The sequence below is a fragment of the Meles meles genome, chromosome 14 (genome assembly GCF_922984935.1).
Source record: "Meles meles chromosome 14, mMelMel3.1 paternal haplotype, whole genome shotgun sequence".
Taxonomy (NCBI): domain Eukaryota; kingdom Metazoa; phylum Chordata; class Mammalia; order Carnivora; family Mustelidae; genus Meles; species Meles meles.
The window spans coordinates 6,357,358-6,479,253 of NC_060079.1; the positions used below are offsets into that span (position 1 = coordinate 6,357,358).

Here is a 121,896-nt window from a genome sequence, read left to right on the forward strand (position 1 = left end):
AACTAGAACTAACTAAACTGGAACTCTAACATATTATTGGAAGTAATACAAAATGGTACAACCACTTCAGACAACTGTTTGGAAATTTCTTGTAAAATTAAACATATCTGTCATGTGACTCAGAAATCCCACACCTAAGTATATACTCAAGAGAAATGCAAATTTGTGTTCAAACAAGACTTTGTACATGTTTACAGTTAGCAGCTTCATTCACAATTACCAAAATTTGATATAACCTAGCTGTCCTTCAACTTGTGAGTGGGTAATCAAACTGCGATATATCCGTTCAGTAGAACAATATTCAGTAATAAAAAAGAACAATGGTTGATCCACACCATAACATAAATACATTTTAAATGCATTTTGCTAGGTGAAACAGACCAGACTCCAAAGACAGCATATTGTGTAATTCCTTTTACGTGATATTGTACAAAGGCCAAAAAAAAAAGTGAGAGGAAAAAATTAGTGGTTTCAGGGGTCAGTGAATACAGGGAAAGAGTTGAATATAAAGAAACCATACAAGGATATTTTGGAGGTGATGAAACTACTCTGTATGGAGCTGAGGTGGTTGGATACATATCCATACATTGATCAAAAACCTGTATGCTGTGAAGTGAATGTACTGAATAAATTCTGGTTTTAGTTTATAGGATTGTATCAAGATCAATATTCTAATTTTAAGTTGAAGAAGTTGGCTTTGGGATAAATGGGAATTCTCTGTACAACTTTTACAATTCCATAAATCTAAAATTATCCCCAAATAAAAAGTTTTTCAAAGGTAATTTTATATTAAACTGGGTATGCTAAGCTGAATAGGATTTCTCACACAATTAAACTCTCCTTGATTTTCAATTGAACATATTAAAAAAAAACTAATCTGGACCTAGAAATTGTGTTTCACAAATGTAGTATAAACTATGATCCCAAATATGCTCTTAACATATTTCTACTGTCTGAAAGTAAATGAGTCACCATCACTCTACCACTCTTCTTTGCAATTCTATTTAGCAGGACAACTCAATTCTACTTTTTCTGATTTTATCAAGAATTATAACTGTTCTGTGTTTTTTATTCCCCCAATTGTGTGGTAGAAGCTCTCACAATTTCACAAATGTTTGCATCATTAAATATTTTGACTTTAGATCAGCATTTCTTAAAGTACCCCTTAGGACCAGCCTGTGTTTATCTAACATTGTACTTTCTGATGAAGCTGAAATATCTCCCTCGTCCTTCTCTCTTCTGTGGTGTCATTCCCAAGAAATTTCTTAGTATATCTTTCACCACTTTCTCACCATTCCATTTGCATTCTTTGTTAGTATTGTTGAGCTCCTGGGAACCAAGACTCATAATTAGTCCGGTGTACTAATCAGCATAAATTCTGAATAGGCAGAAAATGAGATTGTAATTTTAATTGTAAAATACAAGTTTGGTAGCTGATCTGAAAGCTAACCTGACCTCAGAGAAGTATTTGGAGGGTAGGAGGGCAGATAAGAATGATATTGTAATCTCTTAAACACTCAATCTCTTAAACTGAAGAACAGAAGGGAGCAAGGCTGCAGTTGGGTGGTTTGAAGTAACTTCATTGTGAGTAAAGAACCATTTTGATCACTGACGGTCCATGTGTCTATATGTATCTGCTGAATTAATTTGTTGTTTTATCAGAATCAGAACCATTGTCAGATTCACTGTTGATGAATCACTATCTTGGAGCATCTTGAATTTGACAGATTATTAAGTCACTAGCTGTTCTATTGTCTTTTAGTTATGGATAAACATTTATAATTTCCAATTTTATATGAGGGACATTTAAGAATTAAAACTAACAATGCTGTAGCACCCAATGTAAAACAAATGTAAGACTTTGAGAATTAGGTACTAATATCAGCGCAACTAACTTCATTGCTCTGATAACAGAGAATACACCTCTTTAATTAGACAATAAACTAATAAAAATGGAAACAACATAATTCATAGCATCTAAGTATACATTTTCAATATAAAGAGAATCAAAATAAGTATTAACTACTTGGAAATGATGACATTCTTTTTTAAACCACAGATGGTTCAAAGAAAAAACTCAAAACCAAAATTATGGACTTTTTTTTTTTTTAAAGTACGCTCTACACCTATTGTGGGGCTTGAACTCATGACTCCAAGATTAAGAGTCACATGCTCTACCAACTGAATCAGCCAGGCATCCAGAATATTTAGATAATAATGATTACTATTAATCACAATAGAATTCACATCACTTTTGATTTTAGCTCCTACATGTGAAGAGGTTAGAAGTCATGATTCCTATCCTTATAACAAGCAAAAACTGAAAATCAATGACTTTTCTAGATCCATCAGGGAACTGAGGTCACAGGGCAAACTGCCACCCCAAAATCTTGAGAGATGAGGAAATATCAAGAATTAAACAGAGATCTGCTTACCAGAAGCAGAAGATGCAGGAGCCAATTACTATCAGGAACACTTAAATAATAATTTTGATGTGTTCTTGGAGACTGAGTGTAGACTTGTAAGAAATTCTGGGGGGCCCAATCTTCATGGAACCAACATACTTTCTTAAATATTACCTCCAGGAAGTCCATCATGTTCTTACAGTGATGATCAGAGAAAAAACCCTTGTGTTTTAGTCAGAGGGTGGGGGAAAGTAACCATTTACAAATATGCCCAGAACATTCTCCACAACAAAAGCCTACCTTGCAGAGGAAACTACTTTACCAGAGACTTACCTGACTCATATGTGATATTAATTTTAGAATTATCACACAGAGAATTTAAAGCAACTATGATTAACATAGTAAAGGCTCAAATGAAAAAAAAAAGTAGACTACATGCAAGAACAGATGGGTAATGTAAGCCAAGAAATACAAATTCTAAGAAAGAATAAAAGAGAAATGCTAGAAATTAAAAATACTCTAACAGAAATGAAGAATGCCTTTGATGGTCCCTCTGATAGACTAGACACAGTGAGGTAAAAAAATCAGTGAATTTGGAAAAAATGTCAATAGAAACTTCCCAAGCTAAAATACAAAGAAGAAAAAATAATTAAAAAAAAATCTGTGGGACAATTACTAAAGGAGCAACATGCAAGTAATGGGAATGCTGGCAGAAGAAGAAAGAGAGAAGGAACACAAGAAATATTTAAAATAATAATAGCTGAGAATTTTTCAAAATTAATGACAAACACCAAACTATAAACCTAGGAAACTTAGAGAACACTGACCAGGGTAAACATTCAAAATTCTACAGGAAGGTACATCATATTTAAACTATAGAAAAGCAAAGGCAAAGCAAAAAATCTCAAAAGAAGCCTGAAGGTAAATACATACATACATACATACATACATACATACATAATAAAAGCACTTTGCCTATTTAAAAGTAAAGATAAGAATTATATAAGACTTCTCATAAGAAACCACAAAAACATAAAGAGAGTAGAGTTAAATATTTAAAGAGTAGAAAGAAATAAAAATCCTTACCAACCTAGAATTCTGTATCCAGCAAAATTATCCTTCAAAAGGATACAAGAAATCCATTTCTGAAGAAGAAATAAACTCTCTCAGACAAATGAAAACACAAGGAATTTGTTGTCTTGAAAGAAATGTTAAAAGAAGCTCTTCCGGGGCGACTGGGTGACTCAGTGAGTTAAAGCCTCTGCCTTCAGCTCAGGTCATGATCTCAGGGTCCTGGGATCAAGCCCCGCATCCAGCTCTCTGCTCAGCGGAGAGCCTGTTTCCCTCTCTCTCTGCCTGCCTCTCTGCCTACGTGTGATCTCTGTCAAATAAACAAATAAAATATTTTACAAAAAAAAAAAAAAAAGAAGCTCTTCACAGAAAAGGAAAATTATATAAAAACTTAGACCTACAGAAAGGAAGAGTGACTAAATGAACATATAATAAAATTTTTTATTTTCCTACTTTTTATTGAGCTAATAAATAACTGTTCTGAGCAATAATAGCAACAATGTATTGGGTGATTGTGGCCTATGGATAAATGAAATAAATGACAACAATGTTATAAGAGATGGGAAAGAGGAATTGGGACTGCTCAGTTATAAGATACATTATACTACCCATGAAACATTATAGTATTATATAAAAATGGACTTAGATTTGTTCTTAGCGGTTGCCCTAGAGTGTGTGATATACTTTTACAAATAATAAACAGATTGAGAAGAAATTAAATTTTCTTTGTTCATAGATTCCCCAAGGAACTGACCAAAAAAATTCTAAAACTAATAAGAGATAACAGCAAAGTTGTTTACATCTACATTCTTATTGACAATGAACTTAGGTATAAATCTTAAAATATACAAGACTTAGGTATAAATCTTAGGTATAAATCTTAAAATATACAAGATCTATATGAGGAAACCTACAAAATTCTGACAAAAGAAATCAAAGAAGATCTAAACAAGTGGAGAGCTGTTACCTGTCCTCAAAAAGGAAGACTCACTATTGCTAAGATGTCAATTTTTCCCACTGTGATCTATAGATTCAATGCAATCTCAAGTAAAATTCCACCAAGTTATTCTGTGAATATCAGCAAACCAATTCTAAAGTTTATATGGAAAATCAAAAGACTGAGAATTGCCAACACAATACTGAAGAAAAATGTCAGAGAACTGGTTTTATCTGACTTCAATATATCCTACAAAGCTATAATAATCAAAACAATGTGGTATTAGTATAAGATGAGATAAATTCATCAATGAAACAGACAAAAGAGCCCAGAAATAAACCTACACATATGTAGTCAACTGTTTTTTGACAAAGGAACAAAGATAATTCAGCAAATGATACTAGAACAACAGAACAGTCATGTGCAAAACCATGAATCCAGACACTGACTTCGCACCTTTCATAAAAATGAACTCAAAATGGGTCACAGACCTAAATGTAAAACACAAAACCATAAAACTTCCAGAAGGCAGATAAGAAGAGACCTTGGGTTTGGTGATGAGTTTTAGTTACAATACTAAAAGCACAATTCTCATTAAAGAAAAAATTGATAAGGTGAACTTTATTAAAACTAAAAATGTCTGCTCTGTAAAAATATTGTTAGTAGAATACAAAGGTAAGCCACGGACTAGGAGACAGCATTCACAGAGCACATATCTGATATGGTACTTTTACTCAGAATATATAAAGAACGTTTAAAAGTCAACAATAAGAAAACATACTCCCCAATTTAAAAGATGTGAATAGGCACCTCACCAGAGAAGATATACAAATAAGAAGCAAACATATGAAAAGATGTTCAACGTCATATGTCATTAGGTGATTGCAAATTAGAACAATGAGATACTGCTATACATAATGGCTAAAATCCAAAACAAAATAAAGCAATAACAACAAAAAAAACCCTGACAATGCCTTGACAAGGATGCATAGCAACTGAGTCTCTTACTCATTGTCAGTAAGAATATAAAATGATGCAGTAACTTTGGAAGACAGGCAATTTCTTTAAAAAAAATCTAACCATTGTCTCACCATGTGATCCAGCAGCTACACTCCTAGGCACTTGTATATTCAAGTGAGTTGAAAACTTATATCCACACAAATACCTACACAAAGATGTTTAGCAACATTTTTCACAATTGCCAAGCCTTGGAAGATTTGGAAGGTACTCTTTCCTATGTAAATAGATAAAGAAACTGTGGCACATCCATACAATGGAATATTATTCAGCAATAACAAGAAATGAGCTTTGAAGTCAGGAAAAGACAAGAAGGAACTTTAAATGCATATTACCAAGTGAAAGAAGCCAATCTGAAAACCCGCATACTATATGATTTCTATTATATGACTGTCTGAAAAAGGAAAAACTATGGAGACATTAAACAAGTCAGTGATTGCCAGGGATTTAGGACAGGGCTGGAGGACTGAGGATTTTTTTTTTTAAGAGTTTATTTATTTATTTGATAGACAGAAACCGCAGTAGGCGGAGAGGCAGGCAGAGAGAGAGGAAAGGAAGCAGGCTCCCTGCTGAGCAGAGAGCCAGATGTGGGACTCGATCCCAGAACCCTGGGATCATGACCTAGACCGAAGGCAGAGGCTTAACCCACTGAGCCACCCAGGCGCCCCAGGACTGAGGATTTTTAGGGCAGTGAAACTATGCTGTATGATATTGTACTGATATATACATGATATTATGCATTCGTTAAAATCTATAGAATGGCACAACACAAAGAATGTACTTTAGTGTAAACTGAGGACTTTTTTTAATGATAATGGATCAACATTGATTCATTAATTACAAATATGCCACTCCGAGGCAAGATGCGAATAATAGGGGAAACTGTTAAGAAGCGTAGGGGTTAAATGGGACATCTCTGTATGAACTATTTAATTTTTCTGTCGGTCTAAAACTATTCCATAAAATGAAGTATATGTATGTACATATATATACTTCATTTAACTATATATATATATATATATATATATATATATATATATATATAGTTAAGCACTGGCATCAACAAATTGCAAATTAACACCATCATGAGGCACCACCAGACTCCATTTGAATGGCTAAAATTCTAAAGATTAACAATAACAAGTGTAGTCAAGGATGTAGCGCAAATGGGAATCTCATACATCGCTGATGAGAACATAAAATGATATAACTACGTGGGGAAACAGTTTGGCAGTTTCTTGTAATGTTAAATACATGCCATATAACCCAGAATTTCTTTTTTTTTTTAAGATTTTATTTATTTATTTATTTGACAGCGAGAGAGAGAGATCACAAGTAAGCAGAGAGGCAGGCAGAGAAAGAGAGAGAGAGAGGGAAGCAGGCTCCCCGCCGAGCAGAGAGCCCGATGTGGGACTCGATCCCAGGACCCTGAGATCATGACCTGAGCCAAAGGCAGCGGCTTAACCCACTGAGCCACCCAGGCACCCCATAACCCAGAATTTCTACTACTAGGTATTTACCTCAGAGAAATAAAAATATATACCCACTCAAAGACTTTTGTACAAATGTTCATAACAGCTTTATATCTAATAGCTGAAATGTATGCTTTAATTCCTCTTTAATTACTTTCAACAGTATTTCACTTCACTTAATAGTACCCCTGAACTGACATTTTGGAGAAGAAAGAAACTTTTTTCCCACAGGAGAAGAAGTGATCCAGCCAGAGCAGGGGGTATCCACGGGAGCTGAGAGAGATTTTTAGGAAGTGGGTTGGAGGCTTTCTGATGAGACTATAAGCCTTTTGAAATTTTGGGTGGGCTCTGTATTAGTTTCCTAGGGATATGGTAACAAAGTACCTATTATAGACTGGGGAGCTGAAACAACAGAAATTGACTGTGATAGTCTGGAGGCGAGAAGTTTGAAATCAAGATGTTGGCAGGGTTGGTGCCAACTGAAGACTGTGAGGGAGAATCTGTCCCAGGCCTCTCTCCTTGCCTTGTAGATGGTCATTTTCTCTCTGGGTCTATTCACGTCATCTTCTATCTGTGTGTCTCTGTGACTAAATTAAATTACAGCTTTTTATGAAGAAGCCAGTTATATAGGATTACAGTCCACTCTAATGACCTCATTTTAAGGTGATTACCTCTATAAAGACCCTACCTCTAAGGTCACATTCTGAGGTACTGGGGGTTAGGATTCCAATATATGAATTTTGGGGCTGCAATTCAACCCATTATAGGCTTGAAACATTTCTTTTTAAGGTCATGGAGAGGGTAATCAGATAATGTAAGCATGGTTCTTGGCCTCTGAAGACTTGAGAACATCTGGGTTACTTCAAATTCAGATTAACTGGACCAAGGACCCATGTGATATCTTGCCCTGCTCTTTTGGAATATTGAGCCCACCTCAAATTTGAGTTTGATTTCCCAAATAAGTGTTGGTGTCTCACTATAGCTCTTTAATTCTTATGGAGAAAGAAAATGAAACTTGGCTTTCCTGTTGAGTCTTTTCTGCTTGGTTTTCAATTTTTCTCCACCTTAAAAATTTTGGTAGACTACACATAACATTAAATTTATTATCTTAACCATTTTTAAGTGTACACTTCAGTGGTACCAAATACATTTATATTTTTGTGCACCCACCACCACTATCCATCTCCAGATCTCTTTTCATCTTGCAATACTGAATATTTGTCCCTGTTAAACAATAACTTCCAATGACCCTCTCCCCCAAGCCCCTGGTAACCACTATTCTTCGTTTCAATTGCCCATTTTCCCCCACAACCCAGGCTCTGGTAAACACCATTCTATTCTCTGTTACTAGGAGTTCAATGGGGCTTTTTGTATTTTTGTCTTTGTTTTGTTTTGCTTTTGGTTTTTTTAGTTTTTTTGTGATTTGGTTTTAAGATTCCATGTATAAGTGAGATCATGTGATATCTATCCTTCTGTGTATGGCTTGCTTCACTTATTGTATATCCTCCAGCTTCCTATACACTGTCAAAAATGTCAGCATTTCCTTCCTTTTTTAAGGCTGAATAATACTCCATTGTGTGGAGATTATGTATATATAGATATATACATATATCTATCTATATATATATATCTGGATATATATGCCACACAATGGAGTATTTTATATACATACACACCACATTTTCTTTATCCGCTTATCTGTGGATAGACACTTAGCTTATTCCCCTGTCTTGCCTGTAGCGAACAATGCAGCAGTGAACATGGGTGCACGAAGCTGTTGGTCCTTTGATCTCATTTCCTCTGGATAGGAACTCCGGTGGGATTGCTTGGTCTGCTTTGCATAAGCTTGTCTCAACAACACCGAGACTATAGGTGCCGTCCTCTTCTTGCAGTACAGGAAAATGAAGCTCTGTCTCTTGCCCAAATTGTTCAAGCTGTTAGTAAGTGACAGATAAAAAGATTAAAGCCAGGCCCTTCTGGCTCCAGTGCGCATGCTCTCCCCGCTGCATCGAGCTGCTTCACACAGGCGCGAACCTGTGAATGGAACGAGTTCTAAGGTGGCTCCTGCCGGTGTATGTACCTACAGCTATGTTAGCTGATAGAAGCCGGGAGGTATCTAAGCAAAAAGTCGAGACAAGAGGGCATTAGAAAAGCAGTGAGTTGGGGGAAATTGGAGGGGGAGACGAGCCATGAGAGACTGCGGACTCTGAGAAACAACCTGAGGGTTTTGGAGGGGCGGGGGTGGGAGTTTGGGGGAGCCCGGTGCTGGGTGTTCTGGAGGCCACGGATTGCATGGCGCGCTGGGTGCGGTGCACAAACAATGAATGCTGGAACACTGAAGAGAAATTTAAAAATAATAAAAATTTAAAAAATAGAAGATCTCCAGGTAATTCCAAGAACTTAGAAAAGGGGGGGGGGTGTGTATTACCTGAACCCGTATGTCAGGATTGCAGGGATGGATGCGATTCGTCCGTCAAGGCAGCGGAACAGAGAAAGCGTGTTTCAGCCGCTGGGAAGAGGCTAGCACTCCGCGGCAGTGGGGGGTACATGAGGCGCCCCCTCAAGAATCTCGGGGAGACGTGCCCCTCTTTGACAGGACAAATGGAAGCTTCCTCAGTTTTCAGTGCAGTGAAATCCAGCTTCAAGCTCCTCACTGGGGATCAGCTTGCTGTCCCGGCGCCTTTAGCACAGCGCGGGGCTGACGCGCCCTTTGGAGGAGAGGGTCAAAGAAGCCGCTGATAAGTGATGCGGCACCAGGGGTCATGATAAGATGCCGGAACCTGGTGTTATTGAAACAGATAATTAAGTAGAGTGTAGTGACATATTTCTCATCCCCAGGGCATCCGATTTCATTTCACTGATCTAAGTCTCTTGGAGGGAAAGAGAAAAGCTTTGGAGTAGCTCCCCTTCACGGTGCCCTTGGGGAATAACAATGGTCCAGGTCACATCTCCACAATGAAGGGAGCTCCGTGGGCTGAAGCACAGCACTAATGAGCCCCGGGTCAAGAGGTCACTCCTCCTTGGAGGAGGGAGGGCCTTTAGCCACACTCTGCTCCTGGCGACAGATGGGGCCCTAACCTCATTCCCCTTTCATCTCACATGTGGGGTGAGGGGGAGGGTTTGTGGCCACAAGAGGGCCAATTCATAGTAATTTTCAGTGACTTGGTGAATAAACTCTTCCATTGGAGATGATACTGCCTCCCTACGTGTATTCTGAACAACCCATCTTCCTTGGTGAGATTGGTATAAATCAAGGATCACTTGACTGGTTGTCAAGTGAGTCCCTGCTTTCAAATGCCTCCTGTAAGCTTTCAGTGAAAGGGCAAGAATCCTAATTCAGTCCCTCACCTATTTCCATTGGTGTTGAACTCCGTTAAGACGCTAGGATTACTTGCTAGCGCAAAGAACCTTACAGAGCACTCAGTTGTGTCGCCAACTGTCACAACGGGAGCCCCTGTTCTTGAGTGTAGTGTGAAGTGTGATGGAATATGGATTTCATGCTGGTCGCACGGCTGGACGACCTCCAGGAAGAAATGGGCACATGCCTCTTTGGAAATATGTTGTACTTTTAAATATTTTCGTTGTATTCAAAGGAGCCCTGGAAATGTTATATGAAGTCCAGATACCAGAGAATTTTTTCCTGCTCTACTTTCCAGAAGTCATAAAGAATCACACCTGCACTTCAAACACTATCTGAGCTTTGTGCCTCTTAGAGAAATGATGTATGAGGTAGAAAAATTATAAAAGAGATGCTGAGAAATAAACGTGACCATTTCCACGTTATATATACGGAGCTCATTAACTGTTCAAACCAGTATTTTGCTATCAAAATTTGTTGGAGATTCAAAGGGCACATTACAAACATTTTGGGGAAAATTTAGACAAAACTAATTAGGGAGGGAAGTTATGTAAAGAAAGATGAAATCCTACTGTTTTCTCGGTTTTTCAAATATGTTTTTTAACTGTCCTTCCAAAAGTTGGCAAATTTCCATCACGAAATAGAAAATTTCCCTTCCCTCCATGAAAGAGTGGTCTGGAATTTAGAAGTGCACTGAATCCTGGATTGTAATGAAGGTGAAATTTCTGATTATATTCTATTTTGATAAGTACTAAAAATAAAATAAACTTATAGTATTAAATTTGCCAATGTATAGGACCAAGTGAAAAAATGCTAAATGTTGTGCAATAGCCTTGATTTTAAATTATGGAGAATTAGACTAATGTGGGATGCTTCATGAGTTAAGAGTGCAAACTATGGATTTGTGAGAAACAGTCCTAAAGGCTCACAAAGCTCTGGGGCTAGCACAGTGCCTTCCTCTACCTAATTCTTTTCTTTTGTGAATTTAAAAACGCTCAACAGGTGTTACAGAATTATATCTATCTATGAACTACACATTGTTTTAAAATCTAATTTTCAGAATCCCTGACGAAGTCCAAGAGTCAGAGTAAGTGTCTGCCCAAAGGCTTAGTGAAAGGGTGGCACTGATTAATTGCTGGTTATCCGCTGAATAATTACCTTAATTGAATATACCGCTTTTTAATTGACAGTCACTTCTAATAATTTAAGTTTCAAGGAAAAGACAGCTTACTTTAAATCCTTAAAGATGTGTCACGTCTTAAAACAAAGATACATTTTCAAAGTATTTATCCTCTCCATGTGTCAGAGCCCCTGGGTGTTTTCTGGAATGGTCTTACAGTGATATTTAACTACGCTGAATATATGACACCCAGTCTTTGTGAAAAATTGTGATTCTTATCAATGAAGAGGCAATTAAATGCTATCATTTGGAAGCCAGATGGATCAGGGATCTTATACGCTCCAGCAATCGCTGTCTTTTCCAACTGGGAAACAGATAACAGAAACTGTACTGCGTGAGGCACAATAGCCTAACGTGATTAGAAATCAGGCAGACTCTGGCTTCTCTGGAGCTGTACTCCCCCACAGGCTGAATTATAGCTCTCCTACCAGTCCCACGGCACTGAATGATGTCATGGGATCTGCAGTTCAGCGAGATGAAAGGGATAAAGCAGAACCCGCTGGCACTAGGCAAAGCTTCCAACACACAATCCACAACACAGCTTGGGAACCGAAAAAGCTACAGATCCAGCCACTCAGCCCAGGCTTGGGAGAGCCACCGGTATTGCCTGGTTGCAAAGGGGAAGAGGAAAAAGAGAGAGGAAAACAACGTGATCCGTGTTAAACAAAAGAATTTGTGGACTAGGAGGCGGGAGGGTGACTACCTGCCGAAAGAGAACTTTCTTGATATCCCTGCATATATATAAACTTAGCTCTGCCTTTGATGTTCTGCAACTGATCACCGATCAGATTACGGGCATTTCATCTCCCTGCTCCTCTGCCTTTGATCTGCATGGTTAATTTTATTTTCCTGGATTTGAAGTTTCGTCTGGGCTTGTGCTGACATACATTTTTGGGACGGTGGAAGCATTTGGCATAGAAGCGCTGCCAAGGAGAAACTAAGTTGCGGAAAGGGTGAGTACTGGAAAGAGTTCAGCACTTTGCAGGTACGGCATTTTATGTTTTGTGGAGCTTTCGCTTCACTTTTCCTGTGTGTTCTAAGAAAAAGACCGGTTTAATCAGTTAAAAGCAGGCATTTCTCTACTTGACTGCTGCATTATGTTGTATGCATGTGTCAGAGGAAATATGATTCTCAAAGCCATTTGAATAGTTCATACAAGAGGGTTTGCAATCTGTCATGCAAATTTTACTTGGAAATGAGTTGTTCAAGCAGGAGAAAGCTGAGTGCTAACTTTAGCACACAACCCGCCTTCGGAGCCTGAGATCTGTAAGCTATAATTGCTCTAAGTATTTACAGGTTACTTTATTTAGTAAACAGGCAGTGGAACTTTACTGGCTGCCAATGCTTTCCTTGTTTTCTTATATAAAAGAGTATAGTGCATCGCTGGCAATACTGTTCCTTTAGTTTATTTATTCTCCCACCTCCAAGATGTAAACCTATCAAATACATTTTCTTATGCAGTTTGCATCCTCAAGGGAATTACTGAAAAGGCATTCAAGTATGATTAAAGCCTTTTATGTGTAAAACTGAAGAATTTTAAAACAGGGAGCCTAAAGTGGTGCCAAGTTTGGTTAAAAAAAATTCGCTAGTGATTTTTCTGTAACCTTTGGGATTAGCACAAGCCTTATTTACAGGAACATTCCCGACGTCAGTGTTCCTAAATTAACATTTACTTTAAATTTATAGTGACAGCTGTCGTAAGTTAAAATTTGCCAACTGTTTATGAAGACTATCTGAGTAATCAATAGTTACTATGCTACATATAGTTTTTAGTCACAGTTTCACTTTAGTTTATACTCAACTTGGCAAAACCAAAATATATATCACAGTGCGGAATTTGAAAGTTCACTGTTCGGGTTTTTCTTTTCTTTTTTTTTCTTTTTTTTTTTTTTTTATGTCGACTCAATGATCACACACACACACACACAGAAATCTTTACACTGAGAGGCAAGAATTTAATACAGTGGAAAAGTAAGAGCTCCGTGTTCACATTAGTTCACTTTAATGTTCTAATCTTAAATTTATTTGGGTAGAATAATTATCATCACAATGGTCTATTTTATGCTAACTGAACCACAAAGAAATTATAAGTGATAAGACTAGTTATCCTTTAGTCTGAAATTCTGATGAAAAAGGAAAGGTCTAATGAGCCTCATTTCAAATGTAATTAATTTTTCAGAGCCAATTAATTTAATTACATTCTAAGCTTTCCTCCAGATATTAGAAGGAGGGTAATTAGCACTGTTTGCTTAATTTTAAAGCTTTGATAGCTGTTAAGTGGAGATTATTTAAAACCATTCTAAGCTGACTATATTTTAGAAATGTGTCAGTAAGAATTTAATCTAAAAGATTTAACTGTTGTTTTTAGTCATGCCAGGAGAGGCATTTAATTTTTGTTCTACTGACAATGCAACAAGGCACGTTCAAAATGTCCTGAGGTATCAGTTTAGGTTGATTCTTTCATTTGTTTGCTTTAAAAATCCTCTTTAAATCACAAAAGCAGTATTAATGTTCACATTTCAATAAAGAAAATTAAGTTTTTAAAGTAATGAGGGGAGAAGATGCCTGAAGAAACAACATGCTTGGGAATTTGATCACTTACTTTAGATTTGGGATTCATAAAAATTGTAAATGATTGTTTATTCTCCTACTAGGTTCATTTTAACAGCTACAGACTCTCCTCAGCGCAAAACAAAAGGGAGAATTAGCAATTATCTGATTAATTTAAGCTTTGTAGAAAACGAGCTTGGGCAAGTCAAGCCCTTGAAAATCCACTTCAGTGTCTGAATTAATTCAGTTAATTGTTTACTTCTTGTGTCTTGGTTGAGAAATGAAACAGATTGTATTTGATTTTAAAAGAAAGATGGCTATTACTGAATGTACAGGTACAGTCTCCAAAAGCATTTCTTAATTAATTGCTTCCTGATGATCTTGATTGTGACTTAAGTTGCTATACTCCATAATACTTCCATGAAGGAAACCCTTATGTCACATTTTTCAAAGCACTCTCCTATCTATTGCTTCAATGGCAGCTTTGTTACTGTAGAAGGTCCAAGTCTTCAAAAGACTTTTATTTCTAGTCCTGATTCTGTCACAGAGTCGCTATGTGACCTTAAGAAAGTCACTTCACTACTCGCTTTTCTCATGTGTGAAAGGAGGGAGTTGACTCTACCATTATGAAAGAAGCTGGGTAGAATTTTTAGAGCCATTTTACAGATGAGAAAACTGAGATTAGAGAAAAGTTAACTTGACTACCTGAACCAAGGTCACATAGCTGGTTTTCCAAGTCCTAATTTAATGTTCTTTCTTGTTCACCGCACATAGTCTGTTTTCTAAAAACCGAACAATGAAACCAATGCACTGTGTAGCTGAACAGGGAACCATATCAGTTCAAGAGATAAAGATGGCCAGTTCCTACTGGAGTGTATATATATACAAAATATATACATTTTTTCGTTTCCACAGTAGATACGTCAGTTAACTGGATTAGTCTGGTTATCTTCCAACTGTTCCTTTTGCTTCTGTATCCCTAAGCAGTCTGAACACAATTACTGTTACACATAATGTTCCAGAACATTTAAAATAATTTTTTTTTTACCAAAAATTAATGTATCAGTGCAACATGGAAATACAGAACTTTGTGTGTTTCTGCCTGGATATGCATGTATATACAAGATTGGCATTATCTAGGCCATCTTTGTGTGTTTTCAAGGAATACATATTTTCTTAGAAGACGTCAGTGGGGTCCCAGAGGAGTCTAATAGTTAATTAAAAGTTGTTATTCATTGAGGGAGATTCCCAGTGGGATTTTTGTGAGATTTCACTTCACAAATTTAATATGGTTCTTACATGATATGTGTTCCATACTACATTTGATCATATTAAGAGTTCCATTAACTCTTTTTTCCTGGGATGAAAAAAATTTTCATGCTTAGGAATTTGATCATTTAGTTTAGATTTGGGATTTGTTTTCTTTTGCTTCTTTTTTCCCTGGGGGGCGGATTTTCTTGTGAATAAATTTGATTTATTTATGGACTATAAATTTTGAACATAGACATTGTTCTTGAGACCAAATAGCTGTCCCTCGTATCTTATCGTCTTCATAAATGTTTCATCTGAAGCTTTACAAATTATTATTTAGTAACATTCACTAATATTTATGAACTCACTAATAATTAATTAATTCACTAATGCTTACTGAGTATTTGTATGTCAGGAACTCTCACCATGTTTCCTAAAACATGATCTCATTTAAATTTGCAATCACTGTTTGCATTCCCATTACACAGATGAGAAAAGTGAGTCTCAGAGAGGTTAAATACCATATGCAAGATCACGAAGCTAATTAAGTAGCAGCACTAGACTCCATCTGATTTCAAATCTTGGGTTCTTTTGTTCTAGGGGTGGGTAGTTAATTTTTTCCATTACAAGAATTATATAGAGCCCCAACTCGACTGTTAGCAAACATTAGAACCAAAATTTTGACCAAAAAGAGGGTTCTGTATTTTTTCTTTCTTTTGATATATTTTATGAGAGCTATTAGAAATTTTTGTAGAGTTTTCCATCACCTAGCCTAGAATCTATATAAAGGATCTCAAGACAGAAATGGTTCTTCTTATGCTTCACAACTAGACAGAACTCAAGCATTAGGCATTGGCTCGGTCAGACTCTCTTCTCTATGCTGGCAGAGCCAGACCAAGGCATCCTGAAAAAATTAATAATAATTTGGTGCCCCTTGAAAGAATGATCTTTATAATTTTGTAAGCCCAATCTACAGAAATGGGCAATGAAAAGGAGGGCAGAAGGAGGCTCCTTGGTAACTGCACTTAATGTCCCCTCTACCATTATAAGGCATTCAGCTTTGGCTCCAGGGTTGTTCCTCACAACCACCCACTTGCTGGAATGACCCCTCAGAAGTTATCAAGTCCTTAGATTGAGAGGTGGTTCAACACCATCCTTGGTGAGTTCAATCTGCTCTTTGATGGAAAGGAGGAGGGAGAGGTGAGGTGGGGAGGTAGAGCTTTCCATCGGCTTTATCAAACCATTCCTTCACATAAACCACTCGCTGCAAGAGATGTTCTGACAAGTACAGTTTCTCCATCCTCTTAAATGTCCCCAGTACTTGGGCAGCCTTAGCCTAGCAACAGGGGGTGCTTCCCAACTAACCTGTTCCTTCATTAAGGCACACACAGAGAAGTCTGCCATATTTATAGGAAAGAGAGGAAGGAAGTCAAGGGTCCATTTCTTCTCCCATTAGAAACATGAAAAGTCTAGCCAATGGGGGTGTCATAAATTCATGAAGATCAGTGCAAGTGCTAAAACTTATAACAACTTATAACTCTATAAATGTCAGAAGTTTGACATTACATAAACTAAATAAATAAACCCTTTGGCCTTTTCATGTATATTGGTTTATGCACTAGTGGTATAGTAAGATTTTATTAAGATTAGGGAGCCTGGATTATTCCAGCTTTATTATTAACTTAATGTGTGACCTTGAGCAAGTCATTCAATGTCTGGGCCCAACCCTACACTGATAGTCTAGAATTGGCCGCAGTGGTTGTTGGGATAAGCATCTTGATTATTTTTTCCCTTATTTTCTTAACTATATTTGACAAACCTGATTAATCTTTGAGATGTTCGTTCACATTTAGTAATTCATTCAACAAATTTTAATGAGTACCTACAATGTGTCAGGCACTGTGAACTGACAGAATTCAATATTCTCACTTAGCTAGCATTCTGTTACATTTCCCAAGGAATAGTGATTTACACTAGAAATGATTAGAAAGTCAAACAATTTTCCTTGAACTTTGCTTCTAGTGAGCTGATGACTTATCATTGAAACTATTTTTATTTATTTATTTTTAAAATTTTATTTATTTATTTGACAGAGAGAGAAAGAGCACAAGCAGGCAGAGTAGCAGGGAAAGGGAGAGGGAGAAGCAGGCTCCCAGCCTGACACAGCGCTCAATCCCAGGACCCTGGGATCATGACCTGAGCCGAAGGCAGTTGCCTAACCAACTGAGCCACCCAGGCACCCCTGAAACTATTTTTAAAAGAAGCCAGTTAGTTCAATTTGGGGGAGCTGTTGAATATCCTAAACAAATACACTTTGTATCAGCCTAGATAGTGCTAAAACTGGCTTCTGGAAACCAGCCCTTAACTTAATCTTAAAAACAACAGTACTATGAAGATCCTCATGACAATTTGGCTTTTCCTAAAAAAACTTCAACCTGTTACTGATATTCAGTGTTTTAAAGGGAGAAGAATGCCTGCAGCCCCGATTCTTAGCATCATTCTCATTCTGATTGGGCATAGGAATCACATTATTCTTTTTGTACTTCTGCTGACGCTCAGTTGTGGCTCTGGGTTCCATTCAGATACCGGAAGAGAGTATCTGAATGAGTGTGATAAAGTGGGGAATACTTATTTAACTTAACCATCTTCTTCTTTAGAGAATAAGATGCATACAATAACCAGAGTGCAGGGGTTCAATGGTCTTTGTCCCCATTGTCAAATATCATTTCAATGATCATCTATTTACTGATGCTAGGCATTGGGTGCCCTATAGAAGATGTCCTCCTGCTAATAATGGCTGCCATTTAGTGAGCATTAACTATGTACTGAGCATAGTGCTAAGTGCTTTAAATACCTTATTTTATTTAATAACCATCAAAGAAACAACACATTTCGCAGATTAAAAAAATGGAAATTGAAGGTTAAGTTCCTTTTCCAAGGATATGCAACTAGTGAATGGCAAATTGGCATCTGAGACCAGATAATCTGATGCAAAGGTCCATGTATGTTAAAAATAATGTCTCTCTCTCTGTAGCCAACCAATAGGCTAACCAGGCAGATCAATCAAATACACAAGAAATGATGCAAGAACTAACGGACCAAATAATGTCTTACTGTCTCTAAGTACAAAAGGAGGCCAGGAAATAAAAGAGCCCTTGGCTGAAATCAAAGAGGTATTTCCTGAGCTGGCAGATTAAATTCCACTGAGAAAACATTTATTGAACATTTGCTTGGATGTTTGATATTATCAGAAATGCAAGTTTGAACAAAATATACCCCTTCTCTGAAACAATTTTTAACTCCTTAAGGAAGAAAGCTAAGTCACAGACAGTTAGGACACGAGGGAGGTGGCAAGTGCTATCATGGTAGTAAGAAGTCCACAAATCTTGGATGGACCCATGAGAGTTGTGACTTTTGAGCTGGTTTTGAAATAGGAGTAAGGTAAGTAAGTAAAGAGTCAGCACAGTAGGGGAAATAGGTGAGTACGGAGAATAAGTTCAGAAAGCAAAGGGAAAGGGAAGTTCAGGGCACATTTGAGGCCAGGCATGCAGACCAGTTTGGCCAGAATATAAAGTGTGTGGTCTAGAGAAGAGAAAGATAAGACTGAAAATGTGGGTGGAGCCCAACCATGGCAGTCTTTGAATGCTAATTTAAAGAGTATGAAAGTCATTCTTTACGATGAGGCGTCTCTTGTAAATCTTTTTATTGGCCAGTACCAGTGATGAAAGGCCAGAGGAAGAAGGATTGCTGGACAGACCAGCAAGGAGAAAGATTGGCCAACTGTGGCAATATTCAGGTGAAAGGTAGGGGGTACCTGTACCATGATGGAAGTAGTGGGACCAAGAGAAAGAGGGGAAGAAAGGGTGAGTGTAGAGACACCTTACCAAGGAAGAAAAAATAATCCATCTTAACAAAGACACTGAGTACCCTATGTCCTAGACTCTGAGACTGCAAGAAAATAAGACGTGCCTTCAGATGATTGAAGTCTAGGTGAGGAAATGAGCTCGGATGAACAGATAACTTCTGTATAATGACAAGCATGTTAGTGCAGAACATGTAGTAGTACTGGGGACAGCACAGACGGGCTAGGGAAACTCCCTTCCTCTTTCCCAATTAATGTGGCAGACTCCTCTGTGTGTGTTTTAATGAAGGAACAGGCTAGCTGGGCAGCAGCCCCTGATGCTAGGCTAGAACTGCCCAAGTTTGGGGGGGGGGCATTCAGCAGGATGGAGAAAGCTGTACTTGTCAAAACTCCTCTTGAAGAGAGTGGGTTTTGCCAGAGGGAATGGTTTGATAAAGTTGATGGGAAGCCCCACCTACCCACCTGACCTCTCCCTCCCCCTTGTCATCAGAGAGCAAATTGAACTCAACTCTGGATGGTGATAAACAACCTCTCAATCTAAGAATGGGAGATTTACCTCGAGGTTCAAATAAGATAGTGCATAGTATTCGTAACTTGTTTATAAAGAAATTGTTATTGAGGTTTATGTTCTGGCTGGGTTAGATTTGAAGTAGATATCCTTGAGGTGTAACACTTGGGAATGATCATACTTTTAACGTGTGTTTCACAAGAACCTGGTCTTTACTATGGCGTTCTCAAGGTCACAAGACCAGCTATCAGAAATTAATTAGAACAACTTACTCATTCATTTATTCATTCAACAAATATTTATTGAGGAGCTACTATGGGCTTTGAGGTATGGTAAGGAAACATAGGCTATTGTTCCATCCAAAGAGTGGTGCAGTTGTGTCAGGAAAACAAAACCAACACACAAAAAGTGGATGCCTCTTTGCACCAGAGTCATGCACAGTATCCTGTGTTTGAAGGAAATTTTGCCTTTGGTTTACTCACTGGACAGTTGAAACAATAATTGCTTACATTTCTATAGCATTCCACTGCTGAAAAATATTTTTTTATACATATGATTCTTTTACTCCTTCCAACAAATCTGCAAACTGGGCACCGTTAGCTCCATTTCATAAATGCACAAACTGAAGTTTGTAAGTTTCAACACCTTGCACAAAGCAGTTGTAGAGGTATGGAACCTGGACTCTGTGCTCCTCCGCATGGCCAGGACTTTGAGCATATTGAGCGACCCTATGGGTTGGATTGGGCTAGTGCTGGTGTGGAAGAGGCGGACACTGGCTCGTACAAAGATTCACCTTCACTGACCACTAGAGGTTTCTGCCTGGGGTGGGGGGAGGGGGTGTGTGCCTTGATTATCTGCTGGAAAAAAAAAAATACATCAATGAATGAATATGAAGGTTATTGATGAACTGGTAATTTTGATCAGCCAGAGTAAACGTGCCACATCCTTTTGGGGGGGGGGGGGGTGCTTTCCACCTACGCAAAAGCAGGCGCTGGGTAGAATGTAATCAGGTAAAGGAAAGGTACAAAAGTCCTGGGAAAAATACGTCCAGGGTGAAAAGGAAGGATCTCCCTTCGCTGCAGGCAGTTACCCTAACATAGCCAAGGGCTTGCTGATCTTGGTGTTCCCGTTTCTTCCCCTTCCCCCGCCCCAACCCTGTGGCCCTTGTCGGTCTGCGGGACTCATTCACCAGCATCCGCAGCCGCAGGGGGCGCGCCACCCGCGCCTCAGACCTCTGCAGGGAGAGCCTGGCTGAGCCGAGCCGAGGCTGCCCAGCGCCGGGGGCGGGACCAGGAGCGGGCGGGGCCCTGGGTGGGCGGGGCCCTGGGTGGGCGGGGCGCGGGAGGCGGCGGCCGTTGCCGGGCTACCGAGGAGCGCGGAGCCCGAGGCGCGGGGAAGCGCTCGGCGTGCTCGCGGTGAGAGGACCCCGGACCCAGCAGCCCTCCCGGTACGCTGCACCCGGCCTTTTTCGTGCGCCCCTTTGACAGCGAGTCCGGTTGGACCTGCAGGGCAGGACGCGGAGCGCGGGCGGCGGAGCGTCCCAGGGGACAGAGAAGGTAGGTGCCCGGCTCCGCCAGGGGCTGCGCAGCGGTCCCTAGTCCTCGCCCCGGGTGGATTCCCCGAGGAATGGCAGCCCGGGAAGAGGCGGCTGCCGAAGGGGAGGGTCGCTGGGGAGGGCTGCTCCAGTGCAGAGGAGAGGGGGCGGACGGACCGAGCCGGGAGAAGGCGACCCCTGGGCAGGGGTGACAGCCAGGCCAGGAGGTCTTGCCTGGGGAGAAGGCACCGGAGACGCTGGAACCAGGGAAGCCACGGCGGGAGCGACGCGGGAGGGTGAAAGCCTCCCGGTCTCAGTCCACGATGGGAGGGACGGGACTTCGTCTTTCCAGGCAGGGATCTTGTAAATAGAAAACCAAAGGTTTGTGAGTATGTAAATAAATCTGCGTGAGGCTTACCCCGGCCCGGAACGGTGGCGCTGCTGCAGGGTCGGTGCTGGGCACCTCGCAGCTGCGCGGCGTCCCTGCGTGGACTCCCGCCGCTCCGGAGGAACCGAGTGCAGGCCTGGACTGCCTACCCACTGTTGCTGGGAGGTGCAGCGAGAATGCTCCCAGCGCTTATAAGTAGTCCATAAACAGAACATTCCGTGGGAAAGTAACGTTCGCAGGTATCAGCACTATCTGTTAGTACAGGGATGGGTGGAGCATGTAATACATTCGAGAGAAAGGTCAGCGCTCACAGTCCTTGCCTAGGTTCTAATGCCATTTCACGGGAATAGAAATTTACAAATATACTCTTGAAATTGAAATTTGGAAGGATTAAAATTCAAGGATGATCTGTTTTGATGGTAGCCAACTATTCATCAAACACACATTTAGGAAATCGTGTCACATTTTGCATTTTTATAAAAGGACTCAATTGCAAACAAAACCATAAGCCTTGTTCCGTAATTCTTGAAACAACTAACTGAAAATATTTATGAAGGTGTAATTTTTACTCCATTGAGGGTTTTCCTTTAGTAGAAGACAATTTCTTCACATAAACAGGAAACAGTTATTGTTAAACATGACTTAATGCAAACAGAAGATTTTAATATGCTGTTATTTCATGATCAGATACTTCTCTTCAAAAGGGAGGATTATACTGCATTAGTTCAGGATTTACTCAATATGTTCTCTGCTGTGCAGTTTTACCTTAGGCATTTTTGCCAAAGCTACTTTCGTGTAGTTTACAAATATTTCAAGCACTCCTTACTCTCTGATTTAAAGATCAGTAACTTCGAGGGGGTGAGAATTGAGTCCCACTGTGGAAGAAAGGGTTTGACATTAATTATTATTCACAGAAATGTGGGTACTTAAAAAGAATGTATCTTTGGGTGGGTGATATTTATCAAGTCGTTCTGAAAATACTACAAAACACAGACATGCAATTTCATTGAGAAAATACTACCTTGACATCAGTACATAGAACGTTATCATGAGCTCTGTATGTTCTTTTTTTTTTTAAAGATTTTATTTATTTATTTGACAGACAGAGCTCACAAGTAGGCAGAGAGGCAGGCAGAGAGAGAGAAGAGGAAGCAGGCTCCCCACAAAGCAGAGAGCCCGATGTGGGGCTCGATCCCAGGAACCTGGGATCGTGACCCGAGCCAAAGGCAGAGGCTTAACCCACTGAACCACCCAGGCGCCCCTGTTCTTTATTTTTTAAATCCATGAAACTGTCTTATGACATCTGTGTTATTACTGAGACCACATAACTTTATTGACTTGAGAATTTTTTCCATAGTAAGTGTTAGTATTTTCTGGGATGTTGATGGAAGTTATCTGCCCTTTGATGAGAGTGTCTTTTGACTCTGAGCCCCAGGCTGCGTCTTGAATTTGAGGTTAAGAACATCTGAAGACTTTTTACACACTTGAAGTTGCAGTGTTAAAGTACCTTTCCTATCTAGAAACTTGGATAAGGAGCACTGCTAGTATATAAGTAGCTATAAGAGGCTTTTCAAAACAACAGAAAATGAAAATTTTTTTTTACCTCAGATGATCATCAGTTTTAGTTTACACTTACCTGCACACACATATGAATAGAAAATGAATGGAGACATGTAATTGTCCTATGCTGTCCTCAATATGTTAGTTTAATTTACCAGTACATGACTCAAGGGCATGTTGGAGACTTTTGAAACATAAGTGAGAATTTGATTCTCCTTTTTCACCTATTTAGATCTTTGAACTGAAGCTTAACCCAACCCCCTGTGACTATTTCCATTATTCAGACATTAATACAACACAAACAAAAAAACTGCAGGCATCTTGAATGTGGGAAGAAAAAGCAAGTCCTTTTAAATCTCATGAGTCAGTATTTAAAGTCAAGCATTTAAAATGCGGGAAAAGGCTAACCTGCCCTATCTATGTTCACCACAGGTTGAATGAGAAGAACCCACCTTGAATAAATGTACACTCCAAATAAATAGACAGCTGCTTATGTGATAAGAGAGCCAGGACAGTTCAACAGTGAAGTACATTCGTCTCGTGGCAGCTGATTATTAAACGTTCATAGCCTTTTTAAAGTAACTTTCTAGCCGAAGAAAAAAGAACAGTAAAGCCGTATGAACACAGTTTCTTTTCATGATTTACAGGTTAAGCAGTGAGTTCATTCATTCTATTTTATCTGGCTAAAATGTTTACATTTAAAAGTAAGATGTTTAAACAGTATTGGGCTATCTTTTAATCCACACATCACAGAATATGTACATTTTACACTGAAGTTTTAAAACCTGGGTTTAAAAAAGAGAAAAAGGACCCCTCAGTAATTAGATAAAACAAAGGAACTTGTATATCTAAAGATTAAATATTATGTAGCCACTCTTCAGTGGACTTGGATAGGTCTAATATGAGGAGATCTGAAGGAATGGACACTACTTACACTGGAAAAGAGCACTTCAGATGTTTCAAAGAGAGGTTTTGGATTTGATCCAGACTTCTAAAATAAAAATTGAAACAGCTGTGTTTTAGAAATGGTTATGCACAGTTCTCTTAAGATACACTGTGTCGGCATTGGAGGTCCCCACAGTCCTTGATGCTACAGTTGTTCTACTTGTATTTTGAGATAGAGAAACATTTATGAATGGTGGGGGGGAGATTTATGAATTGCCTGGGTTACAATATGCTACATTTTGAGAATACTGACAGTGATTTTCTGAACACAAAGATGATAGAGTCTACAACTCAGAGAAACAAAAAGAATTAGTCTCCAAAACCCCTATCCTACGTTAAGTTCTGTTTGGGGGGGGAAGAAAAAAAGAAAAAAATTGTGTGTGTGTGTGTGTGTGTGTGTGTGTGTGTGTGTGTATACACATACACACACAGAGAGAGAGAAGACTGACAGTGACTGGTCCCTAATGTTTTTGAACTTTGGGGGAATTGAAGATATTGTGTTTGGCAACAGAACATTGTAAAGCTTGTTGAGTTTTCTAGTAGAAAATATTTCATGATTTGAAAAAGGGAAATCTTTCTCATTCCCCAGCCAACAACAATATGTATGTGCTTATTACCACATGCCTTTGTGAGCTTCCTAGGCTACAAAAGAGGCTGCCAGCTCTATGATGTAGCAGGAATGATTTTCAGAACATAATGAAATTGAAGGCTAAGATAGAGGCAGGCTAGAGGCCACGGCTTATTGTCCTGTTTGGAAATAGCTGTACCCTAAATTTCTAACTGATTTTTTTATTCTCTGAGCGTATGGCATGGACATTATTTCTAAGTCATTCATGATTATGTTCCACCATTAAAATGTAAAAGACTGTATGTATAGCATTGGCTTTATTTCAATGCTGATTTTATAAATGGTAAGCCTGCCAGTTTACTTTAATGTTGATTTTTTAAAAAATGTTTCAGTTTATTGCATATTGGAAAATGTATGAGTTGAATGTAGCTTTATTACATAATGGTGATACAGTTTTATGAGATGAAAACTGTTATGTATTGCATACACTGTATGTTAGATAATAAATCAAATAACTTTAAAGGATGAAAAAATAAAGAAATTCATTTATTCTGGAAAAACTATCCAGATTATTTGAATTATTCTGAAATTTATCTATTTTGGTCATTTGTAAGATAAAAAATAAAGATCATTCTCAGAAAGGTTACTGAATTAAGGAGTGCTTGGGTGACTCAGTCGGTTAAGAAACCAACTCTTGATTGCAGCTCAGGTCTTGATCTCAGGGTTGTGAGTTCAAGCCCTGTGTTGAGCTTAAAAAAAAAAAAAAAGAAAAGAAAAAAAAGAAAGGAAGGAAGGAAGAAATGTTACTTAATTGTTAAAATTAGAAAAATAAATAACAGATTTTCGAGTGAGCTTTGTTAATATTATAGCACTGTATTCACGAAGTGGTGTCCTGAACTGAATTGTTCAGTTTACTAATTTATATTTCAATACCAAGTTATAGTTGCACATATTTTCCACATATATTGCTTTAGCCCTTATAACAATCCTAAGAGCTAAAATATCATCCCTAATTAGTGAAGTTCTTCATTCATTCAATGTGTATTGGGCACATATTGTGGGTGAGCTATAGTTCTAGAGCAAAATCACTATTCTTGTCATTGAGTCCTCAAACCATAATTGGTTGGTTGGTGCTGGAGAGAAGGGAGGGAGCTTAGTGTGTCCTTAGGGAATGGTGGAGACTGGGACACTAGAAAGTACTTGTTCTGTGTAAGGGACAACCGATGCTCAGCTGTAACTCATGTTGCCTCGATGTGGAACCAGATTTTTCTAATTTTTCGGGAAAATTCTTTAATTTTATATTGAAGACGTATTTTAAAAAATTAACCACTGCAGTAACTGAAGAAAATAATGCAACATATGGCCAGCAAATAGAGTGAAGGAACTAGGTAATTATGCTGCAAGGTAGAGATGAGCCCACGGTGCAGTGGAAACACAAAGGACAAGCACCATGCGAGATTTAGGAAGATCCCAGAAGAACATTGACAGATTGTGGGTCAGGTATGGTAGATATAGTCAGTCACAGGACATAAAGGTAGGTCCCAAGGCAAAAGAGGGGGCAGCAATTATGTATACTGTAGTTTGAAATAACCACTGTGGTTTGGGATCCAGTGGTCTGCCCAGCCAATAAAAAATGGTGCCTACAGCTGCTCCTCCCTTGGGGCCTCCTGGGAAGGGCTGCCTGAGACCCCCGCCTCCATGTCTGTTGACACACCAGTACAGGGTTTCATGATTTGGACGAGGAAGCAGAAGGGGAGTGCATTTCCGCACCTGTTGGATTTATCCCCTTTAGAGGCTGGCCAATGAGGACATTCATATTTGTTACCAGTCATTCAAATGAGCAGACTGAGCAGCTTGATTTGATAAGCAGCCACTTTCTGCGCAGCCGAGCAGAATGTCTGCCAGCTCCACACTTCCGGTTCCTGTGTCTTCTTTTTTGCTTGCCTGTTTCTCCCGAGGCTGCCACTCTGATACCGTGGAAAAGCAGTTAGTGAGGCAGAAGTTCCAAACTCCTAGAAGACGGAAGTCTTTTTCTTTCCTTCCTTTCCCTTTCATTTCCTTTCCTTTCCTTTCTGCTTGGCTAGAGCCAGTTTCTCTTGCACATGTGTTGCAAAAGATGGTCCCTGGATTGCTAGTAGATGATATCTGGTCGGGATTTTTTGTTTGTTTGTTTGTTTTGGCAAAGTGTGAAAACCCATAATCCCAATAATCTGTATGTCTTGTGTCTCATGGTTGATAAGTCATCTCCACATAAACAGAATGCTGAAGCATATAAAAACATTTTTCTCTCTGGGCCAAATCCTGAATCCTCAGAAGTTAAAAAGCAATTTCAATAAATAATCTTTTATTTTCTTATTTTTATTTTAAATATTATTGCTTACACACTTGTTATTACATGAAGTTTTTCTTCTTTTTATGAATACCGGAGCATTTCACAAGGTTATTTCATTTTCTTCCAGGAAATGCAAGGTCACATGTATAACACCCCGCCAGCCAAATTCTTGTTTCTAAATACCCCCTTGCTGGGCTGTACTCAAGGAGATGCCACTGCCCCAGCTAAGCGGTGAGCTACCCGGAAGTACACCTTTGTAGCGCCCTGCCCTGCTTGCTACTGCCTCCTTTCAAGCACCTAATAACAACTTAATCAAAGTGTGTTGAATAAATGGATAAATCACTAAATGTATTATTTTGTAATGTAGTTTTGCTTCTGTTGATCATTTTTGTTCCCGTCGCCATCCTGTGCCATGGGCCATTGGATGCTGCAGCCTAGGATGATACGACCCTAAGTGAACCTTGGGGAGTGCCTGAGCACCCCGTTTGGGAGTTACTAGGCATGGATTTTATTTGGTTTTCACCGTTTCTATTACGTGTCCTTTGACCCTCAGTGTTCTCTCAAATGGGATAGAAATAAAGATCTACTCTAGAGTGTGGTAGTAAAGAAAAAAAATTATATTATAGTTGTTGTTTTTTTTTAGTAAAGCCTTAACATAGTACTCAACATAAAAATGCTCAGTTCAGGCTTTGAATTGATTCTTCGTCTTTGAATGTTTTCTACATACCAATAGGTCCAGAGGTCTTACAATGTTATCGGCCACTGGACTGTGACCGTCTGAGTGATGTCTCCTGTTGGTCTAACAAGTTACAGTCTTCAAAGACCATCACATACATCGGATCATTTGATTTTCAGTACCAATGTCATTAACTACAATAATAATTATCGCCAACACTTATGTAGCACTGATTATGTACCAGAAACAGTTTGGATCAGTTCACCCTATTAGCCGTGCTTTGTAAGTGCTATTAAACTCACCAGTTCCTCACAGCAGTTTCAGAAGGCAGGTATTATCACTATGTCCAATGTAGAGATGAGGAAACTGAGACTAGGGTAAGTCACTTGGCTAAGGTCACACGCCAGTAGGTAGCGATCTCAGTGCAGCTGCCACAGTAACCACATCGGCCCCGGTCGTCCATTAAGTGTTCTAGGCACTGGGCTAAGCGCTTGATAGACATTATCTCAGGTAATCCTCACACCAGCCTTGTGAGATAGGTTCTATCTTTATCTCAACAGATGTGTAGTTTCAACGTGAACTTGCTAAGAAATGGGGCTGAAAACCCAGGTGTTCTTGTCACCATTTCCCCCCTGAGAGTTTCTCCGAAGAGCCAGGCTCTTTTTACCCATACTTGGTTTACATGTAGAAAAGCATTTGAACTTGGACTTGAGATCATCCCAGCTGCTGTCAGGACAATCTACCCAGGCTAAATTCTTTCCCAGCATCTTGGTATAAAAAACCCAGGCTAGGAGAGAAGTCACAGAAAAGAGAAGTGACATATTCCAGGGGTGCATTTTTTATCTCTAGCTCCAGAGTAACGAATCTTATGCTAAAAACTCACATTTTGGGGTGCCTGGGTGGCTCAGTGGGTTAAAGCCTCTGCCTTCGGCTCAGGTCATGATCCCAGGGTCCTGGGATTGAGCCCCGCATCAGGCTCTCTGCTCAGTGGGGTGTCTGCTTTCCCCCTCTTTCTCTCTGTCTGCCTCTCTGCCTACTTGTGATCTCTGTCTATCAAATAAATGGATAAAATCTTTAAAAACAAAAACTCACATTTTTAAAAAAGTGAATTAGGATTTTTAAAAAATGCATCACCGTTTCATTCAATTCTGTCTTCTAGTCCAATGCACTTAATGCCTTATAGATATGACATGGTAATAGGACATATGTGAGATAGAATATTTATTCTTATTCACTGCAGAAGAATTAAGTCAGTTATGTGCAACCGAATGTCACTTGTTTTCCATAATATACTCTTTATTGTTATGTGCATCTCTATTCACTTAATTCGGCAAACATTTATGTGCCTATATGAGCCAGGTACTAAGATACACACTGGGGAATACAAAGAGTAGTACGGTGGTGTCCCTATTTTAAAGGAGCAGACAGTCTGGTGAGTGAAACTGGTATACCAGTAAGCATAATTGCTATGCCATGTGATTGATGCCGTGTGTGAATGCAGAAAGGCCTATCGGGCCATGGGAAGCAAATCTCTTTAATGTGCTTACTCGGGGGTGCCTGGGTGGCTCAGCGGGTTAAAGCCTCTGCCTTCGGCTCAGGTCATGATCCCAGGGTCCTGGGATCGAGCCCCGCATCGGGCTCTCTGCTTGGCTGGGAGCCTGCCTGCTTCCTCCTCTCTCTCTCTCTCTCTCTGCCTGCCTCTCTGCCTACTTGTAATCTCTATCTGTCAAAAAAAATAAATCTTTAAAAAAAAAAAAATAATGTGCTTACTCGTGGACACCATCTCGGCAGAGTGAAAACTGAGTAGTTTCTTGAGGCTCTCAGAGCAAGGTTACAGTCTGTGCAAGAGGGCAAGACCACAGGTGTTCAGGAGAAATGTGGGCATTGGGCTATGGCAGTGCTGCATGGGTGTGAGAGCCGTGACCAGGGATGACAAGGGTGGGGGGCGCTAGCAGGTGAGGTTATAAAGAGGACAGGTGCCAGGCTAAGGACTTTCAAGGGTAATTTGCCAAGATAAACCCACTCCAACTATTCAACTTAGCATGTGTGTTGAGAGAATAAGACAAGTCAGCACATAGGATATAGTTCCGTTCAGGTTTTTTGTGCCCTATCATCTAAAAGAAATGTCCTTCTGATGCAAAAATCATAGTACTTCCATTTTCTTTTTTCTTGTAATAGTGTTTATGTGGTTTTTATCTCATGACTGCTTTTAATTTATAGACTTTCTTTTTTTATTTTTATTTATTCATTTGAGAGAGAGAGAAAGCACAAACAGGGGGAGAGGGAGAGGAAGAAGCAGACTCCCCACCTGAACAGGGTTCCCGACATGGGGCTCTCTATCCCACAATCCTGGAGATCATGACCTGAGCAAAGGCAGATATCTGCTTAATTATCTGAGCCACCCAGGTCCCCCATAATTTATAGACTTTCCAAGGAGGACTACGTAATTTACCTTTTTGCTCCAAGAACATTACACATGTATTTTTTTTTCATTATTAATGAAGTACTTACACTAGAAAGAACTTTTAGGAAGAAGAGGGGAAAAAATTCATCCAGAATTCCCCAATATGAACCTAACTGCTGATGGTATTTTGACTTATTTATTTTTTTACATAGAACAGGTGTATCTTCTAAAGTCAAAGTCATATTGCCATAGCTTCTAACTTGATGTGCATGGAAGTGATTGCCTTTATAAGAAGATTTGTGTGCCTTCATAATAATTAGTACAGAGTTCCAGCGTAATGGTCCATCCAAACTAGATGCTTGATTGTGGTATGCACTGACTCTCTCGATCTCTTTTTTTCTCATATTTTGTGTAAATGCTTTGATATTTATACCCTCTTTCCCCTACTAGCTTAATCCAATAGATTTCATGTTTTTCTTTTAAAAAATCAGCACATTTTAAAAAATTAGGACCATGTCAAGAAAGAGCCCAAAACATACCTTTCAGGAAATGTGATTTTTATCTTCTCATCCCAGTCCTGTGCCTGCACGAGCAGGAAGCTGCCTGGTTGGGTAATGGCTGGGTCATTTCGAGATATGCAAAAGAAGCTATGGCCAAGGAGCTGGAAAAGCCAAAAAACTTTTGAATTCAGTCAAAATGGGTCATTCATTCAACAAACATAAGAGTGATTTTTCATTGTGCAGATAATTGGAGCTATTCAGGCAGCTGGAATAGCCTTCTGGAGCTGTCTGTCTCCAGACTGTGTTCAGGCTCACCCCGGGGCTGGCTGCTTGGCCAACAGAGGGACAGCAGCCTGACAGCCGAGCTGCCTTTGTTGTTAATTGCTATTGTTTTTCTTAAGGTCTTTGGCCCACAGTTCTGGTTCTCTGCTCTGGTTTCTTTCTAAGTAGTCACATTGTCTGCTCTTGGTCTCTGTTAGTTCTGGAAGATTCCACTTTGAAGAGAAACTGAGCCCTTGTTTCCCTACCGAGTCGATGGAGCCACCGGCTGAGTCTCCCTCTCCCCCATTTTTTCCCCCAAATTAATCTCTTTTCTGAACATTGTGTGGATCTGAAAAAAAAAAGAAAAAAGTAAAAAAAAAAGACAACCATGTTGTCTTTCCACATTTTACGTCATTCTCGCAAAGATAAGGTTTGGTTTACCTTTTCCTGAAAAGTGAATGCCTCCAAGTTCATCATTTGTAAATAAGTTTTAGATGTTTTAAAATAATTGCTCATTTTTCTGCTTATAGATTATTTTGACTGTTCTGGCTGGAGGAAGAACTCACAAATGCCCGACATTGGCCGTATCTGGTTCTTAGTGGAGCTGGAGGCCCAGACCCACGTGTAATGTCTTTATGAAACAGAGCAGATTGTGTTACAGGGTGTATACGACTCAGGGACACTGGAACCAGCCCACCCTGGGTGTGAATCCTTCTCTGCCTCTTACTAGTGTATCTTTTTATCTTTTTGTTTTTTTGTTTTATTTTTTCGGTGTTCCAAGATTCATTGTTGATGCACCACACCCAGTGCTCCATGCAATCCGTGCCCTCCTTAACACCGACCACCAGGCTCACCCATCCCCCCAACTCCCTCCCCTCTAAAACTCTCAGTTCGGTTCTCAGAGTCCACAGTCTCTCATGGTTAGTTTTGAAAAAGGGGCTCAGCCCTCTCTGAGTCTGTTTCCCCATCTCCAAAATGGAGATTAGGATAGATAAGGATAATATCTACTCATGAAGGTAAATGAGTCCATTAATAAGCTGGAGAATCCCTGGCCCGTAGTGCTTGATACATATTCATTGCTATTTTATCACCATTCTTGACCTCTTGGCGCTGACCAAATGCATCCACGTGGAAGGTTTATGCAGTCCCTGTTCGAATATAACTCTCTACTAGTTGAGTGGTCGAACACTCTAGAGACTTGGGTAGAAAATAAAGGCATGTGTAGGGGCATCTGGCTGGCTCAGTTGGGAGAGCATGCCACTCTTGATCTCCGGGTTGTGAGTTTGAACCCCGCATTGGGTGTAGAGATTACTTTAAAAAGTAAGATCTTTTTTTTTTTTTTTTAAGATTTTATTTATTTATTTAACAGAGACAGAGAGATCACAAGTAGGCAGAGCAGCAGGCAGAGAGAGAGGGGAAAGCAGGCTCCCTGCTGAGCAGAGAGCCAGACATGGGGCTCGATCCCAGGACCCTGGGATCATAACCTGAGCCGAAGGCAGAGGCTTAACCCACTGAGCCACCCAGGCGCCCCTAAAAAGTAAGATCTTTAAAAAAAAAAAAAAGAAAGAAAGAAAGTTAGGTGTACCCTAGGAGTTCAGAGCCTGTAGGAGTTTTGCATATGTGTAGGGATACAGAGCTTCCAATCTCCTAACCTAAATTGTGAAAGGCTTACCTATTACTTGTCCATGTGTCTTTTACCAAGTGATCTCCTTTAAAACATAAATAGTGTGACCTCTAGTATATAGGTTAATGGTAAACTTTCTGAGTGAGTACAGAACACAGTGACCAACGTCATTATGCTTAAGTACACCTTCTTGTCTTTTAGAAAACTCCTTCAACAATAAATACATGTAATAAGAGCCATGGCTTCAAAAGTGCTCCTGGAACAAGAGAAAGCATTTCGCACCATCGTAGTTCTACTGGTCTCTTTGGTGAGTCAAGTCTTTACTTTCGTAAGAACATGGTGGAAGGGTCATCTTAGTAGCACCGAAACTATTTTCTATTCCTAATCCCATCTTTTGAATTTTCTTTCAAATTGTAGTTTATTGATGTTGCAGGTCATTAATAAAAGATTGTTGCTCAGTCTTGACATTTACAGCAATTGTTTGAGATTATTTTATTTACATTTAGATGAAGTAAGAAAATCCCAGCCGTACTCAGAGCCCCATGACAATGTTGCTCCCTGGGGTGTGTGGGCATATGTCTCCATAACACACCCGAGGCCCTAGCGAGACCACATTCTCTCAAGCAAGACTTGCATGGGTTGTGAAGAAATTAGTATCGATTTTTAAAAGAGCTATTCTTTTTATATGGTTATTTATATCCTTTTTGGTTCCAAAAAGCATTGAAGACAGATGGAGAATTTTAATGTTTGAGAACTTGACTCGAAAGATCTATGCAGGTGTAAGAATTGAAATTTATTTAATCTGGAGATAAGATCATTATCTGCAAACATAAAATGAATTATCGAATTGTTAGAGACAGTACCTAAAGTCTTCTTGAAAGACAAAGCAAAAGGAATTAGGGTCACATTGGAGTCTGAGATTCAGGGAGAGGAGGGAAATTTTCCTTTCTTTCAGCTGAGGCTGTTCCACATCCATACGACCCATCTAGAATGGAGGTAGTGAAATTTCTTTCTCAAAGAGATTACAGTCTCTTTGTGGCTAAATGGAATCTCTTACCTCTCGTAAATAAAATCAGACTCTTTAGGAAGGGTGTCAAGGGAAGTTAAGAGAGGCAGGAAGAGATTATTAGGCCTTTAGCCCCAGATTTTTTTCTACTCCGGAACCCCACCCCGACTTCACCCTCCTGCCTGCTGGAAAGGTTCAGACTTTGATATTATTTAGTTAGTTTGCAGGACTTCATTACAGGCACTCCTGCTTCAAGATGGAGGTAGTTTGTACTGAGTAATTACTTATTATTACAATCATCAGAAACAATTTCCTGTGCCCCTGGTATAACTGCCATTCTACAGACCAATAGAAGCATGCAGTGCTTCTTACTTAGATAAGAGAACAGGTCCTGAGTCATTTTCTACTTTAGACTCTCAGAAAAGTATCAGAAGAAAATAGCCCTGAATTAAAAAAAAAAAAAAAAGAAAGAAAGAAAGAAAAGGAGCCCTCATTCAGAAAATACAGAGGAGAATCAGGCTTATTGATTTATTTGCTCCACTGACTTATTCAGAAAGTCATTTTTCTTCCTAAAATGAAAATTAAATTTGGCCTCACCCTGAATTTAAGCTAACATTCATTGATAGAGTGAATAATAAATACTGATGATGTTGTTCCTTTCTTGCAAAAAAAAAAAAAAGTAATTAACTTTCTTTAAAAATACTGTTTTGTGAAACTTTTTTTTTCAGACATGTAAAGTGATTTGTGAAACAGGAGACTGTCGACAACAAGAATTTAGGGATCGGTCTGGAAATTGTGTTCTCTGCAAGCAGTGTGGGCCAGGCATGGAGTTATCTAAGGTAAATATCAGATGCGCAGTGACGTTGCAGATCTGTGCTTGTTTTTTTCGTTTTGTTTCTGTTTTTTAAGATTTTATTTATTTATTTGAGAGAGGGAGTGAGAGGGAGAGAGAGCATGAGCAGGTAGGAGGGGGCAGAGGAAGAGGGAAAAGCAGGTTCCTTATTGAGCAGGGAGCCTGATGTGGGGCTTGACCCAGGACTCTGGGATCATGAGCTGAGCCAGACACTTAATGGACTGAGCCCTAGATCTGGGTTTTTAAAGTACATTCTTTTTGGCTAAAAAAGAATGTACTTCACTAGTTCATTGCTAGTGAAGATTCTTGGCTCATTATGTTACTTTAGCCAAAGATTACACAATTCTCTCTCCAATATCTTTGATTATGTCTTACTGAGCTAAAAGGTATAGGTTCTAATAATTAGAATTTGTTGTTTTGTGTAATTCATGTTTATCGTATTTCATTGAAAGAATGGAATTATTTTTCTGAGATTTTATTGATTTATTTGACAGAGATCACAAGTAGGCAGAGAGGCAGGCAGAGAGAGAGGAGGAAGCAGGCTCCCTGCTGAGCAGAGAGCCCGATGTGGGGCTCGATCCCAGGACCCTGGGATCATGACCCGAGCCTAAGCCAGAGGCTTTAACCCACTGAGCCACCCAGGTGCCCCAAAAGAATGGATTATTAAGGTGTATTTGAATTAATTTATAAGAATCTACTGAAGAATTAAAAATAAAGCAGTGATTAAGAGAAAATGCTAATGCTACTTTCTCCTACTGGACCTTCCTTCTCTTAAAATGAGTATTACCATTGCTAGTCAAGAAGTAGCCGCTCTTGTAACCAAACTCCATGGTGGCGGTACCTTTCCAAACCAGGGTTACGTGCGTTCTTGTGACAATGCAAGCACTATTATTAGTTGCCATGCTGGGCACTTGGTATTCCCAGGAGCATTTTAAATATATTCATCTTACCCACTATTTGTTAAGAAGCGGTGTGTTTTAGGAGGGCATATTTCAGGGTCTTGAATATTCTCAGACCTTTCTTTTTTGTGAATGTGTTCAGAGCTATACATCCATTTGCTTTATTTTCTGACCTTTTGAAGATGTAACCTGTTGTGGATAATGGATATATCATTTTGTTCTAAATAAAGCATCAAAGTCTGCCTGTTAGAAAAGGAACAAAAGATTTTTCTCTTTACTTAAAGTGACTTTTAAAAGAGAAGTCCTTTTCTCCTAGAGACTGCCATTATTTAAAGTTGAGTCTTGTCATTCATAGATTTTTGCATCAATGATCCACAAACAGCAGGAAACAAAGCATTCTACATTCTGCAAGTAATTCCTGGTGGATGGCTTTTCTCTGTTGGCTGTTGGTTGTGTTCAGTAAGTGGGGCCATTTAGTGTCCTGAGTTTTCCATTTGGATTGAAATTGGCTGACCTTCAAACCCTGTGTTACCTTGAGTGTTAGCTATAGCATCTCAGCCAGTGTTTTTCAGCCCCTACTGATTGTAGTAAGGTGCATTTTCAGATGTAGGTTTTGTGGTGTTGGGTGTAAAAGGATTCTTTAGAGCAGACTTGCAGATCTAGGATCAGTGACCAGAGTAGTGAAAAATGTGACAATGCCCAAGAGGAAAATAGACGATGAAGTTGCTACCTCTCAAAAGTTCTTTCCCCAAATCTCGGTGAAAGTCTGAGTGATATATCACAGATTCTGAGAGATGAGTAAATCACTTTCAAGAAGCTGCTCCTTCTCCTTCATCCTTTGGATCTGGAGAATATAGCCTGATTCTGGAGAATCAGATCAGAAGATGCGAGTCCTATAAGCTCTAGTATCTTTTTTTAGTTAGTATTTATAGCTAAGCTTTTTTTTAATCAAAAAAATTTTATTTAAAAAAGCTTTTTTATTTAAAAAATAGGATGAAGATCCTATTGCCCCTAATATTTTTTTTATTTTAAAAATGCATCACCTAAGATTATCTGATAACAGTTTTCCTATTTCACACTTTTCCGTGGATTTCCAGAAGAATTATTTTTCTCTAGGTAGTAATTTTCCCCAAGTACTGAAACAGATGTTTACCTCTATGACACTAGAAGCAACCAAAGGGAAACAGTCTGAATAATTCTGCCTTTATTACTAATTTTATGTATTAATATTTCTGTTTCAATATTTATTATCATTTTCTTCATTAGAAAAAAAAGATCAGACCAAATTGCATGCAAGAGAATAAAAGTCAAGGTAATGATGCCACTGGAAAATTAGGGTAAGACCCACTCAGATGCACAAATGTTACAGATATAAATACCATGTTCCTGCACGGCCTGCAGTGTCCTCCTCAAGGTGGACATGGCACAGCCACAGAGGACGCCTTCGCTGAAGGAGCGAACAAATCAGTCAACCGCACAGAGTTTTTGTTTTTTTAAGATTTTATTTATTTATTTGACAGACAGAGATCACAAGTAGGCAGAGAGGCAGAGAGAGAGAGGAGGAAGCAGGCTCCCTGCTGAGCAGAGAGCCCGATGCGGGGCTCGATCCCAGGACCCTGGGATCATGACCTGAGCCGAAGGCAGAGGCTTTAACCCACTGAGCCACCCAGGCGCCCCTGCAGAGAGTTTTGAGGGCAAAAGAAGCGCCACTTAAATCTTGTCATGTAAAAGGTAATGAATGTCCGTGTGTGTGTGTTTATGTTATAAATTAAATATTTTGCCAAGTCTTTTATCTTGGTTTTAGCTCCTAGTAAATAAAATAGTAACTTAGCCTTGCTCATACCCTAAAGAGAGCAAAGAAATTCAAGCATATCAATGGAATATATATACACTCCATTGATATGATTGGACATACTAGACATATGAAAACCATATGTATATATATATTATATATATATGGTTAACTAAGGCAAAGAACTTGAGTTTTTTTTTTTGTTTGTTTGTTTGTTTTTAAGATTTTATTTATACATTTGACAGACAGAGATCACAAGTAGGCAGAGAGGCGGGCAGAGAAAGAGAGAGAGGAGGAAGCAGGCTCCCTGCCAAGCAGAGAGCCCAATGCGGGGCTCGATCTCAGGACCCCGGGATCATGACCTGAGCGAAAGGCAGAGGCTTTAACCCACTGAGCCACCCAGGCGCCCCAGGAGTCCTTACTTTTTAAATGAAGCTTAAAATTTTGGTTACCTGTGGTGCTTGAAATTTTGCATACACGATAAATAGTGAATATTTTAAAGTGAGTTATTAAAAACCATTTTCACCAGACGTGAGAGCTTTCAAATAACTTTCATTCTAACATCATTAAGTTACTTGTTTTGCTATAGTAAACATAACTTAAAACTTATTATCCATTTTCTAATATCATGTCTCTCAACCCAAAATAACAAATGCCGGGTCATGAGGTTCTTTGCATCACAAACATGTTATCTGTGTCTTAAAACCAAAGCCTGGAAATACTTTGGGTAAGCAGGTAGAGTTAAAATTTCCATCTGTGGTTTTATTACTCCTAATGATTATTTTCTTTGGAAGGCATTCAATTCTATTTTTTTTCTAAAGGTGTCTGGGCTTACTTTCCCATTGTTAGTCTCTGCCATTTCAAACATGTAGTCGGGTTTGGGGGAGGTTCCCGGAATAGCATTCCTGGAGACAGTGTACACTTCGGCACACCTGTCATGTGTGGTCCGAGGTTCCTCTGACCTCTTTTCACTTCCTTTCAATTGTTAGATAGTAAGAAGTCTGCACAGAAGCTCCATGCTCAATAATAACCATTGTTACTTGTTTAAATTGAGACGCTTCCCTTCATTGGCCATTTTTTAAATGATTACTTATTTTAACCTTTTACCCTAGACACTTTGGGTTATGTGTATCTAAAAGATGTCTCTTAACAAAGATGCACTCTCTCAAACATCTCTTCAGTTGTTATTTTGTAATATATATCATGCAATCAAAGTAGATAATTAGCCAACGTTTGTTATAATAAGCCAGTTTCTATGTGATATTTGTATATTAAATAATGGAGTCCTTTTAACGTGGGTCTTAAGTAGGGGGCATAACTTCTCCTGTTTTATAGATGGAGAAACAGACACAGAGATGGTTAGTTGATCTGTCCCTTTGTCCCCATTAGTAAGTGCTGGGAGAAGGTGCTGGGTCCACATGGGGTAATAATTTTTTTCTCATTTTGCATAGTGCTCACGTATAGTGCTGTCCAGTAGAACTTTCCGCAGTGATGGAACGGTCTGTATCTGTGCTGGCCAAGATGGGAGTTACGAGCCCCTTGAAATGTGTTATTGAATACTTGAAAGGTGGCTTGTGTCACTGAACCACTAGATTTTGCATTTCAATGAATTAAATTTATGTGTTGCCACATGAAGGTGTGGCTATTGTATTGGACAGTGCAGATCTAGAATGATGAACTTCCCTTCAGAAATTCTGGCTCGGGATCAACTTCTAACACAGGGAGGTATCTAAATCCTTTGACCTGATGCTTGCGCATTCCAGGAGCTGCCTTCCTGGCCAGCCTCCTTCCTCTCCTTCCTTGGCTGTGCCACCCTTAGCCTGGCCACTGGTTTCCAAACATCTATCTGCTTCTCTCCCTCCAGCACTCATTTTTGGCCCAGCCACGTGGGCGCCATTGCCGTGGCTCCTCACACCGGGTAGCATTCCTGTGTCCCCTGCCTGCCATCTGAGCTATCTCATGACATGAGCGCTTTTGGTTTCCAGTTGTTTCCCTGAAAGCCCCAAGCATCCTGTCTTCTCAGTCGGGTTCTTTTTGGCCATTCAACTTAATGGGTAGTCTTCCTGTATCTTTGGGAAAATATAGGACAAACCACTGAGCTATCTGGGCTCGGTTTTGAGGATTTTCTCCCGCTGAGCCATAGCTAGTCTCTCTCTCTTCCAATACAGGGTTTAGGTTTGGAAAGTTTATGAGAAAGAGAATTGATAATGTCTTTTTTCCTATGTCCGAGGCAAAAAATAAGTGCTGTTTACATAGCTCCATGAGTGGTGCACCCGGGCATTTGGAGCCGCAAATGTGCTCAGGAGTGTTACACAGCCGGCCCTTCAGCTGGTGAAAATAAACAGCATTGCAATGCTTGGGGGAGGATGACTTTTGTTTCCCTGAAGTGACCACATTAGCCTTTTAATTCTTACTGTCTAGAATCTGCCCAGCCACAGCCCCTCCTCCTCACCAAGTATTAATGCCAACAATGTGCTTTTAACATGATCACCTCCCAGCAGTAAACCAGGAAACTAGTTTTTGCATGAACCACTTGAAACAGTCTTCAAGTCTCTGGCATAGTTTTCAAAGTCAGCTTTTCTAACCAATTATTGGGATGACTTTAGCTAATGCGAAGAAATTAATTCTCATAAACAACAACACACTTTCCTCCACAAGGATGCGTGTCTGGTTTCCCATTTTTAAAGATGTCTGCTTTTTGGAAAGCTGTTTTTATCCCTATGAAGAAAGTCACACGGGCACATATAAAATTAATATAATTTGCAAGCATGAAAAAGATTCATTTATGTCATTTAATTTTAGTGTTGCTCACTTTATTTATATTTAATTATACCTAATCGAGCCCAGTGATGTTTGGCAGATATTAGCAAGCTCTAGCTTGTAATTTTTCTTTAAAAAGCTCAATTACAGATTTTCATAAACTGGAAGTTGGTTGTGGAGGGGGGACTATGTCTTTGGTGTTGTTTTATTAAAGGAAATTAAAAAGGTGATTTCTAAACACCAGCTACATAAATCTAATTTGTCATTTCCATTTGCTTGTGCTACATTTTCTCCACAAATAACTTCTTCTCTGTCCAAATTTGAGCTTTTAAAGTTCAAAGAACCAGAGTTAATAACTTATTGGCTGTACAAATAAATAGTGCTTTAGACCCAAGGGCCCCAAATGTGTTTCCTGGACAATTGATGGTCTGTGAGGATCTCCCCTGTGGTCTGGGGAACGGCTCCTAGAACACGTAGATGGGATCCGCTTGTGTTTTTGCTAAGTGCTGAATTTGCAGAGGGAGAATGGAGAGAAGGGGATCTGAGGACTGTTTACTTTGAGTCAGTTTGCCATTGGAAAGCCACCAAATGTGGCTTAAAAATATTGGGCAGAGTGTCAGGGCTACTGCTGTGGCCAGCTTGGGTGGAAATGGCCCAGCTGGATGCAGCCCTCTCTTGCCTTGGAACCAAGATAAGAAAGGCCACTCACAGCTTCCACCCCCACCCCACACAGACCCCCAACCTCAACTCCCACCCCCTGCCCACCTCCACCGGCCCACAAGAGTTAACTGGCCTTACCAATCGGGACACTGGTGTGACCTTTATAGGCTTTTGTTCTTGGAATAAAGTAATAATGATACCAATAAGGAAACAACAACAACTTCAGGAAATACTGCTTTCAACACTATTTGTTCATCCATTTGTTTAGTCGGCAAACATTACGTGTTACTCACCAGCCTGGTATGTATTGGTAAAGAAAAAAATATTCAGTGGCTCTTGTTAATAAGGATGGCAAGGCAGGCTTTATTCGCTGGGTAGGAAGGGGGACCACTGCAAGGGGATTTTATGGTGGGGGAAACCACTGGCCTCCATCCCGATACAACATGAGCTCATGGGAATTTAGAGTCACGGAGCAGGGGTCAGTGGGTGAAAAATTACTTAGGGCTTAGAGGGGTCCTGGCTGAAGCCAACCTAATAATTCTTTGCTGAAGACAAACCGGGGTGATTGGACTGCAAGTCTCCATGAGACTTCAAGTGGAGCATAGGGAACCCAAGCACATATTAGGGTAGTTAGTTCTGGTTAAGCTGACTTAGCAGAGGACTTGCTAAAACTGGATTTTATAAGGAAGTGCATGGCTGGGTCTGGAAGAAGGCTAAGGAGCCCGGCTGAAGTTTGGTCAAGCAAAGAATCTTTATAAGTACCTGGTGCCCTGATAGGCTTTGGGGAAAGAGTGCCGGAGGGAGGCGTTGGATATTGGGGATTGTTTGCTTATTGTAGAATTCGGGGAAATCACTTGGAATCCTATGGCAATGCTTTAAAAAAAAATTGGGTTATTGTTTTACTCACGTGTATACATTTGCACCTGAAGCTTATTAATAAAAAGGCTTCTTTAGGAATTCAGGGAAGTTGTAAGTAATTCTTTTAAGGTTTTAAGGTACCAGGTTATAATGTCAAAAACAAAGACTCCAGGATTATTTTAAAGCCTAAATTCATCTCTACCATTGATATTAATGGCAGACCACACTGCATAAAACAAAACACATTTCTAAGTCTGATGCCCAGGCCAAGAACTGCCTAAGCCCCCATTCCCATCCCATGTATGCTCCCTCACCAAACACACATGTCCAGCCCTTCTAACAAAATGATGAGAGGGAGAGCTGTAGTGTGTGTAACCTGGAAAGCATCAGAGAACCAGAGTGGGACAGAGGTGAAAGCAGTAAAAACAGATTTCACTCAGGGACTATTGCATTGGGGGAAGAGAGGCCTCAGTATAGAACTGGGCTCAATTCCAAATACAACATGGAGAAGTGGGGATTTTAGCCAAGGAGCGGAGTAGGGGGCAGTGGATGGAAAATTCCTAGGAGCATAGGGGAAGGGGGGATTCTAGCTAAAAGGGACTTAACAGGATTCTTACTGAAGGCAGGCCAATGGGATCAGAGGATAGAGGGGCAGGAGGAAATCTGTCAGATTGAGGGTGAGCAGATAGGAGGGTGGAGGCTTCTGGCTTAACCAACTACACGGGATTCTTGGACAACTGGGTTCTTGAAGACAAGGCCCAAGGCTGGGCCTAATTGAGAAAGTAGCTCACAGGAGCCTGTGAAGTTTGGTCAGAAATGAGATAAACCTAACCACAGTCAGCATGGCCAGCTAACTCTCTTCTTTAAGTACTCTTTGTTTTATCTCACCAAAAATCCATTCCTACCATTTCTTTTATTCCCAATGGTAGTATACTAGCCTGCTGCGGGAAACCATTTGCCTAGGGAAATTGGCCCCTTTATATGCAAAAGTAATGGAGGGAAAACCCAAAATATTCCATACTGTTTTCATTAGATGCGGGATTAGACCACGTGATCAATGCCAACTTACTTCAACAGACATCTGTGGTTGCCCCCTGCCTCCTGCTCTTGGGATGCAGTGATCACCAGGCTCCATTGAGCAAATTCAACTGTAACCACACAAAGGCGTGCTCTGTATATGCCGGTAGGGAGCACTCTCCGAGACGCACTGGTGGGGAACACTTGCTTAAGTAACTGCCTTCCTGCTCAGCGGGGAGTCTGCTTCTTCCTCCAACCGCCCCTCCCCCCACACCCGCTCTCATGCTCTCTCTCTCTCTCTCTCCCATTCTCTCTCTCTCAAGTCAATAAATAAAATCTTAAAAAAAAAAAAAATACACACACACGATTTTAGGATATTTCTGGGAGGTTTTCCCAAAACCTGGTAGCAATGTTTGCTATGGATGCCATGGAAGGAATAGGAAGTGAAGAGACCAGGGATGGGAAGGAAGGCGTATGTTTGATTGTTTATTAAAATCTTGTGTGTACTAGTAGTTTTTCAGTATAAAAAGTGATAAAAAGAAAAGGGACCAGAAGGCATTGCCTGTCGGCCCTTGGGGGTGGACCCGAGTTTACAGAGGCGCGATGTCGGCGCATGCGCACGAGCGCTCCCCGGCCTGGAGGCTGTGGCGCTGCCCTCCCGGAGCTGTTCAGCCTTTCCCCTTTTGCTCTTGGTAGTTCTTTACTGAACTTTATGGGGATATTTCAAGGCATTTTAACCACCTAGTTTTATTGAATGAAGTAAAAACATCAAAGTAGACATTTATATTGGGGGTAATTTCATGTTTATATGCTGTTTACGGTACAGCCTGGATTTCAAATAATCACAGCATCTCTGTGTTTGTGGCGCTTTAGAAACAGGACCGTCGCTCTAGACAGCGTGCGCTCATGATTCCTTGGAAATATCTTCTCTACATCCAGAATGATCACTTCATAAATTTCTTAGACTATCGTGAACTGCAAGCATTTTTTTAAAGCTTAAAAATAATATTGGGTTGTTATTTTGATATTATCTTTTTAAAAAATAACAAGTACTTTAGAGAAAATGTATTTTAAATTCCCCCAAATAATCAGTCTCTATATAATAATTCCCAGGAGACTATATGGGTCACAATACCTGTTTAATACCTTTAGGTATTGTTTTGTGATTGTAATGGACACACAGCCTTATCTCAACCTCTCACGTAAATCTACTCTGAACTTACTGTTGTAGCCACTAAAACATATAAACTCTAAGCAGAAATAGTAAGTAATATCCAGACAATGAAGGCAAAATATGATGTATTTGATGCCTGGCTTTGTTTTCTTTTCTTTTTTTTTTAATTGTTTTTTAAGATTTTTATTTATTTGAGAGAGAGAGAGCTTGAGCAAGCATATGCTCACAAGAGTGGGGGGAGGAGCAGAGCAGGAGGGAGAAGCAGGCTCCCTGCTGAGCAGGGAGTCTGATGGGGCTCAATCCCAGGATCCTGGGATCATGACCTGAGCCCCCGGATGCCCCTGTTTTTTTTTTCTATACATGATTTGAACATAGAATGAACCCCCCAAAATTTTTTTGAATCCTCGAATCCTCAGTCTATGAAGTATAGTGACATGTAAATGACACACAATGGGATGTGGACAAAAACACAGGGGTCAAATCGGTCCTCATGTATGTGCAACACAAACTCCAAAATACAGTCGGGAATCAAAAAAAAAAAAAAAAGCAAAGCACGAAGATCTTCCCAACCCTTCACGCACCCCTTAATTTTCAAAAGAGATGAGTCTGTCAATTCCTTCAAGTCCATGTCCGCTCGGATATTCATCTAGTTTCTCAGGAATGGAGAGAGGAAGCGAATTGTCAGAGACAGTGATATGCGGCAGGAGCAAGGAATGAGAGTTGACTGCCTGTCAGGGGCATTACAAGAGCAAAACTGCCTATGTAGACATGGGGCTTCCTACTTTCTTGTATTACAACACAACGCAGTAGTTGATTCAAGGAGCTATGGCTAAATTGTATTTTATGTACCTTTTTCAAAAGACATTCTATAAAAATATTTAGATGTAAATTGACATTTCAAGTAACCCAGAAAAAACTGGAGTCTAAAGATCCTTTTGTTCCCCAGTAAGGCTTTATTATACTTGAATCGGGAAAGTTGGTTTGTTGGGTTGTAGAGAATCTAAAAAGGTATCATTTATTTGGTGAATGCCCCCTCTATGCTTGATCTATAGGTTACACTTTTACATATATACACACACATATATATAATTATATAATATATATTATAAATATAAATAAATAAATGAATGAATGAATATTTCCCATTTATTCCTCAAAATAACCCTGTGGAGCAGACATGTACTATTGCCATCTCAGAGATGAAGAGACTGAGGGTCAGAGAATTCCCAAAATAGCTTAGTGGACAAGAGGCAGAACTGGCCTTCAAACTCATGTGTCTCTGGTTATCATATGTCATCGTAGGAAGATATATACTTTTTCTCTTACGTCAGCCTCACTTGAAAAACAGGATTTCAGACATTTATTCCCAGGTAATACACCTTCTTCTCGTTCTCATTTCTCTTTGTTTTCTCTTCTGCTCACTTCCCGTTTCCTCCATTTCTTTGTTGCGTTGTAACTTTCATATAACACCCTTACGATCCAAGTTACTTGGATCAAAGTATGATTTTGAAACTTTACTTTTGCGTGAACATTTGACGTGGAGATGCTGAGCTTGTGGACAACAAGGTCCCCATCCCCCTCCCAAATGTCACCTGCACCACACTTTGATCCTGGAAAATTGTGAGAGGGTGGCTCCTGTGTCACTGATGGAGGGTTTTGGGGGGCACTCAGCTCTTTCAGCAGCTTCTTAGCAAGAACACCCTCTGCCCTAGTGCACGACCATAACGCCTGTGTACAGAGCACCCAAAACGGCAGGGACCTCCCCGCAGAAACCTAGTCCACACCCGAGGCAATGCTTTCTGAATATGTATCTTTGGTATTTTCTTGATTACCAGAGTAATAGATGCTGTTTGGCAAAAATTAAATGATCGCAGAATTATCAAAATTCAAAACATCTCAGGATGTCACTCCCCACCCCCCAGAGATAATCCCTGTTAACAATTTGAAGGAAATTCTATTTGTGAATCAATTCTTCAATTTTTTTTTCCATTCTTCTGTCATGCCTTGGTTTAGAAGTTTGTCTAGTTGGAGCGCTCGGGATTCAGAAGGTTGGTGACCTTCTGCTTTTTTTTTCCTCCCCCTCTCTTTGCTGTGTATGTTCAGGGTACACATTTGAAAGGCTGGCTGGAAATGAGGAAGGAAGGTACTGCTCCTCCAAGATGTGTACGAATTAATTAGTAAACTGAATTGCAGTGTTATTATGAATCTCTTTTAGTCAGTAGTTTGTTGAGTACAGAGAATACTATCCTTTGTGTTGGTTTTGATGTAATTTTTGATGAATAAGTACTGTTTAGTTGACTGCGCATATAAGTATGGGTAAAGCACTTTATGTATATAAATTTGATGGGCCAATGGGAATTTTGAACTAACGGGGGATTGTATTCTGCATCTGAAGGGTACGGGTGAGGAAACCAGGAGATTTTGTTGGAGTCTTTCCTCCCTGAGATTTTGTTGGAGTCCTTCCTCCCTCTGCTGCACTGAGCTGTGTTTGTGGGCTTCCTCAGTGTGCTCTCCACGTGGAGAGAGGAAGTACCAGATGGATCCTATAGTGTCGGGGGTATAGAATCTGACTCCAGAATTAAACAGTGTGGGTTCAAATCCTGGTTCTAACATTAGCTATGTACCTTGGTTAAGGTACGTACCTTGGTTAACCAAGGTGCATACCTTCTGGGAAGCTCCACACCCACATTCATGAAATGGGAATAATGATCCTGCTTCCCTCATTTGGAAGACATATGACTTAATGAGATAATGTGTATGAAGTTCCCAGCACAGAGTAAGCACCCAATAAATGTTAGTACTAATTATTAATATTTTTGTAAGTGATGGGATCATACTTCTTATTCTGTATTAATAAGTTTTTTAAAGCTACCATGGACCCACATCAGCATCATTCTTATGGTTGAATTGTATTTACATTCTATGATAGGCTGTGATTTATTTGGTTATGGGCCTTGTGGAAATGATCATACATGCATCAAAGAACCATCTGTTTTGCCCATCCATGGAAAGCAGTGTTGTGTGCTGACAACTCGAATCTAGAGAAGCGTGAGACCTGGAGCATCACACAGTTTAATCCACATGAGAATTTAGTGTTCTTTTAAGAAATATGTCAGAATCTTCCTGCCATCCACGATAACATGCAGCTAACACGTCAAGATGCTCTCTACTGGGTAGACCTCCAAACTTGTCAGCTTAGGCAATTTCTTACAGCTAGCCTCGTTTCTAAAAGATCACTCTTGATAGCAAAGTATTTATTTTCTGCCTCGATAAGTGAGTAAGTGCCTGGATATTTCCCTGACGTTAGTTTCTGAACATGCCCATGACTGGCTTAATTAGAAAAGAAGAAAGTGCCATAATTCTGCCATAAGCTAGCAATAATGCAGCAGTGGGGGTCCCGGAGAACCTTTTTTATTCAAATGCTCACGGCTTCTTGAATAAAGTGGATGACTAAGTATACTTATCCTAGTAAGAGAGATTATTAGCAGTGGGAGACACATTTGAACTTGCTGAAAGAGCCGCCTTTGTATCCAGGAAGGCCGGTGTCGGTAATTATTAGACCAGGTCTTCCTTTTATCCGAGCCGTCTTTTTCACGCTTGCCACGTCTGAATAGCGTTCTGTTGCCTGTTAATCCCTGCAGGAATGCGGCTTTGGCTACGGGGAGGATGCCCAGTGCATGACATGCCGGCCGCACAGGTTCAAGGAGGACTGGGGCTTTCAGAAATGCAAGCCGTGCCTGGAGTGCGCCGTGGTGAACCGCTTCCAGAAGGCAAACTGTTCGGTCACCAGCGACGCCGTCTGCGGGGACTGCTTGCCAGGGTAGGTCGGGCGATTTCTTTCCCTCGTGATTACGGAATGATTTTTCAAATGCGCCTTTCCCGGGTTCCGCCCTAAAGGTGAACGCACACCCGCAGGAACCCGAGCGCATCTGTCGCGTGGCCGTGACTTCCTCTGCGCCCACCGCGGGCTGTGAGCCGGTGACGGGCGCTGGTTATCAATAAAATGAATATGCGCACTAACGAAGTATTAGTATCACGAGAATCTACAGAGTTCCCTATCAATCGATGAAAAAGAAAACGTGGATAAATGGACAACAGAGGGGACGGGGCTGTTCACAAAAGAACGAACACGTGCGGCCTGTGATCCTATGGCCCTGTTCATCCTGGTTAGCCATCAGAGAAATGCAAATCACGGCCATTCACTCATTTCCACTGTATTTGTGAAGCAGCTAAGAGGCATTGCTGTAGCAGAAGTCAGGCTTCGCTGAGGTAAAGAGGCTGGGAACCCTACCCATGTGCAGATTTTATCCTAAGAAGGGTTTTAGAAAGCTCTCAATGGTAAATAATGAAGCCGTACATTCTGCAGAAAGATAGCAGAGGATGATTTCTGTGGAAGAAGGAGAACCTAGAGTAGAAAAGGCAGATGAGGCTAGGCTCACGCAGTGATGCGTAGGCAAACGGCAGCGTCTGGGAGGGTGACCAGGTTACCTGAGCTCTGAGCAAGACTCAGAGTTGAGGCAGTTTGCTGAGTGGGTGTGTGGGGGAAGAGCCCTGTGGACACAGGGAACCCAGAGACAGGCCCCAACGTGGACAGGACCCTGGAGTTCAGGGACCCTAACGTGGGAATCCGGACTCTCAGTCACCACAGAGGCAGGTGTCTAACTAGACAGCCAGAGCACACCCACAGATCACAGCCCTACCGTCTGAATGGTGAGTGCTAGCTCTGGGGCTCTTGTTGAGGGCATAGGGGAAGACAAACCTGTGGGCCTGAAGGGCAGAAAGAGGGTACAAAATGGCCTCATGGGCCAACTGTGACCCTGTGCTACGGCTCAGCACCTGAGCAGGTACGAAATGTAATGGTTTAAAACCAAAGGCACAGGGAATAAAAGAAAAAAATAACTCTTGCACTTCACCAAATTAAAATCTTTTGTGTTTCAAAGGATATCATCAAGAAAATGAAAAGACAACCCACAGAATTAGAGGAACAATCTATAAATCATATATGTGATAGGGGACTGTCTTATCTAGACTATACAAAACTCTTATAACTCAATAATGAAAAGGCCAATAACACAATTAAAATATGGACAAAGGATCTGAGTAGACATTTCTCCAAAGAAGATACACAGATGGCAAATAAGCACATGAAAAGATGCTCAGGGTCATTAGCTATCAGGGAAATGCAGATTAGAACCACATACTTCAAGCCAACTAGGATGGCTGTTACCACAAAGACAATGACAAGGGTTGGTGAGGATGTGGAGAAACTGGAACCATCATCCACCATTAGTAATAGAAAATGGTGCAGATGCTTTAGAGTTTGGCAGTTTGGCAGTTCCTCAAAGAGTTAAAATAGAGTTACAATGTGACCAAGCAATTCTGCTTTTAGGTATATAACCAAGACAGTTAGAAACCTGGCCACACAAAAATGGGTACACAAATGTTCATAGCAGCATTATGCCTCATGGTCAAAAAGTGGGAAGAACCCAGATATCCATCTACTGATAAATCGGTTAACAAATTGGAGGGTATTCAAACAAGAGAATATTATTTGGTATTAAAAGGGGATGAATCACTCATACACGCAACAAAATGGCTGAACCTAGAAAACATTATGCTAAGTGAAAGAAGCCAATCACAAAAGACATATTATATGATTCCATTTGTATGCAATGTCCAGAATGGGCGATCTATAGAGACAAAAAGTAAATGAGTGGTTACCTGGGGCTGCTGGTCGGTGTGTGTGTGGGGGTGCGGGGTGCTGGGAAGAGTGAGGGGTGACTGCTTAAGGGTACAGAGTTTCTTTTTTGGTGTGATAAAAATGTCTAAAACTGATTGTTCTGATGGTTGCACAGCTCTGTGAATACACCAAAGGCCATTTAAGTGTATGCTTTACATGGGTGGATTGTAATATATGTGAATTAGATCTCAATTAATCTGCCACTTTAAAAAAGGATGGTCTATAACCTCAGGTGATGCTGATACCTGTGAGTATCAGTACCCAGAGTTCCGACCTCATGCGGATGTAATTGAGGAACACTAACCAAACACCTGACCCATCTCTGCTGCTCCTATTCTACAGTTCTGCTAAAAGCGTGTCCTCTGTGGGGCAGGGAGAAGAGGAGGTCCACGGGAGATTCAGAGGCAGAGAGAGTGAGGAAAAGCACAGGACCAGGGGATCTGGTTTTTACAGAGAGGGAACTCACACGGTTATGCGGCTGGAGCGTGAGCCAGGACGCGCTTTCCCCACGACCTTCCACCAAAAGTGTTTCCTCGTGCTTAACCTCATTCATTGTCACCTGAGCCCACGCCTTTAGCTACAGTGTTTGCTCATTCTTTAAGTAAATGCTTAGATGTGGGAAAGTCATATATAAGTGAGTAGACATTTGAATGATATTTCATAGTTTATTTATATGATTAGTTTAAAATTACATCCTTCCTAAGCCAGCATGAATGTACGAGGCATATATATAGTTATAGTTATATACTTATATAGTGACTTTTACCCAGGCTTTCCAGAGTGTTTTAAAGTGCTCGCCCAGCTTCACTATATCTGTGTGAAGAAGGTAAATAGTTGAAATCCATTTTATAGACAGGAAAATTGAGGCAGAAAGAAAATAAGCAAATTGCATATTGTTCCCAGAAAAGTGATGCCAACATCAGGCAGAGCATGGCATTTTCATTTCTCGTGCTACCCCTGCCTTCTGGAGGTTCAGCCTCACCTGATGAGAGTTTTCTGCTGCTTAGAGGCTCAGCCCCAGCGGGACAGCAGTGGCCTTTTTCCCAGTGGCAGTACCGCCTGGGGATAGTTTGTCCTCCGTGCCCTCAATCTGAGTGATTGGAGAGTCTCCTTTTTCCAAATATGTCCAATGACTTTATGCCGATACCTCAATTTCTCTGACACCCATTCTTCTCACCTACAAATGATCATGTAATAATACCAACCTGCAGAACTGGTGGGATGATGGAGACTATAATGCACGCAAAGTGCCAAGCAGAATGCCTGACCCATAGTAAGCACAAATACATATATGACCTCGTCACCAGTTAATGTTCCTGGGAGCCAGTGAAAGCTTTACATGACTGTTTTGTTTTGGTTTTTGCAATGGGCTTCCAGCCTTCTCCTCTGTCTCCCATGTTCCCATCCTTTCTCTGCTAAAGGGACGTAGGTCCCAGCCCGAAAGAATAAGCCAGCCCCTACCAGTTCTTTCTAGTAACAATGATAGCTAATTTTTTTTTAAGTTTTTATTTATTTGTCAGAGAGAGAGAGAGAGAGCGAGCAAGCACAAGCAGGGGGAGCAGCAGAGGGAAAGGGAGAAGCAGGTTCCCCGCTGAGTCAGGAGCCCTATGCGGGACTCCATCCTTGGACCCTGGAATCATGACCTGAGCAGAAGGCAGACGCTTAACTGACTGAGCCACCCAGGGGCTCCTATAACCAGGCATATTTTAAAAGGGCACTATTCCACATGGTGTTCATTAGGCAAACTGGTATTATTTGGATTGAGTTCAATTAAAAATTCCTCTCCAAATTCAGTGTTGGAGAAACTTTAGAGTTTCTAAATAAATAAATTCTAAATAAATAAATACAAATGTATTAGTAAATACATCTAAAAGATGTATTTAAAAGATGTATTTACCTGTTGCCTTTCATCAAACCATGATTAAGTAAAATCCAGTACGATTTCCTTTTGTTTTTTTTTCCATTAGCTATCTGAACATCCAGAGTAAAATCTGAAGTTCAATTAAAGGCTGTTTAGCCAGACACCTGTATATGTCCCTAATCCCTTTTATTTTATTTTTTAAAACTTCTGTTCTTTCTCACTTGGTCAGAAAGCAGAGTTAGAAATGTTTCTGTGTCCCCAAAACCACAGCAGTCTAAGCAAGAAAAAGTAAAATAATCTTTCAAGCTTGATATATTTATTTATGCATTTAATACTTTCAATTATATGTTAAAATTCTAATTTCTGTAACTTCATCTTCAAATTGGAGGATAATTTTGAGGCAACTCTTCCAAAAATTTAAAACACAATGTCTATGATGTTTACTGTATAATTTATGATTTAGTAAATGTTCTGTGTTTTCGGGTTCTGATTTAATCTCACTTTGTATAAAACAGGAAAAAAGGAGTCAGTTGATGGTCTTGAAAATTTTGATAAAAATTTTTTTCATTAAAAAATTAAATTTAATTACATTAATTAAATTAAATTTTAAAATTAAATTTAAAAATTAAGTTTAAAAAAAATCTTAGATTCTGCCATCAAGCCATTGTCATAAAGAAGCTGGTAGAGCAGATTCTAAATGCTTTTGTATAATCTCTGTGTGGCTGCAGATAGCTGTCCTCAGAGTAAAGTCCAAGCACCATCTATCTCTCCTTGTGAGCAGTGGTTACACCCACGGGACCTCGTGAATCAGTGTGCCCACTCAACCTCCTTTCCAGTTAGGATTTCAAGCTACTTCTACTTTGTATTTAACGATCATTCAAAACATGATGTAATTTGCTCACCTTCTAGCCTCATTTCCTTGATGGCTCAAACCCATATTTTAATCTATATATTTTTGGCAAATGTATTTTATTCAATTGTCAGGGAAATCTCAGACCTCAAGACTGTTCTGTCACTAGATTTCCTTATTTTAAAAATGTTAAACATCCGTGTTTGTTTCCCCAAAAGTTTTAAAGTATGTATGTCTATGGTAGTAGTTGATACAGAAGATGTTGGATATTACATTTTTTACTTCACTCTTTGTTCTGGTTATATTTATATAGAATGAGAGTTTATGTATAAAATTATTTTAAACTGTGTCAATGTTCAATTACTTATTATTTGGCAAATTCTCTGGCTGAAAGGATAAATAATATTAGTTTGCATATATTACACAGTTAAGTAAGAAATACATCTTTAATAAGAAAGCTCTCTTACATTGCCCTATGGTTTTTACCTTATTTTAATTTTTCTTGTTTTCGTTGTAAAAAACATGTAACATAAAATTAACCATCTTGACCATTTTTAAGGGTACAGTTAAGAATGTTAAGTACATTCACATTGTTGTGAGCAGATCTCCAGAACATTTTCATCTTCCCAAACTGAGATTCTATACCCGTTGAATGATAAGTCACCTTTTCCTCCTCCCCTCAGCTCCTGGTAACCACCATTCGACTTTCTGCATATCTGAATTTGATTACACACCTACTCTGAGCAGAATCCTTTAATACTTGTCTTTTGTGACTGGTCTGTTTCACTTAACATGTCCTCAAGGTTCATCCATGCTCATGCTGTAGGATGTGAAAGTACATTTCTCCACGGACATTTGGGCTGCATTCACCTTTTGGCTGTTGCGAACTATGCGGCTAGGAACGTGGATGTACAACTACCTTTTCCACACTCTGCCTTCAGTTCTGTGGGATACAGCCCAGGAGTGGAATTGCTGGGTCATCCGGTAGTTGTATTTTTGAATTTTTGAGGAACCATCATGCTGTTCTCCACAGAAAATGGTTCTCTGTACCATTTTCCATTCCCATGAACAGGGCACGGTGGTTCTAATTTCTCTCCATATCCTCCCCCAACACTTCTTATTTTCTGATTGTTTTGGTTTGGTTTGGTTTTTAATAGTCATCCTGATGGGTATAAGGTGATACTTCATTGTGGTTTTGATTTGCATTTTCCTAATGATGAAGGATGTTGGCTGTTGGCCATCTTTTCATGTGCTTACTGGCCATTTATATATCATCTTTGGAAACATACCTATTTAAGTCCTTTGTCCATTTTTTAATCAGGTTATTTGATTTTTGTTTTTGAGTTATAGGGATTCTTTATATGTTTTAGATAGTAATTCCTTATCAGATACCTGATTTGCAAATATTTTCTCCCCTACTGTAGGTTCATTTTTCACTCTATTGATTGTATCCTTTTTTTTTAATCCTGGAAAAAAATTATTTTATTAGCAGTTAGTACTTTTTGATGCGACTTAACTTTTTTTTAACCACTTTACTATCATTGACATGTAAAACAACGTATACAACTTGATGAGTTTGGGGATGACTATACATTGATTGTATCTTTTTGGTGTCATGTCCAAGAAATCATTGCCAAATTCAATGTCATGAAGTTTTTCTTGATCTTTTAGGAGTTTTATAGTTTTGAGCCTTATGTTTAGGTATTTAATTCATTTTGAATTAGTTTTTGTATATGATGTTAAATAAAGTTCTAACTTCATTCTTTTGCATGTAGATACTCAGTTTTCCCTGCACCATCTGTTAGAGAGACTGCCCAGCCCCATGTAGTGGTCTTGGTACTCTTATTGAAGATCATATGACCATATATGTGAGAGTTTGTTCCATTGGTCTCCATGTCTGTCTTTATGCCAATATTGATTATTATAGCTAAAACTGTTTATTATACTGTATTGTATATTGTATACTGTATTGTTTATTATATGCTACATTGATTATTATAGCTTTGTGATATGTTTCAGTATCAGGAAGTATGAAAAAGGAAGGCTAAGCAAATATTGAATGTATCTGGGCATTTGATACAACTTAGCTAGTTTTAAATGCAAATTTTGCTTCAACCATAAAACATACAGATTTGCTATTACAATATTCAAATTGCACCTATCCTGCCCTCTATAGACTTGGTCTGCAAATTTATTCTCCATATCACCATTTTGTCATAGAAAAATAGACTTGGAAATATATTTTAAAATAATCACTGTTTATATTTGGTATGTAATACCCTTCCAATTTTTTTCAATGCAAATATATATATATATATATATATATATATATATATAAATTATTTTAGCTGCTTTGGTAAAAAATCTGAAGGGATCTCTATACCAAAGTATGTGCTTGTACAATATATAATCATATTACTCACCTTTCTTTCTTTCTTTTTTTTTTTTTTACTTATTGTTATTTCATGAGTTTAAAAAAAATACATATGGGAGATCTACATCATTGTTTCTTAAAGGCCATTTTGTATTCCATTGCCTTGGGACTACCATGGTTAGTCATTATCTGCTGTTGTATATTGAAATTGTGCCTGACTGGCTTTTTTCCTTTTATAAACAATGCTGTGAGTGCATTGTTACACATACGGTTTCACCCACTTGATTGTTTCTTTAGGATATACTTCAAAAAAATGAAGTTACTGGTCAAAGGACATATAAACTATTTTTATTGCGTTCTGATGGCATATTGCTACATTGTCCTCCCACAAGTAGCAATTTATAATGTCCCTGGCATAGAAACATGGGCTTATTTTGTCTCTGCTCACACCACCACTTTCCCAGTTTTCAAAGTAAAATGGGATCTTTTCGTTGCAGCTTGCCTTTACTCATTAGTTTAATGAGACTGAGCATTTCAGTGTTAAATTTTGAAAAATTTAATTGCAACATGTATTCTAGTTTTAACTACAAAGCTTTAAAATTGTGAAATGTTCTTCTTTGGGGAATTAATGTGCTTTGCCTGTTTTTCAGTTGCATTTTGCATTTTGAACTTTACCATTATGATTAAGGTTTCTACTACAGACTGAAGTTACGATGATATTATGGTTAGAACTATTCTTTTGCCCATTAACTGTGCTGATGATGCTTTATTTATTTTTACTCTTCAGATGGCTTTACTATTGTGTGTGTGTGTGTGTGTGTGTGTATGTGTGTATGTGTGAGTGTGTGGTGAAAACCATTGATTTCCATTCTGGCTGCTGGGTTTCTTATCATGCCTAGAAAGATATCCCCTTATGAAGACGTATAAGCATCTACCTAAATTCTTCCATTGCTTTTATAGTTTGCTGGGGTTTTTTTGGTCTCTGAATTTCAAATGTTTAAAAACTGGCCCTTGATTTAGGAGAGGTATTGCCATTTAAATGACAATAGAGATGCCAAAGGCCACGGATCTCCTACTCCTGCGCCAGCACCTCAATATAGTGGGGCTGAGTAGAACTTACGATGTTATGTTCAGTGGAATTGGTTATTTCTTGAGTGGTCCCTGCCTCTCCGTCTGTGTCTGTCTAAGATACTGTTGTATTTAAGCCTTTGAGTTGCTGGGGGGTTTTGTCTGTGTGTGTGTGTGTTTTTTAATAAAACCAGTAATGGAGACGACTGATAATTTATCATGAATCTGTTTGCCACAACTTTGAGCTTAGGAGAAAGAGCTAACAAGGGGCATTTTTCTCTTCTAGATTTTATAGGAAGACAAAACTTGTTGGTTTTCAAGACATGGAGTGCGTACCTTGCGGAGACCCTCCTCCTCCTTACGAGCCACACTGTGAGTGAACGCCATACAAACACTGCAGAAGGGCTCTTGGCCTTTTTTAAGAAACCTTTCTGCAGTTAGCAAATGGAGCAAAATCTCTCTCCACTGTGGGGCTTTTAGCTTGCCTTCTTTTATCAAAGCCTCCAGCAGGATATAAAGCCCTTTTGTTGGGTGCCTCAGTCAGCCAACTGTGTCCCTTGATTTGAATCTCAGAGTGAAATACAGAAATTTTGCTGCTGCTCGTTTTATTCAAACTTTTATCTTTCATCCTGATATAAAACTCAGGCGACTCCAATTAACTAAGTGATCCAAATCCTAAGGCATAATGTCTTTGCCTCAGGCCCACGGATTCCTTTTTTTTTTCCCTTCTTGGTCCCGTGCTGTCACGTGGTGGTTAGAGACATTCCTCTCCGTGAATCACCTGCCCTAACTAATGCATTTAAATACTGGCTCATCTCCTTCACTCCTTCATTTTTCTCTCTAACAAATAAACAGGAAGAGAAAACCCATTGCACCTGGGACTACAGCTGTAAATAAGGAAATTTTGCCTTTTCTTCATTGTGTTTAACAATAATCATTTTGATTGTATTTTTTCCTTCCACATAGAAGATACTTGTTACAAGCTATCAATGTGCATTGATGTTGAATAAGAAGGGGAGGAACTCCTCACTTTTCTTAATCCCAACTACAGACCTGGCCTGTGGAAACTCACAGGTGATGGGCAGGGAACACAATCAGCCGGTGGGCTCCCCCACTGTGCTCAGGGCTTGTCTTTACTAAGCAGGGCTTTAGTGAGCTGTGCTTCTAGCACACAGATACCCAGTATGCAGGTCCAGCAAGCAGGGTGAGGCAAGGTGCTTCATCCTGTCCATAGGTTGGTCCTGCCTTTCTGGGCAGCACTGATAATATGGATGGAATATTTTGTTTTGATACCTTCTTGCTTCTTTCTGTGACAAAAGCCCCCTCTGAACGAACTGAAAGTTAGTGCGTTATTGATAAAGCCATACAGTACTTGTGTTTCCAAGAATGTCATGGAATTTGCAGTCCATATTATTATGTCCTTTACCAAAATGCATTACTTTCTCTTCATTTGATGTAGTAAAAGGGCAAAAAACAAACAAAAAAAGGATTCTTTCGAAGTTTTACAAAAATGTATGGTGACCCTCTTTTTTATGATATGCAAGCATTTGCCAATTAACTAATTGCATTTAACTAATGCAGTATCCAATGTTACGAGTAGGTAAACTGTTGTTTCACTTAATTTTCTCACTGTCCTATCATCAGCCTACATTTGTCAATGAGGGTTCCAGGTCCAGGAAGGTTATGAGCTCTCCCCTGCTGGCTGGGAAATGGCAGAGACACAATTCAGACCCAGGTCTGTCTAATGCCAAACATTGTGTTTTTGTCACTCTGTTGCCTCCCTAAGAAAAACCAAACTGTCTAATCTGTCCGCTGTCGGCTGGGTAGTCTACCACATGTTGACTTTTTGTTTGCTTTAATAATTTTTTTAAAGAAAGAAATGCATCTTTTTTTAAAAAGACTGTATTTATTTATTTAAGAAAGAGAGAGAGAGCGCGCACAAGCAGAGGGAGCTTTCGGCAGAGGGAGAAGGAGACGCAAACTCCCAGCTGATCAAGGAGCCCTACTGGGACTCTGATCCCAGGACCCTGGGATCATGACCTGAGACAAAGGCGGACGCTTACCCGACTAAGCCACCCAGGCACCCTGGTTGTCTTAATAGTCATCATTTAAACAAAAACTCCAAAAATCAAACAGAGAGGAGCTCTTTTACGCTACACGGTCTGTAAAAGGACATGTCCGCTTGCCAGTTAAAACAGGGCGGTGAGCTGGGCTTGCCTGTGGGTCCACTTGGCCATCATTTTGTCCAGAAGGCAAATTAGGATCATGCACTTCATCCCAAACTACCATTAAAAGATTTAGTAAAGTAACTGCTATTGCCCAGTGTAGAGTTGGAAAGTACTAGGATTTTTTTTTTTTCCTCTTTAATTTACTCAGTTTAAATTTAATATGATCTGGTCGTAAGTCTGAGGCATTGGAATTTTTGCCTTTAGGGATATGGCTAAGCTCGGATGTCATAAATTAGACTTTAAACATAGTTTTCACATTTAATTTCCAATGTCTTGTAAAGCCCTGAGTAAGTTACAGTTTGAAAAGAAAATTAACTAGTTTAATTTATACATATAGATCTATTTCTCCACATATGAAACTCTTTGGAAAGCAAAGAAAAACAAATTATTTTTGCAGGTCAGAAATGCAGTGCACAAAGTAATAGTCTTTCAAATCATGAGACAACAGTCCGGGGTCTTTAGTAAGTGTTAATCCTTATCTCTGTAAAGGAAAGTTTGCTGCCTTTGGCACAGGTCTTAGGAATAATTCCAGGGCACAACTAATCTCCTCAAAAGCGATCTTGAAATCTTTTGGGGGAATTATGTAAGGCGTCTTATGTTTTCATTTCTCCTTCTTTGAATATTTCAACTCATCCACAAAGAACTACTTCTCCAGTGATTTTTCCCTGCTAAGGAGTTCCCATTTTCTTTAGACTCAGCCGTTAAGAAAGTGACGCCCATCAAGTTGCCTTGAGTAATGGGGATTTGGGGCACCTGGGTGGCTCCGTTGTCTTCCTCAGGTGATGATCTCGGGGTCCTGGAATCGGGTCCCACATCAGGCTCCCTGCTCAGCGGGGAGTCTGATTCTCCCTCTCCCTCTGCCCACCCCTCACCACCGCTTGTGCTCTCTCTGTCTCTCTCAAATAAATAAAATCTTTACTTTTTTAAATCTTTTTTTAAAAGATTTTTTATTTATTCATTTGAGACCAAGTGAGAGAGTGAGCAAGAGAGAGAGAGAGAGAGAGAGAGAGCACTCTCATGAGCAGGGGGAAGGGCCAGAGGCAGAGGGAGAAGCAGGCAGCCTCATGTAGGACTCGATCCCAGGACCGCAACATCACGACCTGAGTGGAAAGCAGACACTTAACCAACTGAACCACCCAGATGCCCTAAATAAAATCTTAAAAAAAAAAAAAGGTCATGGGATTTGCTTCAAGGATATATGTAGTAGTGAGAGGTTGGAACTTCCCTGAGCTTGGGGGCAGCTCTTACTTGGGACCTGAGGCAGCCCTGGAGTCTGGGGGCTATAACCCCATGCCGCAGGAGGCTCTGAGTTCTACCCTGGGCTCTGGTCAACACCACTCATGTTTTCTCAGTCTGTGGGACTCTGTTTATGTCTCCTCTTTTCCTCTCATGCTTCCAAGGGACTGGTCTGTACTTCCCAGTCATGCTTCTGAAGGAGAGAATCTGATTGGCCAAGTAAAATACCGTCGTCCTGTGAGACAGAGCCTTTTTCATTTAACTGTTGAACAAATATTTGAGTGCCTCTTGGGGGCCAGGCACACAATGATGGACAAATAGACCCCAATTCTTTTCTTCTTGGAGCTTACGGCATAGTGGGGGTGTTGTCAAATCAGTGCTCCAAATTAAACAGTATTCAGATACTACCCACATAGATGCAAAAGTGTGATTGGCCGGTCCTGTGCCTGGAGGGATCAGTGGTGCCCTAAGAACATGTAATGGATAATGACGTGGGAACGTTAGGGAAGACTTTCCAGAACCATGACTTCCAAGCTGTGATCTGAAGGGTCCGTTAGGGGAGGATGAGCCAGAAAAGGAGACCAAACAGAAGGCCAAGGAAGTCGGAGGAAGCCAGGACAGTATGAGAGCGTCCTTTCCTATGCAAGTCGGGTCAGTTGACCCTGGAAATTTCCTTTGCATTAACACCCTGGAGGGCTACGGTGACATTGACAAGCACCACCTGAGTGAGTAATGGGGAACGAAGCCAGATCATAATGCAATGACAAGCTAATGTAAGGGGAGGAATAGAGATGATTATGGACAACTGTCTAGAAGTTTGCCTGTGAAGGTGATGTGGGAATATGCAGACAATGGAGGGGTTTTGTTTTATTTCATTTCTGAGGTGAGAGACGCATTTGCCTATTTACAGGTTGAAGGAAAGTGTCCAGTTGAGAGAGGCTGAATTTATGAGAGAACAGTAGAATTATCAGTCCTTTTCTGGAAAAGGATCCCAAAGCACACTTGTTGATTTGGCCTTCTCTGGAAGGAGGGAGTGCTCCCTGCTATAACCAGTGAAAGAGGGGAGTGGGGCAATGAACATGGCCTTCTGCGTTCGGTGGAAGGGGGTGAGGGACTCATAGACTTGTGAAGACTTGTGTGAAGTAGGAGGCATTGTGTTCTGCCAAGTCAGGCAGGAGCCAAGGAACTCAGAGGCTGGAAAAGCACAGGCCTTTGAGATTCTCATTACAGAGTGTGGGAGGGAAGTTGATTCGAGAAAATAGTGGGTGTCCTGGTAGTACCAAGAGTCCAAATGACGAACTTCATTTGGACTCTTGGTGCTACCAGGCATTGAGAGGCAATGTTTGCTTCTCATATGACATCTGTAGGCGCTTCTGCTACAGGAATGACTCAGGCCACCTCTGATTCTGCCCTAAACATATGTAAATTATGCCCTAAATGTGCAGCTTATAGCAAGTTACAAACAAGTCTTGAAAATAATTGTCGTATTAATAACACAAGAATAATTTTAAATAAACGTAAATACATTTTCTTATATTTCTGTAATACCTGATATAAACCAAAGTAATGACTTAACAGAAACACAAGAATTGAAAACTTCCCATATCTCTGTCAACTCTCTAAGGGGCCATATCTCACATTTTCTTTATCTATTCATCCATTGATAGACACTTGTTATTCCATGTCTCAGCTATCCTAAATAATGCTGCAGTGAACATGAGATGCATAGATCTTTTTGAGTTAATGTCTTCATTCTCTTCAGGTAAACACCCAGAGGTGGAATTGCTGAGCTGTATGATAGTCCCCTTTTTATTTTTTTGAAGAACCTCCTACTGTTTTCCACAGTAGCTGCACCAATTTACACGCCCACCAACAGTGCACAAGAGTTCCCTTTTCTCTATATCCTCACCAGCATTTCTTATTTCTTGTCTTTTTGATAATAGCCATTCTAACAGGTGTGAGGTGGTAGCTCATTGTGGTTTTGATTTGCATTTCCCTGATGACAAGTGATGTTGAGCATCGTTTCATGTACCTGTTGGCCATCTGAATGTCTTTTTCGGAAAAATGTCTATTCAGACCCTCTTGCCCATTTTTTTTTTTTTAAAGATTTTATTTATTTATTTGAGAGAGAGATCACAGGTAGATAGAGAGGCAGGCAGAGAGAGAGAGAGGGAAGCAGGCTTCCCGCCGAGCAGAGAGCCTGATGCGGGACTCGATCCCAGGACCTGAGATCATGACCTGAGCCGAAGGCAGCGGCTTAACCCACTGAGCCACCCAGGCGCCCCCCTCTTGCCCATTTTTAAATCAGATTTCTTTTTTGCTATTGAGTTGTATAAGTTCTTTATATATTTTGGATATTAACCCCTTCTCAGATATATGACTTGTAAATATCTTCTCCTGATCAGTGGGTTGCTTTTTCATTTTGTTGATGGTTTACTTTGTTGTGCAGAAGTTTTTTAGTTTGATAGTTTGATGTAGGTCCTACTTGTTTATTTTTGCTTTTGTTGACATTGCTTTTGGTGTCAGATCCAAAAAAATCATCACCACGAATCAATGTCAAAGAGTTTACCACTATTTTTTTTCCTAGGAGTTTTATGGTCTCAGGCCTTACATTCAAGTCTTTAATATATTTTGAGTTGATCTTTGTGTATGGTGTAAGAAAGTGGTCCAGTTTCATTCTTCTGCAAGTGGCTGTCCAGTTTTTCCAACACTATTCATTGAAGAGACTGTCCTCTCCTCATTGCCTATTTTTGGCTCATTTGTTGTAAATCAACTGACCCTCTACATGTGGGTTTATTTCTGGGTTCTCTATTCTGTCCCATTGATCATGTGTCTCTTTTTATGCCAATATCATACCGTTTTGATTACTATAGCTTTATAATATAGTTTGAAATTAGGAAGGATGTTACCTTCAGCTTTGTTCTTTTGTTCTCAAGATTAATTTGTCCATTCATGGGCTTTTGTGGTTCCATACAAATTTTAGGAAGGTTTGTCCTATTTCTGTGAAAAAAAAAAAAAAAAAGGCCATTAGAATTTTGATAGGGACTTCATTAAATTTTGGTATTGCTTTGGGTAGTACGGACATTTTAACAATGTTAATTCTTCCAACTCATGAGCATGGAGTATTATCTCATGCAGATTTTTTTTTTTTAAGATTTTATTTATTTATTTGACAGACAGAGATCATAAGGAGGCAGAGAGGCAGGCAGAGAGAGGGGGGGAAGCAGGTTCCCTGCTGAGCAGGGAGCCCAATGTGGGGCTCGATCCCAGGACCCTGGGATCATGACCTGAGCCGAAGGCAGAGGCTTTAACCCACTGAGCCACCCAGGTGCCCTCATGCAGATTTTGAGTAGAACTAAATGAAATCCTATCCAGAAACATAGGGGCCCCAGAGTTAGCTCAGTAATGACTACCTTCATGCCAGCCTGCTTTCTTCTAAATGGTGACTGATCTGCCCTGCATCTCCTCCATTCCCACCTCCCCCCTTCCCAAGCCAGGTGTGCTCTTTGGAGGATATGGAAATTGGGACTTGTTCCACATGGGGAGGATCTCATGATGCAGCTGGCTTTGATCTTTGTCTTGCTGTCCTTCACACCCTCTGGCAGGTGGGCGATGAAGGATACCTAGAATGGGGAGGCGGTAGATTTTTGTGTTGGATTGCTTGAATGGCTTGAGTACCAGGCTGAAGAAACCCTGCTTAAGCTGGTCTTTTTCCTCCCTATCCTACCGCCTAAGGCCCAAGTGTGCCTGCCCAACCAACATGAGCTTAAAGCTTCCCTCCCCTCAAAATAATGATGGATGTGTGATTGTAATTGATTGTCCGCTCATAACCCCTTTGTCAGGTCGCCAACAGCATTAATTTGTGAGACTGACTGGTTGGGCATGGAGAACAGAGCTGATCAGTGACATCATTGTAGACTGCAGATCAATGAAAGGCACCCTTTACATAAAAATCCCTGCTCCAGGCTCTGTTCCTCATCACTTTATCTTCACCTCCTGAAAATGTGCACTCATTTAGAGCGTTAAGGGGAAATCAAGAAAAACACACAAGAAATTTTAGAAGAACTATATCCTGCCCTGGGCCTGATAAGAAATGCAGATTTTGTATGATTTCTTTCAGCAATGTTTACTTAATTTGGAACAAATACCCTGGTTGGAACAAATGGTTTAGAAAAAATTCAAAGCGGTTTTTCATCTGAGTACAGCTTTATTTAAGTGTGTTTAACCTAGATGTTTGCTTTGTTCTTGGGGGCTTTGTAAAACACGCCACGTGATTCTGAAGAGATAAGTGACCAGATAAGTCGCTGTAGGGGGGATGAAGGGGGGGGGGGGAAGCAGGAGCTCTTGTTGGCCTGGAACTATTTAGGAATTCTGCATGGCTTACTGGTCTCAAATAACAGCAGGTCTCTGTACCGATAAGTAATAAATGACATTAAAAAAGGATTCTTTTCCAAAGGAAACTGAAACTACCTTCTAAGTCACAGATAAAAGTAACATCAAAATAAACTTTTAGAAGAAATATTTGCTCATTAAAGATAATTCTTAAAGTTTCATAGAAAAAAAGAAGGGAGATTACCATAGGCAAAGCGTTTCCCACATTAGAGCTTACAAAACAAAAACCTGCATCCTCGTGGTTTTCTTTCATCCCTTTTCTGTCTATGCTGCTGATTTTTGGCAAATGGATATAATTATGCTGCACATGCTACTTTGTATCCTTTTTCCACTTGCGGTGTAATTTTTTTTCATCCACTACTTAAGTACTATTTTCATGATCTTACTGATGAAAGTACCGTGGCGGTATTTGGGCTCCCGTTGGATTTTAAGGCTGCTCTGCTACCCACGTTGCTGCTGTTCACATCTCTATGTAGGAGGGAGCCTTCCCTGTCTCTGCATCCGTGAGTGGGTGCTCACAGTGTGTGTGTCCAAAGGGATTAATATTCGATGTGCAATTATTGCAAGGCTATTTTACCTGTGCCCGGTAAACACGTCTTTTAAAGAAAATACAACACATTTAAAGGAAATACATTGGGAGTGTTTTGAAATCAGTACCAATATGAGTCTTCAGGTTTTCTCTAAAAGCAGAGGAAGGAGGCAGAGGGGGAGACCTTGCCTTTGGTGAATTACAAGCAGGCTTCAGCTGTGGCCTGAATGTTTTAGTCAACAGACTGGTGAGGTTAAACACCCAGTTCCTGGCATTCTCGCAGCACCCAGTACCCCGCATCCTGGGGCACTTACACACTTACTGAAACTGATCAGAGGAAACGGCCATGCGAGAGGATATGAAAGAGATGCATATACTCCGGGAGTATCTGGCATTTGCTTTGGAAACATGATGTGATTTTTATTCCATCTATGGGTGTTTATCATTTCTGCACTGGAGTTCTTATGACGAGCGCACTAATACTTAGTGGTCTGACTTCCAGGGTAGTCAACGGGCCCTCCGCAGGATGGGTACTTAGTGGTCTGACTTCCAGGGTAGTCAACGGGCCCTCCGCAGGATGGGTACTTAGTGGTCTGACTTCCAGGGTAGTCAACGGGCCCTCCGCAGGATGGGTACTTAGTGGTCTGACTTCCAGGGTAGTCAACGGGCCCTCCGCAGGATGGGGCCATATGGCCACAAAGTGCTAATGAACGGTTCCTTTCACTGAGGGTTTTCAAGTAGTCCTTGGTCTTAAGTGTCCAGCCAGCGGACGGTTGCCACAGGTTGCGGAGATGGAACCTGGCCTTGGGGATTGTTGCAGAAACAGTCAGGTGCCTCTCGGCACCCTGAGCAAGTCCAGAATGCAGCAGAGAAGGGGAACTTCTCCAAGAGGAGTCTTAACAAAGTTTAGCTCTTTCCTGCTAAACAGAACTTTCAGGGTAGGGGATAGGAAGACAATGAGATAAAGAGAGAACTCAGCATAGACGAAACAGTCCCTGGCTTGTGGCTGATGGATTACAGAGCCAGCCTTCCCCTCTGATGGGGGAATGGGAGCTTGCCTCTGCTATACCCCCACTGATTTGTTGGTTTAAGGGACTATGGCTCTTCTCTTCTTGCACTCTCCACCTGCTTTTCCCTACCATCTCCCTTCTTTCTGGTCAGTAGGATGCAATTTCATTATTATATTGGAAAACAATCTAAAATAGCAGTGGTTAAAAGTTGCTTATGTGGAAACCAAAGAAACAGGTACCAGCCAGTCTCCCCATAGAACCCCAGCAGGAGAGCTCCCTGCCAAGGGGACCACCTTTTCAACTCTCTCCCAGAATCCATTTATTTTCTGTCAGAAGCATTGCTGTGCCAATGGAAGGAGCCACAGTGGAGGAAGAAGGAAGGGAAGGAGCTAGCAGAGGCAGAGATGGAGAGGGCAAGAAGCAGAAGGGTAGCCTGCGGTCCAGCAGGGAGGCGTCCCAAACACGCACAGATCCCCCACAGGAGCTCCAAACCCGCTGAGATTTGGTGCCATTTAGTGTAGCGCAAACAGAGCTATGCATCCCGAGTACTGACCCCTGAGGTTTTGTCCCGAATACCACTGGGTCCAGTAGTCCTACTGCTCATTATTCTTTCTGGACCCTGCAAAAGGGGTGGGGAGACAAATTACATTTGTTGAAATCTTTTCTTTTTAATTTTTATTTACTTATTTATTTTTGAGAGAGAGGGAGCACAGTGGGGAGAGGGGCAGAGGGAGAAGCAGACGCCCTACTGAGCAGGGAGCCCAACGCAGGGCTCGATCCCAGGACCCCGGGATTATGACCGGAGCTGAAGGCAGAGGCTTAACTGACTGAGCCACCGAGGCCTCCCTGTTGAAATGTTTTTAAGAAAGCGGCAAGCCATTGTAATTGTTTTAGACTGATGGCTGTAGAAAATGGTTAATCCTTCTTTCAGCTTATTTGCTTACGGAGAGGCAAACAACGGTCATCTACGGAGAGGTTAAAATGTGTTACGGCAGACTCCGTTCTCAAGGATGTGGGGAAAACAGCTGGGCCGTTTAAATGTGTTGACCTCCTCAGAGGGAAAGGGTGCTACAAATGCCACCGCTTCGTACAATGATGTCGCTATTTCAAATATTTGTCTGAGCCCTCGCTTCATGCCGGTTCCAGAAATCAAAACTTCTTAAAAAAAAGTGTTTCTTAACTCTGGATTTGTCCTCTTGCCCCAATATGAAAGTGCTAAATATGTGTAAGCTACTAACTGTTCCAAGGGGGAAAAAAAAGAAAAGGAAAGGAAAATTTAAATACCTTGACTTGGTCAGGTGACGGTATCCCTTGCAGGAGGAGACGCTCCGGAGAAGGGCGTGTGCGCCTGTGACGTCAGGGAGGCAGAGTGCCACGAGCGAGGCCCGCAGGCTTTGATCCCGCCCCCAGAACGGGAGCTGTTGATTATTACCCCGTCAGCTATAAATCTGACTTCTCTGCCCTTTATCTTCAGTCTCTCTGAAATGCTTAAAGTCAGTGAGCCGGTTTAAATATTTACTCGTGAAGAAACAGGTTATGGTTTGTTAAAGGCCATCACTAAATGGAAGTTAGATTGAGTACAGTTTATTTAAAAAATATAAAATCCAACAGGCCTGGTTCACGAAGTTATGGACTTTTGCAAATGGAACAGTGATTTGTGTGTGCGTCCGTTAAATGCTTAACATATAAATAAATGTGGAGAAAGCGTCCTAACAGTTTATGCCAAACTATGGTGAAAATACTCAGCATTTAGGCTCCAAATGCCCTCCCTTCCTCCGGCAGGACATTTATTCTTGTGAGGTAGTATATAAGGGCTCACATGGTGCCAGGAGACCAGGATTTGGTCCCCTGTGGGCTCACATTCTAGAAGGGACTGGAATATGTTGCCTTCACCAATGGATGGAGACCTTTTTGTTTTTAAACAAGGGTGAATGCCTGGCTACTTCCCATATCAACTATGTAAGGAAGGGGATTTAATTTAGGGCGTGTCATTCTGAGGACAAAGAAGAGAAGCACCAGGAGAGTTTAAGATCGTAAATCTAAAATTCTGAAGGGGCTAGACATTTCCTCTGCATTTCTCAGCCTGAGTTTGCAGGAATTCTCTGTGGTGTGCTTGTCTAATGCCTTTACTTCACAGCCAGACAGCACAGAGAAGAGGAGATAGGTTCGAACCCTGGTCCACCTGACAGCCCAGACATGCCAAGTTCAATGCTCACCTCTCCAGGTGAACTTGGAAGGACCTCTCCTTTTCCTGTAAGACAGTTTAAAATCATTTTAAAATTAAGAAAAAAATTGAAACTATAAATGAAATGTAATTGAGTCTTCCTCCTTGGAGAAACAGTTTAAAAAACTCAAATGTTACAAAAGGTGGTAGAAGATAAGTCCTTTATCAAACAGGAATTGGGTTTTTAAAGATAATATTCCACCTTAGGGCTTTAAAATATCATTTTAACTGCTTTTTAAAATTATTCTGTTTATCTCAGAGAAATTATTTTAAGTATTCGTGAGAATTCTGTCTATAGTATGCATCACGTAGTGATTTTCTTAAACATTCAAAAAATATCTTTTGATACTTACACAATTATAATTACAGGGAGGGCAGGCTTCTTTTTTTAACTGTTGCAAATAATTTTTTTAACTTACTGAAATACAAATCACACACAAGAAGATGCATATAATTCAGTGCGTTTTGGTAGATCTACACACCCGAGTCATCGTCTCTCTAGCAAAGATGTGAAACGCGGCTGTCGTTTCTCGCAGAAGGGAAGTCCTGTTAACTGATCACTTTGGAGTAACCTCAGAATGGTTCTCTTTATCTTACTTACCAGCTGTTGTGAAGGATATGGTTGAGGCATCTTTTTGTTCTCTTGCATTTAAAAAAAAAAAGTATGCAATTATATTTTAGTGTTTTCTGAACGTTTCATTTTCTGTCAGGAGACCCAAGAGTTATAAAATGAAATGTTGAATTTTGTCTTTAAATGAGCAAAGTCTTCAGTATCAAACTTTAAAAAAAAAAGTCATTGAAAACTAATCATTTCTGGAAAGCTTTCCAGTGGTTATAGGAGGCATACTTTTCTTTAAAATAAGAAAAAAATCACTTTTTGGTGTTTGGCTGTTTAGCTCAGGAAGCATGTCAGGGAGTACTTTTTGACTGCCTAATACTAGTCTAGATACAGTGGAATTATCATAAAGACATTTCTGCAATGTTGTAGATTTACCTGTGGATCAGTCTGTCCACACGTACATTGACAAATGCGTCGAATGCCTTCTCTGAACATTGATGTGGGTGCTAGAGACCCCGCAGTCAAAAACACAAATGAAATTCTCAGTGTTCAAGGAATGGGCATTCTGATGCTCCAGAGAAAGGATATTTTTTTAAAATAAGGCAGTCACAAAATGCCTAAATAAAGTGATCCTACGGCAGGACCCTGAAGGAGAAGGCAAGGGAGTGAGCTGAGCCCCGCGTGTTGGGGCAGAGGCAGCAACACACTTGGCGGAGCTGGAGCTCGGACGGACTTGGGGCGAGGGCGTAGACAAGCAAAGCTGGTAGGCCATTGTCAGGGCCGCAGTCTTGCTATGGGAATGACGCTGCCTGACTTCACTTTTAAGAAGTCCGTCTGGCTGCTGTTCAGAATAGATCTCAGGGGAGCAAGGGAAGGAGTAAGGAGACTGGTTAAACACAGTATTTTTAGCTGATACAACAAATGTATGCACCTTGAGGAACAGGCTTTCCACCCTTTTCTCTAAGATTTCATTATTACTGTATTTAATTTATTCAATTTAATTTAAATACATTTAGTTAATTTAATGATTAATTACATTAACAATATAATATTTGTTATAGTTTGCTTGCTCTGTGTGATGCCAAACAAAATCACAGAGGAATAATGTTTGATTTTTTTTTTTCCTAAACTCGGGGAAGCTACAAATTTGGAAGAGGCTAACTGAAGATTTTACATCAGTGCCATAAGATTTTTGCTCATCACAACTGTTTTCTGTTACTTCAGGGCCTAGGGACACAGATGAAGATCTGAGCAATAAAACTGGGGGAGTTTCTCTCTAACTTCCAATACTAACTAAGACTGAAAGGACACCCTTACAGAACTATCCACTTCGATCATACCAGGACGAATGGAGATCGGTAGCCACATGACGTTTCTCACATGTTAGCTCATGTCACGTTCTCTGTAACATGACAAGAGGATGTGATTCTGAGTCCTGGTCCTAGCAATAACTCTCAACTCAATAATTTAACTTTTCTGGGACCCAGGTTTTTCATGTGTCAAATGAAGATTCTAGTGATTTTAAAAGGAAATGAGGTGTTGATTGAATTCCCTAATCTGCTTCATTGTTCTAAGCCTCCAGAAAAGTGGGCTCTTTGTGTCCTTTATGATGAGTTACGTCAACTGTAGAATTTTAAATAAATTAGTGACATATCAATTCTGCTGACCTAGGAGACAGCAAGAAACATGATCTGAGTCCAGATTTCCTCTTCAGTGGAGATCCAGCCATGTGAGGCTGTGCATAAACATAGATGCCTTTTTTTTTCCTAGTTGGAAGTTAATGGGCAGAAATAATTTTGAGTTTCATCATCTTGGGATAATTTCACAGGAGATTACTTCTTTAAATGCTGCAGTGAGGTAAATAAAAATTATCCACTTTACTAATAACAGGGAACCTGACAATTATAGGATGCAGAGTCCTTGGGTGAAAGCGTGCCTATCTTGACACCGCCTTCTTCACTTGGAGGAAGAACGAGCAAGGTCATGCTTTAACAAGGACATGGAGTGCAGGCGCCTGAATGGAGCCTGGCACTCAAAGGGTTAAGCAGTCCGCTCAGCGAAGAGGGAGGGCAAGGGCCCAATTTCATATCTTTGTTCCGGTTCCCAGATGGCAACCCCGTGTGTCAGTCCCAGTTGAAGCAAAACTATTTTTGAGCTTGTGTATCCTTCAGCACAGATGTTCAAGGCCATAATAATGTGTTTCTTTTATGGTGTCCTTTCTGTTTCTTGGTGTCGAAGTTTCAAAGCTTCATTGTTTCATTGGTCACATAAACACAGCAAGACCTTATAGGACTATGGGATAATAAAAAGAAGAAAAACAGGGGCGCCTGAGTGGCTCAGTGGTTAAGCCTCTGCCTTCAGTTCAGGTCATGATCTCAGGGTCCTGGGATCGAGCCCCACATCGGGCTCTCCGCTCAGCAGGGAGCCTGCTTCCTCCTCTCTCTCTCTGCCTGCCTCTTTGCCTACTTGTGATCTCTATCTGTTAAATAAATAAATAAAATCTTAAAAAAAAAAAAGAAGAAGAAAAACATCCTTGAAAGCAGGAAAAAAATGGTTTCACTTTATCATATGTGTAGAGAAATACTATAGACAATCTGTTGCCATTTTGTCGCTTATAAATTTTTTCAGTGTTAATTACGATGTTTATCATAATTAAGGTACCAAATGGTTATGCTTATAATGTACCCAGCACCGAAGAGAAATTTAAAGTAATGAGCTTGCTCTTGGCATGACAAGACTTTCTCGAAACAGCACAGAGAGGTAAAAGTCTTGAGTCAACCCTGGGGATCAAAATGTGGTCAATGAGGGCCTGTTGCTCTCCTCCCTGACCAGCCAGCTGCTGATTACTGCCTTCTCTGCTCCTATTCTTTCCCTTGTTATCCCTCAAAGACATGCATGGTAGTATTTCTCCTATACAGTCCTGGTGGGCAACACACCTCGAGGCCAAGTGATCTGGAAGCAAGATTAAGAATAGAAACAGAGTCTAGTGAAGTAATTTACTAAGTCTCGGCTACTGTGACATCAGCCTCTCATCACAGGCTCGCCACCTGGGATTTCCTCCAAGGATGCTCCTTCGAGTCCCGATGAGCTTCAGGATCCCCCCCTGACCTCCTGACCTCCGGCCCTTCAGATAACTCTCTTCCTGCCTCCTAGGCCTTCACAGATGCCCGTCTTATCTGTTGCCAGCCTGAATGCCTCACCAACCACCCCAGCACCTCTCTTAGCAACACCCCTGACCCCTTCATCTGCTTAGCCCCACATCACACTTGCTCTAGTCCTGTCACTGACTGCTGAGTGCCTGTATAGGCCAGGTCCCTTTGATTTCACCTTTGCATTTCTGATAGTGCATTGCATAACATGTGTATCTTTTTTTTTTTTTAAAGATTTATTTATTTGACAGATAGAGATTACAAGTAGGCAGACAGAGAGGCAGGCAGAGAGAGAGAGAGGAGGAAGCAGGCTCCCAGCTAAGCAGAGAGCCCCATGCGGGGCTCGATCCCAGGACCCTGGGATCATGACCGGAGCTGAAGGCAGAGGCTTTAACCCGCTGAGCCACCGAGGCTCCCCATAACACGTGTATCTTAAAGAGTAGAAACTGTCTTCTTCATCTGTAATTCTGTTTTGTCCTGTTGAGGAGAAATACAGCTGTTCAGTTTAATGCCTTATAAATACAGCTAATTTTCATTTTCCAGGTAGAAACATTCACATTTTGGACTAATAAATAAAATCCAAAACCAAGGGGCACCTGGGGGGCTCAGTCAGTTAAGCAGCTGCCCCCAGCTCGGGTCATAATCTCAAGGGTCCTGGAATCGAGTCCCATGTCACCAGGAATCTGCTTCTCCTTCTGTCCTTCCCTTCCTCTCTCAAATAAATAAAATCTTTTTTAAAAAAAATTCAGAGCCAAATTTAAAGAAAAATTTTTAAAAAGTCTCTGCCACTCACGGTTGGGAACAGAGTCAACGGTGATGGAGTAAAAGCTCTGCCTCGGCCACAAGCTGGGCCGACCCGTCCTCCCCTCCCCTGCTCTCTCCCCACCCGTGCTGGGGAGCAAGCCATGGGCGATGATGGCTCTGGGTCCACGCTTAGTCCTCACTGCTTCGCCTGCCCCCAGCCCACCTTGTGTGGTCCAAACCAAAGAGGCTTCTGTGGCCACCCAGTGGTCTGCATGGCCCGGCCTCGCACGCAGGGCACAGGCTGGTCAGGAGGCCTTGGTGTGCAGCTAAGGAGGAGGTGATCATTGACAACCGGGGGAGTGGTTGAAGGGAAGAAGAGGAGAAAAACCCAAGTATTCAAGTATTCGGGAGATGATTTTCAAAGCAGTTTACAGGCTGATGTGAAAGAAGCGCCTAAAGTCACTATTTTTCTAGCAGTTGAAATAAAAGTACTCAGCAGAGCTGTCGGAATGAAAGCTGGCCCTGTGGGCTTGGGCTTAGAAACAAAAGGAAGCTGTATTGGCATGGTAATGCTTTGTCCTTGAATTGTTAAGTACTGTCAACTTCCTTTTCAGTGTGGGTCACAGACATCTACACCATCTCGTCCATTGGCATGGTGACCCCTGGAGCAGGGGGGAGGGTTTGGGTGGTGCTGCCACAAAGGAGAGAGGAGCTTGGCTGCCCCCAGACTGATAAAACATGCTGTGAGAGGCCGCGTATTTAGTTGGAAGAGGTTTGCAATGGAAAATAATGGTCTTGGTTGAAAGCAGAGTCAAGCCCATGTCTACACACACCAAGTGCAGACTTGGTGACTTCTGCCTTGTTTTTCAAAGTCAGTTTTTATAAATGCACAGGTTAGCAATTCAGGTCAGAAAATGCACCAGGTTGCGTTGATGAGAATTCGAAACTGCCAAATCTCTACTGAATTTCATACCGTGCGCTTAATTGCCGCATAATGCTGCTGGGAACTTCCTTGACGACTACAAAGCACCAACGGAGAGGGGGAGTTTGACTCCCCAGGTAAAAATAAGAAGGCAATTGGAGGAGAGAGAAGAGGCCTAGAATAAAAATATGGCCAACATGGGCTAGAACTTTCCATTGGTCAGTGCATCTGTTTGCTTGCGAGTGCTCTGCTGGGCCAGATGGCCTTCTAGGCGTCTTTCTCTTTACCATCTCTTCCCTTTACTTCACTCGGGTGCAAGTACTTCCCTTCCCATGCTGGCAATCCAAAATGTCCAGCATGTCCATTTGATTGTCACCAGCCTACCTTCAGGAATAAATAGACTCAAATTACCTTGTCCAAGCAACCGGTCTGCGTTGGTGGTATAGTGGTGAGCATAGCTGCCTTCCAAGCAACCGGTCTTTTTTTCCTCTGTAATTTGGTAGTAAGGGAAGATCATTTAAATATGGGCAGGAGAAGGAGACACATGATGGTATACATGAGAAAACAGAGATTTCTCCTCTGTGCCTTCCTTGCAGACATCATTTCTATCCATGGCTTTTCCTTCATTACCCCTTTTTTGCATGATTTAAGTATGTAACGTTGGTTTTGCCTAGTGCTTGCTCATGTTTCTGTTGGTCTGTCACCATGTAGATAATAAGTTCAGATCATGGTCTTAGTGCTCAAGGAACTAGGAAGAAAGAAGAATCGTAGTTTTAGTCCCTTCTCTCCAAATGTCTATACCAGTCATACTTAATATAAGCCTTTGAAAAAATTTGGAAATCTACTAAAATTGGATTCAGTTGTGGAATTAACAGTGTTAGTTGTATTAGTTAGTGTATTTAGTTGGGAGAGGTTTGCAGTGGAAAATAATGGTCTCAGTTGAAAGGGGAACATTTCAACTTTATTCCAGGTAAGATAAAGATCAGAATCCATGCCACACTCTCTACACAGACATTTAAGGAAGGGGAAGTGCTGGTCCTAGACCTCGTCTTCCATGTCCCTCAGGCAAGACCATGAACTACAGGGTGGCTTTAAACTCTTGGCTGGTGTGTCCGACCAGAGCAATCGCTGTAACTGATAGATAACTAAAATTTTTCTTATTTGCTTACCAAAGAATTTTCTTATAATGGTTTTACCATTTCAGTCACAACATTCCTTGAGGCTTAGGTATTTTGTTAATTGTTGCTTATTGTTCTGTGACATTGCTTAATGTTACCAGTTAGATCACGTTGGTAAGACGCTGAGATACTTACATGTTAGCAGCGGTAGCTTTTTCTCTTGTAAGAAACGCATCTAAATGGGGCGCCTGGCTGGCTCAGATGGTGAAGCCTCTGCCTTCGGCTCAGGTCATGACCTCAGAGTCTTGGGATCGAGTCCCACATCAGGCTCCCTGCTCAGTGGGGGGGTCTGCTTCTCCCTCTTCATCTCTCTCTCCCCCTGCTTGTGTTTTCTGTTTCTATACCTCTGTCAAATGAATAAATAAATCTAAAAAAAAAAAAAAAAGAAAGAAAGAAAGAAAAAGAAATGCATCTAAACTTCTGGAGGGACTATTTTGGTATGTTTTTATTGTTAATTTTCCTTCTGAACTTTCAAGTGCTGTAGGGATGTGTTACGAGGACACAGGCATGCACACGCTGTTACAATTTAGTCCACGGCCTATCTATGACGTAGGTGGTTTCAACGGAGTTAAAAGATAGTCCAGATTCTGACATCATAATAATTACAATACAGTGTCTGATTCGAATAAATGGGAAAAGCGTGGCTAAAACTTACAAAAATCTTATTGTGTATGAGGTACTATGCCAATCAAGTACATTATTTCATCTAGTTCTCACAAAAATCCTGTCAGTTTGATCTCATTATATCCTGATTTTACCAGTAAGGAAACTGAGGCAAACAGCTGTCGTTGCTGGTTGTAAGACTGCTAGTAAATGGCAAAGTGGGGATTCAAACCCAGACTGTTCACTACCAAGCTCTTAACCATTAGAATGTGCAGTGTTTACAGTAAGTTTTAAAGTCAGAAAAGGACAGGAGGAAGAAAGGATGAAGACATGCTGATATATATGTTTGACATATGGACTAGTGGAGGGAGGCTTCTGTCTCAGTCCTTTTTATTTAAAGATGTAATCCATGGTCCTTCAGAAGCAAAGTGCTTAAACTGGTCAACAAGAAATGCTTCCAGCTCTAGGAGCACCTACCAGCAGATTCCCAGTAAAAACAGGACCTTTAGAGTCTGTGTATTTGCTATTTTAGTTCCCACTTAGTAAATTCAGGTTCATGTAAACACAACTTAAATAGACTCTTGAATATTCAAGCAGTCTACTGCTAGAATCTGCTCATTCAGTTTGTTATTATGTGTATTAATTTATCTGGACAGTCGTTAGTACCATTTTCTGCTTCACCAGTAGGTTAATTAAAAGCAACTGTTCTATATAACGAAAATAGTGATACTGCATTCTTATCTTTAACCCTTTGATTCATAACAGTGTTCTGTCAATACCAAAATATTAACAAGTGATTACCTTTCTTTATTCCCCAAGAGATGTTTTAAAACCACTGACTTTAGTGAAGATTTTCTATAAGCAGAGACAAAGTTGCGAATAAGAGCTGATAACTGATAGACCTATTGTTTAAAGAACTTCATACTTTTCTAATAACAAAACTGTTCTAAGGTGCAGTGTTTTGGTGAAAGCTTTCCAGAAGGCAGTAAAAGGATTCGATATTCATATAACCGATGTTTTAATTTGCAATATTTGGACCTTTCCTTCTATAATTTAAAAAGTAATAATGGAGTAACTGGAATCACTTTAGAATATTGACTACAACCATACATTTTTAAGTGTCTTATAAGAGAGAGTAATGTTTGTTGATAATCTAAGGGAAATTACTATTTAAATGACTTCTCACAAGGATATGAGAATAAACATAAACGTGAAGGACACTCCTTAGTGCTTTAAATTTAAGAATGGATATATTTTCCCCCTTCTTCCCTGCTCCCCCAAGAAGGGTATTTCACATTTTCTTCGTGGTTTCCTCCCAACAAACATGGTAAGAGGCTGACCATGCCAATAAAACAGTGATGGGCAGGCAGCCCAGAGGAAGACAGAAACTGATCAAGTCAGAGCTGGCAGGTGAAGAGAAGGCTCAGAGATCCTCCATGGGAGCTCTCAGGGTCACCTGCTCTGCACTGCTCCCAACAGAATAGCCTCCATCCCGTAATACCACAGTCGGAGAGCCTGTCGGTACCATTGCAATATACTAGATTTCATACAGATGGATTTGTTTTGGTTCCAAGGTTATTCTTTCAGCTTTCACATTCCACTTTCTTATATATTCTGTGGCCCTTAGGTACAACTTGGCCAGATGGGAAATAAAGATATAAAAGTTTACTTCTTAGGGGTGTGTCCTGTTTATAACACAGCCGTATTTGGGAATCATCTGTATTAACATTTAAAAAAAGCAGGCTTGAGGCCACTTTGGGACTCTGCCTTGATTCACTTGCATTTATATTACAAAAAACAACAACAACTTGTAATTAGTGCAGTGCCCTGAAGGGAAGTTATAAGAAGGAATCAGGCTCAGAAGTTCTGTATTTATCAGTAGATGTTAGTTACAACATGGCTCAACAAAGGAAAGGGGCTTGCAGACTTGTGCTATTTTTGATGTGCTCTCAGTTCAAAAAAGAAAATCAGTAAAAGCACTTAGGGCACTACCTTGGAAACTCAGCACTCCGAGCATGTTTGAAACTGACCTGACATGATGAACCTTTGGTTTACGTGCATACAACTGCCTGTCCTAGACAAGGTGTGGGATGATACTCTGCCCCATGCCTACCAGTCTCAGATGCTGGGAAACAGATGTCAAGCTAAAAACATAGTATTTGGCTGATGCTTCACAAGTAAAGTCGGAACGATTCCTTAGGAAAAAGATGCATATCCTAGTCTGATCCTTCTATCATTCGTTTGAAAAATGATACTTTTAAAATTTAAATAATTTAATTGCCATTGCTTATGGTTCTGTGACATTGCTTAATGTTACCAGTTAGATCATGTTGCTAAGACGCTGATATACTTCTATAAAAGCAGTGGTAGCTTTTTCTCTTGTAAGAAATGCATCTAAATGGGGCTCCTGGCTGGCTCAGATGGTTAAGCATCTGCCTTCGGCTCAGATAATTCAGCGTAAGTAATGGCATCTTGCTTAAGTCATGATAACTATTTATTATAAACTTACACTGAGCTTTGGGCCTATAATTTTACTTTGTGACATCAAATTTTAAAATCATAGCTTGGTTTCATCTTAATTCAAAAATTCATTCAGCAGTAAATGTATAAGTGGTTACCATGGCCAAGGTTACTAATTCTTTTTTAAATCACAAATCTATTTCACTTCTGCCAGAATGTTAAAATTTGATTTCTGTAATTAGTCCCCAAAATAAAATATCATGATGTAGTCTAGATATTTAAGAATCAGAAGAATTCGGGGCACCTGGGTGGCTCAGTGGGTTAAGCCTCTGCCTTCAGCTCAGGTCATGATCTCGGGGGAGAGCATGGGGCTCTCTGCTCAGCAGGGAGCCTACTTCCTCCTGTCTCTCTGCCTGCCTCTCTGCCTACTTGTGATCTCTCTCTCTGTGTCAAATAAATAAATAAAATCTTTAAAAAAAAAAAAGAATCAGAAGAATTCATCCCATTAAACTTTGGTTTACTACTTCCTTCTAGAAATGCGTCTTTCCCAGGCTACTTTGACACCATTGTTTTCTTCTGATCTCAGAGGCTAGCTCCTCTTTCATTCAGATTTCCTAGTTTCAGAGCGTGCCTGGTTCCCATGCTAGGTCCTCGTCTTTACCTGTATTATACGCAGACGGGATTTTAACAGTCCTTTGGCTTTGGGTATTGTCTGCGCACTCACGATGTTCAAATTTCTATCTCCATTTACTGTCTCCCTTCTGTCTTGCTCAGAAGTCTTGCTCCCTTCTGTCTTGCTCAACCCTCCTGCCAACTCAAGAGCTCCACATGCGTAGATAACAGGTATCTCAAACTTAACATTTCAAAACAGAATTTTTTTTATTCCTCACTTCCTCACCACTCCCTACCATCCCTCACATTTTCACTCTCCCAAAAAACTAAGAAACGGCACCATAATTTTCCCCGTGGTTTACAGAAACCTAGGCATCCTTCTTGATTCCATCGCACCTCGCATCTAACTCACATTCAGTATATCCAGTTGCTCTTACAATAAGTATTTCTCAAATACAGCCAGTTGACAGCATGTCCCTGGTTATATAAGATTAACTCAATCCACCATCATCATCATAGCCATCCCCTGAACCACTGCTGTCCTTCCCACCAGATGTCCTTCTCTCTTCCCCTCTGCAGGTGGTCATCTTTCTTTCTTTTTTTTTTTTTTAAAGATTTTATTTATTTATTTGGCAGAGAGAGATCACAAGTTGGTAGAGAGGCAGGCAGAGAGAGAGAGAGAGAGAAGCAGGCTCCCTGCTGAGCAGAGAGCCCAATGCGGGACTCGATCCCAGGACCCTGAGATCATGACCTGAGCCCAAGGCAGCGGCTTAACCCACTGAGCCACCCAGGCGCCCGGAGGTCATCTTTCTAATGCTAGAACTTGTCACCTTCCACACCCCAAACCCTCCCCTCACCCCTGTTCTTTATTATGGTAATGAAACTTGCCATTATTACATGGACAGTAGCATTAACTACATCCACAACGCAACCCTTACCACCATCTACTTCCATAACCCTTCGTCCCTCCAAACAGAAACTCTGACAGTCCTCCCTGTTCTCCTCCCATCTCCACCTCTTTGTCAGGTCTGATCTGCTTTTTGACTCCATCAAATCACCTATTCTAGATATTTCATATAATAGAAGTTATATCAATATGTGTCCTTTTGCATCTGGCTTATTTCACTTAGCATAATGTTTTTAAGATTTGTTTATGCTGTAATATGCATCATATTTTCATTTCATATCTTCACTTCACTCCATTTCATGTGTATACCACGTGTGTGTTATCCAATCATCCGTTAATAGATGGTTGGGTTGTTTCCACCTTTCAGCCACTGTGGATAATATTACTATGAACATTGGCACAGATGTACCTGTTTGAGTCCCTGTTTTCTATTCTTTTGAGTATGGACCTAGGAGTAAAAGTGTTAGGTTGTATAGTAATTCAATGTTTAGCTTTTGGAGGAACTGCCGGTCTGTATCCTCCAGTCACTGTATCACTTACATTCCCACCAGCAATGTACACATCTTTACCAATACTTATTTTCTGCTTTATCCTCCTCCTTCTCCTCCTCCACCTCATCATCCTAGTAGGTGTGAAGTTGTAGCTCATTGTGGTTTTTATTTGCATTCCCTGATGACTGGTGAATTTGAGTGTCTTGTGTTTATTGGCCATTTGTATGCCTTCTTTGGAGAAATATCTATTGAAGTACTTTGCCCATTTTGGATCGCTTGCCTTTTTGTTGTTGGCTTGTAGGAGTTCTTTATATATTCTGAATATTAAACTTCCTCAGATATATAGTTTGCAAATTTTTGCTCACATTTCATGGGTTGTCAATGTCCTTGATGGTGTCCTTTGAGGCACAAAACTTTTTAATTTTGATAAAGTCCACTTTATCTGGTTTTTCTTTTGTCACCTTTGCGTTTGGTATATATTTAAGAAACCATTGCCAAATCCAAGATTTTCCCCTATGTTTTCTTCTAAGAATTTTATAGCTTTCATTCTTAAATTTAGGTCTTTGATTCATTTTTTGATTTTAATATGATAGGAGGTAGTATCTAACTTCATTCTTTTGCATGTGGTTGTCCAGTTTTCCCACCAGCATTTGTTGAAAAGACTGTTCTTTCCCGTATTGAATGGTCTTGGTACCCTTGTCAAAATCAGTTGACCATAGTTGTATGGGTTTATTTCTGAACTCTCAATCATATGCCATCGGTCTGTATGCCTATCCTTATGTCAGTACCATACTTTTCTGATTACTATAGCATTTATAGCAAGTTTGGAATTTGGGAAGTGTGAGTCCTCCAACTTTGTTCTTTTTCAAGATTTTTTTTTTTTTTTTTGTTATTTAGGGTTTCTTGTTCAATGTGAATCTTGGGATTTTTTTTTTTCATTCCTTGAAAAAGAAAAAGCCATTGAGATTCTGATAGAGATTGCATTGAGTGTGCATATCACTTTGTTATTTTTTAATGGATTTTTTTATTTAAGTCTGTACTCTTTTTAAGTAAGCTCTATGCCCAATGTGAGGCTTAAACTCACAACCCCGAAATCAAGATTTGCTTTCTCTATTGACTGAGCCAGCCAGGCAACTTACGTGTGTCACTTTGGGTTGTATTGTCATCTTAAGTATTCTAATCTATGAACATGGGATGTCTTTCCATTTATTTTGGTCTTCTATCTTTCAACAATGTTTTACAATTTCCAGTGTACAAGTTTTTACCTCCTTAGTTAGATTTATTCTTAAGTATCTTAATCTTTTTTATGATATTATAAATGGGATTATTTTCTTAATTTCCTCTTTGGACTTTAGTCCTAATAGTTTCTTTGTAGAATCTGTAGGGGTTTCTGTGTATAAGATCAAGTCATCTATGCACAAGGAAAGTTTTATTTCTTCCTTCTCAGTTTGGATGCATTTTATTTCTTTTCCTTGTCTAACTACTCTGGCAAGGACTTCTACTACTATGTTGAGTAGAAGTGGTAAAGCAGATTTCCTTGTGTTCTTCCTGCTGTTTGAACACTGAAAAGTGTTTGGTTTTTTACCATTGAATATGATGTTAGCTTTAGGTTTTTCATATAACCTTTATCATGTTGAGGAAGTTCCTTGTTTTCCTAATTTATTCAGTATTTTTATCATGAAAGGGTGTTGGATTTTGTCAAGTGCTTTCTTAGTGTAAAATTGAGATGATCATGGTTTTCTTTTCTCCCTTTCATTTCATTTTTTATATTACATTGACTGATTTTTATATGATTAATCATCAGCGCCTTCCTGGGATAAATCCCATCTGGTCATGGTATGTAACTCTTTAACATGCTACCGAAATTGATTTGCTGTTATTTTGTTGAGGGTTTCATGTCTGTCTTTGTAAGGGCTCTTGATCTGTAATTTTCTTTCTTCGTAGTGCCTTTTATCTAGCTTTGGTATCAGGGTAATGCTGGCCTCCTAGAAAATTTGGAGGTGTTCTGTCTTCAGTGTTTTGGAAGAGTTTGAGAAGGAGTGATGTGAATTCTTCTTTAAATATTGGCAGAATTCAGGGCACCTGGGTGGCTCAAATTGGTTAGGTATCTGCCTTCAGCTCAGTTCATAATGTCAAGGTCCTGGGATGGAGCCTGGAGTGTGGTTCCCTGCTTAGCCGGGAGTCTGCCTCTCCCTCTCTCTCTGCCCCTCCCACCACCTAATGCATGCACTCATTCTCTCTCTCTCTGTGGAATAAATAAATAAAATATTTAAAATAAATAAATACATGTATATATATACATATATTTATATTTATTCGAGGTAAGCTTCACCAGTGAGGCCATTTGGTCCTCTTTCTTGGCTGGGAGGTGTTTGATGACTGATTCTGTTTCCTTGTCTTCTAAGAGTTCTCTTCTGACTTTCTGTTTCTTCTGTTTTGTTTTTGTTGGTTTGTGTATTTCTAAGAATTGTCCATTTCATCTGGTTTATCCAGTGTGTTGGTGTACAGTTATTCTCTTATAATCCTTTTTTTTTGCAGTGTATTTTTTGTGTGTGTTTTTAAATTAGGTGTTTTTAAATTTAACACAATTTAAAATTGTGTTTTTAAATTATGTCAAGTTATTCTCTTATAATCCTTTTTATTTCTGTAAAGTCAATAGCAATGTACTCTCTTTCATTTCAGATTTTAATAATTTATATCTTTCTCCTTTTTTTAGTCAATCTGAGATTTTATTAATTTTGCCAACTTTTGGTCTTGTTGAGTCTCTCTCTTGTTTTTTCTATTCTCTATTTTGCTTATCTCTGCTCTAATCCTTATTATTTCCTCCCACCTAGCTTTTGGGTTAATTTGCTCTTATTTTTCTAATGTCTTTGAAAGCTGACGTTTAAGTTATTCACATGAGAGCTTCTTTTTTAATGCAGACATTTTAATAATGCTATAAATTTTCCTCTAAGCATCACTTTTGCGGCTTCCCATAGGTTTTGGTATATTGTGGTTTTGTTTTCATTCATCTCAAAGGATTTTCTAATTTATTCTGCAATTTCTTCCTTGACTCATTGATCATTTAAGAGTACATTGTTAAATTTCTTCATATTTGTGAAATTTCCAGTTTTCTTTCTGTTAGTGATTTCTAGGTTCATTCCACTGTGATTGGAAAAGTTACTTTGCATGCTTTCAGTTTTTAAAAATTTTTGAAACTTGTTTTGTGACATCACATATGGTCTATCATGGATAATATTCCACATGCGCTTGAGAAGATCGTGTGTTCTGCTATCGTTGACGATATCCTATTATTCTTAGAAAAGAATCCAGACTCCTCCCTACCGTTTCTAATTCCCCACATGAACGGACACCGAACAAGTTCTCGAGCATCATCTTCCTCCACTCTCCTCTTAGTTCTTGCTCAGGAAATACTTTTATTTCCTGAATTATTAATTAACTTAATGCTTGGTGATGTAATAATAATGTATCTTTTGATAGCATATGAAACAATATATCTTTGTGAGAAGTTTTAAAATAGATGGGAAAGGCTTATCTGTGAATCTTCATAGCAGCATTGTTCACAATAGCCAAAAAGTGGAGATACCCCAAATGTCCATCAGCTGATGAATGGATAAACAAAAGTGGTATATCCATGCCGTGGAATGTTACTCAGCTGTAAAAGGAATGAAGTTCCTATGCACGCTACAAAGTGGTTGAACCATGAAAACGCTATGTCAAGTGGCAAGAGTCACATAATATTTCCAGAAAAGGCCACCTAATATTGTATGATTCCATTTATATGAAATATTTGGAATAGACAGATTCATAGAGACAAAGCAGATTAGTGCTTGCCTGGAAGCAGAGAGAAAGGAGAATGGAGACTGACTGCTTAATGGGTCTGGGGTTTCCTTTTGAGGTGATGAAAATGTTCTAGAATTAGTGGTGATGGTTGCACATTGTATACTCAGTGTCACGAGTGGTTAACTGTTATGTATATTTTACCACAATTTTAAAAAATCAGTCCAGTTTAAATATATATGGAAACACACAGAAAAAAGTCATTTTGGAGTAATATTTCTTTTGTTTTTAAATTTTCAAGATTTCTTATTTATTTATTTGACAGAGAGAGATCACAAGTAGGCAGAGAGGCAGGCAGAGAGTGAGACGGAAGCAGGCCCCCTGCTGAGCAGAGAGCCTGATGCGGGACTCGATCCCAGAGACCCTGAGATCATGACCTGAGCCGAAGACAGCGGCTTAAACCACGGAGCCACCCAGGCGCCCTGGAGTAATATTTCTATTGGTTACTAAAACAACAAAAAACAAAAAACCACATAGTTCTAAGACCAAAGTCTAAAACGAAAAAAAACAAATGATGAAGGCTCACTGTTTACATTTATCCATGTTATACCAATGATTGGTATAAAGTGGATTAAAAAAAATTCAACTCTTTTGTTTAGTGACAGACTCTTTTGTGGTACATGTGGAATTCATATAAGTGTTAACATAGATATTTTTGTTTAGCCAGCTTAGATGAACAAGATAAAGCTTATACTCCAGAACTGTATCCTTGCCTCAGTTAATATTGCAAAGAGCTCTTTGTTAATATTTCTTTTTTATTAAAGAACATTACTAGAAATAGATTCATTGGGTTTTATTTTGTTAAACCTGTATTTGATATGGGATTTTTCTTGGTGGTGGTAAAGAATACAGAAAGCAATAGACTGAATTATAGTTTATTTGAAAGAAATTTAAAAATCAAAGATAAAATATTTCGGTGAAAGTTATTGGGAAATGTCTGAAGTGTATGTTTCTATTTCAGAACTAATTTTTAATTGAGTTGCCTGTGCCAGAACGTGGTCATCAGTGCTCACACTTCCAGTTCTGTCAGAGTGACATGTCCTAGGGCAGGAAAACGGATCTATTATTTGCATGTGTTAAACTACCTGATGAAAACGCAAGGCATCATTGAAATCTTGAAAACAGAAGCTTAGAAAGCATAGTTCGCTTACCTCTTGTTCTTCCCCACTCTATTTATTTTATACTCATCTAATTATATTTTAGAGACCTTAAAAATAACGTTTAAAAAGGCCATACATTATTTTTCACTGCAAAAAAATACAATAGCCTCTTTAATCTTGGGAATAAGACAGTTTGAATTTGTGAAGTTAGATTTGTGTTTTTATATTAGGTCATGTTAGGGGCGCCTGGGTGGCTCAGTGTGTTAAGCGACTGCCTTAGGCTCAGGTCATGATCTAAGGGTCCTGGGATCCATCCCTGCATCTCATTGCCTCAGGCTCCCTGCTCAGTGGGGAGCCTGCTTCTCCCTCTCCCCTGCCCCCACTCATGCTCTCTCTCACTCTCTCCCTCTCAAATAAATAAATAAAATCTTTTTAAAAATTAGGTCATGTTATATTGTGTATTTTAGTTGATTACCTAGAATTTATTAGGCTGTACAAAATTTCAACCAAGAATCCTTCACACTGTAGTAAAATTTTTTTTTAAAGATTTTATTTATTGATTTGACACACAGAGATCACAAGTAGGCAGAGAGGCAGGCAGAGAGAGAGAGAGAGAGAGAGAGAGAGAGAAAGGGAAGCAGGCTCCCTGCTGAGCAGAGAGCCCGATGCGCGGCTCAATTCCAGGACCCTGAGATCCTGACCTGAGTCAAAGGTGGAGGCTTTAACCCACTGAACCGCCCAGGCGCCCCCACACTGTAGTAAATTTTTTGCTCTAAATAGTTGGGAAAAACATAACATAATTTACAAAACACACACACACACAAAACAAACAAACAAAAAAAACCCCATGAATTTTAGAGTCATACAAACGAGGCTCAAATCTAGATCCAACCACCCAATACTTGTGAAATAAAATATATATATATATATATATGTGTGTGTGTGTGTGTGTGTGTGTGTGTGTGTGTACAGCCTTCTCCATGGACAAAACCCTCACTGTAAAGGATTGTTATGACATTTCAAAAGTGAGTAACTAAGGGGCTGGCCCTCTGTAGGTGTTTGGCGTTTGGAAACTGTGACGGTGTTAGGACAATCTGGGTTAACTGTCTCCAAAAAGTAATCACGGGTTCCTGTCATTAATAGTTCTCCAGATGCTCATGTCATTTTCTCCATACTTCTACCTAGTTTTAGGGGGAGACACTCAGTAAAAATGTAAGATTAGCATACCTGATTTGATAAAATGATAAGAATGCTTAATCATCCCCCTTTATCCAATTCAGCTAGTAATCGGCTTCCAAAAATGATACCAACGTGGCTTTCACCGGAAGATGTGGTTGGCCTCCCCTTTTCTAGCCTCTTTGGCCATTCCCTATAAATTAGTCCTCACGATGTATGGATTGTCAACTAAGATTACATTTGGCATATAATAACTAAAATAAGATCCCTTGGTGATGAGTCCATGGAGTGCTAATTAAAACTGACTAGAGAAGGTGAGGGTTTTGTTTCATATTCATTCTGCGGTTATATTCAATAATCTTCAAGGTTTGTGTGTTGATAAATCGGAGCAACCCTTGCTCTTCCACATGTGGTCACCTTAACAGCACGTAAAAACCACGCCAGGGGAACTGTTACTTGCTGCCAGCCGTCGCCATCCACACTGCCACCAGCTGTGTAGCCAAGGTGGAAGCAGATGCGGAAAACACATTATTGGCAAAATCTCACCTTATTAATTAGAGAGGTCCCTGTTAAGTAAACTTCTGGATACTTCAAGTTTTCCAGTCTCTTTTGCAAACATCCATTCATCCCATCATTGATCATATACATATGGGCACCAACTATGTGCCAAGAACACTTGTAGGTGTTGTAACACTGGTAGCAGACGAAACTGACAAAAATCCCTGCCCTTATGGAAGCTGGGTTTTGGTGGGAGGTGAAACTGCTTAGGTGAATTGATAAGTTACTGTTACAAGGAGACCCCAAAAGATGGCCACATAACTAAGAGAGATGTTCCTGTCTGCATTCTGCAGGTCTGCATGGTGGAGCAGGTCCATGGCAGGATGTCATGCAGAGGCCAGGGGTTTGTGCCCAGCGCTTTACCAGCCTTTGGAGATCTTCCTCATCTGTGAGATCTGAGCATCATCCAGCCATTTTCTGCTTAGAGCCCACAGTGAAAGGGATGGCTGGAGCACGTAATCTGTCCCTAGATCAGAGAGGACAGAGACTATACACATCACTTCCGTTCATCCCTCCTGTTCCCTGTTGATTCTAACTTCGACATAACATCATGCCTAGCTGCAAAGGAAGCAGAAAATATGGCCTCTGGCTGTGCCCAGCTTAAATACAAGCCCAGCAGGTGTGCTGGGGAATGCAGGACGGATTTTTCTTCTTAGCCCCATTGGAGGGGAGACTGAAAACAAACCAAACAAGTTAAAGACGTAAAGTGCCAGATGGCAGTAAGTACTCGGAAGGAAAAGGCAGCAGGGAAGGGGGTAAGAAGCACAGGTCAGAGACTTCAGGTTGAAAAGACTTTGGTGGAGCAGCCTTGCTAAGTAGGCGATGTTTGCAGAAGGGCCACTGAAGGAGCGATCTGTGCAGCCCGGGATGAGCCCTGCCGACAGGCGGTGTTGGGCAGGAGAGGTCTGTGGGAAGGGAGGGATTGCAGAAGGAAGTGAGGAGGTCGGGGTTGTCAAGGTCATCTTTTGGACTCCTTTCTGAGTTTAAGATGCCTCCCTGCACCAAGCGGAGAGGTTCAATAAGCTGTTGGTTAGACGAATCTCGAGTTCAGGGAAACAGCTCAGACTGGAAACAAAAATCTCAGAGTCATGAAGTACAGCAGCCTACTTAATCTTATTCTTTAATGTGAAGGTCATGATCATTTCTGTAAGAAGAAAGCAGCCAGGCCACAGAGAGATCACGAGACTTTCTTAATAGCCAATGTGTCCTAGTGTGCCTGGCAGCTAGCTCCACGGGAGCTCATCCGGCCCCAGGGACACTTTCACTGAGTCTCCAGCCTGCTGATGGTGGATCTCGGTGTCTGCATGATGGCCCACTATTTAATCTTGTCATTGAGGAAACCAAGCTTCAGAGAGGGGGAAAGTCTTGTCCGTGGCCAGGGCAGAAAGCGTTGAGAGCTAGAATTGGGAGACCTAGTTTCATCCCTCCTAAGCCAAGGGGAGGGCCCTTGGTCAGGACAATACTCTGGGAAGAAGGATCTTCTGTTTAGCGGGTTTTTTGAACAGACTGCTAGGAAGCTGGCAGGTTAAACATGTCGGGAGATCAGTAGGAAGCAGAGCTATGGAATTACCAATGAGACCTCATAGAGCGCACACGGGAGCCCGATGCTTCTGACCCGTCCCAGACTCAGTGGCCTCCATAAACATGGCTCTCCTCCCCACATGAGTGACACTCGGGCATTGCTCCATGTGCCTGCCACCAACGTGCAACTCCAAGAGCCATGCTGAGGCCGAGGGGCCTGAAATGTTCTCTCAGGCCAGGGGCCCTCATGCGGAACTGGCTTCATGCACACTGGGCCAGCCTGCTGTTGAGAAAGTCCCCAGATCTCTCTGTGGCCAGGCTAGTTTCTCCCTGCAGAAATGAGCATGGCCTGCATGCAGACACGAACCACATTTGGCTACTCTTCCCCTGCAGAAAGCTTTACTCACTTACAAGCTACATGCACCCACAAACCAGTGTGGTCCACCGGAAAGGGTCCCAAAGCCTGGTTTCAGATCTCCAGCCGTCTCGCTTTGCTGTGTAGCCTTGAGCAAACTACCCCAAGTCTTGCTTTCTCATCTATACAAGGAGGCCCATCAGGGCATTCTCATGGCTCTGCCGGGTTGCAAAGAGAGTGGAATGCCTGGAGGTATGTCAGCAGTGTTCAGGACTCTAGAAGCTCCCAGAAGTCAGCTGAAGCCTGTTTCAGTCAAGTCTGTGGCCTGCACACTGAGTTCCTAATTTGCATCTTCTGAGGACTTTTCCATGATTCATCAGAGTCCAGTAATACAGATCTCTCTACTACATGCGTCTCTCCAGCTACATTCTGATGCTGCTTAGGGGTTGAGATATAAGGAGGGTATCTCTGCAATTGGGATATTTTGCACTGGTCAGTCCAATGAGGGTAAAAGTGAACGTGAATAAAAACACTGGCCAGACTTTGGTGGCGACCTCTCTTTTCTCTTCCTCTTCTGTTCAGATTCTCATTCAACTTACTCAATGCCTCTTAGGATGCCTTATCCAGAGTAGATACTCAGGATATAACTGTTCTGCTGAGCTGAACTCCTAAGGAAATGTATAATATAAAATTGCACTTATTTAATGTAATACAAAATTTAAGCTAAGAAAAGAGTTCTCACTCTGAAGTAACTTTGCCAGAGGGCAGTGCTAAGATTATAGTGGAATTTAATAACTTCATTAGGGTAAGAGATGCCTTTGTATTTGTATTCCAGAAAAGTTAAAACTTTCCAAAGACTGTGGACATTCCTGTTCCCAGTTGTTCAGAACTCCTATCAGAATCCTAATAAAGTATGGGTAAAATTCCTTGCAGGCATTCAATACGCTTGGTCAACTATGGGCAGGGAATTCAGTCGAGGCATGTGGGTCAAAGAATCTTTAATCTCAGCATCATTGCAGTGAGCACAGGTCAGAAAAACAATACTTTTCAGCTTGTGGTAGATACATCTTTTTCTGAGAAATTCTCAGCAACACCCCAATTAACCAGAACTTAATAGACTAGAAGCTACTTCATAAAGTGGCACCAACCTCCTCTGCCCCGTCCCCCCTTTTTTACTACCCAAATCAGAAAGAATTATGAGAAAACAGGTTTGTAGCAGAAACTCATGTGAATAAGTTTCTGGAGTTGTTCTTAAACCAAATGATAGGCAGCCCAATATCCCATAACGTCCACATAAATGTCTGCATTGTCGTATGTGATGATTGAACCTACAGAGGATGAGACCATTTCCTAGAAAATAAATTGTTTGCTGTAATGGTTGCATTTACTTGTACATATAAACAAAAATCCAGAATGGGTTTTCTAGAGCCCTGCTTCCCATGGGGACCTCCCTGAGAGGGTGGCTGAGTTCACAAGACACCTTTTTTTTTTTATGCAGGTGTCAAACGTTGAGAGGTAAAACTACTGTATTTTTCTTGTTCATCCTCACATGCTACTTCCAGGGAAATGTATACAGAAGGGGCTTACTGAGTGCACTTTTCCAAAAAAAAATCAATGTTATTATGGCAACTTGGTATCATTGAGATTATAATATTAGCACCCTGCAGTGAAGACATTTATTCCTAAGACTTTTATGATTAGCTTAGGGAAAATAAATCCTGAATCACAAACACCAGACTCAAAATCCTCATCAGGGGCATTTTAGCGTGTATAAAGCAGGAACATTTCCTTTCACATGAAGGCAAATCAGCTCATATACTTAAGAACGTAAAGGATTCTCATCGTGATTCTACTTTAACCCGAAATCCCGATTCTTAGTAGGGTTTTCCTGACTATCCAGTGCTATGTGAATTGATGAGCTCAACTCGAGAGCTAAACAGGGTTAGGAACTTGGCGGTCTTCGGCTCACATCACGTACTGCGTCTCGTTCTGACAACAGCTCCTGCTGAAGCCCTGTGCTGTGTGGAGCTGGGTCATTTGAGGAAGAGTTTCAGCTTACCTTGCTCTGACAGTCCCCTTTGTCACCAACATAAGCGAGGTGGCAGGTTTCCACAGCTGCACCATTTGGTCCAAAGAGACAAGAGTCACTCTCCCAAATCCATGACCCTGGGGTGTAGTCCACTATTTCCCTTGAGCGGGATTCAAATTCCTCTTCGGTTGTTGATTTGTCAGTGTTTGTACAGCTGTGCCTGTGTTCACGGATCCTCTTGTCAGTTTGTGCATTGATAGAGGCTGCTTCGGATTTCGATTTAAGTGTGGCCCCAGAATCATTGAGCCTAGAAATACCAAGACTTGATATTCCCAGGTGATCACTCCTGCTATCGTATTTTTATGATTCATAGATGTTGTTCAGTCATCCAACAGCAAGACATTAAAAAATGTTCACTGTCTCAGAAATTGGGGGTTACTAATGGGCTGTGGATGATCCCACTCCTTATTTTTCCCTAAAGTTCCCCCCCAAAGCATCCCTTAATTCAGTGTGTTTGAAAATGTAGGTGATCTCATTCTAATTAAATAGCAAATATTACATACCTACAATGTGCCAAAGGCATGTCAAGCACTGGGAGACAGAGAAAGTTGAGGGATTTCAGCTCGCCAACAGCTCTGGTCTAACGGGCCTTCAAAGCACATTCTGGAAACACGGTGTGGCGAAGGTTGTGTGTCCACACACAGTCTTTGCTGTGGGAAAGGAAGAGCGGCTCATCCACACATTTGGGGGTGCAGGTGAAGGTGTGGCATTAAAGAAATCTAAGAGGAGGGAGCACTGAGCCTTCTTAAAAATACCTTTTCTTGTCTCCTGAGGTCTTACTCACATAATAAAGGTGGCCACCAAGTTGGGGGTAAGTGTCTGAGTCTCTTGGGTGGTTGACAGCCTGCTGACCCCATTGTTGCGGTTTCCAGGTACCAGCAAGGTCAACCTCGTGAAGATCCCGTCCACGGCCTCCAGCCCGCGGGACACAGCCCTGGCGGCCGTCATCTGCAGTGCCCTGGCCACGGTCCTTCTGGCCCTGCTCATCCTGTGTGTCATCTACTGTAAGAGGCAGTTTATGGAGAAAAAGCCCAGCTGTGAGTGTGAAGCTCTTTCCGTTCATTAGCATGTGGGTGAAGAGTGTTTACCATCCTTGTCACTGGAGGTTCCACAAGGCCTTGACCAAGACAATAGTCAGGAGCTATCAAAGGGACAAAGTGCCCACGGAGACGCAGCTCCCAGTCACCTGGTCCCCCAGAGGCACCGCTTTATAAGGACCCTGAAAAGGCCTCAGGGTCCTGTGCCACTGGGCAACAAGGAAAATCCTTCCAAGTTCTGGCAACAGAAGTACCCTGTAATGTGAGCTTTTAACAGGTTCATTCCTAGCTGTGCCTCTGCATAAGAAGACGTGTTTTTAAATGTGGACGAGAGCCATCTTCTTCTTCAGAAATATTAAGAGCTAGAAGGGTACCTGTCTGCACTGTGGCGGTCATGGGCTCCTTAACAGAGGCAGTGATCTTAACTGACAGATTTCTCGCCCCCCGTAGGGTCGCTGAGAGCACAAGACATTCAGTACAATGGTTCTGAACTGTCATGTTTTGACAGACCTCGGCTCAACGAATCTGCTCCCAGAGCATGTTGTCAGCACCACCGGGACTCCGGCCAGACCTGTGGTAAGTGTAGCGGGGCGAGGGGCCATTAGGGGAATCTAGGGACATATACATTGCAAAGAATCGTCCCTGTTTGCCCACAGCCCAGTGGCTCTGCCTCATTTTCTAGTTAAAGCTAATCTTGTTAAAGGATTCTTTGTGCCCTCGTGGTTTGGGTGTTTTGAGCCTCCTAAGTAGTGAGAAGAAAAGAAGCATCTCGTTAAAATTGTAGAATTGTTGGGCAACTTTTTAAAGCAAATTTGCCTTTATTGTTTTGGGTCCATTGACTGATTAAAAATAAAATCCTTTCGTAGAGTAGGAGCAGGTATCCTGTCTTGTCTGGTGGATTCAAGCTGAACTTTGACGGGTCTTCTCAACGTCTTTTGGGATTCCTTAAAGAAGAGCAGGGAGGGAGCGCCAAGGCAGGGGTTTCCACAAACCTCAGTTGCCCCCGGGGACTACTGACAGAAAAGGAAGTTTAGAGAAGTCACGCAAATGGAAATTGGTTTCTCACCAGGGCGAAAAATGGGCACAGATAATACTTTTCCTGCCACTTATTTATATTCATCAACACAAGGCTCCCACACTTACACTGCCCTCTCAGCCCCTGTTGTGAGGACCCCTCCCCTCCTCTGCAAAGCGGAATCTGGCAGTGTCCTTCCTGGACATCCATCCCTGCCTGCCTGGTTCACGTGCTCAGAGCCCCTTCGAAGCAATGCCGGCAGCGCCATTTTTTCTCTTCCAGCCACTCTACGCTGAGTGTTTCCCACTTAGATTGACTGACACTCTTGGAACTGTGCTGTCTTTCCTACCAAGAGGTGTACACACCTCTCTGTCTCTTCCTGCCTCTGCCTACTTGTGATCTCTCTCTCTGTCAAATAAATAAATAAATAATCTTAAAAAAAAAAAAAAGAGGGAGGGGCCTGGGTGGCTGGACAGTGTTCATTTCCAGTTTATAGGGTTGGGTCATATTTGTTTTTGAATTTCTTAATTTCTTTATTTGTCAGAGAGAGTACACACAAGCAGGCAGAGAGGCAGGCAGAGAGGAGGATGCAGGCTCCCTGCTGTGCAAGGAGCCCGATGCGGGACTCGATCCCAGGACCCCGGGATCATGACCTGAGCTGAAGGCAGCGGCTTAACCCACTGAGCCACTGAGGCGTCCCTCAGGGAGTCTCGTCTGACGCTCTCTCTCACAGGCCATGCTGACACCTCTTGTTATTAGTTTTACTGTGGTAAAACACACAGAACATAAAGTTTGTCATCTTAACGCTGTTTAAAGGTGCCGTTCAGCGGCCCTGAGCCCATTCACACCGGTGCGCAGCTGGCACCAACCCCCATCTGCAGAGCCCTTCAGTCCCCCCAACTGAAGCTCTGTCCCCAGGAATCTGTGATGTCGCCCCCCACATCCCACTTTTCCCAGCCCCTGCAACCCACAGTTCTTTCAGTTTCTAAAGCTTTGACTACTCTAGGTACTTCGTATGAGCCCTTCATTATTTTCGGAATATAACAAAAGAGAGAGAGAATTAAACCTCAGATTTCCTTTCCCCCAAAAAGTCACCCAAAGGGGACTAGCTGAATTTCCTCCAGCAATGTTGAGCCAATATTGACGAGAAAGTTCCCAGAAGGCGGCCTTGTGCTTACGCCTCTGCTGACTTCCCTAGGGCCTGTTCACTTGATTCCGTCTCTGTGCTGTGACGAGGCTGGCAGCGTGGACCGGGTGACTCTTGGCTGTAGGGTGCATTCCAAGGCCACTGTTCAGGAGAGGTAACTCGGGATTTTTAATCCATATAACGTCACATTCCCTTGTCCAAATGTGCCTTCTACCAACTTAACCAATTTTCGTGTCAAACTATGAGACATCATTTAAAAAATATTATTGATGGCATTCTGGACACCGGAGGGGGACAAATCCTTGACAAGAGATACGTGAGTCTCTCGGGGTTACTGAGGCCCAGTGAGACATTCTTCACACTTTACACTCCATTCACTTTGGTTTTACTTCATATTCATGATTTGTGACACTTCTGTCACCTGTAAATAAATTGTAACATGTCATTTACTCACAGAATTTTAGAAAAGCTATGAAGAAACTCAGTTAAGCCCCAGGAAACTGCCTGTTTTAGACATTGAGTTAAGTGTAACTACATTGGTTAGAGTAGGTACACAAATTCAGTGTGAACTAAGCAGAATAATCAGACACACTGTATGGAAGCAAGTTTATAACAAAGGAAGCGCTAGAATTCAGATGTAACCCATTGCTGTTTCATGTAGAAAATTTAAAAGCAGAGCTGGGTGTGGCTTTGTGGTGGTGTTTTTCCTCCTCGTAGATGACGTGAGCATCTTTCGAATGTGTGTTCAGACACCCAGGTCCAGTGGGGGAGACCACGCCCACATTCTTCGGGTCCCTTTCGAGGTCCATCTGTGGCGAGTTTTCGGACGCCTGGCCTCTGATGCAAAACCCCGTGTGTGGCGACGACATCTCTCTTTGCGACTCTTCTCCTGAGCTCACTGGAGAAGATACTCATTCTCTCAGTCCAGAAAACGAAAGCTCTTCCTCCTTGGATTCCAACAGTAGTCAGGATTTGGTTGGCGGAGCTGTTCCAATTCATTCTGAAAACTGTACGGAAACTACTGGTCCCTCTAGACGTAACCACTCCCTGACGGAGCCAGCGCTGACTCAGGATACACCGGCCACCAGAAGCCAGCTGTGTCGGGAGAGTGGTGACATGGTCAGCCCGACCACGCCGACATCCCTCCAGGTAAGTCAGTGACTAGCCTCAAGAAGGACGCAGCACTGACTCATGGCTGACCCAGGGGACTGGAACTCCTCTCACCAGAGAATGTGGGGGGACCTGATGAGAAGCTTTTTTCCATCTTTCATAACTTCTTATTCTTATATGTATGGAGAATATGTTGTAAATTAAATTTCAAGAGTCTTTTTTTCCCCCCCGTAACTAACAGGTACTCTGTAAGTTTATAATGAGCAGCTGCATTCTTTTACTCCTTGTCAATCCAAGTATTAGCACAGCACCCCCCAGCCCCGTTCCTGATTGAGAGAGAAAGTCACAAGAACATCCCGTAAACAGTTCCTCACCTTCATTTTCCACCCAATGATGGTTTCTGCCCGATACTTACGTGCACTTTATTCACCATCAAGCTAATGGCAATTTAGATCTCCCGAAGCTTCTCTTTTCCCTCTCTGTTCCTGTTGTTTTCAAAACTGACCAGTGTTGTTAGAAATTGGTTGTTGGTTGTGATCCAGGTCCACATACTGCAGAAGAACCTTCTAGAAAGAAGGGTTTTAAATCAGGTTCGCAAGGAGATGGTGGCTACAGGAAGCTGGGGCTTTCAAGCATGCTACAAGGCCAGAGACAGAGAAGCATCAGGGAAGCCTGGGCACCAACCCTGCTTTCCCCTTCCTGTGAGGATGTGACTGGTCCTGAATCTGACCTAATGTCTACAAGCATCTCCCTAATATAAGAACATATACTGTTGGAATACATTCTTTGGGGGGAAAATGACCAGCCTTTAGTATAAACGGGCCGAGTCACAGCAAGAGTGAGGCTCCCAGGTGCCACAAGTTCCTGCCTGCACACCTAGCCTTGCTCTCACTGCTCGTGAGCAAACCAGCTCAGGAGCCCCAGGTCCAGGTCCGCGCTGTGTCTGCTCTCGAGAGGGGCCTCCATTTCCCCTGAGATCCTGTATCCTGGTCTCATGATGTCAGATGCAGTCCGAAGTCCAGGTGTGAATGGAGAAGTGTGCCTTTCAAGAATAGCACCTAGGTTATAGGTTGATCGAAATCTGCGATACTTTTTCTCTGAACTGCAAAATTTAGAAAATTTACAGGGAATGCTATGCAGAAAGCATTTGTTGGCTTTGGAGAAAAATAATTTTGTTTTTCTCAAGATAAAAGAAATGAAGAAGATATAAGGGAAGAAAAACAAACAACTAAGGCATTTGAAATGTAAAACACAGGGGTGCCTGGGTGGCTTATTTGGTAAAGCGTCTGCCTTTGGCTCAGATCATGATCTCAGGGTCCTGGAATCCAGCCCCAAGTCAAGTCAGGATCCCTGCTTAGCGGGGAGTCTGCTCCTCCCTTTGCTTCTGCCCATCCCCCCACGTGTGTTTGTTTTCTCTCTCTCTCTTTCCCCCCAATAAATAAATAAATAAATAAAATCTTTAATAAAATACAATGTAAAATACATACCTCTGTATTGGAGAATGAGTCTTTACTGACCTTGTTCTTTTGAGCCATCCCGTAATTTTTATAACTTCCGTCATAAGACTAAGAAAAGATAACAGTTAGCTGAGTTGTGTGTAGATGTCAAGAACAGACCATGGCACACAAGCCGTGAGAGCCGAGTGCCACGTGTAGCTGCCTGGAGGAGGAGGTACCAGGCCCTGAGAGCAGTGAGAGAGGCAGAGAACAGGATGCAGAGAGATCCTGCCCCTTCAGGAGCCAACCCCAACTTCCCAGTCAGATGCCTTGCCAAGTACTCTAAAACACAAGTCTTGGGAGACTCTGAAAATTCAATCTGAGACACCGTTTCATTACAAGACGCGGAAGTTTCTTTGATACCAAGTCAACTGGTTTTGATCAGAAACTTGCCCTACCTATACAAATGTTGTTAGAGTAGCTGGAATTGTGTTCCCAGTGACTACCTCCAGCTCTCCAGAGCACCGTCAGCAAATAGAATGACCCTCATCTTAATTGTGTAGCTCGTCCCCAGGTTCATGATGTAAATTCTACGACTAAGGAGTGAAATACCTCAATGACAAGTCATATCAGGACCAACTCATTCTCTACCTTTTTCTGTTTGTGTTGCTGGTGAGGTGGGCATGGGAGGAAACGTTATTATTACAGCTGTATGAAGTAAAATCATTTAGTGTGGAAGATTGCTATATATAACGGCATTAACTTTTGTCAAAGACAGTTGTCAAGGTAATCATGATCTACATAAAGATACTTTCAACTCAGGTTATTATGAAAACAAAGTTATAATTACATGTAAAATGAATGAGAAAATGTTATATTCAAGTTACACAATGTAATGTGTTAGTGAAAGGTTTAATAACTTTCTAAGATGTGTTGTTTTATAATTATTAGATAATTTGGTAAATATAAATGAGGCATTCTGAATTGAGGAAAGGATTTTTTTAAAAAATTAATCATTTCAGTTTCTCCCTATAGTTAAAAACAACAAATAATATCTTGAACCTATTTTGAGACAATCTTATCCAGGTTCTGAAAAGCACTGTGTCTTTGGTTGCCTTTACTGAGTGTGTGATATTTAGTGAGGGAACCTTAATCTTTGAAAGCAAGTAGGAGAGATACAATTGTACATCTTTGGGAGATTGATTCTCTTCTTTGTTTCAAGGGTTGGCCAAGGAGGTAGCTCAGCAGTTCTATTTTTTTCAATCCGTTAGATTCCAAAAGGCAATTCAGACTTCCTCTTAACAGGTTGCTTCTCCAATGTAGGAAACACACTTACTTCTCACAAAGAATTTGCTTTCAGCAGCTTGGTATTAGGAACCAAAGGACTTTCGGTTCCTTGAGTTTGTGTTCAGTTAGCTTGGTCTGTGTGCTCATTCATAATTCAGGAAAGCACAGCACTTCTGTTTGAGAAATGCATAAGAGCAGCTTGAGCCATTATAGTGCCCCCCCTTTAGTGATTTATTTCTATTTGTTTTCAGAGGAACTTGAAAATCCTACCTAGGCATTCACTCATATTTTCAGTTTTTTAACCTTAATTCCTGCCTTCTATCCAGCTTTATTGAGATAACAATCGACATTTGCCATTGTGTGAGCTAAGGTGTGTGTGTGATGATCTGATACACATCTATATTGCAAAATGCACAATGGCACTTTTGTCTTACAGGGTCACATTGCTAATGCACAATGCATTTGTTTCCAGAAACTGTATTTTTACACCGTAGTTTTCTTGTGGGCGGTTTAAGACCACCCAGAATCTGATGATGATAGTTATGGTGCAGGATAAAAGAGGTGTGAGAACCTTGTTTAGTCTGAATGACTCAGTTCTAATCAAATTTTCCCTATACACACCTCCCCAGAAAGCAAGAGAACTAAGATATTTGGGACATCATTCACTAAGGTACTTAGGAGAATGAGAGCAGGCTGTTTACTTACAGAAAAGGTTCTTTTTGGTGATGTTTTTACCCATCATTGGAAAGGTCAACATGAAATAATAGAAGGAATGGTAGGAAAGATACGAGATGACCTGGATTCTAGTTGCTCAGTCTTTTAAAATCTCTGTTCCTTTCCATGTTGGCAGAATGAGTGCCATTTGTCTCCCACAGTAGTGTTAAGGGGGTAATTACAGTCATACCAATTGATCAACATATTTGATGAAACTGTTTTTGATTATCGAGAGTTCTTTCAAAAGCTTCTATTTCTAGACTCTCTTCTTCTACTTCGGGGAAAAAATCTTTTCCTGTAAACTCACCAGATACGTCATCGGTGTCAGATTCGTGGTAAATAAGTGAATGAAAGATTACTGCTTAAAATGAAGGTTCTAGTCACTCACAGTAATGTGCCTTGGGCGGATGTTTTCAGAAGTCAGGTCGCTGCCCTTCTGTGATAAGGGACAGATTGAAGGACACCACTTCGCTGAGAGAGTGGAGAGTGTGAGCCTTCCAGGAAGATCATTAGAAGGGAAATCGTTTCTAAACCATCTCTAAACTTTCTCCAGTGGGTTAGCAGAAGTTTTAAATACAGAGAATGAGAGTGTCACTATTCGCTAATCATCTTTGTCCTTTCAAAGAAGGGACCAAAAGGATCCTAACAGCTTTACCTACAAATGCTTCAAAAGAGTGCAACATAGAAACAAGCTTTAAGTGTTTGAATGGGGTCGAAAATGTGCAAAAGAATCATTCATTAATACATTTTTTTTCCTGTGGGTCACACATTATTGTCTCTGCAGCGTCATTTGCAAATACTGAGTGATAGTGAGTTGTTATAAAATCTTTATTTTATTCTCGGAGTACGTACGTACCTGGATATTCAAACATCATTAATGAGCTGCTGGTCCGTATTGGTCCGTATTATTGGTCCGTATGTTATTCATGTGTGCTACTAGTAAAAGTTATTTACAGTAATGATAACCCGGCAGCTTTCATGTGTAAGGTCTTGTTTTTCAAGCTTTCCTTTCTGTTGCTGTTTTAGGAAGCTTAAAGGACTTGCTTCTTTCTACAGTAGAAGAATATGGATGGAACCCAGCGTGCACTCACCCCTCCGCTTAGGCTTATGGACTGAGCCCAGTCTGGACCCTGCATGGCTTCTGGGGGAAAAAAAACAAATCTGAACCAAACTGATGGCATTTTAAGCCTTTCAACCAGTTGCTTCTGAGCCAGACCAGCTGTAAGCTGAAACCTCAAGGAATAACAAGAAAAGACTCCAGGCACTCACGATACTCTGCATTTTTCCTAAACAAGAAGCTTCTATGCCACAAAGCGTAACTTCAAAGGCTGATGGCTCGAGTTCGCAGCCTACGAGATTATGAGCATATAACAAGAAACAGAAATGCACGCGTGCTTATTTTCATGGCGAATGTGGTTTTACCAAACTGAAGACCCAGAGTATAAGTTTTCATTTACACTTTCTTTCCAGAAATAATTTCGTATAGCCGATTAGCTTCCTAAAAGTCAGCGTCCAAGCAGTTAGCTTAGTTTTTCTGTAGAGTGGTTCAAAAATGAGTGTTTGTATTTGGTGAAGCTCCCTTTTTCATCATCTGATTAGCTCAGGCAATTAGAATTGACTTCATGCTGACTGCCTCAATCAGGGCTTTGTGAGATGAAGTTAACATCTAGGAGCTAGGGGTAAGAGGATAGCAAGTCTTTTCCAGAATCGACACTTGTAACCTTAGTCACTGACTCGTGCGTGAACCCCTGCTCAAGCCAGTAGGGAGAGGGGCCTGAGCTGAGGAAGTCGTGGTGAAAGAGCCCCCCACCCCGCCACCCTGCGTTAAAAACCACTTAGCACACGTATCCTGGAGACTTGTATACAATGATTAACGTATTTCTGTGAAAATCAGTTGACGTGGAAGCATTTGCTACTTCTGTCCCTGTGACTGAGCTTAGAAGATCCAGAATTCCTCTTGTAGAAGAGTGATGATTTATAAAGATAATGCTTTCTTTTCATCCACCTCCCCCTTGCCTCCTGCCTCTGATGACCACCCACCTGTCCTCTCTACCTGTGAGTTTGTTTTTGTTTTTGCTTTCATGCATCGTATCTTATACTAAGGGCTTTAGAAAGTACCGCCTGTCTGGTTCCCCCCTACTGAAATGCAACACGTGAGTCATCCTAGGAGACACTACATACTAGAAGGAGAAGAAAAAGCCCAATTGGTAGGTGGCCTGTAGGTGCACAGCTCATCACGGCCTTCACGGGGTCTGACCAAGTGGCGTTCCCATGGTGCCCACTTCCTTAGCACAGTTTTCTCCTGCCCTAGCCAGTGGCGCTGGATTTAAGCGTGGTGTCAGGCGTCCCATCCCTGGTATTTACACACTAGAATTGTCTCTAAAGCTAAGACAGACACGAACCCAGTTCAGTCATGAACACGGGGATGGCTCATTTGTTCTTAATCTTGGTGTCCTGGAGAGGAATAACCAGAGTAGGGTTTATCTTTTTCCTCCTTGAACCTCCATGATCAGCTCTGGCCTATGTCTTTTAACCGATTACTATTAGCTCAATCACATTTGCACTTAAAAAAGAAATCAAACATGACCTTGTTGGAGTCACTAAAAAACTTGGTTTCACAATCCCTCCCCCAACTGCCACTCAGATCAGTGCCTTTTACCTAACATTAAAATGAACGTGGAAAAATTCTGTCTTTCTTAGGCCATTTTTCTCTTTCTCACTTATTAGACTATGCTTTTCTCTCTCTGTAAGGCATGAGGCAAACCTAATGAGCCCCTTTCCTCGTGGCAGGACCCGTTCCTCTCCCCTATAGTCAGTCTTAGGCTCTGACATGTGTGGATTAGCTTGCTGGGCTCGGTTCTCCTCAGGACCTTAGTTCCCTGAACTAAAATAAGAAATTAGAGTCGTCTCAGGGTGACCCACAATCTTTTGTGTCTGTCTCATGCCCTCTTTTCTTTTCCTTTCTTAGCGTTAACCAATGGTTTTTCAACTTGGATAACCTGCCAGCTCTTATGAGAGCTGCCTTTAGGAAAATATTTAGGATTTGACCACAAGATGTCTATGAAAACGCACACTAGAGTTTCCTCGAGTGGCTTCACTGTAATTCACATATGTATACGCCATTGTTTGCAATCTGATCGTTTTGTTTTGACAGAGGAATGATCAAAGTCAGCCAGGGTTGTGCTCCTTCTGGTGGCCTGAATATATTTTCCACATGTAGAAACTCTCCTCGACTTCAAAGACAAATACTTGCCGGAGAAAGCTAGATGGATGGGCATGAGACTGTGGCCCCAAACCCTAAAACATCACTTTGGATCAGTAAGGAAATGCTTAGGGTTGAAAGTCGATTTCATCTGATACTGCACTGGAAAAATCCCGGACTGTTTTATCAAGATGAAGACGTTTTACCACCGCCTGCTGCAGAAACATATAATAATGTTAGATTCTATCCTCTGTATAAACCCTTGAGAGGGAAAGCCCAATGTGCATTTCCCATGGTTCAGTACTCAACAGCGCTTACAGGAACTTGGCCTTTAGGGTACAGGTACCAGGAAATCATCGTCGGGTCTGGGAGTGAGAACAGGTATGACTTCGAAAGTTGCGGAAACCCACCAACAAGAATGAGACAAGGATTTGGGGAATGACCGTGGAAAGGCATGGGTTTTCTCATTTTGTGTATATGGAATATATTTTTCAAATATAGATTTTTCTACTTTAGATAACATGTTAATGTTGCTATTACCTAGTTAAGCTCTATTGTCCGTGCTAGTTAAAAAAAAAAAAAATTGAACAGAAAGGACAAGAGTCCATCCTTGCTTGCAGGTCTCCAGCTCGAATCGATTTAGAGTTTGTCGTTACTATTTTGCATACTGGAATTTATAAATTTGTAAATTTTCTTTTTCTTATACAAATCGTTTTGTAATACCCTTTTTTATATGTGAATAAAATTGTAATCTGGTATTCGTATTGGCATGTCCAGTACAGAAATGATTGGTGATGGGAATACTGACTCGTCTCCCTCCCTGGCTCTCCAGGTGGGGACCTCGCTAAGTTCTGGTCCTTCCGGTTGAACCCTTCCGGCCCTTCAAACGTCACGAGGGGGGTTTGAAATCCTTTGCAGTGAGCTGGTTCTATTTCTCTGGCCTGTCAAGCTACTGAAGAATGCTCTGAGTTCTCTGAGAAGCTTTGGCATCTAGATTTTATTATCATCTCTTCTTTTTCCTCCTTCATTTGAGGACGTAAAGAGGGAAAGAATGAAAGGTGGGGAGGTTTGATGTTCATTCTTTCCAGAGGTCAGTAGGGCGTTCTGTTCTGCAGAGGAGTGGACTGACTCCCACAGAGTAACACTGATGCCTGGAAGAGTTTCTTCTTTCCTTCCCACCTTTTGACCTTCCTTCCTTCCCTCCAGTAAAGCTTTTAAAGCTATTATTAGATTTTGAGAGAGGACTTTAAACTTCCTGGAAAAAAACTGAGTTATTTAAAAGTGCACTGTATTCTCTCAGCCAGTCTGTGGTGTTAAATGACACTATGAATTCCCTGAAGGGAGAACATTAGATTCTTTCCTCCTTCCACACTACTCACACCCCAGACTTGGCTCAAGTATACTTGTCCCATGTGTGTGCAGTCTGGCTGGCCTTGTGGGTACCATCCGCTCTCTGAAAAAAGTAACTCAGAGCTTGCAAGGTTCTAACAGGAGGGCTAAAGTACCCTATAATCACATAAACAACTTATTTTCATTATTACCACTATTCTGAAAGTCTCTTTGCAGTTGGCTACTTGTCATTCTCTATTTGTCTATTCATCTCCTTTTAACCTGAGGGGGTACTGTCTGATTTTCTTAAAAAGTATTTGACACCCAATGAGCTATGTACCTGCAGCTTAAATTTATCATTCAGTCATCTTGAAACTAAGCAACAGCCTGAGAATTTCCAAAACCTTCTATAATGTCTAAGAAATTTCAGTATGACCCGGTATGTGATTCTAGTCACGTAATTAGAATCAAGTCAGCAGCGCGCAATAACAGCGGTTAGGTCACATTTCTGCCAGGGGAAGGTCACAGGGCTTCTCCTGTAGAGATCAAGCAGATCAGGGTCCCGTCTGTCCATAAACCAGCAGCGGCATTGGAATTAGTGTGATTTATGGCTGCTTTCAAATTAGCCTCTCCAGAAGACTTGAATTTTAAAAACCATTTTCTCTGCAACGGTTGGTGGTCTTGTGAAGCAGGTTTCAGTTATTAGTCCATAAAGACAGGATTTTGTCTTTTTATCTTCCTTTCTAACGGCATTAACTCCTCCTACTGAAGATAGAAATAGCTGTGTTCTGTCAGTTTTGTTTGGTGTTGAACTGAGCCAGCAGAACTCTGCAGAGGGAGTTTCCTCACCTGGGTCTACTGTTTACAGTCAACAGAAGATTTACTGAGCAGTCCACTGGCAATCCTTTAACCACGGGTTAGGGAGGCAGGCTCCCATCTGCTGGGCATGCATCACTGGCTCGGTGTCATCAGATATGAATTATTTCCCTTGAAGCTCTAAACACGAATTTAGTCCCTCTTGGAAGCCTCATTCTGAGAAGAGCATTTTCCTATGCCCGTCCTCCCTCCCTTCGTCCCTCCGGCCCTTCCTTCCTTTCTTCCTTTCTTCCTTCCTTCTTCCACTCATCCATCCATCCCTCCGTTCAGAATACGCGAGTATAGAGTACTAGCACAGAGTACGTACTCGGTTGCAAATGCAATGCCAGGGTTAAAGCAAACAAAATATGAGGGAGAGACCCTTGCAAGTATTTATAAAATAGGTCTTTGTTGGAAAGACCTAAGTGCGAATTCTTCGGAGGTGGGGGGAGCAGTGACACCCTGAGAAAGGTTGGAGCCACAGGGCAGCTGGGGGAGGTTCCAGGTAAGCCAGGAAGGAGTCTATGTTCCCGCTCCGGGGATGGGTGGGAGGACCTGGTGCGTGGAGAAAGCGCACTTGCTGTGGGAGCACAGAGAAGTGCGGTGTGGTGGGGAGGGTGGGGAGCAACGGGGAGGCTGCTGAGGCCCGAGAGCCAGCTTGACAGATGCCTGGTGTTCTCTGCCCTGGGCCTTCTTGAACTTGACTCTGCGGGGACTTTAAGTGACATGGCATAAAACCTTGAAAATCTCTGGTCTTTCAGAAGCTTGGAAGTCATCAAACTAGGCAAGGCAGACCTCTTTCCAGACTCAGAATAACCCGTCATTGAGAGGATGTGGCCACAGGGATAGGGGCAGGAGGGCGGAGGTGGACAGTCAGTCCCTGGTTAGGAAATACTGAGCCTGAGATCTTTCTCCTGTCATCGAGGTCACCTTGCTCCTCCTAATTTGAGGAGGATAGCGCTGAACATGATATCTGTGTTCAAGACTTGGCTGAACCCCCTGCTAACATCAAAGCAACACTCTGGCCAAGTCCAAGAGAAGACACAAGTCAACGATGACGAATCTCTACCCACTCGTGCAGCCACACCCTCCTAGAGCCTGAGGACAGCATCACCCACCTACCATGGCCTTTCTGTCCCCAGCCTGTGGCTCAGACTCCTGTTCCTGCTTGACCCTGAGCTCCAGGGTCATCACATCCGAGTGAACTTCTAGGGTGAAATGTGTTGGTCCCCCCCCGCCCCCACCATTTCTCAGTCTTAGCCAGCCACCTTCACCTGGGAGCAAACATCTTGCCTGATCCCTTTTTCCTCAGCTCCTTGTCCTTGTCTTGGAGACGCTGCTGCTTCGCCGTTTGTTCCTTGAGTGGCTGAGCACCCTCCCCCAGGAAATCCAGAAGGAGGTTGGACTCTGGGTTTGGGTGGCCGCCACTCTTGGAGGCCTGTGCCTGTTGCTTTTCCTGCTTCTTTACCTTATGTCACTTCCACGAGGTGCCACGGTGGCCCTGCCTGTGGCCCATCTGCTCCCTGGCACTGGGCACACCTGCTGGGATACACACCCGCAGGCCACATCTCTTTGGATACTTCGACCACAGATAAGTCTACTGAGAGGTCAAGAAACGGGCCAGCTTGAGATGGAGCCCAAGCACACATTTGAGAGAGGAGCCACGCAAAGAACCCCAGATCCTCCCCGAATCCTGTTCTCAGCATTGAGGGAGTCACCCACGTGTTCTTTGGGGGCCCAGATCGAACAGGCTGCGGCCACTGCAATCATATGATGAGTTGGCATCTTTCTAGAGAATGAGGTGTTCACGCTAATGTCGCTAGAGCCTAGCCCAGATCTCAGGAGGCAGCAGGATGGACAGTGTTTTCCAAACGCAAGATTAAGGCAGTATGGCGCTAATGTGGGTGGGGGGAGGGGCAAATCAGGTTTAGCACTTGTAAAAAGAAAGTTTCTCCTCTTCCAGTCATTGCTTTCTTCCTTCCCTCATGTTCCTCACCACAAGACCTAAAATCTTGGTTTCTAGCTTTCCAGCAAATGTGGAGGCTGCCTCTTCCGTTGTCCAACAGCCCCTGGCTGGGTGCATGGAGCAGCACACAAAACGAAATGAGGAGAGGCAGCCCAGGGCTGCGTTCAAGTCCTGTCTGATATAGAATGTCTTCCCTGGAGGACTTCTCCGCAGTCAACATGTCTGCCCAGGGAATCCCCGAGGTTGGCCGTCAAACCTGAGGACAAGGCACCTCTGCAGATGCCCTTTCTTGAATTTAAGTGTGATGAGGAAGTTACCGAAGGCCAGGCTCCAGCTGATGCCTCTTTACAGAATCTAGATGTTGTCAAGAGGCATTTTTTTAAAATGAGATTGAAATCAGTAGACTTTGAGTAGATCAGAGAATTCTCCATAATGTGGTGGGCTTCGTCCAATCAGTTGAAGGCACTGAAAGACTAGACTGAGACTCCTGGAGGAAGAGGGACTTCGGCCTCCTTTCTGCCTTCAGAGTCAAGCTGCAACATCAACTCTCGGCTGGGTCTCCAGCCTGCTGGCCTGAATTGTGGATTTTAGACTTGTTAGCCCCCCAAATCTTCGGAACTAATTCCTTAAAATAAATCTCTTTAGATACGCACACACACACACCCTATTGGTTCTGTTTCTCTGGAAAACCCTGACTAATACAAAGACTAACTAATCACTCAACCCCGCCCCACCAGCTAAATAGTTACCAGTGACCAAACTGGTGACGTGTCAACATGAGTGAAGTGTTCTCTGTCAAGCAGACCAGCAGACTCTCATGGGGCTCAAGCTTGTCTTTCTTTCTTTCTTTTTATTTATTTATTTATTTATTATTTATTACTTATTATTCTACAAGATGGGACCAAGGGGAGGAGGAGGAACAGAAGGAGAGGGAGAGAGAGAATCTCTAGCTCCCCCTCTCCCGATGTGGAGCTGGATCCCACAACCCCAAGATCATGACCTGAGCCAAAATCAAGAGTTGGATTCTTAACTGCCTGAACCACCCAGGTGGCCCATCATGAAGCTTAAGGCTTTCTTAAAAGTCCAAATCACGTAATCTAGAAGTCCTTGATCTGTCCAAAAGAAACCATTGTAAGTCCTCATCTTTCTCTTCGGACGCCGTTCACTTTGTGCTCCCACTCCTTCTCTTTCCTCCCATAGTAGCTCTCAGATTGAGGTCTCCATCCTCCACTCTCCGTTCTTCTTTGCTCTGCGGACTCGGTCTCTCACCACAGCGGACGTTCCACATTAAGGGAAAGGCCTGGTTCTAGGTGGCTTTGACGTGATGACTAGATATTAGTTCAGGGAGAATAAAAGAAGAAAAGCCATTGGTTCTATTCTAGAAGGTTGGTCAAAATGATTCTACCTGAGGGGAGGCTTTGCATTAAAATTCACTATTGTCACTAGTTACGAGACATGCAAAGTAGGCTGTAGTAGGATTTCACCTGGCTGAGAGCTCCGGAGTCCTTGGAATGAGTCTGTCCCTTCAGCAGTCCAGGAAGTGGGAGTCACTTTGCTGTAAAGAGCGTGATGCCCAGGAAGAGCCTGAGGTCTTCAGTGACTCAGAGACAGAGTCAGAGTAAAAGCCCCTGTCTTCTACACTTCTCAACTGTCATTTTCATGAATCCAGTAGAAACTTGTTCCCCAAGACTCAAAGCAAAGTACCTGCAAACGCAACTTCTCCCGTCCCTAAAAGCCAACCGCACCTACATAATCTGATAAATCACTCCAGGGGGACCGCTCTGTTTTCATTCTAAACACAGGTTCTGCATTCCTCTCTCACTTTGGGATTTGGGGTCCCAGGAAGAGCATCTGCAGGACCTTTCTCTCATTGGCCTAAAGGTGCAGCATGCCATTTCTGAAGCTAACAAATTCAGTGGCCGATTTCCTATGCTTCTTCAAACAAATGCTTGATTTTGTGCGTGGAGAGCAGAAGGCTCCGTTTTGGAAAATCCACACGTTAAGAAGCACGGTGGGATCTGCCGCACAAGAAAACACGCTTATGGCATACGAGGTATTCCTCATTGTTAAAAGTTTTATTTATTTTTTATTTTTTATTTATTTTTTATTTTTTAAACATATAATGTATTTTTATCCCCAGGGGTACAGGTCTGTGAATCGCCAGGTTTACACACTTCACAGCACTCACCATAGCACATACCCTCCCCAATGTCCGGTATTCCTCATTTTTAAACACATTTTATCTAGCTTGCCCTGCTCCTATATTCACAATCTATAGCTCTCTGGATATAATTACGGGATTTTTACCAAAATTCAATCCAATGAATAAAGAGTTACCATCACCAAGGGTATACCAACTTTGGAGACAGCTTCAAAAGATACATTTCAAAGAAGTCTTAAGTAACAGTGACATTATCAGAATAACAAATTGCCCAACCAAGGGACATCTTTGAAGTTAATGGATATTCAAGGCTTGTTTGTTTTTTTAAAAAATCCCAATACTTGACAGCTAGACCTTGTACACCGGACATTTCTCTCAGAAGTGATGAATAAACTGAAAACCAGATTCTTTGCTCGGGGATCCGCTGATGATAGTATGTAACATTCGAAAACAACTCCTCTCTTCCTGAGCACCTTAATGCCATTATTTCATCGGATTCTCACATCTGTCCTACGAGCAGTGTTATTAACTTCACCTTACAGATGCGGAAATGAAGATTCAAGGAGACCAAATACCAGCACTTAAGTCAGTAAATGGTAGAAAGTTGTAGAAAGCATGTTTTGAAAAAGTTTTCAGCCAGTAAGTGGCAGAGCTGGGATTTGAACACTGAATTTCTGACTCCTGAAGCCATGATCTTTCTGCTGTCGATGCAATTCAGAGCCGAATTTTCCTACTGAAGTGAAATAAGAAGACCGCACTCTTGATGACCATATTTGTGCAGAATGAAGGCATAGGATTGTAAGACAGAGCAAAGCCTCCTTGCTCTACTTTATGACCCTAACAGAGAGCTAGAAGGAACCTTACTTAGCAACTGCCTGGTCTAGCAGATTGGCGCAGTGGACCCCCGGAGTTCCCAGGAGGCTGCCCGGGGAGTGAGAGAGACACCCGGCTGGGGAACGTGGCGCTCCTCTAAACACAAGACTACTCACCTCTTCATCTGGAAATGGAGATACAAGAACCTGTAGAATCTCAACTTCATCCTTGGTCTCTTGGCTCCAATTCCACTGATCTTCTTCCTCCAGGTTGAATTCCATCCTAAATTTCTACCTTTTCAGCTAGTAGATGGAATTTGAGAACCACACCATCATGGTCCATGGCCTTTCTAATGACTGATATGATTCCATCTCTCCTTCCCTAACCGTCCTGTGCTTCTCCAGTCTCATGATGTCAAGCCCTGGCTCCTCGGCAGGACAGTTAAGGCTCTTCATGACTTGGCCCGGGGTCACCAACTCAGCTTCACGTCCCTCAGTCTCCTGTTCCATCTCGGGCTCTCACCCCACGCCATGCCCGAGTCTGAGCTCTGGGCTCGCTGAGGTGGCTGGGCTCCCAATACACTGAGTCTGCTCTCAGACCTTCACACTGTGCCCCACACCTCCTTGTCTCCCTGGGGAATTCAAACTTCAATCTCAAATCATCAGTGAATCCCTGTATAATGTTGTCCCTAAGTTCTTTGCACAGCTTAAAATATCTTTCCCCTAGGGATTTCATTGTTCTGCCTTTATTTTAGCAATTGTTATATTATTTCATGATCGTTTGTGCGCGTGTCTTCCCTCTCACTAGACTGTCTCACATGTCTCACTTCTCACAAGCAAGGCATTTTGTCTTTCCAGCTTTATATTTCTAGCCTGGAATAGTGTTTGGCACATAATGGGTATTTATTTACCCATGATTATTATAGACATATAGACATAAACATTTACTCTTAATTATTATGTATCCATTTAAATAACTAAGTATTAATAAAATAATAAATATTAATATCAACAATCACTAATAAGTAGACATTAATAAGTTAAATCAAATTACTTCTTAAGTGTGAACTTAAGTATCAATATTAATTGATGAAATAAGATATTACTTTTTTAATAAATGTGCAATTATTGTATACGAACATAAATAAGTATATTTACTGCATTAATGAATGACTCTCAGAAGCCTGGAAGCCCTATGGTTCTTAGGATAAATTTCAAACCCTTTACCTTGGTGTTCAAAGCCCATCCTGATCCCATCCTTGCCCACCCCTCAGTCATCTCATGCTGCTCTCCCACTGGCCTTCTTTTCCACACCTGGGTGTCTGCACTTGCTCTTCCCTTGAACTCTGATGGTTGATTCAGTCTTATCCGAGTCTTCACCTCAGGTGCACCCACCCCTGCCTGGCCACTGCCAACAAGAACGCTTCCCTGGCCACTCTCTCTAAAACGCACAATCCCCGTTACCCTCCGCCCCTACTTTATTTCCTTCCTGATGCTCAGCTTTTATTAATGTACCATGCTTACTCATTTGTGCATCCTTTGCTTCCCAATATACTGATTACGTCCCAAATAGAGAATTTCATTTTTCTTAGTCATCATCAAATCCCAAGAGTGGAGCATTATGTGGAATCTAGTAAATGTCTACATGTTTGTTGAACAAGTGATTAAATGGGGTCGCGCACCTGTGTGGTTTATGGACTTGTTGGTTTCCCGGGACCTCTCCTGACTCCTGACATACTTATTCCGACCTTCAAACCGTTCAGCATCAGGCTACACGACATGTTGTCTCTCATCTTTGAGGATGAGATGAAGTAGTGACCTATCAAGACTCATGGGGATTTTTCCCCAGAAGAGGGGATGGATTTACACAAAACTTGGGCTCTGATGGCAGAGACTGATGGGAATCCTCTCCACGCACTTGACATTTGGGGGACCCTGTCAGTGTTATGTAGTCCTTGGGCACCTGGCTCCTCCCCAATTACCAAAAAAGACAATAATTGTGCCCACCTCACAACAGAATTGTGAGAAGTAAATACGAACTTGATGCACCAAAGCCCATAGTTCACATTCAACCATCTACTATTATTATTATGATCAGACATATGTTTCCAGGTCCCCAAGGACTATAATCCAAATGTCCAAGAAGGGAGGATGAAAATGGACACTAAGACAAAAACCAAGAGACTAGATTCTACTCTGAGTTTTCCCACCAACCAGCTGAGTGACCCTGGGCACATCCCTTCTCTGGACCTCATTTTTCTTATTCTATAAAGGAAATAAATCCAACTTCATAAGCCCTCTCACACCCCTGGGTTCTAGGGTCTGAGATCTTGGCTTACAGAAACTCCAATGTGCTACACACGGGGGGAAGCTACAACATCGCCAGCTGCCCCTGCTCTCCCTGCACCTGTAACATACCCATGGGCGGTAAGTTTCCAGTTCAAGCCCCACGGTCCCATCCCCCTTTCACTGTTATCTCAGGGAAACAGCAGGAACTGGCTGTAACCACTCCTCCCCATCCCTCATTATTTCTGGATGCTGTTGGACCAGAAACACTCCCCATAAAAGGTTTGCAGATTCTAGAATGCTAGAACTGCCATGGGCTTCTGGGAGGTCATCTAATCCTTTTTTTCTCTCTCAAAAATATCTATCTTATCCATCAATAACTGAATGGATATGCAAAATATAAATACGTTTGATAGAATATTACTCAGTCATAAAAAGGAAGGAAGTTCTGACACAGGCTAAATACGGATGAACCTTGAAGACATGATGCTCAGTGAAATAAAGGGTAAATATTGTATGGTTCCATTTATTTGAGGTATACCTAGAATGGGCAAATCCATAGAAACAGAAGTAGGATAGAGTTCACATGGACTGCAGGGAGGGGCATGGGGAGTTAGTGTTTAATGGGTGCAGAGTTTCTGTTGGGGAAGATGGAAAAGTTTTGGGTATAGACGGTGGTGACAGTCAGTTACAACACTGAGAATGTATTAAATGCCACTGAATTGTACACTTATGAATGAACAAAAAGGTCAATTTTATTTTGTGTATATTTTCCTACAAGAATTTTTTAATATGCACTCTATTATCTAAATCAGGGCTCCCAGGGCCCAGCCCAAACCCTCTGAGATTCTCCAGATGGATCCCAGAGGCTGCAGGTGCAACAAGCTTTCCAGGTGATTCTAATAAAACAGAAGTCCAGGGACTAGCCTCCAACCCTCTCATTTTACAGATGGAAGTCTGAGGCCAGTGGCCTACCCCCTTCTCTTCAAACCTCACAGCTGGTAGGAGAGGGAGAACCCACTCAGCCATACTGTGCTGTCTCTGGAGGAGGACACTTGTTACACATGAGTGGCTTTGGGGACACCTCCAGTAAGGAGCAAGAAGAGCGGAAAGAGCCTGCGGGAACACCCCGAGATGGTATGGAGCTCGGTAGGTGTGGCAGGTTAATGCCCAGGGGGCCACCGCTTAGCAGGACACTGCGCCCTTGGCCGACGGGAACCACCATGCAGCTCTCTTATCACTTAAACATCATTCTCACCCAGGACAGGGGACAAACAGTAGGTCTCCATGGGGGAGGCCTCACATCTGCAAAGAGGAGTGGCCCGGCAGGAAGCTCCAGGAGGAATGTGATGCGCTAGGGCAGGGCCTGCACTGGCCACCAGGGGGCGGGAAAGAGCAGAGGGGCCCTTGCTCCCTGGGGCTCTGATTGCAAATCCCCTTCCTCCTCAGCTCCTTCCGGCTAAGTTTCCCTTGGCCCAACCCTAAAGATAAAAACAGACGGCTTTTCTATTACGTGCATAGTCATCTTCCGTGCAGTCATTTCTTCATTTGTTTGACTCGGGTGCCATGGTCTGCGCTGTGCTCTGAGGTAGAGAGGTGAGTGGAAAGTGAGGGGTCATACGACAGACAAGCAAGGGACAGTTGGAGGTGAACACGTGGCTACCAGGAAGGAGCCTGACCTAGGGTCAGGCAGAGCGGGAGTCAAGGGCAGGCTCAGCCCTCACCTGACACAGGGACCTGAGCTAGTCACTGAATTCTGAGTCTTTTTTTTTTTTCTCTTTTAATTGTGGCAAAATATACAGAACCTGCAACTTACCATTTAAGCTATTTTACCTGTACCACTCTGTGGCATGAGGCACATTCACATTGTTTTCCAACTCTCACCACCATTTACTCATCCACAGACTTTTTTTTTCTCTTTCCAAACTGAAACTCCACCCACGAAACAACAACTACTCCCTGCTCCCCCTTTTGTTCCCCAGACTGGGCAACCACCATTCTTTCTGTCTATGAATGTGACTAATCTAGGTACCTCCTATCAGTGGAATCATACAGTATTAGTCCTTCCACGACTAGTTTATTTCACGGAGCATAACGTCCTTGAGGCTCATCCATGTTGTAGCCTGTGTTAGAATTGCATCTTGGGGCTTTTTAAAATACTCCTCTGCAAAATGGTGACGATTGAGAACGCTCCAGAAAGAATACAGTAAGAATCAGAGATACAATATGTAATGCTCTATCACAGAGCAGCTGCTCAATAAGCAAAGATATTATTATTATTAGTTTTACCTCTATTGTCAGTATGATCACCTGTGCAAAGAGTCTGCCAGCAAAGTGGGAAGAGTCAAATCTGCTTGTGTATCTGGGGCTGTGAGGTTTGGGAAGGAGCTTCAGAAGCCACTCGTAGTAATATGGAGTAATCTGAAGGCAGGGGAGTAATACAGAAATGGGAAGAATAAGGTAAGGCTCTGGTTTGGAGCCTGGCCCCATTCTCTCCACGGGGTGTGTGTAGGGGTGGAGTCCTGGTGGAAGGGTGACGGTGGGGGGCGGGGGCTACATCCTGTAGTCTGCGATGGTTTCCCAACACTGCTTGGAGAAACTCCCTCCCCTCGGCCACCATGGGGATGAAAGGCGTCTCTAGCCCTGAATGCAGAAACGGAGAATGTGAAAGTGAAGATGGCAGGGGAAGAGGCCGTGGGAGGAAGTGGGCGGAGCTTTCCAGGGGAAGCACCCAGTACCTAGCATCCTGGAGGCAGGTCCCAGCAACAGAAAGCCACTGCGTTTGGTGCACGGCAGGCGCCAGGTCAGCAGGTGTGGAAGAAGCAGCAAGAGTCATAGGCAGAGGCAGCAGAGGCAAGAGCAGGAATAGGTACCAGCGTGTGGCCCACAGAGATTGCCATGATCCAAATGCTCTGTGGGAGCTGGGATTCTACCAGTCACCGTTCAGTAAAGCCAGTTCCCTGTATTCCCCCGAGGAATGAAGACTGCCTTGGGGAAAACCGGTTACCAGGAAATGCCAGGAATGGGGATGGCACCTGCCTCACCCCAAGCTGAGGCTCTGCCCATGCCAATATCTACACAAGTCTGTGTGCAGGGACAGAGAAGCCTCTGAAGAAAGGGCCGAGGGGACAAGGGACGAGAAAGGACAACCCAAGAAAAACAAACACCAAGCCCACCTGATCTGTCAGCCACCAAAAGTTATCTCACAAGAGAAAACCAGCCACCATGAGCAAGAACCAGCAGACATGACAGAAGGCCAAACTGCATCGCACAGAACTCCCCGCCATCGAGCCACAATCTGGAATAAGTTTTGTTATATGATTAAAGATACATAAGAAGGCAATAGAATTGTGTAAAAGAAAAACAAGCAGATTTGGAAAATAAATACAACTTCTAAAAATGAAAAATGTAATCATTAAAATTTAAAATTCAATAGATGCTTAGAAAAGCAGAAGAAAACTGAAAAGGAAATGAGTGCACTGGAAACAGGATCTGAGGAAATGGAAGAGATATTTGATAGAATGCGTGAAAAATAAAATGAGAAAGTTTCATATATATACCTAATAGGAGTTCTAGAAAGAAAGAACATAGAAGATCAGGGAGAGCAAATATTCAGAGACCATTCTCCAGAACCAAGTGCATATGTCTATAGTTACCACCCTTAGACCCAGGCGAGCAAGCACCCTGCCATGGGTCCTGCACCTCAGGGAGCCACATGCTTTGGAGTGCCTTCCCCACAGTTTTCCGCATTCCCCTCCGAAGGCAAGGACTGAGCAGAGCTGGTAGTGTTCAGGCAAGTTGTCCAGAGCCTGGAGCAAGGCTCGTGAACCATGGACCTATCTCTACTCTACAAGGCACTCTCTGACTCTCCATCTGGTATAGGGGGTCAACCAGATGCTCCCACAGACATCGGATCATGTCCCTATGGGCTGTCCTGGCACCCCTAGGGCCAGATCCTAGACCCAGGGTGGCAGCCTCATGAGTGGGATCCGTCCCATTTGTCAAAGCAGAACATCTTTCTTGGCATCACATGTGATCGAGCTGCCAAAATGATGCTGACATGCTGATTTTTTTTTAAAAAGACTTATTTATTTGACAGATAGAGATTACAAGTAGGCAGAGAGGCAGGCAGAGAGAGAGAGGAGGAAGCAGGCTCCCAGCTAAACAGAGAGCCCGATGCGGGGCTCGATCCCAGGACCCTGGGATCATGACCTGAGCTGAAGGCAGAGGCTTTAACCCACTGAGCCATCCAGGTGCCCCTGACATGCTGATTTTGTTGATGCAAGTGATTTATACAGATAAAGACCCACAAAAAATATTTGCTTGGAGCCCCACATATCTTATCATTCATCAGCAATAACAAATACCCATGAGCCTACATGCCATAAAAGACAGGGAACATCTTTTTTTTTATATAATTTTATTTTTATTTTTATTTTATTTATTTGACAGAGAGAAATCACGACTAGGCAGAGAGACAGGCAGAGAGAGAGGGGAGGAAGCAGGCCTCCTGCTGAGCAGAGAGCCCGATGTGGGGCTCGATCCCAGGACCCTGGATCATGACCTGAGCCGAAGGCAGAGGCTCTAACCCACTGAGCCACCCAGGCGCCCCAAGACAGGGAACATCTTTAAGGGAGATGGAAAAACAGCTGTCTGCAAAGGCATGGGAGAAGCCTGAGCCCAGGGACTCTACAACAGTAGAGGTTATGTAGCTTTGGACCAGTATTTTCAAAAGGCTGAAAACCCTCAACCTCAAATTCTGTATCCAGATTAAAATTTCATTTAAATGCAAGCGTCAAATAAAGAAGTCTTAAGACAGAAACAGAATTTGCTGCTATTGGAGTCTTGCTGAGAAACTAAAGATTTTTTTTTAAAATATTTTATTTATTTATTTGACAGACAGAGATCACAAGTAGGCAGAGAGGCAGGCAGAGAGAGAGAGAGAGGAGGAAGCAGGCTCCCTGCCAAGCAGAGAGCCCGACGCGGAGCTCGATCCCAGGACCCTGGGACCATGACCTGAGCGAAAGGCAGAGGCTTTAACCCACTGAGCCACCCAGGCGCCCCGAAACTAAAGATTTTTATTCAAGAAGAAGGGAGGGGCGCCTGGCTGGCCCAGTTGGTAGAGCATGTGACTCTTGATCTCAGGGTCGTAAGTTTGAGCTCTCCATTGGGTATAGAGCTTACTTTAGGATAAAAAAAAAAAAAGAAGAAGAAGAAGGAAAAAAAAATGAACCTGGATGGAAAGAATAAAGCAAAAGAGACAATGGTGGGCAAATAAAAAATAATAATAAAAATAAATATCTGGGGGTGCCTGGGTGGCTCAGTGGGTTAAAGCCTCTGCCTTCAGCTCAGGTCATGATCCCAGGGTCCTGGGATGGAGCCCCACATGGGGCTCTCTGCTCAGCAGGGAGCCTGCTTCCCCTCCTCTCTCTGCCTGCCTCTCTGCCTACTTGTGATCTCTGTCTGTCAAATAAATAAATGAAATCTTTAAAAAAATAAATAAATAAATAAATATCTGGGCAAATGAATTATAAGATAACAATGATAGCTACAGCTGGGAGAGGGGTTGAAAACAAAATGAGTGTTTATTCTCTTGAGTTTGGGGACTTTGTAAATGTTTTAAAATATATCAAATTTTACACTTTAAATATGTGTCACTATTATTCTTGTCAATTAGATCTCAATCAAGTTTTAAATAAGGAAAGAGAAGTGAAACTGAAGTCCATAACAGTATAACTTGAAGGACAGGGGAAGGAATCAGAGTTACAGCTGCTAAGATCTCCATGTTATTCAAAATATTCACACTAGACTCTAAGGCAAGTACGTAGTTTTAAAATTTATGTGTAGGGACACCTGGGTGGCTCAGTGGGTTAAGCCTCTGCCTTTGGCTCAGGTCATGATCTCAGGGTCCTGGGATCGAGCCCCACATCAGGCTCCCTGCTCAGTGGGAAGCCTGCTTCCCCCTCTCTCTCTGCCTGCCTCTCTGCCTACTTGTAATCTCTCTCTGTTGAATAAATAAAAAATCTTAAAAATAAAAAAATGAATAAAAGAAACATACATGGGGTGCCCGAGTGGCTTAGTCAGTTAAACATCTGACTCTTGATCTCAGCTCAGGTCTTAATCTCAGGGTCAAGAGTTCGAGCCCAACATTTAAAAAAAAAAAAAAAAACACACAAAGAAGGAAAGAAAAGAAACATACCTGTAACGGAAGAGTGGAGAAGCAGCAGATAAGCAGACAGGAAAAATTATCCAGGTAAACACCGCTCTAAAGACAGTGATATCAATACAAGACGAAGTGAACTTTGAGGCAAAAGATAAATTTATTGGAGTTATAAAAGAGAACCATTGTATAATCAGAAAAAAAGCAAGAGGAAATATAGCTATGTATAGGTAATTAACCTAATTAACCTAATGTATAATTGGGCAAATAAAATATGGACAAGATATAAAATATGGACAGAATTACACAGAGAAATTGTTTGACCTTTGCAGTGGGAGTTTTTAACACATTTCTCACAATAAATTCAGTGAGGTGTCTATCAAAACACTGATAGTTTTTTAATTGAACTTGATCGTGCTGATTCTAAACTTTTTCTGGAACAGCAAAGGGTCAAGAATAGCCCAGACATTTCTGAAGTTGAATATGGTGAAAATTCTGTGAAGAGAAGGTAATTAGGTCAGTGCTGTGAGCCGCGGAACCCAGGCGGTAGTACGTGACAATGTGGCATATGACACGTGATGCCACAGGTCGCGGGGGGTCAGGACGGTCGGTTAACTGTAGGAAACTTTTAGAGAAAGTTGAAGATCTAGCTCATGCCATGCACAAAAATACGCCCCTTTGTAAATCAAAGACCTGAATGTTCAAAGCAAAATTCTAAATGTTTACGCTAAAATCCATTTTGGCCTTGGGTGGGGAAAGATGTCTTTAATAAGAAATAGAAACACAAACTGTAAAGGAGAAGATGGACAAATTTGACTGCAGTTGACCCTTGGACAACGCAAAGGTTCAGGGCATCCCCCCCCCAAGCCCTGAACAGTCAAAAATCCCCATATAAATTATGACTCCCCAAAACGTAACTACTGATACCGTACGGTTTACCGATTACATAAACAGTAGGTTATATGTGTTATATACCATATTCTTACAATAAAGCGAGCTAGAGAAAAGAAAATGTTACCAGGAAAATCATAAAGGAGAGAAAGTACGTCTACATCCTGCACATATAATTTGTTGAAAGAAACTCGTGTATAAGTGGACCCGTGCAGTTCAAACCCATGTTGCTCAAGGGGGAACCGTACATTCGAATTTAAAACTGTTCTATCACAGAAGTCACCAGATACAAACGGATAAGCCAAACCACACGCAGGGAGAAGGTCTTTGCGAGGCCTGTAACCAATCAAGGCTTGGTAGCTTGATTGATGAGAAAAAGAAAAAAAATCAGCTGTCAAGATAGTAGGTATATTTAGCTCTCCAGAAAGAGGGAGGGAAAGGGTTGGGGGTGGTCGTGGGGAATGGTGAAACTTTACTTTGTTTGTTAAAGACCCCAGAAGCAACTATAGACAAAAGCCAACATCTGTGTAATCTCAGGTGTGATTATGTAGATGGATTTTTTAAAAAAAGATTTTTTATATATTCATTTGAGAGAGAGAGAGCAAGAGCACAAGCAGAGGGGAGGGCCAGAGAGAGAGGATGTAGCAGACTCCCGGCTGAGCAGATTGCCGGACTTGGGGCTCGACCCCAGGACCCTGAGGTCATGGGAAAAGGCAGCCGCTTAACAGACTGAGCCACCCAGGCGCCCCTACATGGATGTATGTTTTGTGGTTTTCTCTATGTTTCCTATACATCCAGAGAGGGTAGAGGAGGATTTAGTAGGGAAAATGAGTGAGGAGTGGAAACCTTAGGGAACAAGAACAGGAATCCGTGTTTGGGCATCTTCCTATTAAGCTGACCCTCTTTATAAGCTGACTTACTTGTGGAGCATGAGGAATAACGTGGGGGACATTAGAAGGGAAGGAAAAGTGAAGGGAGTGGAATCAAGGCGGAGATGAACCACGAAAGACTGTGGATTCCAAGAAACAAACGGAGGGTTTTAGAGGGGAAGGGGTGGGGTGATGGGCTGGCCTGGTGGTGGGTATTAAGGAGGGCACGGATTGCATGGAGCACTGGGTGTGGTGCATAAACAAGGAATCTTGGAACACGACATCAAAAACTAATGATGCATCATATGATGACTAACATAACACAATTTTTTAAAAAAGCAAAAAAAATTACAAGCTGACTATCCATATACTCCCCTTTTCAATTGTAATTTTTTAAAAAGATTTTATTTATTTATTTGACAGAGATCACAAGTAGGCAGAGAGGCAGGCAGAGAGAGAGAGGAGGAAGCAGGCTCCCCGCTGAGCAGAGAGCCCAATGCGGGGCTCGATCCAAGGACCCTGGGATCATGACCTGAGCCGAAGGCAGAGGCTTTAACCCACTGAGCCACCCAGATGCCCCTTCAAGTGTAATTTAATGCTCAAAATGAAACCCAGGCCCAAAGATACACTTATGAGTGCCTGTCCATACAAACATGTCATTGTGTGGTTTGAACGACACGTAGGGTCAGATGGGCAGGGTTCCCATCCTTCGGGGATGCAGACCCCTCTCCCAGGAGGAGGGTGTTGGACCATGGAGCACTCATTCAGACATAGTGACCAAAGCACGTGTACCTTGGAAGTCACCCACACTGCCCACAGACACCTTTCCCTAATGACCCATCACTCCAGACCCCCGGCACCGTGGGGCTGCCCGGATTCAGGAAGACCTGGGAGCCCTTTGCCCCCATGGAAGCTATTAAACTCACCATTGTACTGATTCTTTTCAGCAAGTCAGCTGGGGTATGCAGCTGATACCAGTCATCTTGGCATGAAGTGGCGAGAGGAAGAATCTCTCCTTTGTTGTGGCCTTTCTGGGGGCCCGCGGCTCACATTCTGGGGAAGGCCATCCAAGCAGCTGGCCACGTGTGCCCCCTCACCCTCCCACTCTCCAACTCTGCTGGCCGAGGTGTAGATTTCTACCTGCAGCACGTCCCATCTCAGACACTGCTGTATTTTCTCATCCCAGCAAAGGCCCTGCGAGGAGGCTGGTGTGACCGCCGGAGACTCCAAGGGGGAGGAGAAGGCAGGGAGCCAGCCATGCACCTGTACCCAAGCCTCGCGGTGGGGAACTCTGTGTGCACGGGAGGCATCGTCATCCAGAGTGAGCCTGCGCCTGTGTGTTGACAAACCTGCCTTGGCCTCTTCTGGGCCACGCAGCTGTTTTGATGATGTTCCAGGACCGGGGCCGGCATCAAGGTTGTACCAGCCAGGAATCATCTGGGACCCTGCGTTCGGAAGGGCACCTGTCTGGTTCCATGCCCAGCTTGTGGTCACCCCCTTAAATCCGTCAGTCACTTTTTAACAAGGGAACCATTGGGACCCTTCCTTCCTACCCCCAGGCCTGGACAGCAGTGTTTTCATTTGAATGGCAAGGTTAGGGGCATGAGCAGACAAGGGGAGGTGGAGGGAAGATAGGACAGAGGTGAAGTAAAGGGGTGTTTTGCTGTGAGCTGAAACATGGCTTCCCCTTCTTTCCTCTCCTTTCCCTGTATTGGCCCTGCCCGAGGCTCTCATTTTGAGTGTCCATCATGCCAACGAAGACCCGGTCTCTGAAAACCCTGTCCTGTGAGCTGAGTGAGCCCCTGCCCAGGGGACAAGGGGTGGACACCACTGCCTCTGGTTTCCCTGTGTTTGAAGCAGCTTGAATCACTCTAACTTGAAGATGATGAGGAAACCTCCTTGGGAATTCCCGATAGAAGCTAATCAGAGAAAACCATATGCCTATGTAGAGCAGAAGCATCTAAGATGGCTTTCAGTTAAGCATCAGGTGGCATTTGCGATGCTCTGGGGTCTGAGGTCCAGGTTATCTTGAGAAAGCCAACTGGTGACTCCTTCTCTCTGGCTGTGGATTTATGGTTATGTCCATTTTGGGAGACAAGTTGGCTTGTCTTTACTTCCTGTGTTTTACAAATGGGCTCCGATGATCTGTGTCGTGGGGAGCCTAGGAAGAAATCGGGGGGCTCTCCAAACCGGGTCAAGAGAACCCTAGACTCTGAGTTCTTCCTCAAACTTTGCCTTAGGTCATTCTTCCTCCAACATTGTAAAAGCTGGAAAAATCACACGTTAGGGAAAGTTAGGATTTTGACAAATCCACCCAATTCTGTGAAAATCCACTCAATTCCATGAGCCTTGGTCTGGGCAGGGTTGGGGTGAGTTTTCCTGCCTTGCCAACTTAGGCCTATAGAGTGAGAGCTAAAAAAGAACCTTATATAATGTAATCCTGAATATAAATATATCAGTATGGGAAAAGTGTGACTCAGAGAGGGAAAACCATTGCCTCGGGATCATTTCCGTCTCACGTTATCATCCCCATAAACCACCAACATATCCATTCCCTACTTCATCTGCTTTAAGCACTGCTTTCACCCCTTTTCCGCCATAACCAACATGGATAGAAGGCAACTGGGCGGCATCGTCAAGAAGGGTCAGCCGAGTAGGAACCCAGTTCACACTGTCCCACAGCCAAACCCCTCCCGGAGTCCCTGACTGCCAAGATGGTCTATTCTGAAGCTATCAGTTCAAGGTGAGGTATGAGATCCAAGTTGGAAACCATTCTCGAAGTCTGACATGAGATCCATGGAGATGAGATGAGTTTGTAGGATCAAGAGTGCCTGTTGTAAACCTGCTCGTTTGAGATTTATAGCGTGTTCCTAAACCAAAATAACCCCACAGATACGGAGATAAATGGTTAACACAGAGCGGAAGGAAAGACTACCATGGAGAACAATGTCCAAAGGGCTGGCATCAAAGCTAGAAGATGTTGATAGAGTCTACATGTATTAAGGATCCTATTTTACAAGAGTTAGTTAGGCCGGAGCCCTTTAGGGTAGATAATCCCCATTTTATTTTTAAAGATCATGCAGGAAGTGATTCTACTCACCCCCAACTCCTGTCCCGAAGAACCCTTTCTTTGTCCCCCTCTATCCCATGTTTCAGGATTAACTATTGCAAAGATTTTTTCAAGTCTAAATGCAGTCCCTTATTCTAGTGCGAACCCCATTTACATTATGTAAAAGAAATGGAAAATAGAGCTGATCTCCATCCTTGATAGAATAATGCCTCCCCCACTGGAACACTTAGGTCATTGGATCTATTTCCCAGTTATTTCATGCTTTTCTCACAGATCATATCTCTGAGTCTTTCCATCAGCTGCCATGATGGGCCCTGGTTGGCAAGAGTCCCTGAGTAAGTGACACTCTGTGAGGCAGGAGAAGGCCACATGCCATCGGCTCTGTGGTAAAGTTAATTCTCTTTGACGTTGCCTCTCTGGCGAGAAGACAGTGTTGGGGGGCGGGTGTGACTGCCCATTAACTGAAACAAAATAAGCCTCCCACTCAAGGATGAGAATAGGACACCAATAGCAAGAGGTGATAATTAAGGGCAGCAAATAAAAGGCGGTCCAATGTGGGAAAAATGCAAGCTCTCACACTAAGAAGGATGAGAATCCCACACATAGTTATTAATGGCAAGGAGATAAAGTATTTGGAAAATACAAACATTGAAGGAGACCTCAGGGGAATGGAAGAGGCCAACAAATTATATGTGAGCTGGTAACGTGATACAGCTGAAACAACCACGCGAAACACAAGTAATTCTGAGCTGCATAGTTGAGGTATCAGGTCATGGACCAAGGAAGGGAGAGACCATTCCCTGAGCCCTCAGAGACCACATCCAGGGCCCTCAGACAGCAGAGAGATTTCGATGAGATGGAGGGAATTGGAAGGCGAGCAACCGCAAAGGGCAAGGAGTGGGAGGGATGGGTTTGGGAGGAGACTGACGCGAAGCTTTGCTTGGGGTGAGCGAGAGCCATGAGGGCCAAGCGGGGGGCAGGGGAACGGTGGGTACAGTCCTGCTGAGGGTGGGGAAGGCCCACTACCTGAGGTGGCCAGAGGGGACTGGGAGACAGCTAGCGCTGGATAGAGCTAGAGGCCACGGACTCTTGGCGGGAGTGGCTTTTCTGAGCATGTGGAGGCCCAGTAGCATCACAAGTCCTGACGGTGTCTGCCCCACAGCATGTGACAGAGCCCCAAGGAGCCTTGGGTGTACCCATGGGAGAGGCGCTGGGGATTTTCTACCAGCCTTTCCAGAAAACCAAAACCATGACGCCATCAAAGGATAAAATTCTCAAGGCCGAGCTGCCTGTTCCACCTTCACTCACCAAGACCCTGACTTCTGTGAGAGGCTGCCTCCTGACGATGATT

The 121,896-nt window shown here is 41.8% G+C and overlaps 1 protein-coding gene across 2 annotated transcripts; it reads left to right on the top strand.

The window, feature by feature from the left end:
* Positions 1-11,976: 11,976 nt before the first annotated feature.
* TNFRSF19 (TNF receptor superfamily member 19) lies at positions 11,977-100,902 on the top strand. 2 transcript variants are annotated; one of them, XM_045978555.1, is made up of 10 exons: positions 11,977-12,393; positions 32,605-32,710; positions 34,138-34,248; positions 47,064-47,242; positions 55,602-55,687; positions 90,071-90,235; positions 90,686-90,811; positions 92,449-92,551; positions 93,147-93,546; positions 97,971-100,902. In XM_045978555.1, the coding sequence occupies exons 2-10, from the start codon at positions 32,642-32,644 to the stop codon at positions 97,977-97,979; spliced, it is 1,248 nt and encodes a 415-aa protein (XP_045834511.1). In that variant the 5' UTR covers positions 11,977-12,393; positions 32,605-32,641; the 3' UTR covers positions 97,980-100,902. The 2 variants fall into 2 exon arrangements, with proteins under 2 accessions (XP_045834511.1, XP_045834510.1); XM_045978554.1 differs by lacking the exon at positions 11,977-12,393 and adding an exon at positions 20,985-21,167.
* Positions 100,903-121,896: the final 20,994 nt, after the last annotated feature.

What these genes read in the sequence shown, in the direction of transcription:
- TNFRSF19 (XM_045978555.1), top strand. Translation starts at nt 32,642, where the DNA reads ATGGCTTCAAAAGTGCTCCTGGAACAAGAGAAAGCATTTCGCACCATC. An exon ending in TAGTTCTACTGGTCTCTTTG is followed by an intron (nt 32,711 to 34,137) that starts GTGAGTCAAGTC and finishes TTTTTTTTTCAG; the next exon opens with ACATGTAAAGTGATTTGTGA. An exon ending in GGACTCCGGCCAGACCTGTG is followed by an intron (nt 90,812 to 92,448) that starts GTAAGTGTAGCG and finishes TGACTTCCCTAG; the next exon opens with GGCCTGTTCACTTGATTCCG.